This window comes from Tiliqua scincoides, chromosome 4 (genome assembly GCF_035046505.1).
Source record: "Tiliqua scincoides isolate rTilSci1 chromosome 4, rTilSci1.hap2, whole genome shotgun sequence".
Classification (NCBI taxonomy): domain Eukaryota; kingdom Metazoa; phylum Chordata; class Lepidosauria; order Squamata; family Scincidae; genus Tiliqua; species Tiliqua scincoides.
Genome location: NC_089824.1, coordinates 199,116,151 through 199,260,324, shown reverse-complemented (window position 1 = coordinate 199,260,324; position 144,174 = coordinate 199,116,151). Strand labels below are relative to the sequence as shown.

Genomic DNA, 144,174 nt, shown 5'->3' with positions numbered 1-144,174 from the left:
GGAAAGTAAACAAATGTTTTGTTCTTTTTTATTCATTTATTCTCAATGTGAGCCCACAGAGCCCCTAAAGGGGTTTCAGGGAGCCCCTGGGCTCTGAGGAGCACACACTGAGATACACTGCTATAAACTACTAAAGAGATATCCAGACACATGTAGACTTCCAGTTCTTTTTGCCTTTAGAGGCCAATTCATAGGATTCCAGATGTCCGTTAATGTAAATGGATGACTCGTCTTTTAAAGGATCATCACATAATCCAGACAATCTTAGCTTTACAAGCATAATCAGAGCATTATAGTGCTGTAGAGCAGACCACCCAGCACAGCATTCAAGAGTATTCCCAGAATTGTTCCCTCATCTTCAAACTTTTGTTTGACAGCCCTTGGCTGATGCAGTTTATCATGCAACCTCTGTAAAGGAGAGGTTTACAGGAGGAGGGCAGGAGGTCTGGCTCAGTTGGTAGAGCTGCTGCCTTGTACGCCTGAAGATCTGAAGCTGCCAGTTTGAAACAACCAGAAGTACCTGAGAATTGAGGAGCTGATATACTGATGAGCTGACCCTCGGTGGCAGAGAGGAGTTGCCGTCAAGTGGAGCGTGGGAGGCGAAGGGCCAGAAAGAGGCCAGACTGGGAAGGAATCCAGCTGGAATGAGGAGTTCTATGAAAGAAGAGAACTATACAATTGTAAAAATCCCTGGGGGGGGGGTTGTTAGAACAGCCTGCCTATGTAAACCGACTTGGATTAAAGTCTGAGGAGAAATCTGATTACCAAAGAAAGGCGGTATATAAATACCTGTATAAATAAAAAAAACAGAGCTCAACAACTGCTCTCTTTTGCCTGCCCACCCTCATTTGTTATTCTAACCTTAAAAAAAAAAATTTCTTCGTTTCTTTAAGTAGCATCACCACATATTTGAAAATCCATGTTTCCATGGCTAGAAGCCAACAAGGTTTCAGAACAAACCCTTTGCCCTCCTGCCAATGGCAAAGACTTTATTAGAATGGAAACTGATCCATGAAACATGAATGAATGGGGACAGTCACTTCCCTGTTAGTGCAATTTAAGCTTGTTCTACATTCAGAAGCAACACCTTGGTCCACTTTATGCCTTCACAATGAAAGTGAGGACCAGTGTATGCAATCAGCAAAACTAAACTGTAAATCCTTCCATTTCAGACATCATTTCAGTAAAGTGCTGCACTTTTGAATGCTCTTTTAGAGTAACAGTCACCAAGCACGCAACTGCTATGTCCAGAAAAAGCTGTCCCTGTTCGAAGCAGCACTTACCATTCTGCAGCACTGCTCACAAGCAGGCCACCCGATCTCTGCAGAGTAACACTCTGGGCAGTTGCATCTATAGCCTACTGTCACAGCAGGCTTTGCAGCTGGATTTTTGGGCAGATGTGACTGCATAAAGGACCACTCTGCAGAGACTGGGTAGGCTGCTTATGAGTAGAGCTGCAGAACAGTAAGTGCTCTCACGGTGGGGAGGGCTGTAGCTTTGCACCAGATCTGGCCCACAGGCTTGGCAGGCGCTGCTTTAGAAGAAGGGGAATAGCCAACAACTCCTTGCACATAGAAAACGAATGCCTCAGGGAGAAGGCTAGGCGTAACCCTTTCTTCTACCATGCTGATTTTCTATATACAGGAAGTGACTGGCATGGGGAATCATTCAAACATGCAACCCTTCTCCACCTGCAGTTTAGAGTGATACAGGTCTGAAAAAGCCTTCCCACTGAATACGAGCAAATGGTTCCAAGAGGTTACACTAGTGTTTGTTTTAAACGTATGCTGCATTACAGCCAGTAGTTAGTGAAAGGCGATGTGGAGTAGGAGGGTGGGCAATGACTTTGGAAAGAACTTGTGAGGAGTTTTTAACACCAGTTAAAAGTGTAAAAGCTCATCAGAAGGCTTTCCAGCAGTGCTGCAGGAAAGGAGGCCAGAAGCACTGAGGAAGTGAAGTAATCTGGAAATTTGTTCAGCAAGATAAAGGAACAAGTTAGACACTGAGCTGCAGAGTAGACAGCACAGGAAACAATAGATCTTTAGATAGCCTTTCAAATTTCCTCAAGTGATGCCAAAAATGCAGCCATTAGTACAAGTGGCTTTAAAAAGAGAGAGAGAGCACACATTTTAAAGAGTCTGTCAAAAGTAAGAGAAGGAGGAATTGAATTAATTCACTTCAGGAAGCCTAATCTGTGCAACTCCACTAGAAGACATGCACTGTACTTTGGTGCTCATTAAGGAAGGGGCAGGGAGCACTCGAGATTCCGCATCAAGCTCGTGTTTCCTGAACGACAGCAAAAGCCAACCTAATCTCACTGGTCACAATGAACCGAAGTTCTCCACTTAAATGAATGGGAGCTGCACGGATTGTTCAGAAGCCCACAGTCAGCACCAAAACCATCTCTCCACTGGGGGCACTTCAGCAAGCATTCAAAGCAAGATGCTCAAGTCCCAGATGCTGCCCGGCACATTCCCATCATAGGCACTTCCACCAGTAATATTAAATGAGCATAAAACTGACTGAGTGAAAGCCACAAGAGCTGAGCAGCATGCTGCCTGCCAGCCAAATAAGGATGCACAACATCTGGCCTTGTCTTGTCAGGAAGATGCTGAAATGCTACATGTTGACAGCCGAATCTTGACAGCTTTTCCAGAATGATAGTGGTACCAAGCTAGATATGGCGGGAGACTAATTAGCACTGCAGTTTGGCACTGCCATGGCTGTTTTGCTGCAATGGCCGCTACGCCAGCAAGAGAGATCCTTGCTTGTCTATCTGGAGGTGAACCGAGCACAAGAAAAATTGAGGCGGTCTCTATGTGGACCGTGAGTCTCTGGTGTGTTTATATACCTAGAATGATCAAAATATTGGCACCAAGAATGGATATTGCTAGACACCATCTGACAACACTGATTCATAAAGATGGGACTGAAAAAACATTCTTGGGCATAACTAGACCTAAAGCAGTTAAAAGTTCATACTAGTCATGTCCTCCTTTAACCAAATGAATTTCTGCATCATTTTCTGCACCTATCCTATATCCCTGAGATGCTGCACCCTTGCCAGCTGAAGTCAATAGAGGTGTGTAAGCCTGCAAACCCCCTCCCCCACACTCAAACACACTTATGCTCAGTAGCAGACACAATGAAAAGTCAGAATTAGGGTGCATGATTCACCCTTTCAAATGGGGACTTCTAGGCAATTGAAGAGTCATCTTTTGATGGAGGGGAATTCCAGACATCCTAGATGAGCAAGTTACAAGTGACTTTCCTACAAGAGGTTGAACTTGACTTGCTTCCATGTCCGGGGGGGGAAAAAATTCCATTGGATTTTACACAGTAAACTATTTTATTTCAAGTCAGACCTTTAGTTCATCTAGCTCTAGTTGGCCCTGATTGGCAGTGACCTTCCAGGGTTTCAGGCAGGAATTTTTCTCTTTCCTACCTGGGACCTTTTGCATGCTAAGGATGTGCTCTGCCAATGATCTGCAGCCCTTTCTCCTTTTCGAGGGAGTCTATGGCTTCTCCATTTTTCAACCAGGGCAGTATTGGACACATCTGCAAATTGTGGGGCCAAGTCTGGCACTGAACAAGTATCAAGAATACTCAGAACAAGAGCTTCCAAAAATAAGGCAATTGGCAGAGAAAACAGGAACCACAATTGATTTGCAGTGGTAAATTTTGAAGTGCAAGACCTCATCATGACAGGCCCACAAAGTTTAAATCGACTTTACATTTCCTCATTCAGCTGTTTTCTTCTCCTGCAACTCACTTTCACTTGCAAAGTTACTTTATCTCGTTTAAAGCTGCAACTCATTTCATCCCAAACTCTTGGAGTGGGTTGAAATAGTTTCAAACAAATGTAAAACAACTGAAAAGTGGAACAGCAATATCCCAGATAAGTAGAGAAGACATATTAAAGTGCAATCATGTGCATATTTACTCAGAAGTTAAGTTCCACCATGATGTAAACAAACCCAAATACCCCTTGCTCAGCAGCATGAACCAGTCTTATCCCCCCCTTCCCAACATCTGTCCTCCTCCCCATCTATTGACTATATAGGAGCAGGACAGACTGACCCATGCTCCTAAGCAAGTTTCTCAGTTTGCCTTCTTTGGAGCCTGACACCACTACTCAGATAAAGTCCTTTGAAAAAAGTTTCAAAGGTAGCACCTGAGTGCTCCTGTTGATTATATCATTGCTCCTGCCTGCCACCCCTACTGATTTTCACTTCCAGTTCCCTATGCTTCTTTATCACATCTGAAAGGGAACTTGTGCATTTCACCAGAGAAAGAGATGCAAAAGTTCTTGATGTGTGGACAGTTTACTCCAGCTCTGGGGAGATGGGACAAAAATGATCCTTTACATGTGACATAGAAGCACATGAGGGCAGGGAACACATGACAATTATGCTTGCTTTCCACACCCAACCCCTGTGTTTATCATGTTAAACTAGCTCTCAGTTTACATTACAGCTTTTACTGGTCAAGATGGGCAGATGAGATTCAGATTTCCACAGCACAACCAATTTACTTGGAATCCCTGAAGGCAGAAAAGCTGAATCATTTTCCTGATGTCAGTGTCATTTCAAGACAGCTTTTCTGTCCTCACTTCCCCCTATGTTCTAAAAAAAAATAACTAATCTCTAGAAATCTAGATCTTCAGGGGGAAAGTGGGGGCTTTTTATTTTATTTTATCTTATTTTAGTAGAAAATTTTAGGTGTGGTTGTTGGTGCATTAGAAGAAAATTCACAATAGAAAGAAGAGGAATTCTTTATGCTTTGGCTAGGACTAGCCAAAAGGTGATAAGGTATCAAATAGCAAGCTTCTGAATCCTATAGGATTCTTCATCAGGCTAGAACAGGGGTCTCCAAACCCTGGCCCGGGGGCCAGATGTGGCCTGCAGCAAGTCTCTTTCTGGCCTGCAGTCAGCCTCTTGTCCCCTGAAAGCCTCTGGCCCACTCAACTGAACATGACCAGAACTGTGCTCCGATTATGTCTGGAGGGTGTTCTGAGGGCCAGAAAGGTTGAATGAACGAGCCCATTCATTCACTCATTTAAGTTCCATCTCTTATTTATTTATTTAAATTTTATATTTAATTTCCCCCCCCCCCTCCAAGCCACACCAGATATTTGATGTGGCCCTCTGGCCAAAAAGTTTGGAGATCCCACTACTTTACCCCCTTTTGCTTATCTTCTAGCCCAGGGAACACGTTAAAACTGCGAACTATTGATAAATTTACAATAATATTTCATCCTTCTTGCTTACCATCTAAAGAAAACGTCTTTAGAATTCAAAAGCTTGCTGTTTGATATCTTGTTACCTTTTGGTTGGTCCCAATAAAGGCATGACCTGAATCATAGCAGAGAAATTTAGACTGGTTATCACACCAAGTTCTTATCTGTAAAAGAATTTAACAAGGGAAGGGTTTGCCCTTAGAAACTATAGTCTAGCCTTCTCTGGGTAGTTTTCAAAAAAGAGGAATAATTCAAGGCAGAAGAATTTGACCTCTTGCAAAATGGCAGAGTTGGGAAAGAACTACCCTATATGGTATAACAGTAGCTCTGTCTCGCACGTGATGCGTGTAACCCACAAGGACTATCAGTGGTCAGAAATGAGGACCAACCATCCAGGTGACTAGTGCCTTAAATCCAAGTGTCAATTATCCACAAATACATTCATATGGATGAGCCTTCAGAAATATTATTGACTGAAGGTTAAATGGTGGACATCCAGCAATTATTATGAATATTCTATGGTCACTTTAAACTAGATGGAGTGTTTAAGACTCCCCCAAATCAAGTTGCTTGCAAATAGAGGCAGGGGAGGAGAATGGCCAACCAGAGAGATATGCTGTTAACAGAAGGCCCATGCCCCTTCCCCCCAGGAAAAACTTGGAGATAGCAAGTTTAATTTAATGTCAGTAACCACTCCCTGACTAGTTACCACTGGGAGAGATGCTTTGCGTTATTTCAACTTGCCTTTCAAGTGCCCAGGAAAACCAGCAGAGTAGCTGACCAGTACTGCTATAAAACAGCTTTTCTCTTCGTGAGTTCACTTTGATCTGTCCTTTTTAGTACCAAGAAAATGCTCAAGAACACATACGCAATCATGGGCAACCAAGCGATTACATCCTCATGCAGAACAGCCCTCTCTGATCAGACACAATGAATCTCATATCAACTGGCAATTACCCCAAAAGTGATGCTTATGGTAAAGTTAATTCATGTATTACTTTGTGAGCCAGACTACTGAGTAATGGCACGATGAGACACTGGAAGGCAAGTGTGACTCAGTACTTGCTCCTTCATGTTGGATATTCTCATTCTTAATGAAGAAAGGGAGCAATGATAGATCTATATTGCTGTGTTTGCTGCAACAGACTATATATACCCTGTGGCACCTTGAAAGTTATCACGGTTTAGTTTGATGGGTTTTTGTATAAAAGGTCAGGGACCTCAGCTTATGCACCAACATTTTTAGAAGTCTTTTAAGATGCCACCAGTCTCATTGTAGTTACTTAGTATTATTGTTTAAATTAAAACCACTCTTATAGCATTATCCTATGCATCTTTTTTTGGAAATAAGTCTTGATATGTTTAATGGGACTTGCTTCCTAGTAAGGATGTTGGGATTGTCACTGTAGCTTACAATTTAGAGAATGCTTTCTCTATATTTGGATGGGGCAGTTAAGATGCTGCACCAGTGACTTACTGGCAATCCATTCAGGACAGACAAGAAAAACTACTTTGCACACTATGGCTTGAGTCACCTGGTAGGGGAGGCCAATGCATCACCCCCATGAGGGACCATCTCCCATGCAGTTGTCATGGTAACAGCCCAGGAGGTGGGTGTGGTGATGCACCATTGCCCCACCCCACTGGTGTTTTAGCTATAACTTTTGATAGAATGGTTGGCAACCTTCAGTCTCAAAAGACTATGGTATAAGCCTACAGCACCCTGTATTCCCAGGCGGTCTCCCATCCAAGTACTAACCAGGCCTGACCCTGCTTAGCTTCCAAGATCAGACAAGATTGGGCATGTGCAGGGTAACAGTTGCTGCCTTGATAGAATAGAGATATTGCAATGCAGTTTTATTGCATTCTGCATGAAATTACGCATAAAATGATTTAATATGATGGTATTATTCAAAAATACAAAGATTTTGAAAATTTTGGCCATTAGTGGTGTCACCTCTCCCGTTTGGTTTGTGTCAACCAGTACAGCCCTCACCCCCCTAGCGATGCCACTGACTTTGCATAACACCAAATCCACTTGCAGGAATCACAGCCACAAGAAAAGCAACATAAGATGGTTTTACAAAAGAACTAGACAGAAGGATCAACTGATAGCTCAATGGGACCTGCATGTACTCAATGGGACTGAGTGCTGGGAACAAGATAGCAGCACAAGGCTTTTGCCTTCATACCTAGGGTTACCAGATACAAACTGGGACAGAGTGCCTATACCTTTAACTATGTATAGGAGAGGGAATTTTGGCAGGTGCTGCTTTTTAAACCCTTCCATGTTGAGCTGCACCTGCCAAAATTTCCTCTCCTATACATAGTTAAAGGTATAGGCACTCTGTCCCAGTTCGTATCTGGTAACCCTTTTTATAGCTGGCTGGTAAGTTGCCTGGAAACATTTGACAAGACACTGGTGGACTTGCTGGCTCAAAGCAGAGCTTCAACAAGGCAGTCCCTAAGAAGTTCTTTTTACTACTGTTCAACACAACGTACAGAGACAGTGTATGCACACATGTACTGTAAATCAATGTTAGACATGACAATGTTTACTTATGGTAAATCCAAGAAGCACATTTCCAGTGCTCAAGAGCACACTGCATACATCATCTCTCAGTAATGTTTGCAACAACCCAAGTTTCAACACAGACACCTGCCTAAGGCCAGATAGTGAATCTGTGACACAGATGAAATCGAATCGGGGACTTCCTGGTTCACAGCTCACATGCTCACCGGGCATTTTGTCATAACCGCTTTGGAAGCAGCAAGTCCAGTGGAAAGTTTAAGAGCTTCACTAGACACAGCATGGCAGAAATATAAGACCACCCCAAGACTGGACAAACCCCCTCCCCAGGGATCATGTACTCCAGGCAAGAGCACCTTAAGCCTTGCAAATGAAAAAGGTAAACCAGGTCAGATGAGGATGGGGGGGGCTGCAGGTGCCAAACTGCTCTTTTCTCACTTCGAATCTTCGTGATCTTTTTTTCCAGGATCACACACACAACACACACCACGTTTGCCCTCCCCCCAGTCCAAGATTGCGCAACCTGGAAATCTCCTGTATCCCACAATGAAAGGATTAGATGGGCTGAGACCCAAAGCAGCAGAAGTTCCAATCTAGCCCCCCCCCCCCATTGATTCATTCCATCGCTTCCTCATTTTCCACGGGTGCCCATTCCACCCGCAGGTGGAAGGCATGACCAGGTGAGCCAAGGAGAGGCAGAGGAGCAAGGCGGGCTCCTCGAGGCAATCCCACGACAACATCAAAACACACACACACCCCTCCCTCCAGCACACAAAGACCACCCAAGTACCACTGGAAATGAATATTTTAACCGACAGCCAACCGAGGAATGGCTTGGAAAGAAACCAGAGCAGGGCTTATTAATATATCACATCTGGCCTATTCGCCTCCGTTTTGCTCCCCCCGCCTGGAATGGCTCTGAAGGGGAGGGGCCCCTCGCACACTGCGGTGAGGCTCCCTGCAAAACTTAGCGCCTTGCCCCCCCCTCCGGCTACGCCACCGCTTCGATTCTACAGGGAACCCGCAGCATCGCCACTGAACCAAACGCGGGACCACAACAAAAGAAAGTGGATGGACACAAGTGGCACCTCCAAGCGCGCCGAGGTCTCATTCTGGCTCGCTTCCTTCTTCACCCGCCTCCAAAAAGGATCCCCCAACCCACCATCTCCCACCCCCCCCAGGCCCAAACCAAACCTTGGTTCTCCTCCTTGGATCCACCCCTGGAGACTCGGCCGGTCTGTGCCACTGGCAGGAAACTGCTGCTTGCCCTTCCCCAAAGAGCAGGGACCGGAGTGAGCTTCCCAGGGTCAGTATCTCCTCGCCAAGAGACTGGTAAAGCCCTCCTGGTCAGTATCAGGGAAGCCGCGCAGGCAGAGGGCACCGGGAAGAAGACCAACAAAGGGACCGGCCTTTTGCTTCTCCCCTCCCGCCCACCTCTGCCAGCAGCACCCGGCAAACGCTCACCTTTGACTGCCTCCTCCTCTTTCTCCTTTCCAGGCTCCTGGAGGCGAGACGCCCAACAGCCAGATGGGGGGAGCTTCTTTCCTTCGCCCTCTCGCTGCTGGGCTGTCCCTTCTCTTTCCCCAGCACGGGATCTTCAACCAGGCGCAGTGGGGGCAATGGGGGGGGGGAGCGATGAAAATGAATCAGCGGCTCAGATTAAAACAGGAAACGATCTCCAAGGCAGAGCGCACAGCGCCAGCCCAAGAGCTCAGGAGCGGGCCGGTGGGTTCATGCTAGCCAAGACGTGGGAAGCACCAAGTGAAGAGTGGCTGGCGGGGGGGAGGAGGGGCAGAAAACCCCCTAGATGCCTGCTTTGTGTGGAGGGATCCTGTGTGTGTGTCTTCCCCCCCAGATGCCTGCCTTGTGTGGAGGGAGCCTGTGTGTGTGTGTTCTCCCCAGATGTCTGCTTTGTGTGGAGGGATCCTGTGTGTGTGTCTGTGTTTTACCCCCTAGATGCCTGCTGGAGGGATCCTGCGCGTGTGTGCATGTAGGGAGCCTGTATGTGTGTGTCTTTCCCCCTAGATGCCTGCTTCGTGTGGAGAGATCCTGTGTGTGTGTCTCTTCCCCCAGCCTTCCAGACTGGGCGAGGGGCGTGCTTAGCCCCGTCTCCGGATGCTATCGCCCCAGCCCCTTCCCAAGGCGAGAAGAGATCAGCAAATGGCTGGAGAGACTGATGGGGACTTGGAGCGATTTCGAGAAGTGATGTCAGCAGCAGCAGCTGCGAAGGTCCACGCCCGCCTGCAGCTCAGGCAGGGTCCTCTCCTCCCCAAAGCGAGCCTGGCTCTGGCGCTGGAGAGGCGGCCACCCAGGGATCGGGGTCTTCCTCGTCCCCCCTGCCCGTCACGGTGGCATCAAGCCCTGGCTCCACTCCGCTGTCCCCTCCGAAGCGCAGCCGGGCTGCCTTGTTTTATTCCAGGGGCAAGTCTCCTTCTCCCCTCCCCCTTCCAAAAAAGGAATATGGCAGCACAACCGGAAGCAGCTTTTAGGAAAGGGGGGAGAGCCGTCCGCCTGCCTTCGTCACCCCCACCCCCGCCTCCTCCTCCATCATCATCATCATCACCACTACCACGATCCTCCACCTTCTGGGGTTTTTGGAACATAGACGCGGGGAGGCTGCGATGCTGACGTCGCGTGTTTTGTCTGCCGGGAGGGGGAGAGGGGGGGCTTAGCTGGGGGCCCCCCTCTGGAGAGCCCTAAGCAAAAGGCTCAGTATGGAGAAGCTGTCTCTTCCTCTCTAGGGACAGAATGTGCATGTCTACTCAGAAGTAAGTTCCATTATAGTCAATGAGGCTTACTCCTAGGTCAGTGGGGGGTACGTTTCATTGACTATAATGGAACTTACTTCTGAGTAAGCATTTCTAGGCTTGGGTTTTCAATCAGTCTTGTCTCACTGTTTGTGCACACTGAGTGGAGTGAGATTTACTCCTGGGTAAGTGTGTTCCCAAGGCGTCTTTACTTGAAAGTACACCCGCTCCATTCATTTCAATGAGATCCAGTGGCGTAGCTGGAGGGGATGCAAAGCACCAAGTGTTGCAGGGAGCCCCTCCACTTCAGAGCCATTCCAGGCAATACGTCTCTGTTTTGCCCCCTCCGAATGGCGCAAAGGGGAGAAGGGCCGCTTGCACGCCTTGGTGAGGCTCCCTGCAAAAATTAGTACTTTCCTATGTCACTGATGAGATCTAAAAGTCCTAGGTGTGTGTTGGGGATGACAGCCCCATCGCCAGTGCATCATGTCTATTCAGAAGTCTGGAGGGGCTTACTCCTAGTTTAAACGTTTACCAGTCTGCTCCTAGTTAACTCCTAGTTTGGCCAAAAGTCCCACCAAACTGAATAGGGCTGAATTCCAAGCTGAGCAGAGGGTTACTGCTGGGTGGCCTGCTGAGTTTGAAAACTTTTGGGCTTGACCTGTACATGCATGTGACCTTGAAGCAAGCCAAATGCACCTTGCCACCCCATCCAACAGAGAGGTATGTGCCCAGAGAGGAATGCCCAGAGAGAAATCAGGTGCCATTTCCTAGCTGGGCATAATGAGTAGTGCTCCAAATGAGGACGCATCCCTCATTGTTTTATCAGGTCAAGGAATCACCACTGAAGTCCAGGGATGATTCTGCTTCTCATCCCACTCTCAGAGCATGGCATTGGTTGTCATAAGATAGGATACTGGCCCAAGTTCTCCCAGCAAGCTTCAGGGCTGAACAGGAACCCAAGTCTTCCTGGTCAAAGTCTTACTCATTACTGCCCCACAACTCTCATTTTGAATCAGAGATGCCCTTAGCCAAGCCACCCCTTTCAGCCTCAAAATCCCATCTGCAATATACTGGTAATTATAATATTAGTGCCCTTGCTAGGTTGCTATAAGAACTACACTGTGTAAGCCTGCGCGTGTTTGCTTAGAAGTAAGCCCCATTAAAGCCAATGGAACTTACTCCCAAGTAAATGTGTACAGGATTGCAGCCACAAAAACATAACCTAAATGAAGCAAACAAGTACTCTTAAGATGCTATAGAAATGCTATTATTCATTTACTTACAAGCAAGGTATTATTTCCTTTGGCCAAAATCCACCAGGAAGTTCTCTTGAACAAGCCTCACAGAAATGTGGGGCACCCCAAATGTGTAAGAGTTCTGTGTGTGGATCGATCAAGATCCAAGATGGGATGAGGCTGTAGCTCATGTGCTTTGTATATGCTTTGTATATGTATATATGCTTTGTATATGCAGGAAGTCCCTGGTTCAGTCTATAGCAGGGAATCTCCAGGTAGGGAATTTCCTGTCTGAAACTGGAAAATCATCTTCAGTCAGCCCATGCAGTACTAAGCTAACCTGTTTTAATAGACTTACAGCACAATCTTACAGCATGTTTGCTCAGAAGTAAATCTCATTGAGTACAATGTAACTAACTCCCAGGTAAGTCTGTAGAGGATTTGAGCCTTAGTAGTAGACTTGCAATGCAATCCTTGGTTTACTTAGCAGCAAGTCCCACTGTGCTCAGTGGGGCTTACTCTCAGGTGACTATGATTGCATATGGGCACAAGTCCCATCAGACTCTCTTGAACTTCACCTCCATGTAAACAGATCAGTCTGTTAGGTCAGAGCAGATGGACACACAGAGCTCCTTGCACTTGTGGGCAGCTTCATTCATTTCAGTGGGGCTTCTGCAGGAGAACTTGCAGCTGGATTCTAGCCCAAGTTCCTGTGAGGACATGAGATTAAAAACTATAAAGCACTTTGTGTGTGTGTTAGAGTACTGCATTCGACTGTTTTATTTTGGTTTGTTGGTTTGAAATATGTTGTAACTCACTCCCAGCCTTCAGGCTAGAGCTGTATTGAAATCAAAATAAAGCCCTTTGCTTGTGGGTTCTGCAGAACACAGTGAGCTGCCAAAGCAGATCAGGACCTTGTACAAAAGTGCATGATTTTCACTAAAGCCTGAATAAGCTCATGTATTATTATTTATTAATTCACAGCTTAAGGAGGTTCCAGATGTCTTTGTCTCCCCATTCCTCATGGGGGATGGAGGATTTATCTCCCTCAAAATATCCCTATATTGTTGGGCATACTTTTAGGGAAGTGCATACATGCTTACTTGGGAAAAGATCCACTGAACTCAGTGCAACTTAGAAGGGAATAAACATACACAGCACTGGTTTTGTTGCATAAATTCAGGTTTCTGATGCTACAAGCTAACATAGTCACCCCTACTCTGGAATATCTTTCCTGGCTAATCAGGTGCTTTGGATCAAACATGTTCCTGAGGATAACTATGTTCATCTGTTGGAGCTACACTAGCAGAATCACATGACACTTTAAAGCAGCTATTTTCAACCACTGTGCCACAGTATATTGGTGTGCCACAAATGGTCTGCAGGTATGCCACAGAAGTTTGGGGGAGGGTCATTTATTAGTAAGGCCATTGGGGGATGTGAGATTCTCAGCAGTGTGGTGTGCCTTGGGCATGTCAGTTGTTGCCTGGACAACCCCTAATGCCTGCCAGGTTGTGCCCCAGAATGCCTTGTGGGAGTGGAGAAAGAAGGAAGAAGTCAGCTGGCTGCTGAAAGTGCAGGGAAAGTGAGTTGGTTAGCTATCTCATGGAGGGAAAACAGCTAGCCTAGTGAGTTTGGCAGGTCTGCTGTCATATATGTGGTCAGTCTTTTGCTAGAATATCACTCTGTGGTGCATACCCGTAATTAGCTTAAGCTGGGGACCGTCTCAGTAATTTTCAACCAGTGTGCCATGGTTATTTTAATAAGAACTCCCAGGGTTCCATGCCCTTTCCCAGTTGGCACTCCTCTGCCTGTTTTCTGTAGCCTGGGATGGTGGCAACGGATGGATACCAACTATCAAGGTTTCTTTCCCTGTTCAGCTGCTGGTCTAGAAAAGTGAACGTGCGGAGCAGGAAGGGAGTGTGCATGTTAACCATTAGCCACTACTTGACTAAAAATCCATTACGGGTTACAAGCCATGTTGTGTATGTGCAACCTCCTGATTTTAGAAATGGGCTATGTCAGAATGCCAGATGCAAGGGAGGGTACCAGGATGCAGATCTCTTGTTGTCTTGTGTGCTCCCTGGGGCATTTGGTGGGCCACTGTGAGATACAGGAAGCTGGACTAGATGGGCCTATGGCCTGATCCAGTGGGGCTGTTCTTATGTACTTTCCATGGTCAGTCAGCCTTATCACAGGAGTCCCTTTCCCCAGGACTCATCGCTTTGCTATAAGCCATATCGTATATTATGAACAATGAGAGCCCAGGCTTCTAGCTGGAGTATCCAGGGAAAACAAAGCCTTGCAGAGAGATTCTCTTAAACTCTCTGTAAGAAATGGGTTATCTCCAATGAGAGCATGTCTTAGGCAGAAGAAAAACAAAAGAAACCGGCCATGAAGAACATTGGTCTCCTTACTCTTGCCCCTTTATTTATTTCCTGTGATAGTGAAGAAAGACAACATGCCCATAAGTCACAGGGAGTAGAGAGGTTACCAGAAGCCCAATTCACAGTGTCCAGCACATGAGCCCTTGAAGTGATTACGTCACATAGATACTCACTTGATAATGTTTGTGTGCATTTGCAGTTAAAAGAAAATAGCTTTAGGGTTCAATAACACTTTGCTTTTGTGCTTTTATGTGATTAAATTGTGTTGTTTTTTAAAAATCTGTTTCTGTGCATGGGTTGAAAAATGGTATATTTGATTAAGGGAATACAATAGTTCTTTAAATGGATCTTTTCTTACACTAACAGCATTCACAAGTATAGCATCACAGCTTCAAAAGCTCTTAGTTATAAAAATTATAAAAAAAAGTTATACAGCCCAATTGTATTGCTATCTAGTGATTATCTGTTATTTCATGTGCAGTGCTTAACCGTGGATTCTGTTTTCAGTGCCATAGCTAAGGTTGCCAACTACTCAGGAAAAAAAGTCTGACTTGCTCCTGTGTCCTTAATAACAGTCTGGCTTTAGACATTAACAGCACAATCCTATGCATGTTTACTCAGCAGTTGTTCTGTTGTATTCAGTGGGATTTACTTCCAGGAAAATGTGCATAGGTTTGTAGCATAAGTGTGGTTTTTCAGCTCATGAAGATAATACACTTTGGGTGCAATCCTATCCCCTTATGTCAGTGCTTTCCAGCACTGGCATAGCGGTGCCAATGGGACATGTGCTGTATACCGCAGTTGGGTGTCACTCATGGAGGTAAGGGAATATTTGTTCCATTACCTGAGAGCTGCATTGCCCTTATGTCAATACTGGAAAGCACTGACATAAGGGGCTAGGATTGCACCCTTTGTGTCTTAGAATGTGCTGCATTCTCTGTGGATAGGCACTTGAAGCATTTTAGAAACTAAAAATGGAATGAACGCTTTCAGACTTTTAAAATGTATATGTAAAGGTAATGTATAAATGTAAAAACCAGGTTTGAAACCAAGTTTGAAATGCGGGGGTGGGGGGAATCATGATAAAATAAATATCACAGCCAAACTTAAAGCAAATATTGTTGTTGGCATCCTTCAGTCTCAGAAGACTATGGCGTCACGCTCTGAATGGTGGCTCTGGAACAGAGTGTCCTCTCCAGTGCGCGAAGCCTGGGTAAAGTAGGTATGGAGGATAGGCTGTTACCCATGCAGCAAATCCCCCCTCTCCACGTCGCTGAAATGGTCCAATGGAAAGGCAGAGGCCAATACGGTTGGTTCCAGCGGCGTCGCAGGAGTTGCCAGAACGTGACTGTGTTCAGCCATGAACTGCCTCAGGGACTCCGGCTCCTGATTTTGCCTCGAGGTTGACTCCTGAAGCCTTTTCCATAACTGGATGTAGCCACAAGGCAGTGGAGGTTTGGGATCAGAGTTTTCCTTCTCTCAGATGAGCTGCCTTCCCAGGCTGACGAGTCCCATCTACCCGGTGGCTGTTTAGTCGCCTCTTACGACAAGTACAGCCAAACTGAGGGCCTATTCTTATCCCCAGCCCCCAGGGGAAAAAGCAAATATAGGACAAAAAGCAAATATAGGACACCAAATAATCTCAGCTTGACTGAAATGCTTTTAAAAACAGGCATGTTTTCAACTGCCTGTGCCAGAGCAGTAGGGAGAAGGCCAGTCAAATCTTGCAAAGAATTGAGTTTCACGTTGTGGGTGCCCTACCAATCTCACCTCAGTAACCAATGGAATACAAAGTTGGAAATTTCTCAGGTGTTCATTTGAGTACATATGAATTTGTGAAGGGGATGATGGGGGAGGTTCTACCTGATTTCCATCTACCCATCTCTGCCCTTTCAAGGGTACTATTTGCCCAGAGATTTTGCACTGGAGATCATAGATTATGCACACAGGAATGCATAACTTTTTGGGGAGAGGGAACATAGACTCCTTGCAGGCTTCGCAACTTGCAGTATGGTCATAATAGGTTGTGTTGGCATTGGCCTGGCAATTTTAAAATGATTAAGTGCCTTGGGACCATTTTATGGTAAAAGGTGAGATAGAGACTTTATGAGAAATACAGGTGTGTGGGGATATGTTCTCCATCCCCATTGTTATGTGATTTCATCATTAAGTGAACATTCAGCTGAATTCAGCACAATTACCCCTGTTGTGTAAACAGACACTCCCTGCCAGACACTGGCTGGCTGCACAGGCTACTGGAGATAGTCTGCCACTTCTTTGCATTAAGAGCCTCTTTGTTGTGTAAACAGACACTCTGCTGCAGGCTATGGGAGATCTGACTGTCTCATTAAGAGCCTCTTTGTTGTGTTTTAATCACTGTAGTATATGCGGCCCATCATTAAATGGAAGGTTATTAAGCAGCGCAGGCCTGTAAAAGTGCATGTTGTGTGCAACAGCGTGCAAGAAAATCCACATGGGTCATTCCTGTGCCACAAAGAGGCACCGGCAAGGGGAAATTTGGAATGGAAATACAGCAGGGAATACTTAATTTCCGCAAGCTGCCACTTGATGTGTATAATCAGCAGGTGATTTGCATCATATGCAAATTAGACAGCCCAGATTTAGTGAACTGGAATGTGGCAACCTTAAAATTAACCTCCTTTCACCCATTTGGATTCTACCCAAATGAATGCCTGACCAGAATGATAGAATGCCATCTCTGGAATTGTCTCTCTTCTCCACCCCCCCCCCCAAATACATATTTTAGTGTTCATTCAGATGTTTGGGATGAGGATATACATGCTTGTATTAACAATCCCTCACATGTGCACGACTTCAGAATGCATGTGGGGAATTCCTTGTTGTAAGCAGCCAAATCCAGAATTTCTTTGTATAAAAAAAAAAAAAAACCCAATGCATCAGGAAGAAGGTGTGTGCTTTCTACATATAGGGATATTTTGAGGTGAGCACACTTTCAAACAAACACTCTCTGTATGCATTTTGGTGTGATTCAATTGCATGTAGCTAAGTGCATGAATGCAAATTGGAATCTGCTCTCAGTGGTGACTGTCACACAACAAAGGCAATGTCATCAAGCATACACATATCTTGCTACACTATAAATCAATAAATTACCAGGTAAACTGAAAAGATGGCCTCTGGGGGCAAAAGAAACCTGTTGTAATTGGCTCCAGGAATGACTCAACTCCCTGGATTGTACCTGACTCAGCAAATATGCAGCAAAAACAACAGGAAACTGGGTGTTGGGACTTGAACACAGCTTTTATTTGCTTGAGCTCCAAGGAGCAGGCTGGTCTCTGTGACTCTTCCTTGCTCCTTCTCTGGGATTCTTCCAAAGTAACATTTGGTACAGTGAGAAACATGCTTGCATGAAGTGAGTAGTAAAACATATTGGCAATATAAAGCCACACCAAAAACAAGGAATTAAAAATAATAATACCTGGGACTTACGAGCAGTCAGGCTGCTTTGGATGAAATGATTACTGGCTTGTCAGGGGATAGCATTCTAAACATACTTCCTAGAGGCAAAGCCCCATTGAACACAGTGGGATTGATTTCTCAGCAGACATGCATGGGATTGCGCTATAAATGAGTTCGTAGCAGAGGCAAGATTTTATTTCCTGGTTTTGCAGCTTAGCCTCTTAGCCACTACTCTCCACTCATCTTATGGCAGAGCAAGTGCTTTACTCCCAGAAGGCCACAGGTTCTGTCCCTGGTGCCTCTAGTTAAAGGATCTCAAGCAAGGCTCAGAAAGACTCCTGCCTGAGACCTCGAAGAGGCACTGTCAAAATAGTTGTGACGAATCAATGACCTCAGTCACTATAAAGCTGTTTGCTGTACACCAAATGCCATCAGATTTGGATGGGTATCCTGTGAACCCCCAAAATGATCAGTTGATGAGAATGGTGTTCCCAGAATTAAATTGAAAACAGTACTGTACAGTCAAGAAACGGCTGATTGTATTTCACAAGAGAGCAGACAGTTGTGCTTCAACCAGGCACCTTAACTGAATATACCCTGGAATGTACAATGATGGGTGTAGAGTAGCTGTAATGAGTGAGTAGCCAGACTGGTTTATGCACGTTGGTGATGATACTAATTTCCTGAAGTAGCTATGAGCCGTATGTTGCAATAACTTGAGCCTTTTAATACAGTTGTTTTCCTGGCTATAGGAGGAACGTAGTGACACAGTGGGTTAGTATTCCATCCCTTATGAACATCAAAATGAACATCAAAAATAAGATAGAGAAGTTGTAAAAAATACAGGTGCGTGGGGATATGTTCTCCCATCCCCATAGTTATGCAATTTCATCATTAAGTGAACATTCAGCCCAATCTAGTGCCTTTGTTGTGTAAACAGACACTCCCTGCCAGACACTAGTTGGCTGCACAGGCTGCACTTGTGAGACTTTTCTGTATAGGTGATACAGGGGGATTTTTAATATTTTTAACAACAAGGGCAGCATCTTAAGCTTTTTTGAACTTTGATTTATAACAATCTTTGTTTAACCCAAGTATGTTCCATAGTAGGGTTACTTTATTCACTTTCTATGTGGAAAACCTCTGTGTTAAATAAAGTGTGAAAAATGCACATCAACAGCCATAGATGACAATCACATGCATGTACTGGGCTAGCAATGTGCTTCTAAGCAATTGCTTCTCGGCCTATGGACATGCAGAAACATACCCATGAGTTCATCATCATGATGTGATCACCTACAGGTGGGCTTTACATGGCAGAGAGTGGGGAAAACATAGCTAGTCATTTATTTTTGAAATGGATATCACACCTCATTTGATTAAACATGACAGTAAACACACAGAGACACACACAGCAAATCATCACAGCAGCAGGCATTCCTCTGCTCAATTCTTCTGCTCTGCTAAAATCCTCAACACAGCTCAAAAATCCCAACAAAGCACTCCCAGTCTATATGGATTATTTCTACCAAGCCATAAAGCTCCTGGCAATGGCTTTGCGCATTCACATTCCGGTGGTGCTGCTGTCACTACAAGACCAGCTTACAGCTGCATCAATCAAATGGAAGTCAGTGCTGGGTCATCCAGAGAAGTGTGTGACCTTAAGCCACTCCTGCTCCTTAGGGGTATAAATTCTTTTCTTCTTCTTGGAGAGCTGCAGTGCCTAAGGGGTTTTCAGGATGAGGTTTCTCAAGGTGACATGTTTCTACCAGTCACTTGGCCACAGGGACTGATTTACAAGGACACAGGCAGGACCATATTCTGTCACATTGAGCAATCTTTCATTCCAGAAGGATTACTAAGGTCAAGACAAGATGCAGGTGACAGTCAAGATGAAGGGGGGGATGGGACTTTGTTAGACAAGAATGAACAAGTGTCAAACATTAATGCACATTTTCCCTTGAATTTATATAGTGGTCCTTAAAGGTTCAAAATTATTTATATTCACTCTCCCTTTCTTATAACAGACCGGTTCTAACAATACATCTGCTAGTCCCCTCTGAATCACATGGGGAAGGAGCATGTGCAGATTCATTTCTCCCTCCCTGCTTAGCAGGTCTTGTTGCATAATCACATGGGGGAAGTTTGTCAGGACCACCTCTTCATACATATTGTAAATGCTATAAAGCAGTACTTAAACTGAGCATTGAGGCCTGTTCAGGGGTGTCACTAGCATTTGCATCAGCCAGTGCAGGAGGCCAGTTTTGCGGGGGTTGGTCCCAGATGGTGGTGCTGGGGGATGCCTGAGCATTGAAATGGGTATACCTGTGGGCAAAATAGGTTAAATAAAATTAACCATTAACTGGTTGATTTATTGATTAAATTAACCATGCAACCATTTGCATGACTTTAAATAACCAGTTAAATTTGCATATATTTGCATATGAATAAAGAACAGTGCTGAAGAAACAGCCCTGCTAAGTGGGCAAAGAGACACTTTTTAACTGGTGCCCCTCTTATTTAGCAAGGGTAGAGCAAGCTCACTCCTCCTCACTCCAACTTGGCATTTTTTTCTGGTGGTTTTTGCTGGTTTCTCTTTTGTGTCTTTTTTAGGAATGATTTATTGGTTTATTTTGCTATGCAAATGGCTTTGTGAATTACTTTTGGTTGACAAGTGGTACATAAATAGTTTTAATAAATACATAATTTTAAAAAATTCACTCTGTTTTAGATAATGCTTGCATGTATCTCATCAAGTCCCACCTTACAAGAGGCTTCATCTCTCTCACACACAAAGAAATGCCTCTTCTAAGTTCATACTCTCTACCTACCACTGGTTAGCACTTGGATTAAAAATAAAAGTATTCTTTGAAAACAAAAAACTGCTGCTGGATTAATTGGGAGTACTTTTAAAGTCAACTAATGGTGCAATCCTAACCCACTTTCCTGCACCAACATAAGGGCAGTGCAACTTTGAGATAAGGGAACAAGCATTGCCATACCTTGAGGAGGCCCCCGTGACTGCCCCCCAACTGAAGGATGCAGCACATGCTCCACTGGCACAGCTATGCCAGTGCTGGAAAGTTGGTTAGGCTTGTGCCCTAAATAGCTTTGATGCTACCATCCTGCACACATTCCTGGAAGTAAGACCCACTGAACACAATAGGACTTACTTCTGAGTAGACTTGTATAGGCTTGTGCCATTAATCTGATTCATAGAATCGTACAGCTGGAAGGGACCTACATGATCAGAGAGTCCAACTTTGGCAATACAGACGGCCCACGGCCCTGAGAGAGGACTCTCCAGCCTTTGCTTAAATATCTGCAACAGCATATCACCTTCTGAGGCAGACTGTTTCACTGTCAGTGGTTTGTACCATCAGTTCTTCCTAGTGTTTAATCAAAATCTCCCTTCTTGTAAAATAAAATCATTTGTCCTGAGCCTATCCTCCAGAGCATCCAACAACAAATCCATTCCATCCTCCACATGACATAATCTTCCACGTTAATCAATTTGGAGCTCAATCCTGAGCATGTCCACTCAAGGGTAAGTCCCATTATTATCAATGGGGCTTACTCCCAGGTAAGAGTGGGTGGGATTGCAGCCTAAATGTTGCAGTTCTGCTAAGAGACACATGTTCACACTCAGTTTTCCTATCTTTCTTTCTTGTTGTGTCCTTGTCTCACCACCATTAATGTCTCTGCAAACTCAGGTTCTCAATTCATTGTAACTGGAATGAGTCACTTAGGGAGAAGCATGTTGGGCATGCCAGTCCTCTGGCCTGGTTCTCCCAGCTAGCCAGGTTTGGCAAGAGAAGGAACAAGAAAGGCAGGCAGTTTACACTGGCCAGAAGTTAGTCCTTGGCTATTGCTAAAAGCTACTCTTTGGGCATGTGTGTATCAGTCAGTAGGGCAGTTGCTCAGAAGAAAAAGTTGATTTACATCTAACTTGCACACCCTAGGAATAAACAAGCCAAATAAAAATTTCATATTTGATCCAACTGTAACCAGCTCAGATTGCATCATAACATAGAGCAGAGTGGCCAAACTGTGGCTCATAAGCCAAAACCGGCTCTTTGACATATAAATTGTGGTTCATGGAAGAACATAAGAACAGCCCCGCTGGATCAGGCCACAGGCCCATCCAGTTCAGCTTCCTGTATCTCACAGTGGCCCACCGAATGCCCCAGGGAGCACACCAGATAACAAGAGACCTGCATCCTGGTGCCCTCCCTTGCATCTGACATAGCCCATTTCCAAAATCAGGAGGTTGCACATACACATCATGTCTTGTAACCCATAATGGATTTTTCCTCTAGAAATTTGTCCAATTCCCTTTTAAAGGCAACTAGGCCAGATGCCATCACCACATCCTGTGGCGTGGACCACATCCTGTGGCAAGGATGTATGTTGGCTGAGCTCCTTTTTGCATCACAATTAATATAAAATAAATAAATAAATATTTTTTTTAAATAAATAAAAATTTTTTCAAGTAGTGGTTTAGGAATCAGACTTAGATTTGGAAGAACCAGGTTAAAATTCCTGCTCAGCCATAAAGCTTTCTGGGTGACCTTGGGCCAGTCACTATCTCTAATGTACAGGATTATTGTGAGGACAAAAGGAGGAGAGGAGCTATGTACACCATCCTGAACCACCCAGAGGAAGGGCAGTATAAAAATGTGAATAATAAATAATTATTTACTAGTTATAAACTGAGAGTCTGCTGAGTTAAAACAAACATTTAATGTTCCTGATATATAAATATATTTAAGAATTTAAATTCTTCTAAAACAGTGCAACTCTCAAACATCTGAAGTTTACTGTATGTGGCTCTTACATTAAGGAAGTTTGGCCACCCCTGACCAAAGAGTTTGGAGGGTTTGGCCACCCTCCAGAGAGCATGGAGTAGGTGTGGGTATATGTGCAGTACATCAGTCCTAGCTGAGTGAACAACTTCTAGGACAACTGTAAGTAGTGCCACTGTAATTATAGGAGTAGTGGTGATGACTTACTGAAAAGAGCTTTGTATGTATGACCTCCTTTTGCATATTGTATTGTGATTCAGGTTGGCGGAGTATCAGTAAGCTCTTATAAAATCAGCATGAATCATGGATGTCTGGTGTGAATTTGGAAGGTTCAGGTTCCAGCATAGCTACAACTATGCTCAAAAAGCTCCAAGAGGAGTCATTGAGTAGAAGTAGGATGAAGTTACAACAGCCCTCTCATTGGTTAGGTTCACTCATCATGATTCCTGATTGGCTGGGGATAATCAAGAGAGAAGATATTACACGACAGAGGGTGCAATCCTAACCAGCTTTCCAGCACTAACATAGCTTTGTCAGTGGGGCATGTGCTGCATCCTGCAGTTGAGGGGCAATCACAGAGGCCTCCTCAAGGTAAGGCAATGCTTGTTCCCTTACCTTGGAGTTCCATTGCCCTTATGTCAGTGCTGCAAAGTTGGTTAGGATTGGGGCCAAAGTGGCAGAAAGGCAACAACAGCCCAGAGTAGTAAACTGTGCTATTATTTTTTGAAGGGCCATTTGCCCGCCTTCAAAATCTTAGTGTTCACTCCAGCAATGTCCACATCTAAGCTCTGCTTAGAATACTTGACTTTTTGAAAATTAATTTTGAATACATCTAGGATCAGGTCTTTGAACCTTCTGTGAATCTTGATTTCCCCACCCCAACTTACAAAGCATAACTGAAATAGTATCACTGGAGATCAGGTGATCACACAGGTTCTTCCTTGGTTTACTTTCAGGGCACTTCTAGACAATAAATTCACATGGGAACTTCTCTATGCTTATCAGTGTAGCATTTTAAATATGAGTGTACACTATTTTTAGAGCCTTTGGGAGGGAGCAGTATAGAAATGAGTGAATACATGAATAGATGAATGAAACACCACCTCCAATCCTCTGCATTAGAAGATCATCTTTCACATGTGCACCATCTTTCACATTTGCACTCCTTAGGATGAAAAGAGCAGGCTGAGAAATAGTCCACAATCATTCATTTCTGATATCGGGGCGGGGAAAAGATCAAGGCAGGCACCTGTCTTCATCAAAGCTGCCCAAAGGCTTTTCATTTCTTTTCTATGCACAACTTCTCTGCCTGGGTGCATCTGAGGCTGATAAAAAGTGAGTGCATTGGAATGCAAGTAAATGAGGTCTGAATAAGATTAACAGGGATTTAAATAAACTGTGCCCACCAGGATTTTTGGTCATGAGCTACTTATTACTGGGCCTCGGGGAATTGTGCCACCAGTCCAGCAGCAGCACAAAGGCAAATTGTTAAGATAATCACTTTCACTCCAAAGACAACAAATGCAGCAAGTCCATAATGACGGGAACAGATTTGGAGAGATGAATAGTAAAGAATGGGTTAAAAAAGAATAGAAAACTCCCAGTATACAAATGTATTTTTCTGTTAACACCAAACACCACCATCCTATCTGCTTTCTGCTGAGAAGGAGAAAATTGAGTTCATAAAAGAAAATTTGCTGCAGAAATCTGGGGCACCATCCGTTGGGAGCTTCCGCAGCATACGGAATACGCCAGAGCACAACTGTGCTTCAGGAGCATTTTGATTAGTGCTCCCTCCTCTCGCAGCAGAATCACCCCATGAGAAAGAAATTAATTGAGGCTTGCTATTACTATATTTACGGCCCTCCTCAGCAAAGGTGGGAGGGAGCTAGAAAGCTCAGGTAAGGGACACTCCAAGGGCATGCAAACTGAGTTTCAAAAAGGCTACAATAAATCATCTCCAAAAAGAAAAGGATCTGCTGTATGTCTCAGGCTACAAACATAAGTACAAAAGGGAGGGCTTACCTATGGAATCCATTTTCAGCGCCAGAGCTCAGGAATCTAAGAATAAAAGGCAAGAGGGCCTCTAAGGACATGCAAAGTGCCTTTCCTTCACCTTGCTAACTTCAGCTGGCCCTCTAGTTTTGATTGAAAAGCTTTGCACATCAGCATGCATGACTTCCAAGCAGAATGGAGTTGTGGGCTGTTTCTTTTTACAGAGGGGCAAAACCAACAAGCCCGTCCCAATTAAGAACAATGTTCAACCAAAATGAATCACCGATCATGGGGTTCAGAAATCAAAAACCTTGAGCATAATCTAGTCAATCACAGGCACAGTACTTGTGTATGCAGGATTCTCACAGGCTCAGTACAGCCTGGCTTCCCCTCTCCTGCCTCTTGCCAATGGAGCAGGATATCCTTTGGTGGAATAGACTTTAGGTGGAATGGTGAGGTTTGTGCGCACACCCCGTATTCTGAGCCAGCTCTCCCTCTCATATTCCTACAAAGGATTTGTACTTTGGAGCTTGAATTGTATACACTGAGCAAAGTGGGAGAATTAGGTGGGGAAATGGGACGTAGGCACATGCCATGCCTCTTAATAGGTCATTCCTTGCATGTAGCAGTAGTGGGGGGAAACAGGACTTTCCTGAACCCATGGGAATAATCTACGTGCAGCTACAGTGACTGGACTGTGCCCATTGTTAATTGCAGGGAGACAGACACGTTATCTTTCACCTCAATCCATTCAAAAGGTCAGATATGCTAATTCTCTAGCTTATTATTAAACCTTTGAAGGACAGTGAAAGGAGGGAGCCAATGGCAAAAACCTGTCATTTCAGACAGACTGTCTAATCTCCCAATAGCACTTAGGCCGAAAGGGAGCTTCTTACAGAAAAGTGGAATACCCAAACATATGTTGCAGTTCTCCTAAGTCATGGGAAGAGAGATTGCTCTAGGCTGCAATGTGTGATATGGCCTCTTTCAATAAATGAAAAATGGTGAAACCTGCCTCCAGCACTTACCCAGGGTCAGCAACAATGACTGCTATTCACCTGAAGTCTCTGAACAGGAATACTAAGCATACCAGAAGACTACTGACCCATCACGGATTATTTTCCTGTACAATGTGCACTAGGTAAGCCTTGGCAATTTATCTATGGTATATCCACTCCCAGATAATTCATTCTAGCAGAGCTAGAGTTCAGGTTTTATTATTAGTGGTGTGTATCTTATGGAAAAGAATATTAGAGGAAGATCTAAAGAGGCAATAATAAACTCTAATCCAAGAAGTTCAAGCAAGTTTTTGCTGAATCTGAAAGGGCAAAGGAGAGAAAACAGGTGGGCTTCATTTGTTTTGAGAAGTACCAAGGTGATTCCTAGGACCTTCCAAGAAAAGCACAAGGACAAAATGGTTCTCTCTTCTTAAAAGAGATAATAAATACAGAAAGTTCACAACAATTATTTGCAATAAAAGGTAAAACAGAATACATTGGTGGTAAAAACCAAAATGTCAAAAAACTATGCGAAATGGCACCCAGCTTTAACTTACGTATCTTGACACGTATCAACTGCACTTTTGGATTACTTCAAAGCCGTTGATTTGTCTAGACCTGTCCTTCTGGGGTTCCCTGAACACTTACTAGAGAGTGAAATTAAACAGGCATCTACCTGTTCTAGAATGACACTTGCATGAGTCTCTTAGAACTTTACTTAATGAGACAGGATATAGATATCATACATAACTTAATGTGCATGACAAAAAATAAAGTGGGAAGCAGCTCACTACGTACATGCTCACGGGTGGGTGGTAAAAACTAACATAATGGCTTTTGTGCTTTGTTGTTACGATAAAGGCCATGTTACTTAACAGAGCTGAGTTTTGCGTATCAAAGGAAGATGTAAGACTGTGCTATTTTTGCCCCTATCCTCCCTTCAGCAAACATGCTCAATCTATCACTGTACATATGAATCATCCTCATTCATTCAGCCCACCTGAAACTTAAAAAGTAAAGTCCACATTCCAAAGGAGTTTCAAAACAGAGACGAGAGAAATGTCTTACTTATATAATTAGGCACAAGAGAAAGACAGTAGAAGTAGCAGAGAATGTTGTATCTAAGAAAAGTTAAACTTGGGGAGGTAATTATTAGGATTAAGAGATTCTTTTTAACAAAGTGAAAACACATTTATTAGGTTATAAAATCAAGTGTATTAAGCCCACTGAAAACATACAAAACAGGAAGCTGTAGTGCTTGATCCCTCTTGTCTTTAAGCAAAGATTCTTGGGGTTGGGGGCAAAGACTATGACCTAATTTCATTTCATGGAACTTGCACTGTGCATTTCAGACACCACAAGGTAAGACACGCTGTCCTCTCCTGCTTCCATGTTCTGCACCAAGTAGGAAAGTTCAGTAACCCCATACAAGTATTTACAGCAGATCAGATGAAACAATAATCCTCATTTAAAGAAGTGTTTCTTCTTGAACACACACAAGAATAAGCATGACTATATCTGACACCTTGTATGTTTAAGTTGATGTTCAATAACATCATCTTTAGGAAAGATGAATGGTGACTGAGACACAGCCTTTAAGATTCATCATGAAGCTATTTTATCGCTTCTTCTTGGTTTCTTTCTTGGGTTTCTTGCTCACTGATGTAGTGGCAGCTTTGGGTTTCTTCACCGCTTCCAAGTTTTTTGTCTCAAAGCTTTCAGTATCCTACAACAAGAATAACCAAAATCAATGGTGTTTTGGGCATATGCTGTTGAAATCACAGGCTGTTTTCACATGGAGTGCTAAGGGCACATTTGACCTCCCATTTTGAAATTTTTTGGCATGCATAAATGTTGCTGATGTGGGACAGCAAGTGGACGAGTGCCTTTTTGGCAGGAGGTCTGGTCCAGAGGGCTGAGCCTCCGTTTGCCTGAAGATAACATCCGAAGGTCGCCAGTTCGAGGCCACCGGCACCGTGTATGGCGAGACTTTGAAGCAGCTGACAAGCCCAGCCAAGTTATTCCACCTGATGAAGGAGTTGCTTGTCAGCCTGCGTGGGAGGAATCTGCAGGCCAGAAAGTGATAACAGACCATAAAAGACATCTGAAATGTTGTGGTTCTTGAAAGATAGAACCTTTCTTCAATTGTAAAAATCCCTACGGGGATTTAGAACAGCCTGCTCATGTAAACCGCCTTGAATTAAAGTCGGAGAAGAAATCTGACGACCAAGAAAGGCGGTATATAAATGCCTGAATTATTGTTATTATTTTGAAAATGAAATGTACAGTACATGTTCATTCATTCACTGTATTTATATGCCACTTTTAAACAAAGTGTTTGCAAAAGGGTTTTATAGAAGATGGATGGTTCCCTGTCCCAAAGGGCTCACGATCTAAAAGAGACAAAGGGAAACAACAGAAAGGAGAGAAATGAAAACAAGGTTGACTGGGAAAGAACATGTGAAGTACACATCTATAGTTATATGGTTAATGGGAGGACAGCCCCTGCCCTTGTGTCCCCTTCTCAAAGAACCCTGCTCCCCATTGACCGCTGTGAGATACAGGAAGCTGGACTAGATAGGCCTATGACCTGATCCAGTGGGGCTGTTCTTATGTTCTTAAGACCCTCCCACTCCTCATGTAGGGCAAATACCCCACCTACCCAGAAACAATTTCTTGGGCCCGGCCTTTCAAATGTCAGTGGGGAGCAGGGTTCTCCTCACCCAGACCTGGATGGGAGAAACACAGTTCTCTCTTCAGCCACTTCTCATTCTGGCAATTACTGACCCAGCCACACCCTGACTGGCTGCTGTTCTATGGGGCACTTGGCAGCTCTGTGTGTCCTGGAGATGATGTTTCGGTCCATCTGTCAAGTTAAGGGAGTTCACTATTTCCCGGAGATTCATACACTCTCTCTTCCAATGCCCATTTTAGCCAATGTATGTTTTTCATTCAAATTGCTTACATAAGACCTGCAAACATTCCTTATGCAACCTGATGCAGTGTATGTGGAATCGAGACCCACTGAGTTCCTTGGAGAGCCTAAGAAAGTGGGCACAGGACTGCAGCTTTAGAGTCACGTATGAAAATACCTAGGTGTTCAGAATGCAAGTGCTTGCTACAGCAGTGCTGTAAACCAGCTGTACAGGAAAACGATGAAAGGATAGGACAGGGCTTGAGGACAGATCTGCAAGGACAGGGGCTGGCTGGGTAAGGATGACTGTCAGCTGCAAGCAAATGATGCAGGGGAAAAAAGAAAAGCTAGATTGCTTCAAGAAAAGCTATGTTAGAGCCATGGGTTTTGAAGAGGAAACTGGGGAAGGAGATCTCTCAAAGGATAGAGAGGGAGGCTGTGTCAGGCATTGAGACATGGAGAAAATACAAAGGCAGGAGTGAAAACAGGAAAATGGAAACTGATAGCAGGTAATCGCTTAAGTGACATTTCAGGCAGGGCTGATTTCCACATGCCCATAATGCACTTGCAAGAAAGAAGTTTTTTTGGCATTTTGTCTGAAGTACATAATCCCACTATGTGCCTAAAGGCACAAGAAGGTGATTTACCACAATATATACAGAAATACCTTGCCATCAAAATATAGCTGAGCTTCCTCTTGGAAGAAGAATCTCTCATATGTGTTTACTGGAAATGACTCCTTTGTCTATGTGTCTGTATATATGGTTAAAAGTTCTACCGGGGGGGGGGGCAAGAATAATTGAATTGGGCATGGTAACTGAACATATAGATCTACTCTTATTGCTATGATTTACCCACATGAATTTTAGTGCATGTGAAAGCTCAAAACTTCCACCAGAGCAAATTAAGGGAAATTATCATTTAAATTTGGAAGAGCCACTAAGGATTCTCATAACTCTCCCCTCATCCTCCCCCAATCATCCCAGCCTAATATTTTCCTTTAGGGAATGTGGCAAGAATACATTTTTCCTACTGGGCAACTGTTTTGCTGTCATCTTTGATGGGCAAAAGGAGAAAAGATTTAGTCTATGGGAAAGAAGATCATACTGTTTCTTTTTTTTCTTTTTTAATCCACACATGCATGGGAGTAGAGCCAGGCTTCTGAAAGAAATCACACACACACAGATTGTGTCTGCTCATTAAACAGGTTTTGTTATAAATAATTTTGAGGCTTCTAGAGATTCTCAAAATCCATGCTTGTCAACTGGAAAAGGCCAAAGAAGAATGGCAGAGATTTGTGCTCATTTCAGGCTTTGCAAAAGCAGTGCTGATAACTCAGGGGGAGAACAGCTGACAGTATCTTTTTCATCAATGAGCTGGCCTCAATCTTACAGGGCTATTGCAATTCACACTCACGTGACCTCCCAAGAAAGGAAAGGAGGCTTGACTTGCTTCCTAAAGGATGTGATTCACCCACAGGAAGCTGGCCAAAACAGCTCCAATCCTCTAGAGAAACAGAGCAATATGCTTGTTATTATTTGGGGACACACAGTTCATCTCTGCAGCTGCAGGAAGAGCACTCCTGCCTTCTAATGCCACGGCGAGTGTTCAAAGGCTGATTCTTCCACTAATACGGGGGTTGCATGGAATAAGAAACAGCTTAAGTAGGCATTGTTATAACCGTATCTAGGGATCATTCAAGTTCGCTTATTAGCCTGTAAATCAGAATTGGCAGTGCAAGCAGAATGGGATACTACAGTTCATTTTCCCACTGGAAGTGCACTGCAGTACAACTCTCAATCAAGAGACTTGATTATCTCTTGTATGTTCATGCTCTACAGATACTAGGAAAGTTCAACTCCACTGAAGCGAACCCTTGATTTAATGGACCTCAGCTCAATGGACAATTTCTGAAGTCTGCACAGTTCTGCAGCAGCACTGACAGAGCTCTGTGAGGTAAATAGGAGAAGGGTATCTAGGCAGGCTTCTAAAACTCCCTTGACACAAGGGCTCTCCTTTCTGTCCTTGAACAGGAGCTCCAGGAATGAAGAAAACAGGTAAGCCTGCCTGCAAGCCCCCTTCCGCACCTACTTACCTTACAGAACTCCATGGGCACTGCTGTTCCTCTCTCCACCAGAGCATTTTAGGAACTGAGATGTTTCTCCATTCCTAGAGTACCCTGGCGGAGAATGGAGCAGAGTGGTAGTGCCAAGGGAGCTCTATAAGGTAAGGGTTTAATAGAAAAATAAAGGGAAGAGGTGTCTGGGCTTAAAGGACTTTTGGCATTAATGGACACTCCTTTCCTCCTTTAGCCTGTTAAATTGAGGGTTCACTGTAATAGATGCTATAAAGAAAAAGTTATTGCATCTATACAGGTTGGAACATGGTATCTACAGGGGATCCATTCCCAGACCCCCTGTGAATACTGAATCCATGGATATTGAGATCCATGGGAGGATCAGAGGACCTCTGGGCATGACTGGCAGTGCCTTCTGGTCACATCTGGTGCTGCAACTGGAAGTGGCTTTCTCCCAGTATCAACGGCATCTGGTAGAAAGTCAAATCCATTGATGCCACATTTATGGATACCAGGGGTAAACTGTATAATGGTTTAAGGAGTCCCTTAAGTGACATTCTTTTTGGGATTACAGGTGTGCATCACTTAGCAATATGTCAACTAACAACCAACCAGATATACAACAGTGGTTGTTAGTTATGCTTTCCATTGTCAGTTGATGCTGAAATTCTTTACAAGATGCCTGGGTGCCTCCATTGGGAGGCCCCCAGAAGCCTCTGTAGCACCAGCTGGTGACTCACTCTATTGGCCTTCATGGGTCTCAGAATGGCCTGAAGAAGCCTCTAGAAAGCACTTCCAGTTTTTGGAAGCCTTTTTTTATTTGCTTGCAAAAGCCATTCTGAAGCTTGCAGAGGGCCGGCGTGATCCAGGGGAGGCCTCCAGGGCCTTCCTAATGAAGCATCCCGGCACCTGGTAAGGAATTTTGTTTAACAACCAAATCGCTTAATGACAGGGTTCATAGAATGTATTCCCATTGTTAAGTGACGCATACCTGTAACCCATTTTTGCCCGGCCCTCAGGTGTACACATTTTATCCCTGTCACATATATGACAGGGATAAATGGCTTAAGCCATTTGACAGGCCATAAATGGCTTAAGCCATTTGACAGCCATATATTTGACAGTCATTATATGACAGGGCAGAAATGGCTTAAGCTCAGGTAATACACATTAATTATTTTACTGGGTACATAAAAATTCATGCTGCACATTTTTAGTCCCAAAGTCTAACCATCAAAAATTAGTTAGTTGTTCTAACTACGTCCTAACACATCATCAAGGGCTTTTTCACAAATTACATAGAGCAACCTGTCAACAAGTAACCACAGCCAATCTTGGTCTTTACCAAGTGCTTGTATATTAGCGATGTGTTTGCAAAAACAAGATTATCAGTCTTTCTTGTTCACACTTTCAAGTGTACTCTTAAAATACTTTAGATGCAAAAGCTGCCTTGGGCGCCCTTGGCAGAGAGTACTAAAAAATGTATTAAAATAAATACATAAACCTTAAAAAAGCAAGGTGTGAATCAGCCATTACACAGCACTGATTCGCTCTGCAATGATTCACACTTCTCACTCCTTCTAAGCTTCCTCCCACAAGCACAATACAGAACATCAGAGTCCTTTGAATAGTTAACAAGGAAAAAGAAGTGGCTGACCGATTGTCACAAAGGCAGTCACATGATTCTAGCCCTTGTACAGGATCCTGAACTAGACATGCCCTTGATAGAATCCAGGGGAGGACAGTTTGAGAGTTTCAAGGCTCTTCTGCACATACCACCGAGTCCTGTTGGAATTAGTTTTTGATTAATCTCTTAATGATTTCCACGGTGCTTCTCTGCACCCATCTTTCTGATTAATTCACAGAAATTAATTTTGTTTGTTTCAACACCTTATGATTCAGTTAGGCGGTCATCTGATCCACAAGAGTATCATGCAATGTGGCCAGCTGACCTACAGGTAAACTTTGGGTATGTATGGGATGGAGTTGGATAAGGAATACTATCTCAGAAAGGCTAATTCTGGCGTGAAAGCTGTGTTAATTGGGGTACATATTTCAGCCATTTTGAAGATAACTATGATGCTAGTTTGTATGTTGTTTGTTGTGAAGAAAGCTGCAGGCTTAAGACAGAGAATAGATGTAGGACATTCATTGGACTTCCGTACAATCCGGCTCATCCTCTTAGGTCATCAGAGAAGGCCTTTTTACAAGTGCCGCTGCCTAAGGAGGTACGTGGGGCGGCGGCAAGAAATAGGGCCTTCTCAGTAGTGGCACCAATGTTATGGAACTCCCTTCCCCTTGATTTGAGAATGGCTCCCTCTCTTGAGACTTTTCAGAGAGGCCTGAAGACCTTTTTGTTTAAACAAGCCTTCTGAGTTCATGGCCTTTTTAACATCTTTTAGTATTTTTAACAGGCCTGATTCCTCTATGATTTGCTGCGTTTTGCTCTTTTTATCTGACCTTTTATCTGACTACTGTTTTTATGGGTATCTGTTAATATGTTTTTATTTGTGGTTAAATTATGTTTTTAATGTTTTTAATATGTTGTAAGCCGCCCTGGGTCCCTTCGGGGAGAAGGGTGGGATATAAATAAAGTTTTTATTATTATTATTATTATTTATTATTATTATTATCATCAGATGCTGAAAATATACTTACAGTGCAATCTTATGCATGTTTTATGCATGTAACCATACCAACAGGGTGTGTGCTGCATCCTGTGGTGCAGGGGCAGTCATGGAGGCTTCCTCAAGGTAAGGGAATATTTGTTCCCTTACCTTGGGGCTGCATTGGTGCTGCAGATAGGATTGGGACCTTCAGAAGATGATACAGCACCCATTCTAAGATGAAACTGTTTCACATGTTACCGTACTCGAAGTCCACAGCAAACAGAAAGTTTGGAAGACAGGCAGGTCTTCCCTCACTTGCACCAAATTTTGGGTAAGGAAAGAAACAGGAGGAGAAACACCAAATGTCATCCAAGCCTCCATAGAGGTGAGAGAAGACCCACTTCCAACCCAGTCTAAATGCAGTGTTCCTTTCTCTAAACTACTGTATAATTAAGGGTTAAGAAATAGTAAAAGAAATAGCCTTTTTTTTGTCTGCTCCACACTGCAGTTTAAATGAAACAAAAACCCTGCCTCTCCTCGACTTGCTGCTCATGCTGGACTTGGGGAAAGTTATCAGGAGGACAAATACCCATTTGGTTAGTAAACCAAGTCAATATTTGTGGATCTCTGTATATTGTATGCTTATGAAACAGCAAGGCAGAAAAGATGAGTCACGTCAAAGATATTGATGCAGGGGACAAGGTTGATCATGAATACACTGGTTAAAGAGCTCCTCATCTCTTTGAGGAGTAGAAGTTGTCAGAGATTACCAATGCAGCTGCAGATGTGTCACCAACTTCAGAAGTCAGCCTGAACAGAAAACTCCATATACAAATTTCTGAATTTACAGGTTTATCTGTTTTAAACGTGGACCATGGAATGGCCCAGTAGTCGCACCTGAATCATCCAGAAGTTACGACTCCAGAATGCCATCAACACCAGCTCTACACTGAGAAATGAAGAACAATCTTCAGGAGGGTGGTTGGAATTTGTATCAAGTGCTTATCTAGCTAGAAATGTTGTAAACCTGTGGTTGTTTGGTTAAACCAGCCTAGCAATAACTTTACATTTCAAAGACTATATTTCTTGTTCTTATCTGCTGTACAGGTTCAGCCTTCTTATCCACAGATTTTTGATCCACAGATTCGCCTTGACACAGGTCCTCCAGATTCCCGTTGAGCCAGATTCGGTCCAACCTGAAGCCTCCGGAGGCGACCGGAGCTGTGCTCTGGTCGCCTCCGGAGGCCCCCCTGAGGCCCATTCAGGCTACAAGCAGGCTCCATGGGTCTCAGAATGGCCTCCAGAGGTCCTAGAAGGGCACTTCCAGTTTTCAGTCTTAAACTGGAACTGCCTTTCTAGGACCTCCATAGGCTTTTCTGAGGCCCCTGAAAGCATCGGAAGGCAACTTCTAGTTTTGGTTCTAATGCTTTCAGGGCCCTTCTGATGCTTTCGGGGGTCTCAGAACAGCTCCGGACGTGACTGGAGCAAGGCTCTGGTCATGTTCATAGCTCATTGGACCCCAAAATCTGCATCATTTGATATCACACGGAATTTGGTATCTGCAAGGGATCCAGGAATGATAACGAGGGTCCACCTGTATTCACATTTCTTTCTTTTTGACTGGGGCTTTAATGCTTATTTTATTCATTAACTTTCTTTGAAATTATCTGGAAACTTTCAACTTGGCAAACTCTCAAGGAGCTACAGACAAGGCTGGCTTCCTAATGAGTCACTGTATATCTTAAGACTCTGATGATTCTGAAATCAGGGACATACCCTGAACCTAAAAGGAAAATTCATAGATGGCTCTCGGGGTCCTCTCAGCTGATCCTGGTCAAGAAGCAGTTTCAACCCTTGTTTGAATCTATCCTATCTTTAAATTCCACTCAAGGGACACCCTCCCAAATAGGGTAGGGAACAACAAATATTAAAGCAATTAATAAAATATAAAGATAAAACAGAAACAAAATAAACCCGGATCAATATAAAAACAACAGAATCATAATAAAAAGCCAACCAGAACAAATGGGGTTTCAGACTAGGAGTGAAGTGCCAGTGGGGCAACTCAGTTCCCATTCTGAAGTCTTCTGCTGCAGAGCTGCTTACAAAGGAGGTGAAATTTTTCAACAAAGATCTCCTAAGCAAATATTTCACATTTATAGAACTGTTTTCCAATCAAGAGCAGCTGGACAAGAGGGAACAGTGCAGCACACTAAAGCCTCACTGGTCTGATTACTGAGCCACTTCCAGCACTGCCCGCAGCCATGAAGGTTGCCAACATATTTTAAGAGAAAAGCTGAGAGTGTTGGGGTTGCAGATCCTGTGCAGGATGAACCTACAAATCCACAGCATACATGCACACAGTCCTGACTCTTTCTGCAGTCACTGCTCTGAGGGCCCTCTGAGATAATAGCAAGGCAATACATGACTCACAATCTGTATCCGGTGTACTTTATCCCCAAGACCAGAGAGCCCTGTAGACCAGCCATCTCAGGGAAAAGAGATTTTCTGTGGGGGAAAAGGCCTTGGTGATCAAGACATAGATCACGGGCCGTATCACAATGTCTACTTGCATTTTAAATAAAATGAAGAAATGGCAACCTCATACTTATAAGGGGTCAATAACAGGATCTAGTCATTGCACCAGCAACTGCATTCTTTCCTTTGTACAGGAAAGTAATAAGAACAGCTTACCATTTTATGTGACTTTGGAATGGGAAGGATTATGGCCAATACACAAATGAGCTGGAAAATGGCACCAAAGAAGAGGCCATAGTGTAGGATGTTCTCCATGAAGGTAGGCTCTGGGATTTCAGGGGGCGAGAAGTCCAATTCAGCAGCCATGGCCAAAGTCCCCAATAACCTCTGATTTTTTTGTTTCTGCAGTGAGGAAAAAACATCTCAGGCATAAAGATGTACTTAATACTCTTTACAAAATCAAAACAAGTAATCAAAACAACATATGTTTAGGATCAGAAATCAGGCAGCAGACATGCTTCTTATAACCCAAAGACTGAGAAACCATTAAATCAACAAAGTGACATGGGCTACTGTCAGGAAGCAAAATGAAATGCAAAACACATTTGGGTTTCTCGAGAATAGGGTGCCCAATTGACCACCCTGATTTCAGGTTGGCTTCCCATTAACATCTGCAGAACAGAGACCATTTCCAAACCTACCACATGGCAGCTATAATTCCATGGGAAGGTGATCATCTGTTGCTTCTAGTCACATTTACAGCCCAATCCTATCCATACAAAACATTGGCAGAAAATGTGATCAGCACAATGAGACCTCTGATGAAGGCCCAGAGATTGCAGCTAGTGGATAGGATTGGCCTGTGTGTGTGATGACTGTTGCCATGTATCTGCAACACTGAAATCTGCGTAAATGTGACATGTGGTAATATAGTTGATTTATTGTAATTAATTTTGAAGTGCTCAGACTGAGGACCGTGCAAGAAAATACTTGATTACATTTTGTGGTTTGGAAACTACAATGAAAGATGAAGAAAATAGAGACTAAGGGCCCAATCCAATCCATTTTTCCATTGCCAGTGCAGCTGTGCATCCTGTGGTGGGGAGGCAGTCACAGAGGCCTTCTTAAGGCATGGGAACATTTGTTCTCTTACCTTGGGGTTGCATTGCAGTTGCACCAGTGCTGGAAAATTGGGATAGGATTGGGCCCTAAGGCTGCAATCTTAGGCATACTTATTTGGGAGCAAGCTCTATTGAACATATAGGTCTTATTTTCAACGTGTATAGGATTGCACAGTGACTCTCCTTTCTAACAGAAGATATTATGTTATTCATCATCTCTTTCTGTCAGGGCAAAAAATGTGAATATCTAAACAGGGACTGCTTATCCTAAACACATTTACTAAGGAGTAATCCTACTAAATACAGTGAGAAGTTCAGTGGGACTCAGAGAAGTACTTCTGAGTAAACGGTACAGGAACAATGGCAAGGGTATCCCTATATGTCTTGCCTGTGGCTATATCCCTATATGGCTTGTAGCCATCCCTATATGGCTTCCCAGAGGCACTTGTTGAATTCCAGCAGGTGTTGCCTTATGTTCTTTTAACTCCACTATACACAGGCTCTACACTTGCAGTGGACCGCATCCACCACAGACCCTGCATAGTTAGATGCACTTAAAATCAATGGGGCTGAAGAGTGCCTAATTATGCACTCGTCTGTAGCTCTAAAGTAGGTGATATAAATGGACTAAAAGTCACATAGCTTCTGCGGTTTGAATGAGAGTCTCGATTCATATTAACAATTGGCGTTTTGCAGAAAGAATTGATTTATACCAAGGCAATTTAAATACACAAGTTAAATTGCTAAGAAAAAAGCCAATTTAAATCATGTCTCCCACTGGTACTTCATGTGTTTCCTAAACAATTTTGCACATGGATTGGTTAAGCCATTTCTGTCCAACTTTACATATGCACAACAGTGATCAAATGTGTACAACCTGTGGGCTGGGCAGAAATGGCTTGATTTAGCTACCTGAATATACTGTAGTTTGCAGTATATAGTTTGTAGTTTGCATTTTGAATTGGGCTCAGAAACAAATTAGAAGCTAACAGAAATGGTACGATATCAGTATTTGTTTTCTTAGGGCCCAATCCTATCCAATTTTCCAGTGCTGGTGCAGTCATGCCAATGGGGCATGTGCTGCATCCTTTAGTGGGGAGGCAGTCACAGAGGCCTCCTCAAGATAAGGAAATGCTTGTTCCTTTACTTTGGGGCTGCATGGTGGCTGCACTGGTGCTGGAAAGTTGGACAGGATTGGGCCCTTATTTGTTTCTGAGCCCAAACTGTTACTGATCAGAAAAGGGCTCAAATCTAAAAACAAGGTGCAAGGAACACACCAGCAAACAGCCACTGGGAGGGCTGCTATGCTAGGATAGGAACAGATGTTCTCCCCCTGCTAAATATAAGAGAAGCACCACTTCAAAAAGTGCCTCTGTGCTAAGTTAGAAGTTATCTCATTGCAATCTCAAGGGCAGGTTCCAAATACACTAAAATGCAGCCTTTTAAGCAGTTGGCTCTGAAAATGTTAGTTAGAAGATTAAAAGTGATGGGCACAGTATCAAGTTGGTATTAGCAAGGAAAAAAAACACCAATATTTTATTGCTCATCTTTTTCCTGCTCACTCCTACCATATTTAATTCTCCTGGTCAATGCATAATGCTCTGTGAGTTTTTTCGCTGCCCAAATCCTGAATTCTAGTTCAGCATAATCCTTTCATGAGGACAGTCACAAATCAACTCACAATCAGAACCTTAAAGCATTGTTAAAAGTGAGTTTTTAAACTATTCATAAGTGCATTATGAAGGTTTTAGTGCCTGGCTTGCATCTCTTTGTAAGGCAGCACCAAAATAACTGATGGAATTCACAGCCAGAAGATGAGGTGAGGGCTACTAGGTTATATTCCTTTAAAAGGGAATTAGAACAATTCTTGAGGACAGAGCTGTATGTGGTGATTTTCCCAGATGGCAGGGTTGGCCCATGACCTCCTGACACAGCTTGCCAAATGCTACCTCTTGACCCAATGACTTGCCAGCCTCTGCTCCTCCCACTCTCCAGTGTTCTCGCTCAGCACCCCCAACCCCTTCATGTTTCCTCTTCCTCTCTAACCCCATTCCTTTTCCAATCCAGGAAAAAGAAGGAATGGCAGTGGAGGCAAACAAGTGCACCGCAATGAGCACCCTCAGCAAACTACTGCCTGAAGCAACCACTTCAGCTGACCTTATGGATGGGCCGGCCCTGCCTGATGGCTACACAGAGCCACAAATGTGCCACTATCACTTGCTGGGGAGAAAAACTGGGGGGGGGGAGGTTCTGTCATCTTCCCACTCCGCTTGGCTGCCTCTGGTAGGCCCCTGTAGGAAAGAGGATGTTGACCTGACAGACCCTTGGCCTGAGCCAGCAGGGCTTATCTTATGATCTTATAACTAGGAGTGTGTTTTTTGGGTGATAGTTCCCAAAATTTCTTGATTAAAATAGTAAATTGCAGTGTTATGTGATGTGTATTGCAGCCCAAGAGGGCATTTTAATAAATGATGAACACTTTAAAAATGTACTAGGTAGGCGCCATAGGTGATATTGTGTCAGCAGCTACACCCATTGTATTATTTCTATTTGGAAAAGTAATCTATTTTAATTTCTGGAAAAATATCTTAAACTCCCAAATACAGCATTTTGTGTTTTTATCTGGATATTTTCAAGCCAAAAAGGCAGCTTTTTGAGTCTTTAACAAGAAAAAACACACCCCTGCTTATAACGTTTGTATCCATTTTCCTCCACCTGTTTCCCATTTCCAGAGGATACATTTTTGATGCTCAACTAGTAAAAAAAAAATTAGCACCACCCGACCTACTTTCTCTCTCTGGCCCTTGGGAAAGAGTTACTAGACTAATTGCTACTTGGAGAGGCAAAGCGTTATTTTAAAGGCAGTTAAAGGGGAAGGGGAGGGGAGATATAGAAGAAACCTGGAGGCAATTTGTGCAAGAATAAGGGCAGCCACTCCTGTGCATACACAGTGGCATAGCTAGAGGGGGGCAACGCACCAGATTTTGCAGGGAGCCTCACCGCAGCATGCAAAGCATCACTGCCCCCAAGAGCAGAAGGAAACCCATCCTTTGTGCCCAGCAAAACAGGGGCCAGGTGGGCGAAGTGCCCCATCCTAGGCATGTCTACTCAGAAGTAAGCCCCATTCTACCCAATGGGGCTTACTCCCAGGTAAGTGTGGCTAGTTTTGCAGCCTAGTCCTCCCTCCAAGCCCTGCACAGAGGCGGTTTGGAGGCTCCTGGCCTTGCGGGCTGCCCTCAGCCGCGCTCCCCTCCCGCCTGGGAGCATCCCTTACCTCTCCTCCTCCTCCTCCTCCAGCTCCAGCCAGCTCCCTCCTCCCCTGGAAATGCTTCGGAGCCGTCAGCAAGTGCTTCCTGCTCCGGCAGCCCAGCCACCGCCACCAGCGGCAGGCGTTGCCCAGCAGGTCCCCGCCTCCCCTTCCACCCCGGGGTGCAAGAAGGCTGCGCGCCGGCAGCCGAGGCGCTCCCCGTACGCAGAACAGCCTCCCGGGCCCCGATCGGGGAGAAGACCGGGAAGAAACCAGCAGGCTCTGCCTTCCAAGCAGTGGCGTAGCTGGAGGGGGGGCAAAGCACTAAGTTTTGCAGGGAGCCTCACTGGCAGGGTGATCAGCCGTCCTCTTTGGCCAGGACACGTCCTCTTTTTTAGCCTCCTGCCTGGACAAGAACTTAAGGCTGCAATCCTGGGCATGCTTTCCTGGGAGTCAGCCCCATTGAACTCAATGGGACTTACTTCTGAGTAGACACACGTAGGATTGGGCTGTAAATGTCCTCCTTTTCCCTGTGAGCAGGACCCTGCAGGCAGTGCAGAGCCTTCTTATAATTATGTAATACAGTTTTACTATATATATATATATATATATATATATATATATATATATATATATATATATATATATATATAGTGTAAATTTATATATGTATATAATAAATTACATGTAATACCATTTTAAAATAAGTAATATAGTGTATATATATAATAAATTACATGTAATATTTTACAATAATATAGTGTTTATATTAATATATATAATAAATTACATGTAATATAGTTTTAACAATCAGTAATACAGTGTTTATACAAGTGTTTTTAGCTTTTAGCAGTGTTTATACAAGTGTTTTTAGCTTTTGTTTTGTCATGTCCTACATTTTTCTTGGATGTCCTACATTTTATTTTATTTATTTTTTCACATTTTGGGGAGTGCCTTGTCCTCTTTTGGGGTTATGGCATCTGATCACCAAGCTCAGGGCAGTGTGCAAGCAGCGCTCCTCCCGTTCAGAGCCATTCTGTGCAAATGCCTATGTTTTGCTCCCGCTGCCTAGAATGGCTTGGAAGGGGGAGAGGGGCTGCTTGCACGCTGCCATGAGGCTCCCTGCAAAACCTAAGTGCTTTGCACCCTCTCTAGGTATGCCACTGCTTGGAAGAGTCATTAAGATGTGAGCAACCTCTCCCTGGGTACAGTGAGGATTTCACTTTGTGCATCTGACTAGATAAGCCCCATTGTAGTTATATTGAGCTTACTCTTAGGTAAACCTATTCCCTGTTAAGTATATAGGATTGCCGCTTTAGGGCCCAATCCTATCCAATTTTCCAGTGCTGGTGCAGCTGTGCCAGTGGGGTGTACGCTGCATCCTGTGGTAGAGGGGAGTCACTGGGGCCTCCTCAAGGTGTGGAAACATGTGTTCCCTTACCACGGGACTGCACTGTGGCTACACTGGACCTGGAAAATTGGATAGGATTTAGCTCTTAGTTACTTGCAGCAACAAAGAGTCTTGTGGCAGTTTACAGACTAATTCTGGCACACCAAATCCACCAAAGCTTGTGCTGAAATAAATTGATTAGTCTTTAAACTGTGAGAAGACTCTTTGCTGTTTTTGCAGCAGGAAGCCAAAGGCCTAATCCTATCCATCTTCCAGCACAGTCACCCCTGTCACCTTTGTTCTTGTACAGCGTGATGATGTTTGCATCCCTCATGTCTTGAGGTACTCCACCTTCTCTCCAGCAGAGATAGAGGATTTCATGCAGCTCAGTGACGATGATCTCTTTGCAGCATTTTAGGACTTCAGCAGGGATGCTGTCTTTTCCAGGTGCCTTGCCAAAGGCAAGGGAGTCCAGGGCCACGTGAAGTTCTTCTAGGGTTGGTTCACTGTCAAGCTCTTCTAGCACAGGCAGGCACTCAATGTTGTTCAGCGCTTCTTCGGTGACTACATTTTCTCTGGAATATAGCTCAGAGTAGTGCTGCACCCAGCGTTCCATCTGCTGCGCCCGATCCTGGATGACCTCGCCTGTGGCAGACTTCAGAGGGGCAATTTTCTTCTGTGTTGGACCTAGGGCCTGCTTGATACCATCATACATCCCCTTGATGTTGCCCGTGTCAGCTGCTATCTGTATCTCGGAACAGAGCTGGAGCCAGTAGTCGTTAGCACATCTCCTGGCAGTCTGTTGGACTTTGCTGCGAGCAGTTCGGAGGACCTGCAGGTTGCGCTCACTGGGACAGGCCTTGTATGCTGCTTGAGCTCTCCTCTTTTCCTCAATGACTGGCGTCAACTCCTCAGAGTGGGCTTCAAACCAGTCTGCCGCCTTGTTGGTCTTCTTGCCGAATATGGACAAGGCGGTGTTGTAAATGGTATTCTTGAAATGTTCCCATTATCGCGCTCTGAAAGGTGGTTCTGGCACAGCGTCTAGTGTGGCTGAAAAGGCCAATCCGGGAGTGACAATCCCTTCCACACCGGGAGCAAGTGCAGTCTGTCCCTGGTCTGTCTCCCTGGCTATGGGCCTTCCTTCTTTGCCTCTTAGCCTCAGACTGTTGGCAAAGTGTCTCTTCAAACTGGGAAAGGCCATGCTGCACAGCCTGCCTCCAAGCGGGCCGCTCAGAGGCCAGGGTTTCCCACTTGTTGAGGTCCATCCCTAAGGCCTTCAGATCCCTCTTGCAGATGTCCTTGTATCGCAGCTGTGGTCTACCTGTAGGGCGCTTTCCTTGCACGAGTTCTCCATAGAGGAGATCCTTTGGGATCCGGCCATCATCCATTCTCACGACATGACCGAGCCAACGCAGGCGTCTCTGTTTCAGCAGTGAATACATGCTAGGGATTCCAGCACGTCCCAGGACTGTGTTGTTTGGAACTTTGTCCTGCCAGGTGATGCCGAGGATGCGTCGGAGGCAGCGCATGTGGAAAGCGCTCAGTTTCCTCTCCTGTTGTGAGCGAAGAGTCCATGACTCGCTGCAGTACAGAAGTGTACTCAGGACGCAAGCTCTGTAGACCTGGATCTTAGTATGTTCCGTCAGCTTCTTGTTGGACCAGACTCTCTTTGTGAGTCTGGAAAACGTGGTAGCTGCTTTACCGATGCGCTTGTTTAGCTCAGTATCGAGAGAATGAGTGTCGGAGATCGTTGAGCCAAGGTACACAAAGTCATGGATAACCTCCAGTTCATGCTCAGAGATTGTAATGCAGGGAGGTGAGTCCACATCCTGAACCATGACCTGTGTTTTCTTCAGGCTGATTGTCAGTCCAAAATCTTGGCAGGCCTTGCTAAAACGATCCATGAGCTGCTGGAGATCTTTGGCAGAGTGGGTAGTGACAGCTGCATCGTCGGCAAAGAGGAAGTCACGCAGACATTTCAGCTGGACTTTGGATTTTGCTCTCAGTCTGGAGAGGTTGAAGAGCTTTCCGTCTGATCTGGTCCGGAGATAGATGCCTTCTGTTGCAGTTCCAAAGGCCTGCTTCAGCAGGACAGCGAAGAAAATCCCAAACAAGGTTGGTGCAAGAACACAGCCCTGCTTCACTCCGCTTCGGATGTCAAAAGGGTCTGATGTGGAGCCATCGAAGACAACAGTGCCCTTCGTGTCCTTGTGGAAAGATCTGATGATGCTGAGGAGCCTGGGTGGACATCCAATCTTGGGGAGAATCTTGAAGAGGCCGTCTCTGCTGACCAGGTCGAAAGCCTTTGTGAGATCTATGAAGGCTATAAAGAGTGGCTGTCGTTGTTCCCTGCATTTCTCCTGCAGTTGTCTAAGGGAGAATACCATATCAGTGGTGAACCTGTTGGCTCGGAATCCACACTGCGATTCTGGATAGACGCTCTCTGCAAGTACCTGGAGCCTCTTTAGTACAACTCGGGCAAACAGCTTTCCTACAACGCTAAGGAGAGAGATGCCGCGGTAGTTGTTGCAGTCACCCCTGTCACCACACCAGTAAGGTGTTGCCTCGCCACGGTCCGTTAACCTCATGGGGTGCGTGGGGTTTAGGGTGAAAACCGACAAGCGGATCGACAACTCTGCACCATGCAACAGAAAACAGAAAACTCCTGCCCTAAAGCTGGGCACCTGGAACGTTAGGACAATGACACCTGGCTTCTCTGATGAACTGCAAGAAATAGACGACGCACGCAAAACAGCTGTCATCGACATGGAGCTGAGCAGACTGCAGATGGACATCGTCGCCCTTCAAGAGACGAGGCTTCCAGATTCCGGATCTGTCAAGGAGAGAAATTTCTCATTTTTCTGGCAGAGAAAACCACCAAACGAAACCAGGGAACATGGCGTTGGCTTTGCAGTCAGAAATTCCCTGCTGAAGTCCATCATCCCACCTACTGTGGGAAGTGAAAGAATTTTGTCCCTGCAGCTTCAGTCATCAGCAGGACTTGTCACTCTCATCAGTGCTTATGCACCGACTTTGTCGTCTCCAGCAGAAGCCAAAGACAAATTCTATGATGACCTGGCCACCACTATCAAGAAGATCCCCGTAAAAGAGCCATTGTTCATCCTCGGCTATTTCAATGCTAGAGTTGGTACTGATAACAGTTCGTGGCCCACTTGCTTAGGTCAGTTCGGCATTGGGAAGATGAACGAGAATGGCCAACGCCTGCTAGAGTTTTGCTGTCATCATGGTCTCTGTGTCAGCAATACGTTCTTCAACATGAAGCCCCAACATAGAGTCTCTTGGAGACACCCAAGATCAAAGCACTGGCACCAGCTCGACCTGATTCTCACCAGACGCTCCAGCCTTCTCAGCATCAAGATCACATGCAGTTATCAGGGTGCTGCCTGCGACACTGACCACTCCCTGGTGTGCAGCAGAGTGAAACTGCAAACTAAGTGACTGTATCACACGAAAAAGGAAGGAATACCTCGCATTGATACCAGCAAGACCCGGGATCAGAGAAAAGTGGAGGAATTTGCACGAGCGCTTGAGGAATCTCTTCCAGGCCCGGTTGATGCAAACACATCCAACAGATGGGAACATTTCAGGAATGCCGTTTACAACACCGCCTTGTCCATATTTGGCAAGAAGACCAACAAGATGGCAGACTGGTTTGAAGCCCACTCTGAGGAGTTGACACCAGTCATTGAGGAAAAGAGGAGAGCTCAAGCACCACACAAGGCCTGTCCCAGTGAGCGCAACCTGCAGGTCCTCCGAGCTGCTCGCAGCAAAGTCCAGCAGACTGCCAGGAGATGTGCTAACGACTACTGGCTTCAGCTCTGCTCCCAGATACAGGTAGCAGCTGACACAGGCAACATCAAGGGGATGTATGATGGTATCAAGCAGGCCCTAGGTCCAACATAGAAGAAAATTGCCCCTCTGAAGTCTGCCACAGGCAAGGTCATCCAGGATTGGGCGCAGCAGATGGAACGCTGGGTGCAGCACTACTCTGAGCTATATTCCAGAGAAAATGTAGTCACTGAAGAAGCGCTGAACAACATTGAGTGCCTGCCTTTGCTGGAGAAGCTTGACAGTGAACCAACCCTAGAAGAACTTCACGTGGCCCTGGACTCCCTTGCCTTTGGCAAGGCACCTGGAAAAGACAGCATCCCTGCTGAAGTCCTAAAGTGCTGCAAAGAGATCATCGCTACTGAGCTGCATGAAATCCTCTGTCTCTGCTGGAGAGAAGGTGAAGTGCCTCAAGACATGAGGGATGCAAACATCATCACGCTGTACAAGAGCTTTACTGTTGGGCTTTACTGTTGAATAAATATGCATAGGGTTGAGCTGCAAGGCCCATTGACCATCTGAGTCAAGAGGTATAGGGCTTGTGCTATAATCCTTAACACGTTTCTGCCTGGCCCACAGGGGTACACATTTGGTCCGTGTTGTGTACATGCAACATTGGGCAGAGTGTTAAGCCATTTCTGCCCAATGTTACATATATGCAACAGGGACCAAATATGTATGCTTGTGGGCTAGGCAAAAGTACTTTTTTGGAGTAGGTACTTACTTCTGTATTTGCTTCCCAGTAGCCTTGTATAGGATTGCACCTAGTCTGTGTAACACCTCCAATCCATTTTAAACTATCCTAATCTGCAGACTATGGCTTTTTCCATCTGCCTAGCAAGATCATTTTCTCCTCCCTTTTTCTGCATAATGTTCAGCTTTGAAGAACTCAAAATTTGCTTGCTTTTTTGAGACTTTTTAATTGAGAAGGCGTTATTCTATTGTTTCTTTGGAATGGGCTGGGAGGAGGGTGAAGGGGTTGGGTTCGGCAGGAGTGCTAAATCCGAACTCCGTTCCTGGGCCTAATCTTCATGCCCAGCTAAGTGCTATGAAGCTGGTGCAGGTCCATGTTGACCTATAGCAGTTGCTGGGGTTTACACCAGGTTCAAGGGAACAAATTTTCCCATACCCAGAGGAGGCCTCCAGAGGCGAAAACCTCCCTACAGGATAGAGAGGTAGCTCTGTTGGTGCTACTGCTTTGTGGCATGGAGAGTTAGGATTAGGCTCTCTGAGAATTCAGTGAAAAATACTGGGTACCAAGAACTGGGATCACTAAAGTAAAATGAACTGTTAAACAGTGACATCTGCTGGCAAACAGAGGAATGCACAGGTACTGTGTTCTGGATCAGCGGTCTCCAAACTGGAGACAACTGCGCCAGAAGGGCTTTCCTGGCGCTAATGGTGCTTACTGTTCTGCTGGGGGGGCGGGCCTGGTTGTGACACCAATCTCCCCTGAACTGCACCCTGGCTTGCCGCTTCCAGATTCTATTGCCGGAGCTGGCATTGTGCCCAGATTTCTGGGAAGACACCTTAAGCTGGGGCACAGTTTGGGGGAGATTGATACTGTGACCAAGAGGGTCCCTCATGGAGCAGTAAGCGCCATTCATTCAGGGGAGGGATTAAGCAGTGCACCGGATCTGACCTGTGGACCAGAGTCTGGAGAGCCCTGTTCTGGATAATACTTAGGTTATTTTATTTTATTTTTTAGACAAAAACTGATACTTTGATAAATGTGTTAGTCTTCAGGTTCTGTTTGACTCCTTGTTGGTTTTATTTACTTAATTTCCAATCCACATTATGAAAAAGACAAAAGGCAGATAACAACACTCAAAAGAACAATTTAATAACCCAGGTAATTGAAATACCTTTTAACACGTAACCTATTATAATACAAAACTTGAGTGTGTCAAAAGGATCTAGGTGGTTTCCACATCAGTCTTCGTCTTTGGAATTTACATCATTCATTCACTCAATTATTAGAGAAAATCCAGGTGTGATATCATTCCCATCACTTGCAATGTTCTTCATGTTGTCCTTCAAAAAAAAAATCATTTTAAAAATCTGGTTTGTGGTGATTTGTCTGACTTTGAGTAGAATTGTGAATTGGCCAAGCACTATTGATGCACCTGGCAGAAGATGTGGTCCATGAGACAGTTGGTGACTTGGTGGGTCATATTCCTGCATTGCTTGCCTTGCATCTCAATAGTGCTCCCCAGAGTGTGGAGTTCATTGCCCAAGGAAACCCGGTGAGGCATGTTTCTGAGTGCATTCAGACAGCAAATAAAAATTGTGCTGTTGCTTGTCATGGTGTTGCTTACAAAAATTTATTTGGACTGCTTTAAAGTTTTAATGCTCTGTTACTGTTTGGTTTTCAGTTCATTGGATATTGGTTGTACAGTATACAGTGGTTTTACTGCATGTTGTAAGCCACTCTGAGCAACCAAACCAGAGGAAGACATAGCATAAAATAACCTTTCCTACAACTGACTGCAACCACCTTTAGAATCAAGTAGAAGAAAGATCAGGTCTTTCCCAAGCCCTCCCTGCCCCCAATAATCCCCCAGGAAGACTATGAGATTAAATGCTGCCCCTTTCACGCTGTACAAAGTGTACCACTGCCACCTCTGTCTGATCCTCATTTCCATCCCCCACTAGCTTTGCCTTTGCAACCCACACTGCCTCATCCCATTGCCACCACCTTCCCCTGACTCCTCTTCCTACTTTCCCCTCTCTTCCATTTCAAATGGTAGAGAGGGTAGGGAAGATAGGGTGGTAATGAGGAGGGGAGTAGAGACTCATGGCCTAGTGATTCCTCATCTTCCCTCTTTCTCGCCTTCTCTGTTGTTTGAAATGGGAGACAGGAAGTCCAGAGGAGAGGGACTCTGGCAGCTCTGTCATCTGCATGCCACCACTGCCAGGAGACAGTTACTCCCTTCAGTGTGCAACCAGGAGTCCTTGGTCTTGCCTGGGCTTCTTAGACAACTGGCCCTGAGAAAGGACACCTTAAATACCGCATTTATTTGTGGAATTGTCCAGTGTTCCCTGCCTCATAAAAGTGTTAATTCATACCTGGGGTTTTGTTAGGAAAGTCATTTTAAAAGATCCAACTTCTTTTGTGCTTTAATGGTTCCTACCCCATCACAAAAAGAGGTAAGGGGGAGTCTTTTTCATTTCCGTTTTCCAGAAAAGTGCCAGTGTGATAATAAAACATATGTTAATTTGTTGAGTGCCCTATATAGGGGGAAAGGCAGGGTACAAGTCTTATGAATGAATGAAGGGGGAAAATGATTGCTGTGGGTATAAACAATTTCTGGAAATAAATAAATGAAGGATCAAAACCAGTTCAGGAAACATTTCAAGGAGTGGTTTCAATAGTGCTGGTGACCAGGAGATGAAGGAACTAACTTTAAAAAACCACTTCTAAAAGGAAGACCTGATTGAAAGCTAAGTACATGTATACCAGTGGTTCCCAAAATTTTTTCACTTGCATACCCCTTGGCAGCCCATCTCCATAAATTGTGGAAGGCCCACAATTGTGGAGTCTGCATTCCAATACAAGTGGTTGAAGTGGCATTCATGCAGAATGCACCACTTTGCAATACCTGCAAGTACAATTATATTCCTGCAATTAGATTATCTAATTAGTAGAACTTGTGCTGAATAGAAGCTGGCTGGCTGACATCACAGGATTTTGCCCAATAACTTAAATGAGACGACTAAGAAAGTGGTCTTTTCTTGATTAACCAGCAGTGCAATCCTATGCATATTCATTCTCAGAAGTAAGTCTGTTTTGTTCAGTGAAGCTGACCCCCAGCTAAGCGTGCAGAGGGTTGAACTGTAAATATCCTAACCTATGAATCCTGCAAAATTTATTTTTCATGAAATAAAAAACCTTTCTATAGAAAACACATTTAAAGGAAATGGAATTTTGTGTGTGCGTGCGCGCGCGTATTCTAATTCATTCTTGTAAAACCTACCTTTATTTATTCATAAGCGTTCTGCAGTAAGACTCCATTGTGAAATATATTTATAAGCACCATAAAATAAAATAATTCAGTGATGGAGGCTGAGAAATTACAGGATAATGTGGAATGGGTGCTGAAAATTAGCAAAGCTGTTCAACTGAGGAAAGATTTTACAATTTGGCTGTAGCCACAGGAGTGGAGACAGAAGTGAGAAACGGAAAATACCTTATAGCAGGGGTGCTCAATAGGTGGATCGCGATCTACCGGTAGATCACGAGGCAAAATGAGTAGATCGCCGAGCTCTGTCTCTCCAAACTGTTAATATGTCAGTTTCCTCTAGTCAGTAGATGAAACTGACATATTTAGCTAAACTGACACTGAAACTGACACTTTAGCTGCTCTTCAGGCATGCAGCAACAAAACTGACGAAACTGACTAGACTCCAGCAGGGGCTCCATACATTAAAGGGGGTGTCTGTCAGACGCTTCCTTCACCCCTGGTAGATCTCCGGGCCTTGCTGGGTTTCAAAGTGGCTCTCGAGCCAAAAAAGTGTGAGCACCCCTGCCTTATAGCCTTTTGGATTGATAAGAATGTCAACAACTTTTTATAGCAGAGCATTTTACGCTCAGATTGGTTTACCTAAGATAAGTTATCTTGGTATATATTTGGTTCAAGAAGAGCTAACATGATTTTTTTTTTAAGGGAGAGAATAAGAGGTACCAAGACTAAGAAGCAATCAATATTTGAAGAACTATACGATTTCTCTATTCTGCTCTGTTTACTGATCGTTTGGTAAGGGTGTGTTCTAGCTGCTTAGCATTTTACATCAAATGCAGTTACTGGTGATGACAGCAATGGTAGCTTCAGCAAGTGAGATCTACCTGCTCAGCCTAGACCAAGGGTATCTAAACCCCGGCCCAGGGGCCAGATGTGGCCCACAGCAAGCCTCTTTCTGGCCCATGGCCAACCTCTTGTCCCCTGAAAACCTCTGGCCCACTCAAATGAACATGACCAGAACTGTGCTCTGATTGTGTCTGGAGGGTGTTCTGAGGGTCAGAGAGGTTAAGTGAATGAGACCATTTATTCATGTATTCACTCATCCAAGTTCCATCTCTAATTTATTTATTTAAATTTTATATTTAAATTTTTTTTCCAGCCCTCCACACCATGCCAGATATTTGATGCGGCCCTCTGGCCAAAATGTTTGGAGACCCCTGGCCTAGACCACAGATGGTGTAACTGCAGTTGAGTTAATGGAACAATTCAATTTCACACCAATTTAGTCTCTGGTCTAAAATGGGCATGTGGGATGGAGTGTGAACACAGATGGAGATGGTTCGCTTTTCAAGTCATGAAGGGCACAATCCTAACCAGGTCTACTCAGAAGTAAGTCATATTTTGTTCAATGGAGCTTACTCTCAGGAAAGTGTGGTTAGGATTGCAGCCTAAATCACATACTACAAAGCCAGTCACTGACTTGCACTGGTGTTAGATGCTAGTGCAAAAGCTTCTGAGCCAGAGCGAATCCTAGCTTTTGAACATCTTGCCGTGTGGACCCTTGATTGTGACTTCTTGAAAAGCAGTGACTTGGGCTACCCAAGAGCAGGAGAGTAATTCTTAACCAACGAATAGGCAAGACCAGTGAAGGACAACTATGGCTTAAACTTGCAAGGACACAATCTTGGAAAATCCTTCTAGACCAGTGGTTCCCAACCTGTGGTCCGGGGACCATAGGTGGTCCGTGAGACCTTGGGAAGTGATCCCCGAGGTCTCAGGGGGAAAAAAGATCACTTTTGATTACTTCCAGGATCTCAACAAGTGACCGCCCCCCCACAGACCACTGAAGTATCTGCTGTGACTGTAGGTAGTCCGTTATTCACCCTTTCTGGTGGTCCAGCACTTGCTAAAGTGCCAGCTGTGAGAGGGTCCGTTCTCCACCCTTTCTGGTAGTCTGCAGAGGAGTGCTGGTGAGATGCTTCCCCATGGACCACCAGAGAGGGCAGAGATTGAACCCCCCCCCCCCCCGCAGCTGGTATTTCCAATGTCTTGCCAAGCACTCCCCCATGGGCTACCAAATTGAATTATATTTTTTTGTGTGGTTGGGATGGAGGGGGTTGCAAGTGGTCCACGACAATTCCAGTGTTTGCCTCAGTGGTCCGCGGGCTCCTAAAGGTTGGGAACCACTGCTCTAGACTAAAAGGGTGCACAGCTTCTTTGGAACCTCCAGCATGGAAACCCTACTGGTCCTTTATAGCATGGTTTATATAGCACGCTCCTTTATAGCAACTAAGCGTGGTTTTTGATTTGTCCACAGATGTGCTGAAAATAAGGCTCTCCAGGTGTTTTCTTTGCCTGACATGTGGCTGCCAATGTTTGCAAAGGACTGAAGCATGAACTGTCCAACTCACACCAACAGGTAGGAGCAACAAAGGCAAAGGAGGGAAATACTGATAACTGGGAGGAAAAGAATATGCCAGGGAGATAAACCTTTTCACAAATGAGACAGGAGTTGAAATTAATGGTTAACTTTCCCCCATTGTTGGCTTTCATGTTATAAATGGCTATTTTAAAGAAATGCACAGTTTACCTAACAAAGCAAATTTGGCCTTTGCTCTGCCCAATTATCCAAATTATGATGATGGTGATATGCATGTCAGCTCCCCAACCTGGTCCCCCTCCTGTCTGTCCCTGACTTGCAAGGCAGGGGATTCTAAACAGCCCTTTGAATGACTGGAAGGTAATTGATCCTCTGACGTCCAAAAGCTTGTAGGTTTCCTGAGGGAGTGAAGGTATAAAAGAGGGGACGGCAATATTCACAGCAGCTAGAGACCAGCTACTAGTTAAGAGCCACTGGACAGAGTTCTCTTCATTTCCTGGGACACTTGAGGAGAGGCAGAAAACACTGACAAGCAAGGAAGAGGGTGCAAAGTTGAGAGGACATCTTTATAACAGTAAGTTTGATGTAACATATTATTTTTACTGGATAGCTGGTGGAAAAGTGGAAGCCATATATTATTTTGCCTTGAGACAAGGGAACTTTGTAGAGGCATTAAAAGTGCAGTTCTGTGCAGACTTGCCTAGGAATAAATCACTCTGGATGCAGTAGGATTTGCTTCTCAGTAAATATTCACAGGAATGGGCTGTAAAGTGCAAAGCTAAACTGCGCAGTCCTAGGCATGTGTGCTCAGAAGTAAGGTCCACAGTGCTCAGGGGGGCTGATTCCCAAGTAACTGTGTGTAGGATTGCAACCAATATTCATAACGGGACACCAACAGAGTGAACAGGATATCAACAGGGTGCTGGGTAGCTGTTTCTGTGCATGTCTAATTGTCTAGACATTAAGAGCCCAATCCTAAGCATGTCTACTCAGAAGTAAGTTCCCTTTTAGTCTATAAGGCTTACTCCCAGGTAGGTGTGAATAGGATTGCAGCGTAAGTAGCCCAGATGCCCAATGTGAATACCAAATGAAGTTTTGTAAGTGATGTAAACATCTCCTGTTGTCATTTTATTCATTTTTCTCTGTCTCCAGGAGGTGGGTGGACCAGAGGCATAGCTAGGTCATTTGACACCCAGGAACCTGCATAGTACTGGGGCACAAGAGTAGTGCTATTCCCTTTCTGTAATGTATTCCTTCTTTAGGCAGCAATTTTGGGTATGGAATGTAGTTTTTATTCTAGTTCTGTTCTACCCCTCCTCCCTAGGAACCCAGGGTAACATACAAGGTCCCCCCCCATTTTATCCTTACTTACAACAACCCTATGAGGTAGGTTAGTCTTAGACATTGTGCCTGGCCCAAGGTCACCCAGTTAGCTTTAGTGGCTGAGCAGGAATCTGAACTACCGTCTTTCCAGTTCAAGTCCAGCACTTTCACCACTGCATCATACTGACTGCTAATATTGTTGTGGTATCCCATTTTAAGAGTCGGAGCCTAACCATATTTACTCAGAAGTAAGCCACATGGATTTCACCTAGCTTTACTTCCAAGACTGAATTCTTCTTCTGACCTGTATGGCATAAAAATTCAAATCTCTCAGCTGAAGAATATGTTAATCTCATCCTTTTTGCACTATTTTCCAGACTGATTAGGCTAAATCCATAGCACAGTAAACAGCAGTTTATCTACCTCTCAGTCTTTCTGCCTGCCATCTCATTATTTCTACAACTATATTACACTGGCACTTTGGCTGATTTCAAAAGTGCTACCAACTAACAGGAATGAATTTTCTCTGGGGATTAGATTAAAGATTTCTGCTTTGAAAGGGGATTTTCTTTTTCATTCCTTGCTGCATGGTGCATCTTTCCTGTAGGAAACCAAGATGAAAATAGTGATTTGGCTTTTCAGATTCAGAAATGAGATAACGGCTGTCAGCTGAGAGGGAAGCCTGAAAATCCTCTTCTTTATCCTCTGAAATATCAGGATACTTGGACCTAAACTTTGTCCTCCAAGAGGGGAAAGTGAGGTAAAGAAGAGAAAGGCATCAGTATTGCTATCACTCCTATTTTGCTCTTCCTTTAGAAACCTCCAGGAGGTTTTCATGGGACTCCAAGTAATCTCCCATGCAAGCACAGATCCTGCCCACTGTACACCAGCAGCATCAGTGCCATTGGATTAGATGCTCCTCTATCCTTTGACCAGGTCATTCAAATTGACCATAAACAAGTGCCTAAACAAGGAATGAGAGTGAAGGGAAGGGATTAGTAAGAAAAGAACTAGCAATACATTAAGCCAGTGGTTTCCAATTTTTTTTGACTGCCGGCTCCCTTGACCACTGGCTGTGGCTCCCCATTAGGGCTACAATCCTATACATTGTATAGGGTGGTGGGCTTTTAACATGAGGATTCTGTGGCTCTCTGGGGAGCCACGGTTCGCCATTTGGGAACCACCGCATTAAGGATTCAGCAATATGACATTGAAAATCCCCCGTGTTACATTCCTTAACATTTTGATCTTTTAAGAACGCTTTTATTATTTATTTGAAATATATACATCCTGCCTGTTAACCAAAGTTCTCAAGGTGACTTACAATACTATATATTTAAAACACACTAAATACATAAATCTGGATCTTGGAGGTGTCCCTCATTGAATGGCAATGGAATGTCTTCTCCCAGGCTACCAGCTCCTGGTTCCAGGTGGCAGATGCAGGAGGTGCAGTGGACCTGTTCCAAAATACGTGGTTGCAAATCAAAACCAGAGAATCATTGGTAAAATTGACTCACCTTCTCTCTCTTTTCCTTTTATTTAGACTTGGCCTATGTGCAGAGCTGGCCCAATCATGAGGACAACTGAAGTGGTTGTTATCAGGCAATAGACTGGTGGTGTTAGGGGCCCATCTCTGTTCATCTGCTCGCCTCTCCTGACTCCCTTCTCCTTCCATTCGGTGGAATGGAAAAGGAAGAGGGGCGATAGAGATGAAGAGGAAATATGGAGAGAAGGAGAGTGCTGAGATAGAGCACTGGAGAGTGGGGGGAGCAGAGGCTGGCACATCATTGGGAAAGAGGAGAAGCATTTGGCATGGTGCCTCAGGTGTCAGGAGGTCTTGGGCCAGCCCTGTCTACACATGTAGCAGAACAAGTTGGTAGAATTGTGAAGCTGTAGAGTGAACTGTACCACTCCAGACAGCAGGAAGAGAATGCCTTCTCTTGAGTTGTTTCTCTTTGAGTTATTAGCACACTGAGGAGAATACAGTCGTTCTATCCCAGCCCATACCCTGTTGTGCACATTTTTGTTTTGCAGGCAGATATTTGCCATAGAGGAACATTCAAAAAAATGCTCCCTCCTGCAGCCTTCAATGACACATCTATCTCTACCCCCTCAGAACTCTGCAACCTCAATACCCCTTCATTCTGCTAACTCATAAGTCGACAGGTTTGGCAGAGTCGCATGTCAAACTGAGGTGGTAAATTCTGGATTGTTTCATTTCAGACTGCAGGTGTGGGGTCATATTTTGGAATGCCTCATCATGCATTCCACCCCACCTCACACTTGCTGCATGTAGTAAATGAGGACACTGGAGGAAAGACTCAACACAGACCTTCCCCCGCCCCGATTTGCCACTTCACCACATGCAGGTGTTTTTGTTGATGGGAAGGGGCACTCAAAAATAAGAACCCACACCTGCACTCTGATGTGGAACATTCTACCTCCTCAGCTTGCCACCTCCATAATAATAATGAACCAAAGTAATGCAAACAACCTGCTTCAGTTCTGGAACACCAGATGGAGAAACTGCTGAAGGGTGGATCTGCTGACAGCTTTCCAGCTATACTGAGAGAATGAAAACAGATGACAAACTGGGGAATATTTGTGTGTGTTTTTGCATGAATATTTGCATACTTCAAAACAGCCCTCCATTTGGAGTCTCTGCTGCTCCCAATAACACAACAGGCAGTTCCTTTTTTCCCCGTCACCCTCTTCACATGGTGGAGTTGAAGAGCAAAAAGATGTCTGTGCTCAGCAACTGTCTTCTGGGCCATGGAATCCCTCTTAAGAAAAACCAGCATGGGGCGGTGCAGGCCTGTGATAAAGAGCAAAGCCACATCTTCCGTGATGGCAGCAGCACAAATGGTGTGTGTGAGGCTGATTTTGCTTCTATAGTGAACCCAAATTTGTCTTTTTTGCAGATTGCCCCAGACGGGTGAAGAATGCTGGACAGGGCACTTCTCCTTCTGTTCCTTCACTTTGTCATGTGTACCCTCTCTTCCCCACTCTATCCAGCACTCAGGTGGGTGGCTTCTCCCTTACACAGCAAAACATATTTAAAATATGGTTCCTGTTCCAAAGAGCTCACAATAACGCTCGCACTAACACAATACATCTGTACATTTCTTGACTGGGTAACTGGCACATAGCATGTGAGTTTTCAGATGGCTATACTGGCTTTTGGTTAACTGTGATGGGCCTGTTTTGGGCCCACCAAGCCAACCCAGCCCCTGAACCAACATTACTCGTGGTAGTGGTAGCATCCTGAACACCATCAGGTGGCAGGTATGGAGTGCCATAGGAGCCCAGTGCAAGGCTTTGCCTCAGGGGCCCCAATAACCTGGCACTGACAATGAGAGACTTCTCTAGCTGCAGCTGCCTCCTGAACTCTCCTCTGCACCTTTCTTGTATGTCCATTACTTCTTCTGAAGGGCTGAAACACTGCCCTGCCAGACCTTGCCACTGGTTCACCCCTGCCCCATCCATCTCCTGGTAGAGTCAGATCAATGATTTGTTTCAACCATTTGCTTTAGGTGATTGCTTTGTTTCAATTTTGATTCCTTTTAAAAAAATAATTTCCCATTGATTTCAATGGGAAAAATCCAATTCACTGTAATTTTCTTTTCAGAACTGAAACTTATAGGGATGGAAATGCTCTATAAGGAGATAAAGTCCACTAAATTTTATTCAGGCTTGTTTTGGCTTATTGTTTCAGGTATAGTCCACTACCCATTTCTGGCAAAGCAGTGAGTTTTCAGCTCCAGGAAAGTGGCCCAGTCCAGAGCCACAATCTCTCCGTGGAAGAACAAGAGGAGGAGAACTTTCTCACTGACCCTGCTGAGAAAAGGTGGGTACAGCAGCACCCCAAATTCAGCAATGCAAAAGTTTTCAGGAAAGCAGCCATGGGAGTCTAAGGAAAGTTTGGGTATGTCATACATTATTGTGGCTTATTTAATAACACAAAAATGCTGCAAAACCAAAATGGTAAGACATGACTGCCTTCCTAAGAGTAATTACTGTTTTCCACACATGATGGATACAGGGGCCAAACATGGGAGGTGTAGAGGCAAGGGAAATTGGTACTTTACCAGGGCCCAACTTAGACTGATGAGCTAAATTATAGGGGGAAGTTTATACAAATGTATTTTCAGATTTTATAAGATCCTATGAAATTTGTGGAGCCAATCTGCAGCACTGATAGAACTGAACATACAGCATTTCAATCAGAAAGTTACTGGCTCAGGCCTTTCTCTGGAACAGCAAGAAAAAAGCCTTCTTAATATTTTAAAGAAAATGTTTATGTTTAAAAAAAGTTCACAGAGCAGGTGTTATGCCTGCTGTAAGTAAATGGGAGCACAATGCGTATTCATTTCCCTGGCACCAATGCATTCACTGATCATGGTCCCAGGCTTCTGTACTCTCAATGCGTGTCTGCAGCAGACAGTGGAAGAACCCTGGCCCTGATTGGGATTGCCTTCTGCAGACAAGCGTAGAATGCACAAGGCACGGCCAGGGAGCATGCAGGCATGTGGGGCACAGCACCAGAATGATGCCTATGTGGTTTTTATAGAATGCAGCGTCATGCCGATGCCATATTCACAGATCATTATCGGAAATTCCTCTCAGCTCAGAAGATCTTACAGAGCATTTATGGAAAAAGACTCGGGTAAGTGGCACTTTATTATTACTACAATAATAGTAGCAATACAACACATATGCTTGAAGATTGTCAGTCACAAGACTCATCAATCATAAAAGCCCAGGGTATAGCTTCTGATTTAGCACTGAACCAGAGATGTGGGGAAATCCTGCAGGAACATGCCTAGAAGTGAAACAACAAAATCCTAGCAGAGGGCACAAAGGCAGATCTTATAATACATAGTAATAAGCCTAGTACATTTCAAGCTATGCTGCATTCTTCATCAAGGGAATTTCAAATAGAAAGAAAAATGGAGTGTCAGCCTCATCATTCTGTTGCTTTGTTTGTGATAGTCCTGGTGTGATCCAATAACACAAGTTGATAAACTGAAAATAGTTTGTATCTGACACATGCCCAATGGTGACTTTCTTTTTTTAGTTGTAGTGTCCCATTCATTAAAATCCTTCTTCAGAGGCTCTCCTGCTTACCTGCATTGTTACTTTTCCACACAAAAGATTCTGATTTGCCAAGGCTTTGGAATAATTTTGGTTTTTAGTTGCCTGCTTTAACTACACTATATATACCTTTAATTGGAAAGTGTTATTTGTAATACAGTACATGTTTATTATTAAATACAGACTGCCTGTTGCATACTGTTTTCTCATGGGTTTTACTTTTCCCCTTAGGCCACTAGAAGACAATTGCTCCACCTTTTCCCTTAAAGCAGTTTTAAACCATAGCAGAACTTTGTTTTCTTGTTTCAGTTGTATCTTCATGTTTCCTCCAAGTAACTTTGCTTAAGGCAAAGTACCAGGAGTACTCATGTTTTGTCTTTCCAACTATCCTTTGTGTAAGGCTAGGCTGCCTTGTCTGAGCTTCACAATGGAGTAAAGTCTTCGCCAGCCCAAGTCTATCCATTACATCAAAACTGGTTTCCTTTGCAGCCCAGGTGGCCCGAGAGAAGAGAAACGCGAGTTCTTGACCAGGCGTGAATCTGACAGCATCCTTATGGATAGCCGCTACCACCAACAGATGGTGCTAAGGAATTTCCTGGGAGCCATGCTGCAGAATAAAAAGTTTGTATGAAAACAAAGCAGGATGATTCTACAACAGTACATTTTCAAGTGTATAATGGTGGTGTGTGGCTTTCTGGCTTCTGCACCTTTGTACATGTAGCAGGTGCTGACTGAAGGGCTTGTGCTAGGGCAGGGCAGTCTTGTGTACCTGCTGGTGGTATGCCAGAATTTCTGAAGGATAGGATTGGGCTGTAAATTTCCCAGTGGACATAAATGCTTTCACTGAGAACAGAAATAGAACTGCTGCTCAAAGACTTCTTATATCTTTCATTTTCCCTACAGGCCTCAAGATGTCAGCGATGATGCCCATTTAGACAATTTTGTCAGTGTTCTCTCCAAGCTCATAGAACTGTAAATAAGCTTTCCTGTTTCCCATCTCACTCTGGTTAGTACTATTCTCAGAGCATCAAGCTTTGTGAGACTTCTTGGCAGTGCAGTGAAATAAACTGATATTTGAACTGATAAACAGAAATAAATTGGTGCATGTAGTCAGTTTATCAGAATGCCATGTCCTACCATAGACAGCTGTCAGAAAGCAAAAAAACAAGTCACTGAGACATTAACTATATTTACCTGTTAAATTGATGATACCCACAATTAAAATGTAGCCTCACTTCAGATTGAAAATAAAGACTTCAGGTCCAGCTTTGTTATACGTGGATTTTTTTATACACGGATTTGGCTCAACACAAATGGCCCCTACAAATGAGAAGGAATGTGCTGATTCCTGGAGAAGGGGAAAAATGCACCCCTTTAGATCAGTTTAAAAAACTACTGTTGCAGAGAAACAGTCAATACAAGTGATTACAGGTATAATCTAAATATCCAGATTTTTCTATCTCAAAGCTGATGAAAGGGGCCCTTTAAATTAAAGGAAAATAGTCCTTTAATAATGCCAGAGAGGGCTGCAGGCTGACAATCCATCAGTCATTCTCTCTGTAGGCTTCACTCCTCCCTTCCCCCTGAGCACTTGAAAGGCTAAATGGCAGTGATTATCACCTCCTAAATTCTTTCCCCCTTGCTGGGGCTCCTGGTGAAGGGAGGTGTCCCTGCCTCCTAGGGAAGCTTAAGCGTCTGGAGACAGACTGATTGCCTCTGTGTGCATTTCAAAAGGTCAGCAAGGCTGTTTTAAATCACCAGAGCAAAGAGACTTTGTTTTTTAAATTGATTTGCTATAGTGCATTTTTTGCCATCCTTCTTGGAATGGAACCCTCCAGAAAAATGAGTCTCAACTTGTATATAGTTGAGCTACTTTATACACTTTATATAAAGTTTAGCTACTTTATAATCCAGAGAAATGTATAATTAATTTCAAAAAGCATCAAAGGCTGCAGTATTATACACATTTACCTGAGAGTAAGCTCCATGGAACACAGCGAGATTTACTTCTGGGTCAACATATATAGGACTTCACTGAAATATCCTTATCTTAATTTTTCATAATTTAGTTGCCTTATTGACTTTCATCAAATGATGCAGTCACATATCAAATAGCTTTGTGATAGCGTCAGCTGATAGTCTCTTCCCCCACCTATCCTGCTTTAGCAAATACATGTATGGCAACAAACTATTTGTAGATTCATAGGATGATATGTAACCATACTGATTTAACCCCTACAGTATCTGAAAAATGAGTTTTTCCCATCTCTGACTACCAAACCATGTAAGCAGGTTATTGGATCAGAATTATCTACCACTCTTCCAAGGATATGAATCCCATACACTGTTTACCATGGACAAAAGTTGAGGATCTGGACATCTTCATCCAATTCTAATATCGTAGAAATACCTGCAGATGAGTTTTTAACCATGAATGTCCACGCACCATATTTAAACTGATGAAAAAAAATCAAACTTTAAATTTAAAAGTATTTGAATTCTGTATTCAACCTTCTGCGAGAAGTTTGCACTTTTACGTAATTTTAAGCAATTAAAATGTGAAGCTCAAATTTTGTACGTAATGAAACCAGAGTTCCAGTGGACTATTTGTAACTAATGAGTCTGCATACCTGAACTACTATTTCAAATGTGACAGATTTATCAAATGTAAGAGGTTTCATTTGAGGACTAACTTTGGTTTACTACAGAAAAAAGTCATTCTCTATCTCTAAGAGAGCCTGTTCACTTAATATGCAGGCTCAAAATTTTTCCTTGTAATATTTCACCCTATTTTCACATCCTCCCATACAACTGGCTTAACTTCCCCTACCATGGTGAAAGTTCCACCAATTTAAATCACCTCTTCTGCAAAAGTTTTGGTGAGAGACCTTAAGCAATTCAAATCAGATGCATTTCTTCTTTTAAAGAAAATCTCAAAAATCAATTAGAAATGTTTTAAGCATTGCTGCTTTGTATAGAGCTGCCTGTTTACACATAGCTCCTCCAGGCACTGTCAAACCTTTCATATCTGAGCTATCTGTCAATCTTGAGCTATTAAAACTGAAGCCAGAAGGAGATATTAACCACTTGACTTTTCCCCCCCCCCCACTCACTGAGCAGTTTTAAATGGCCTCATTGACATGCTAGTTTGAGCCATTTGAAGGTACACTGTCAATCCTACATTTGTTAAATAACTTTGTTTATGCCTTTATATTTAGGGTTATACCTGAAAGATGCTTCACTACATTTCAAAATGAAACAGTTCCCTTTTATTTTTCCACAGTTCACTCTCCTTCTCTATTCCTGTTCTTGTTGATAGAGAAGAAAATGGTACTGCCTAGGCCAGGATCCCGATTCTCCACCTGCTACACTTGGATCACATGCAACAGACTAGGCTTTGACAAGCTTGCAAAAGAAATGAAAGTTGTACTGAATAAATGTATTCAACAGCACATCAAGATTCTTTGTAATTTGTTTTAGCTATTCTACCATTTCAAGAATTTAAAAGCTTACAATTTGCCAGTGATGGATTTTGAAATGGGATTGCTCTGAGCAAATATTTCCTTACATGACAATGGGCAAGGTGCACATGAAAACACTCATTCTATAGTATAAATATATATTCTCTCCACGGTGTGGAGAAAGGGAAAAGTTATTTGTCCTCTCAGATCAGGGTCAATCAGAGAAATTGAGTAATAATGTTCTCTGGACAGGAGAAAGGAAGTACTTCCACACACAGCACATCATTAACATATGCAATGTTAGGCAGAAATAGCTTATTAATACATGAATTTACTGCCACAAGACTGTGATGGCTGCTAAGCTCATTAACCTTTGCTACCATAGCTGCTAATAGGAGTTTCCCTTCCAAGAGGAACAGCAGCTGAAGGGCATCCCAATATGGGCTGGGTCTGTGGTGGAAGAAGGGACTAAAACCGAGACAGTAAGGAAGAACAAGTGCTAGGAAAGTGGCAAAAGCAACAGTAATAGAACAGTAATGTAAGGGGAAATTCATTTGTCTATTGCAAAGACTCTGTCCCTAACCCAGAGAATTGTTTTAGTCACGTGCAATCAACTGCACAGATGCAGGAGATACTGCTAGGAAAAAGTGAAAGTATCTTCTTAAATTGTATTGTAAAGTCACTTCTGAAACATCTTCACATTTCCCTCAAGCCGCTTATGAAGCAGGACAGGTACCACTTTCATACAAACACAGAATCCAAGCTACAGATTTTGCAAAATATGATACAACTATTGTTTTTCTTTCATCCTCTTTATTCCACAGGAGGGGCAGATAGAAAAAAATTACTGTTTTGGAGCCATCAGTTTCCAAAATCCTTGGAGGTAGGCAAGGTGTTAATGCCGTAAACTCAACACACTTAGATATTCAACTAAACACAACATGCGGGAAAACCTGTTTTCCTTTTTCTTTAAAAAAAGTATAACAAAAAATGTTTTTAATATCACAGACAATTCTCTTCCACATTTCCATTTCTGGCCTTTAAACTCTCCTTTGGCTCCATCCTTTGAATTGCAAAATAGTTCTCTGTCAGTTCTTTTAACATCAGTGTGTCCTGAAAGGAGACAAAAAGATGCCCAGCAAAGGGAAAAGGAATTAAAATTTCAGATACAGAACAGCATCTTTCCGGGCATTAAGTCAAATCCCTCTGGCACAGCAAAGAGATAACTATCTCAGCATAAACTTATAATACTACAATATAGTCTTTAGAGATCACCAAATTTGAATACAAAGACCACACACAAAAATGGTAATTGTAGGAATAGTTTTAAAGAAGGTCAACTTTAGCAATTAAGACTTACCTATTGATTTATCCAGTTAAGACAACTGGATAAAGACATGACATAAACCTGTGAAAGATTTTTTCTAATGTGGACTAAACATTACAAGATTCAAGGAGTCAAAGTGTACAGTATAGGAAAATCTGCAACAACAGGATGGGGCTTGTTTGTGGCAAAGTCAGCAAGTATCTAAACTTGTAGAATCCAGCACTGAACCCAGTACCAACACACAACTGAAATATCAATGAGACACAAATAGATGCATTGTTCATGCCTTGTGATTTTGCCGATAATGGGAAAAAATGTTCAGGGCAAAAATATACAGGAAGCAACATTGCTGTTTAGTTATTTTATCATATTGCAATATAGTACCTCTCATTTAGTAACCATGCCTTTGGGAAGAGAGGGGTATTGCTCTTAATGTATCCAACATAATAAGAGTAGGAGCAGCACTTAGCATATGTGAAGCGCCATTGTGCTGTATAACAACAGTATCTCAGTTACTCTTAAAAGACCTTTATAAAGTCAGCCAGTTTATTACCCCCATTACAGGGAGAGCGCAGCTGGCCTAAGCAGCTGCCCTAATGAGTTATGGCCACCCTGGACTGATCTCCTGAGTCAAATCTTAGCCAACCAGCACATCAGTTCTGAGTAAGATTGCTTTTTAGTCAATCACAATTCACATATGTAACAGACACATTTGTGTTGAAATTTTCCAAAAAGGGATAACCTAAACAGATTTTGTGACAAAATGTTCCCTCTCAAGGACTTGTGCTCTCATTGTGCAGATGCTAAGTTTCAAATCCAGGATTTACAAGAATGAATGTTTATATCATTAAGCACATAACAAATAATCTGTGGACTTCCAAGTTTTATATCCCTAATCTAAACCAGCCTTAAAATATTTCATCCATGTTGGTATATGCAGAATACCATATATTCTGTGGCAACATAAATGCAGAACCTGATCTGTGGTACTGAATATGAGGTCTTAAAAGTTTCAGCTTCGTTCTAAAATAAGCAAGCTGCTAGCCCTCATAACTGCACAGAAGAACTTGGAAAACATATGGGTAATTGTAAGAGCACTGCAACTTGCAAGTTAAGGGGTACCTAAAGTCTGCAAAGGTTTAGGCTGCCTGCAGATATTTCATAAGCTTTCCAAGATCCTCTCCTCAAACTTGGAAGAATGAATAGTATTGTCTAAAAAATGCAGGTGTCACACACATGCAGATAAATAAGAAACACAAAATTCAGAGGGTGTGTCAGGCAGCCCAGTGGCACACAGCATTCCAGGACAGAAGTGGTATGTCCACCGATCTGCAGCAATATGATCCTGAACTGCAGAACCTTAAGATAAATCAAGGAAGTGTACCTTTCAGATTCAAGAGAGCCTCAACTTTTCAAAACGTCTGATTTTGCAATCTAAATAATATGAAAATTCCTGACTTCTCCAACAATTAGCTTTTTAATCATTCTGAAGGGGGGAAAAATACAGAATATGAGATACTGAATCGAGGCAGTAGCTGTATAAGAGAATGAAAACAAGGACTAAAGGTCATTTACTCAATTTTTATTCTACTCTATCCCATGGACTCAGTAGCTTAGCTGCCCCCCCTCCAGGTTAATAGGCCATGTCTCAAACAGGCTCACAATCTAATGTAAATTCATAAGAGGGGGACCCAGAATTAAACACAACCATGGATTTTCCATCATTTCTCTTGCAAACATATATTGCAGGTATTTCCTCTGTTGTGTATAAGTATAAAGGCCCCAATCCCATGTAAGGTGAATGTTCTCAAGGTTATTTCAAGTATTTCAAAAATTTCTGCATTTCAAGCAGAAGTGATAAGAAATGTTACTTTGAAATGAAAACAGAAGTGATTTTGTTCCCCTGTCTTGACTTCAAATGTGCTCTTGTGTTGATGATACTAACTGGTGCAATGCTTGGCTTTAAACCTAACAGACCTTTAGATGATGCACTTGGAAGTGAAGGTCCTCACTTCATCAGCCTGTTTAAGTCCCCCAGCTCTCTTCTTGAGGTGCCTAACTACTGAGCATGCAGAAACTTGATCGAGACAGAAGAACTGACAGAGCCACACTGAAGCAAGCTTGGCAACAAAGGCTTTCAGTATGCTCAGAAGAAGGCTCTTATCTCTAATGGGAAAAGGAGCTCCCAGTCCTTTGCTCTAGACACTTCTCTTCCTTCCCTGCTCTGACACTAAAGATGAATCAGCAGCAGCAAAAGAATAAAGGGAATTAAGGAGAACACATGTGTGTGCATTCAGCACTCCTATGCACTCATTTTATAGCGAGGCAAACTCTCTCACGTTATATGCAAATAGGATAAATGTAAAAAAACACATGCATGTGCCACTGTGGAGTCCAATTTAACCCTGAGCAATAGTCTTTGCTTCAGGGCTAGAGAATGATATGAAGGCACATGGATATAGCCACCTTGCTGAAACTATAGAAAGCTGGTCTGTGCTTAAAGAGGAGAGGGTCTGGGCTGCCATGAGTTCCACAGAAGAAAGGCAGGAAATAAACACAACCAAAATAATAATACAGTACCCCCCATTCGCTGGTTCGTTTTCTGCAGTTTGTTACCTGCAGATTGAAAACATCAGAAAAAAAATTTGGCATGTTACTGGAACTCACTAGCCTCTCTCCAGCAGTGACAGGAAAAGTTGGTTTCCTAACTTGGCTTTACAAATTTCACAACTTAACTTGGGCAGGGAAAAGTTGTTCAAGTTATGTTGTGCACGTAAAATGTTCAAGTTATGTTGTGCACATAAAATGCACAAGCTACGCTGCACATGGACAAATGAAAAATGACTTATATAAAGGGGTTCACTACTATTCACAGCTTTGGGTATCCACGGTATGTCCCTCCCAAGGATGGGGGTGGTGGATACTGTAATAACATCTCAAAGAGGAAGACTGAGATTTTGTTAAGATGCAAATCTACTTAATGGATTAATCCATTAAAAGGCAAATGTTTACTCAACTAAAAATGTTTTAATTGGTTGACAGCCCTAGTAAGCAAGGATGCATTTGCAGTCCATTAATAAATAAATTACACAGCCTTGGAACAGAATGAGGCAGTTTAAGGGTAAAGATGACAACATCCAACTACTTTAAACCACATACACTTCTTCGGTTCAAATTTGTAAATGGGAAGGTTACAAGCAGCTTCAGCTACATTTATTTTGGCGCAGGAAAAGATGAACAAGAAGCATGAAATGAAGCAGCCAGCATGCCCAGGAAAGGCAACATCCAAAAACCCTTACTTCTAGGAAGAGGTGGTCACTAGCACAACCCCTTTTTACCGCAGCGTTCTATACTTTGCCAACCTACTGCTCTGTTCTGCAGCGATCCTGCCAAAAGGAAAGAGGGACAAAAGGTTGAGAGGACAGTAAGGCAGAGACCAGCGTTTCCTCCAGAAACGGAGAATGCATAGAGAAGAAAAACATGCAAATCAGCAAACCCAGGCCTTTTAGAAACTCTGTTGAAATGAGGGTGAGCATCAAGGGCTGCCACGTTTTCACAAAACGTTCAAAGAGCATTTCAGTCATCAGAAGTCAGATTCAAAGCCAATGGTTCAAGCAGTACTGCCAAAGCGAACAATTTTAACTTGTGCCACTACTGTAGATTTAGAGAACAAACTGAATATTTCGTCTGGGACTAAGAGGTGACTGTGCCATTTTAAGGTTGGTCTTTTGATTACAAACTTTGATGCATCACTGATTCTTGCAGGAAACATTTTTGGTTATTTGTTCGTGCTACTAAAAGCCCTGGTAGAACTGAAATAGAAACTTAGGCTTGCTTTATATCTTACCACCACCATATGGAAGCCACTTAACAGTATCTCAACATAGCTATTTTGGACAGTAAGCTATTTTGTCTGTGTCATCTTGTAGTGTTGATTGCTCCCACTCTATGGTTTGGCTCTACTCCAGGAAGATTACAAGAAAGTCTGGTGACAAACATGGAGGCCCACCTGCATTGTCTAGGTGGAACACACAAAATAGTTTTCCAAGCTATGTTGCCTTTCAGCACATTCCACACTGCATCTCTAACATTAAGAGGACCTTTAGTGCACTCCACTTTTCTGGCTTTCTATAACAGTAAATGTAGAGTGCTTGTAAGTCAGGGTAGCAGTTTCAAGTTTATTTCTACCAGCTTTGTAAAAGCATCACTCACCCTGCATTGACATTAGGATGGCCAAAACCAACAGAAAATGCAACCCTTAAAGCAAAGGAAGCATCTAAGGATTGCTATCTGTGTTATAGGCCTGAGATAGGACTGCCCTTATAAATCATTTCCTTGATAAAAATAGTAATTGGAGAAGAGTGTATACAAATATTAATTTCAGTTAAAGCACTGTTAAGCTGTAGAACCTCAGTTTGCCCAAGTGACATACAGGGAATTTTTAAAAGCATGAATACCATCCTGGAAAATGATCCGTTTATATTGTTTATACAGATACTGCCAAACAATACTGCTTTGACCAGTTTTTTAATTTGTAAGACTGACAAATATTTATGGCACAGGCAAAACCCCGGAGGCTGTCACTAGATCAGAAGCCTTCATTCCCATTTAATATTTTTCCAAGATTTGAGTCGTACTGTTAAAGCCACATTCCATGTGATGATTTTTAGTCATACTACTGCTCATAGAAGTCACTCTCACAATCACAGTTGCAATTTGGGAAGAACTCATACACTTGACTGCCTATCAGCAACACAGGTTTTGCCTCTGCAGTAAATATTGCAAACAGAAAAACTGTTTGGCAGCATCTACACAAACTATGGGAACCATGAATGGGGTTTGTGCCTAGTCATCAACTTATCTCAAATGTACACTCTACAGTTGTATGAAAGGAATAGGGAAATCCCACATGGAAAACAAGATCTGAGAACATCCTGGTAGATCTCTCAACTCTGACAGGCCCAATCACATTTTTCCACTGTCAAAGAAACTAGACTGACTTCTTGCAGGAAGAGCAATATTCTTATCTGGGTTAGAAATTAAAAGTTTGGGGAGCTTCCATATGACAAATACATTTCCTCTTAATTCCTTTCCTAAAGCTGTAACCTCATTCTGCTATACTGAGCTTCAAGACACTTGCCCGGTGGCAATGTGCAACCTACCCACATAAAGACCAATTGTCATGATTTGCTGAAGGTCAACTCACAAACATCCTTACAACTCTAAAAGAATCAGGCAGCTTTGCAAAAAGAGGTTATGCTCCAGTGGTTGCATGGGGCTGAGATCCCTATTTCTTAAGATACAGCAGGAAGAGATACTTCTTCCCAAAGGCATCAGGGGAAGACAACTAGATGTTCAAGACCAGACTCTCTCCTTTCACTTTTCCTGTTCAAAGGTTTACTTGCTTCTCCCTGTCTACTCTTCAAGAGAGGGTGTACTGCAACATCCAGTCCTCTTACCTTTTCACTGCTTTATGAGCCAACATTCTATTGCCTGCTAGGAAGGTGAGGCCCCCCAGGATGGCCAGGTACTTCAGAGTCTGGAACATGTTGAGCTGAGTCCAGTAGACATACATGAGTCCCAACATTGCTATAAAGAAAAAGCAACAAGGGGAAGGTTGCATTTGAAAAGGGAGAACATCATAAAGTTTATAACAGCCAACACTGTAGAATTCACTAATGCTCAATGGCCAATTCTTGCCAATGTCTGAAAAATGGAAATGGAAGCAATAGTGATGCTGAAAGTAAAGAACAAACGCAAGACTACTCTAAACTTGTGTCAATTTATAGCAGAATCAGGGTATGCTGTGATTGAGTTAGACTGTCGCAAACACACAGGACAGGTATAAATGTCCTCTACTAGAAGACGTTCACTATCCAGCTATTCTGAGAAATATGAAATGCATAGGCAGACTATGATGTTGACTAACTGAATCAACACTGCAGCCTGTCTACACAGTGGCTTGCATTTCTTAAGGTGGTTAATGTCCCTATTTGACATAAAAGCATCATCCTGAGCATGCTGTACTGAAAGAGAACCAAATCTCCAACAGAACGTCCTCCAAAGTATACTTGCTTCAAACATCTACGCCTGAAAAAAAAGCCTTGCAAAGTTCGAATGCAATGGTGAACTGGCTAAAATGTATTATTTGGTGATGGTGTTTTATTCTTCTTCTCTACCTCTCCACAATAGTGGCACTTGTAAATGAGCCAAGGGGATTGTTTTATGGGGATTTAATAGAAAATGATTTTTGGGACACTGGGAACTACAGCTTTGTCTCTTTTGGTGTTGATCGAGTTTACTCTCTACTGCAAAACAAACGTGCTTCCAATTGAACATCAGAAAGGCAAAGAGGTAATAGCCACTGATAGTCAAATTAGCAAGAGCAAAAATTGGCAGCAGAAAAGCCCAAGATTAGGAACTGAACCCAGAAACACGGAATGGACTTTATATCAAGTGTCTGAGGGCCCAATCCTAACAGTGCAAGCCGGCTTACTACCGGTGTGCACTATTGCTATCCAGTGCCGTCTGGCACTGGGCTAGGGCTGGTGAATTGCCGCTACTCCACAGTCATCTGAACCACAGGGAGGCAGAGAGGTAGGTGGGGGCATGGGTTGAGGCAGGAAGGAGGCATTTTGGGGTGGAGGGAGGGCAGGAAGGAGGCATGTGGGACTGGAGTAGCTTTGCTGCTCTGCATCCAGAGCCTCTCTGTTGGGCTGTCAGCCTGACATGGAGGCTCTTGATTCTATGGCAGCCCAAGGGTTGCCGCAGAATTGAGTAGACCCATTGTGGGTTACCGGGGGAAAGGGGACAAAAGTCCCATTTCCCCAAGGAGCCACTGGCGGCTGGCCTGCTGCGCACATGATGCACAACTGGCACCTCAGGATTGGGCTGTGAGTGAGACAAATAGAAAGGACAGAAGGAGGAATCCCACAGTCCCCTCTGTCAGCATAATGTTAAATCACCAGCCATCACTTGCAGTGCAGCATCAAATGTACCTAAATGGCAAGCAACAGAAGCCCAGAATAATGACAGTTGTTTAAACTGATGTTTAGCAGAGTTGTAATTCAGAAAATGGAAAGAAAAAAAAAAAGAGGGAGGAACGTGGTGTTATTATCGCCATTATAGTTAATAGGTTGCGAGTCCATTTATCATCCAGCTCTTGCACGTAAAGCCACATGAAAAAGATGAATGGGGAGGAATCTCTCTAGCACTTACCCGCATGACCAAGATGAAAGATAATGGTGCTGGGAGCAAAGCTGAAGTTGGAAATGTTGGCCCCGATCTTTATCCACTGAAAGGTTAGAAAAAACATACATTAGACGAAAAGGTCAGGGGAGAAGAAAAGCTATATCACACAGCTATTCTCCAAAACCACTGAGCTATTCTTCAGATTAGAATGGTGCGTGCACACAGATTAGGCAAGGGACTACAAAACACACATATCAGAGTGCTTGATTCAAAATGATGATTTGCTTAAGAGGAGTAGGTCAACTTTAGAATAACACATTTAAAAGCAAGATCTCTCTCAAGGAGACAGAAATTCAGAAATTTGATAGGGGGTACATAGACCCATGGAAGCTAGACTACACTGCACCAACACTAGTGCTGGCGATTGCATCATATTGCACCTCATGAAATTAGGTCACCTCAGAGTGTTCCGGTTTCAGCACCATCCAAAGACTAAGAGTTTGCTTGGAAGGGATAAACTTACCAGGATAAAGAGGAGAAGCAGTGGAGAGAGTATCAAGGCTGTAAATGTGTTGGATACCACGGTGGGAGGCCTCTTTTCTGGTTCCCTGAATAGGTGCTGCATTAAGAGAAGTTCGAGGAGAAATTTATCAGGAGAATAACTCATCCCAACAGACACTAAGAAAACTCTTTGTCAGGATGCCCACCCACCATTTTGATCATAGCTATGCATTCCCCACCATTAAACCTATAGTTTCAACATTGAACAGAGTCTGCTATAGAAACTAACAGCTTCTTTTCTTGCTGGGTTGGCTTTTCTCTCTACTGGATTGTCACGTTCAGTCAGGGAATTACTTAGCATCATGTTACCCACAATCAATACTAATCCTGCTGTCTGGAAGTGATCCAGAAGGAAGTGGGCGTGAAAGCCATTTTTAGGTGCAAGGCAATTTGCTGTTGTGTCTAGATGTCTCTAGGTATCTTGTCTGAACAAAAGAAAGCCTCAGTGGCAGCAAGCACCATGTGCCTGAACTGCTCAAACAAGGGGCTACTTGAGCAACTGCGCAGTCTTTGAAAGGAAAAAACCGAAACACAAGACCACCATAAAATATGACAGTTTCTTTAGTGGCAAATGCCTATTAAGAGCAAAAGACTTCACAAGTAGCTATTGCATCACTTTTGGGGCAGCTGTTTTCATCATTCGGGTTGTACCTTTATCTCCGACTTGGGGGTGAAAAGGCTCTTTGACTGAACTGTGGCTGGAGCATCTTCCTCTGGAAATTTGATGACAACATCAGCCTGAAATGAATATAGTTGGTAAGTTGAACTGCTATGATGTAGATTATTTACAACTGGCTGATAGATAACATTCGTGACTGGAGAATGTAATAATTGTAACAGAGTATTTGTATCTTGTCTTCTGTGCCAAAGCACTTGAAGACAGTTAATAAAAAAAGGCAGGAACATCCACAGCATAAAATCAAACAACAAAACAACACCACCACCAGAGGGAAACCCATAGTATAGGAGTTCAGAGGACCCCAAATGCCTTCTGAAAACAATACAGTCTTTAGTTCTTGAGTAAAGGCTGTTGGCAAAGAGATGGAACACACTCCCTTGAGAGAAAATTCCAGAGGTTCAAGCTATGATGGAAACAGCCCTATCCTGGTTGATTCCCCACCATATGACAAGGTACTGGAAGAAAGACCTTCAGTTATAGAGACTGGGTAGATTCACATGGTAAGAGAGTATGGTCCTTTTAGACCTTTCAAGGTGTTCAAAAATCAAGATTGGCACTGTGGATTGGACCCAGAAGCCAATGAGGATGTTTCAGAACTAGCATCATATGGGTTCCACAGTGACCACCCTATCCCACAAACGGCCTAAACCTGAGATTCTTGATGCCCGCTGGAACAATGGCTCCAAAGCACCTACCGCTGAATCCAGTGGGTGCTGGGAAGCAGCTGGAGGTTTCCTTGGGAGAAGGGGAAACCATCCCCTTCCCCCACCCCCAGGGAGAGCCCCAAGCCCCACAACGGGGCTTCTCAAGTCTGCGCCAGCTATTTTGTCAGCGCAGACTTGAGAGATTCCGCGTTGGGCATTTTGACCCAGCAAGGAGCTCAGGATACGTTGGAGTGATCCCACTCCTTCTCACCCCAGTTCCACCCCATGCTTTTCGGTATGTTTACAGCACTCAGTGCCAGTGCTAAGGTTCAGTGCTGGCACTGGACCAGTTTAGAATTGGGCCCTAAAACAAAGCAATCCAATTTCTTACAAGGAACACATTCCAAGAATGAAGTTTCAAAATAATGGGTAGAGGGTATGTGTTCTCTGAATTCAGCACAACTGGTTCTATTAAAATGCCAGATAAAACATATGAACGACATGATACAAAGTCTGTCCATGTTCACTGGCTGCTGGGATGAAATGCTTCAATTATCATCAACTGATCAGTGCTTAACAACCCACAAAGAAAGGTGAAAAAGGTACAGATTCAAAAGGGATGCAGACTTATCATGGGGTCTTTCCTTTCCTCAAAGTAGGAAAGTCGCTGTCACATATGTGTATAAACCTAGCCTGTGCTCAGCTAGTATAGCCTTCCAATTTATGTCAGGTTCTGCAGCACAGGAGGCTTCAACTTGAACACTACTCCTGCCAGGTTAGACATGAGGATTTCTGCTAGGAATCATTTTCCTCTTGGGATTCATCACATCAGATTCCTGCTCTCTTATCCCTTATGTAGAAAAAGCAGATGTCTTTAAAAAAAGAAATCCATCCTAGTGAGCTTGGGTCAAGTTGGTCCCTTCAAGTTACTCCAATGTGAAAAGCTCACCCCCAATCACTGCAGTTATCTCTCTCTGCATATCACCAATTTTGAGGGCACAGCACTGGGCAGGTAGGGCAACATACCACATTCCAGAGGATTGGGTTTTCCAGAGTAGCATCACCAATGATCAAGTAAAGCGTGTAGGTCCCAGAGGCGGAATCAAACTCTGTCTTTCTCTCTGAAGTATCCAGCTCAAACTTGTAGATGTTTTTGCTGTCTGGTTCTGCAACAAACACCACTTCTTGCCCAGTCTTCTGATTGTGAAGCCGTACAAAGGTCTGAAGAACAGGTAATAAAACCAATCCTTAGTATCACTAGGTAGCATCACTACTATCACTAAGGTATCACTTAGCATCACTCATCACAAGGCTTTTGGGTACCAACTTTATTTCAGCAGATGCAAATGGAATGATACTGTATACAATTTTGTAGTGATCAGACAGACCATCATCACATGACATTCACCTTTCTGGAAGGGAAATTGTGAATGGGTTCTGGCAGATATCAAGAATCCTAATCACAGACTCCCTCCTAGACTGGTTAGACAGATAACCAATTCTGCCCTAAGGGCTGTTCACTCACTTCCTGTCTATGCATATACTGAACAGACCAATACTGATGGGTGGGGGCTGGTGGATGTGGTCCTGCTTCTCCCTCCATGGGTGAACGTGTGGAGGGGCAATGAGGAAGGATCCCTATAGTTACTCCATGTGTAACCATAGGCAGAATGACTTTGTTATGTAAAAAGACACTATACATGTCCATTTTGTTGGAATAGGTGCAGAAGTACAAACCGTACGACACTCTCATAAACTGCAAAGTTTGGGGGAAAAATTTGTATCCAAGGGGAAAAAAAAATGCTTCTGTAGCTTTTATGGAAAGAGGCACTAGCTCAATGGTAACATATGATCTACATGAATAATGCAGATGACATGCTCAAAATGACCTGGTTCAATATGAAGTCTGTTTATATGCCCATATGTAAAGCAGCTTTTCCTGTCACACATTTTTAAACCAAATTATATCTTGCTTTCAGAACATCCATCACAAACGTCCATCTCTTCAAAACATCTTGAGGTGACTGACATGCATAGCTCTAATTTTCTTACCACCATCTAGTTCAGAATTAAATAATGAGAACATTTTTAAAACCTCAGAAAACTTCCAAATGGCTCACTGCCAAAGATGTCTTCACAGGTAACAGCCAAGTGACAGGATAAGCGCATCAACTGACTAACCTGGTGAGGGATGAGTTCTGCTCCAGTGTTCACATCTACTAGCTGGAAGGACAAGGCAAAGTTCTGATGGCTGTCAGCAGTGAAGGATCCTTTGGCTTTAGCTGGGTAAGTTACCCTGAAAGAAAAAACGTGAACTGCTACTTACAAATGGCCTTCGAGAAGAAATTAGTGCATGTTACATGAGCAACAGAACTACTTGTTAGAAGATATAAGATTCCATGAAAGGATTAATACAATTATTTTCTGCCCACCAAGAGGAGGATTTGAAAGGCAGTCTTATGGACATTCATGGAACTTGTCTACTATTATATATTTGCTATCCTGGCTTGCTGGACAGGTGGCATCTGAAGAAGTTAAGATCTGCGTGGATTTGATGTTAAACTGACTGCAAATAGCTAGCTTATAGAGGGAAGGGCATGTGAATTTTAAGTGACAAATGTGTTTTTCAGTGAGAGCAGGAAGAAATAAGCTCTGAGCTCAAGTCTCTGGAGGAAAAAGGGAGGGTGTGGCTAGATCCCCTCTCCACTTCTTGTACATCCTTTTCCATCTCCCCCATCCCCACAGGAAGACCTGACTCTTCACACATTTGGAAAGAACAGAAGCACACAAAGATGTTCGGAGAAAGATCAGAAGAATGGGAGCTCCAGCTCTTCAGCAAAACCAGATGTTTTCTACCAAGCTGAGAAGATAGATCACTAGCGGCAACTTCTTACCCCAAAATTTTACAGGCATGATTACTCCTAATATTATAAACTTCTAGCTGTTGTACACATTGGTGTCTACCATAAGCACTGTCAATTGAACAAGCCTCTGTAATACAGCTGGTAAACAGCCTGTATGCTAAACGCTGTCATTCTGCTTTTTTACACCTGGTGTTTTATACCTGGTGGTTTTGGGTGCAATGCTCTGATCTTTATCCACTGTAAAGAGATCCACATTCGTAATGCCAACTTCTGTTGAGACCTTGACTTTTAACTGCAATCAAAGACAAGACATTAATAGGCAATTAGCTGCCCATCTGGTCAGGTGCCAAACGCCTGCATCAATAAAAAAAATATTTATCTCTCATTTTTCCAGGGAGCTCAGTGCAGTTTTCAATTTTTTAATTACAGTCTGAGTCCAGATGCAATAAGAAGCCATGGCTTATATAGCAAAAGCTTTAACTCTCCTCCTCTGGCACACAAAGGAGGCAGAGAAGGGTTTGCGGGAAACTGCAAGAGGGCAGACTTGTTCACTAAACCATGATTTAAAGGGTCATCATGGGAACCCTTTTGGGTTCTATTTGGAGAATGAAAAAACTGAATACAGATACAGATGCTCAAAATTTAAAGTCTCTCAGTTAAGGACCCAGCTAATGCCAAAAGGAGAAAAATTTTACTTTGATTCTAAGATCAAGACAATGAAAACAGAAATGTGAACCATTTCCAGCTCCAACTAAAATTGAACTTTCTTTTCTGGAAGAGAGGGGTGTGTGTGTACGTATCTTCGTTTCACATTCTGGATTGTCTTAGACGCTCTCTCGTCAGGAAATCAGTCTTTCTGCTCAGTGCACTAACCTCTAGTTTAGATCATTAGTGTCAAAAATTCTGGTGCACTAAGTAGAATTAATGCTAATGACAGCCTCTTAAAAGCAGCCCCCCTGACAGCTCCCTCCCCCAGTAACGACGTGGCTTATTATGAGGCCCTGCTCATACAAAGCCATCAGCATTAATGCATGGCTACCAGCACTTGCTCATGCTTCTAGAGTGTTAAAGCAGCGCCATCAATCCTTTCCGATGCTCTAAAGAAGATTATTACTCCAATTACTATGCTGATTTTGATAGGCAATGGCAGAGGTGACCAGTTGTAAACAAGTGCCTTCCTTTAGCTGCTCCATGCTGACTGGGCTGCAAGACTTAAACGCTAATTTTTCAATTAAATAGGCAATTAAAGGTAAAACACACACCTAGAGTAAACATCACTTGGAAAAAGAACATAACAATTGCTTCCAGTTGCCACTGCTCTTTGTGACTCTGGGAACAATTTTAAAAAGGGAAAGTGGGAAAAATAAAAACAAAAATAGAACACAAAATGTACTTCTGCTTGCTATGTCAAGATAAAGAGCTGTTTGCTGTTTTAACTGAAATTTTTTTTTTTTCCAAAAAATGTGAACAAACAGAACACAACTTTTCTGTTCAGTGTACTGATATTATTAAAATCTGAAGTGGAAATAGAACTTCCTAATATAAGAACATAAGAACAGCCCCACTGGATCAGGCCATAGGCCCATCTAGTCCAGCTTCCTTTATCTCACAGCGGCCCACCAAATGCTTCAGGGAGCACCCCAGATAACAAGAGATCTGCATCCTGGTGCCCTCCCTTGCATCTGGCATTCTGACATAGCCCATTTCTAAAATCAGGAGGTTGTACATACACATCATGGCTTGTAACTCGTAATGGATTTTTCCTCCAGAAAATTGTCCAATCCCCTTTTAAATGCATCCAGGCCACATGCTGTCACCACATCCTGAGGCAAGGAGTTCCACAGACCAACCACATGCTGAGTAAAGAAATATTTTCTTTTGTCTGTCCTAACCCTCCCAACACTCAATTTTAGTGGCTGACCCCTGGTTCTGGTGTTATGTGAGAGTGTAAAGAGCATCTCTCTATCCACTTTATCCTTCCCATGCATAATTTTGTATGTCTCAATCATGTCCCCCCTCAGGCGTCTCTTTTCTAGGCTGAAGAGGACCAAACACCATAGCCTTTCCTCATAAGGAAGGTGCCCCAGCCCAGTAATCATCTTAGTCGTTTTCTTTTGCACCTTTTCCATTTCCACTATGTCCTTTTTGAGATGTGGCGACTGGAACACGACAGGTGTGGCCTTACCATTGATTTGTACAACGGCATTATGATATTCGCCATTTTGTTCTTAATACCTTTTCTAATGATCCCAAGCATAGAATTAGCCTTCTTTACTGCCGCCGCACACTGGGTCGACACTTTCATCCACCACCACCCCAAGATCTTTCTCCTGATCTGTCACAGACAGCTCAGAACCCATCAGCCTATATGTGAAGTTTTGATTTTTTCCCCAACGTGCATGACTTTACACTTACTTACATTGAAACGCATCTGCCATTTTCATCTGCAATATGTTTTTTCATTCTCTTTTATATGTAGACCAGAAAAAAATAGGTATTTTATACTCTCCACCTCACCAAAAGCATTGTTCTATAGATTCTTAGAACAGTTTGAGTGGTTCAACTTGAAATTGCTTGTAGTAGGAGCTGCACAAAGCCCTAGCCACAATTTCTGACTATAGGCTCTTGGGAAGCAGAATTTCATAACTTAGGCTTTTAGTGAGGACAAATGGAAGATATTAACCATTACCAATGGAATGGAAGGTATTAACCATTGGTATTAAGGTATTAAGAATGGAAGGTATTAACCATTACCAGATCATGCAAAACAAAATATTTTCAGAACAGCAAGAAACTACATCAAACATATCACTGACTTTTGTGTGCTCCCCCCCTATTGCAGCTGTGAGAAGAGGGCCATCCTCACCCCCTCATACTCTGATATTTAGATTAAAAAAAACACAAGCATGCAAGATCCAATGCAGTACGCAGACTGGTTTGGAGTTGACCTGAAAATGGTTTAAAGGGAGTCAAAGCATCTAACAGCCCTATCCTGAGCTGTCTGGCACCCAGGGCTGCAGCAGCACCAAAGTGCCCCTGCCTCATCTGAGGGGAGGTGCGGAAAAGGCTTTTTTTGGTCTCAGTGCCTCACCTGTGGAGTTCCTCCCTTTGAAAAAGGGGATGTCTGTCAGATGAACAGAAAACTAGAAATGCGACTTATACTTTAGTTTTGATGCAACCTGGTGCCAACATTCATCCTGGCACATAGCCAACCAGCAATATGGCAGAAGCCACTTCTTTTGCAAAAACAAAACAAAAAAACATAGCATAGTACAGGGTACCATAATTTCAGCTAACATGAACCAAAATGGTTCCAATGGACAACAACTTCACAGACTCAAAGTGTCATCAAAACATGTACCCACCTCAACTTTGTTTGCAATAAATCGATTGTCTCCAATAACACCGATTGCAAAATCGTAATAGCCGCTGACAGGTTTAGCATTCATGAAGTTCAGTTCAAAGACATCTCTGTTAACAAAACCACAGATGAAATGCTACAGGAAATTTTTGCCTGTGGGCCCATCCAGTGCTAAAGGACACTGGATATTAAACTTGTAATTTTGGACCACACCATCCCAAATAGCAAGTCAACAGCCAGACACCATTTAGAGAAAAAACGTACATGGACTCAAACACTATTATAAAAACAATTCTTAAAAAGAAAGACACTCCAGTCAGTTCAATTACAAGACTGTGTGTGTGTTTTCAACCTGCACCCGCCTCCTTCAGATTATTGCTAGGGAATCTGAAGTTCTAGGTTCAAAACAAGGCAAGTCAGAAAGTGTGTGTACACACACACACACACACACACAGATAGGACATAATTTACTATTTCCAAACTGCAGGATTTTAAAAGGGTTTTAAAATAGTTTGTCTGTGGACAGACCTACCAGCTTCCCTAAGCAACAGAGCAGTGATTTTCAACCTTTTTTGTCTCATGGCACACTGACAAGGTACTAAAATGGTCAAGGCACAGCATCAGTTTTTTGAGAATTGACAAGGCACACTGGGCTGTTGGTGGGGAGCTCACATCGCCATTGGCCCTATTAACACATGAGCCCCCCCCCAAACTCTCACGGCACACCTGCAGACCATTAGTGGCACACCATTGTGCCACGGCACAGTGGTTGAAAATGGCTGCAACAGAGGGAACCCCTACCTGCCTTGTAGCCTGGTGGCTACATTCACATTGGCCTGAGCAGACCAGGAGCCACATGCCCTGTAAATTATGACTGTGGAACTGGGCAGGACTTGAGATGCTTGGCCTGTATGCAGAAGCAGCCCAAGCAACTGAGATGGGGAGGGAGCACAGTGGTACAGCTGAGAGCAGGATGACTCCAAAAGGCCTGAAACAGCCAAATACATTAAGGTCTTTGAAGCCATGGGTATTGAGCAGCTAGAAGGGGAGACATGGGCCAAGGAAGGAATGATCTTTCCCATCCCAGAGTTAAAAGGTCCATGATGCATGCAAGGTGGCTGGACGGCCAGTGTTGAGCTCTTGGGCAGTCCCTGAAATGGTGACAGCTGACCCTGGCTGGGTAGAGAAGGCAGAGGCTGCAGCAAGCCCCCTCCTCTCTTGAAGTCAGGTCACCTACAGGGCAGAGGGGATACCCACCAAGGCCTGTATAGAGGAGGTGGGAAGCCTGAGAGCTGAGCACGCCACCATTCCAACTCCAGAGGGGGGACTCTATATTGTTGGCCGATCCCTCTCCACCAAGGCCCCAGTGGTGGGCACAACATAGTTCATGTTTTTAGTAAAAGGTAACCACAACACACTTTACACAATGAATATATAAAATCTAACTATGGCGAAACAGTTCTTATCCCAAAGCAAAAAACAAAACAAAAAACCCCTTTTCCTTACCCAGAGAGAGTAAAAGCAGTCTGATGAAGGACAGTAGCTTTAGTAGAGACAGACTTTGCGTGATCCAAGTTTACGCTAGCTTGAGTCAGTGGCTGTGACATTACATTGGTCACTTGGAGCTAGAGAATGAGAAAGATTTGGAAAGATTTAATTATTTTCAGGTGCAAGATGGCTTGCACCTGAAAGCCACCTGCTGAAAACAAACTCTGGGAATCCTCTGTTCCTTAGCAATGAATCCATCTGCCCAAAACACACATAATTTTCATCCTAGCACAGCATCCTTTCCATTGGCTGTTTTTGCCAGTGTCCCTTCTGCATCTTTTTTTTCAGACAGTAAGTTCTTAGGGAGCAGGGAACCTTTATTGATTTATTTGCTTTGTGAATTACTTCTGGTTAAAAGGCAGCATAGAAGTACTCTTAATAGTAATCCAACTAGTTTCTCATTATGCCTTTTATCATTGCTATTTCAATTTACATCTCACACTATCTACTAGATAGACCAGTGATTTTCAACCTTTTTCATCTCGCAGAACACTGATAAGGCACTAAAATGGTCAAGGTAAACCACAAGGTTTTCGACAATTGACAAGGCACACCATGCTGCCAGTGGGGGCTCACATCTTCCATTGGCTCTATTAATAAATGACCTTCCACCAAACTCCTGTGACATACCTGTGGACCACTTGTGGCACACCAGTGTGCCACGGTACAGTGGTTGAAAATGGCTGAGATAGACACTGGGTGACTTGGGTTCTACACCACCTCCCCTGTTAACTATATCCCTCCCTAATATTCTTTAAGAGGAAGACACTTTTAAATACAGACCCACTAATTTTGACACCACAAATGCCAACCAGTCTCTTGAATATACTCTTGTTCCTTTCACTGGCCTTGTTCAAATAACCCAAAGAAACATAGTTTGATGGATTATGAACAAGCTTACATGTGCCTTCCTTCTCTTCCCCATCCCTTTGCAAAATATTCCGGTTTGTTGAACCAGAATTTCCCATGACATCTGATCAAGGAAGCAATAGTATAAGCAATGCCAACAAAGAAAATGACATCAACAATCATAATTAAGGACAAATCAAGCCATTTCTGCCCAAAGTTGCATATACGCAACAGGGATCAAACGTGTATGCCTGTGGGCTTGGCAGAAATGGGTTCAGTTCCTGCCTGGCAATCTACCTTGAGTATGGGCTGATGGTGAGACACAGCAGCAGGTCCATCAGGCACTACAATGACTGGCAGGTGGTAACGATTCTGAGAAAGGGAAGCTGCAGCACAAGCCACACTGAAGGCTTCGGAAAGACTCTCAAAGTTCTTCTTGCTGAAAATTGCATTCACCAGCTGGATAATCTGATCCTGAAAAGAAAGTTGTAACATGAACGGAGCGCAAATTCAAACAACTAATTCCACCTATATAGCCAAATTAGCTTCTGCAACTAGAAGGAGGGCAGCGCTTCAGTAGTAGCAATGTCACGATGATGAAGGGTAATGTTGTGTGCTGGTATCCCCTACCCCCTGCTGCTACTTCAGTAAAACTGAAAGCCACAGGGCCTTGAACAGCTCAAATAGCCAGAAGCATAGGCAGAACAAATAGCAAGTAAGAAAATGGCAGCAGAGGAGGTACAAAGCCATAGCTTTTGCAACTTACTTCATGTTCCTGGGATCCAGTCAGCAGTTTCAGATGCTATGGGTTGCAATTTTCCTTAACCCAAAAGTTCACTACCACCTCACTTTCACACATAGTGCCGAAAGTCTCACTGACTTAAAATACTGCCCAGTAAACTCCAAAGGCTACTCTGCGAGTTTTGAAGGCCCGGTGACCCCAGTTGCTAAAGTCTCAGAACTGTCAGATTTGGGCAGACCCCACCAAGCTATAGGCTCTTGAAACTGGGAAGAGGTGTGCTGGGATACCTGTTTGTGTTGTGCCTAGGTGAGAAAATTGCTGTCCCCTTGTTTCTGGTCTCCCTATGGGCTGCTGCTAATCCCACCATCAATAAGGCAGAGGATGGTTCTGCTGACTTAAGCAATGGCAAATCCCAGAATCCTCCGCGCAGGTGAAACGAACAGGTGAAAGAAAGATTTATTAAACAAGCTGGATGCCAAACTTTCCAATGCATTCAGCAGAAATATTATAAATTGAATTCAGTTACATGTTGAGTAGTTTCTCCTGAGGAAACTATGTCCAAAATGGACTGGGAAATTTGCAAGCCAGTTAGTGAATCCATGGTCTTCTCACTGATTTGGTTTGAATTCTGATAGTTCTTCAAGTCAAGCCCTGGAATTCCTGCTCCCAGACTAATCTGCACATGTATAAAGCTACTAAGGGCCAAACGAGACTTTATGATGCCATCCAAAATAGATGCCATCCAAAAACAGCAATTGCATCTCTAACTTTCCCTTCCACGACAGGAATATTTTACTAAGTCCTGACAGTACAACACAATGTGTTTCATACTAGCAGCAGACAAAGCAGTCAGATAGGGAAAATACAAAATGTCATCACATCAAGACAGGGATACGTTGTCCTAGGCATTACGGGGGGGGGGGGGGGAAGATCCAGACACGCGCACCCCATTTTTAGTGACAGCTGGGCATCTAAAATGACGTCAAGTTAGGCCTTAGATGTTAACAGTGACTCTGAAATGTTATGTTGGCAAAAGAGGCATAATCATAGTCAGTTAAAAATACGTTCTTTAAAAAAGTCACGGTTCCTGACAACATTATTTATAATCAACGCTGAACAATTATCTTTAATTGGACCAATTCAGGCATGTGGATTTTTTTACACCATTGATGCCTGGCAGTCTATAATGGTTCAACAGAACGAATGTGTCAAAAGCAACAGCGTGAAATGCGGTTCCCCATCAAGGGCTTTTTGCACTTGCAAAAAGGGTTGGAGTGAACTCCAGTTTCATCACTTGGTACCTTTCCAATCCATGATAATTCCTACTACTTATTAAAGAGGTCAGGCATTAATTGTATCCTCAAATCATTTTGGCAATTAGGACCTTAACCTTCAGAAAAAAACAAGTGACCTGAAAACATCCCCACCAAGACTAGCTCTATAAATAACTTCAATCTCTCTACACATTTCCACATGAACAGGTCACCAATGTTTAGTAGTCCGGTTTTACCTGAAACTCACGGTATCCCTTCCACATAATTTTGTTAAAATCACTATTTCCATTCAAGATTTCACTATGACATGAGTAATCATAAGTGGCATTTTAATCACCTAAAACAGTATGCATTTTGTGCCATGAAAATAACTCAGACCGAACCCTCAAATTTAGAAATGGTGCCAGTTTTAGACAATTCACTTCCTGGGTCCTCTTCCCCACTCCACCCCCAGCTTCCACATGTACAGTAGGCGTCCCTCTTTCGTGGGCTTGGCATCCACAGACTTCAGTATCTGTGAATGGCAAGCCCAAGGCTGGAGGGCCTGAGAAGACACAATCGGAAGAAGCCCTCCTGGACACAAGCAGAAGTAACTTCTGGTTTGCACCAGCAACTTCCCGCTGCGTCCAAAGGTGTTCCAAGGCCCTCCAGCTGCTGATTTCAATATCTGCGGAACTGGAACAGTTCCCCCATGGATACTGAGGGCCTACTGTATATAAGATAAGGGGTTCTCTCCCTCTCAAGAGCATTTTTTAATCTGGTTTCTTCTCCCCTCTTTTTGGGTGCAAGAGGATCTCAAACAGAGATTGTGATGACCATGCTATATATGGAATTTTCAGTTCTGAATCAAGGCACAAATAAAATGGATATGATTTACTCATACTGCATGTGCAACATCCATGTATGGAGAATTTCAACAGGGCTCAACAGAGCTCCATTTCTTCCCCACCCCATCTAATGCACGCACAAGCATAAGTAACTTGCATCAGGCGGGGAGGGGGTATGCACAGGAACCACTCATAAGAACCTAAGAACAGCCCCACTGGATCAGGCCATAGGCCCATCTAGTTCAGCTTCCTGTATCTCACAGCGGCCCACCAAATGCCCCAGGGAGCACACCAGATAACAAGAGACCTCATCCTGGTGCCCTCCCTTGCATCTGGCCTTCTGACATAACCCATTTCTAAAATCAGGAGGTTGCGCATACACATCACGGCTTGTACCCCGTAATGGATTTTTCCTCCAGAAACTTGTCCAATCCCCTTTTAAAGGCGTCTAGGCTAGACACCATCACCACATCCTGTGGCAAGGAGTTCCACAGACCGACCACACGCTGAGTAAAGAAATATTTTCTTGTCTGTCCTAACCCGCCCAACACTCAATTTTAGTGGTTTATACCATTTATACCCTGGTTCTGGTATATGTGAGAGTGTAAAGAGCATCTCCCTATCCACTCTGTCCATCCCCTGCATAATTTTGTATGTCTCAATCATGTCCCCCCTCAGGCGTCTCTTTTCTAGGCTGAAGAGGCCCAAACGCCGTAGCCTTTCCTCGTAAGAAAGGTGCCCCAGCCCAGTAATCATCTTAGTCGCTCTCTTTTGCACCTTTTCCATTTCCACTATGTCTTTTTTGAGATGCGGCGACCAGAACTGGACACAATACTCCAGGTGTGGCCTTACTCATTGCAGACCCTGTATGTATACCCATGCATGGGGGCAGAGGGAGAAGGAAAACTAGGCTCTATTGTCCCCTATCAAAATCCTTCCTACCTGGCACATGGTGTGAAGGGAAAGCAGCCACAGGGTGCAATTATTCATCCATAATCTTCACCTCCTAACCAGCTGGACTAGATGGGCCTATGGCCTGATCCAGTGGGGCTGTTCTTAAGTCCTTAATTGTTCAGTGCTTATGTGTTTTATCCCCTCCTGCTACTATAGACTCACACAGCCACTCTTCTAGAACAATTACACTGACATTTTATTTTTACAAGGCTAAGAACAGGTTGTTCCAACATCTAACTAGTAAAGCAGTTCAATAATTGCAGCTATTACTGATCTGTGGCATCCATTAGTCTTTCGAGACTGAAGGTTGCCAATACAATACACGGCATCCATTCACCTCTTGTTACAGTACAATTTCCGCTGTAAGTTTGCTATTCATTTCTGCATCAACAATTGGAACATAGATCCTTTTTTATTTCTAAAATGTACATCAGAAAAAGAAGCTTGGCTTGACAGGTACCTCTTTCATTGCTGGTTCTGTCCCTACATGATCAGACAGTCCATAAGTAGCAGCCACAAACAGCGCAGTTGTCTCAAGCCCTTCTTCAAACTGCAGATACACTCCTCCAAGGTCATCCAGTCGGGCAACAAGATCCTGGAAGAAATTGGAGAAATAAGTCAGGTTATAACAAAGAACCTCACAAATGAAGAATGACATCCAGCTAGTTGGCACAGATTAATGGAGAATCTGTACTTGTAGTCATTTAGAGAACATTCTAAAGCATTTATCAGATCAGTCCCAAGACTGGAATTGCAGAAATAACGGAGAAATGGAGCTGTTTATTGACTTTTGAGGTCTAATATTTAAAACTACTGTTGAGATGATAAAAAAAACCCACACCTAACAGAGATGAGTAGGAAGAGATTTTTGGATTTGTCTAAGCAGAAAAAATAGCTTTCCATGTTTATGTATGTGTAGCCAGGTGTTGATCAAGCTCTTCCTACATCTGAGATGCTCACCCGTTCCTGTGTGATACAACTATTTTCTATGGCCAGAACTACTGCCGGGTCATTGGGATACCATTTGTGATAACTGCTGGCTTGTGCCACAATGTGGGCAACTGGTAGTTAAAGTTCAGGCATCTTTTATACAACAGTCAGTCTAATAACTGCCAGAAAAATTACATTCCAACGTAGCCCATGCATTGAGATACTCATAGTTCTGACTCTGGTTGGCCCACAGGTAGACCCAATTTGGTGGCAGTGCTGCCACAAGCAAACTTTTCCCAGCCAGCTTGCTCTTCTGAAACAGAATATCTGCCTTTCTCAAATCTGAGAAGGAAGCTTAGAGTATAGGGATGGAATGGGCATCTGGTTCTACTCCTTCTCCAGTCTTCTGCTCGCAGAAAAGCTTTAACACGTAACCCCCATTCCTCACTTTCCCCACTTGTGGCTCTGAACAAGCAGGCAAGAATAATGGAAAAGCAAAGTTTTCAAACTTATCTAGGCACAACTTCCAGTTGGTTCAGATGGAAGACATAAGTTTGTTAAGTGTAAAAAGAGGAGAAGGCAGATGAGTTTGGGTAAAACATAATTATTGTCTTTTTTATGTAGCCTACACATGGCAATATTCTAAACTGCATATTTCATACTTACATCTCATGATGCTAGGAGAGCATAAGCTTTAAATGTTTCAAGTGCAAACAGAGAAAAACCCTGAATATGATGACTGTGAGAGGAGGAAATTGCCTCCTGTCCCAAATTCTATCACTGGCAGAAGCTCAATTGTCATCTACTAGGAGCAGAGTTTTCTGTAGTGGCCCATATGTTACAAAATGCCCTTCCTCAAATGGCTATGCCTATTTTAACCTTTTCAAAGCAAAGGCCTTTTTCCTTCCATGAGATATTTGGGAACTGGAGGACTGTCAGAGTTTGGCATGTTACCTGGTCTTGTTTGCTGTTGTTTTTTAAAATTTTCCTGGCATTTTAATGTGCTAGACTATCTTAAGGCATTGCTTAGAACTCATATGTTGTTCATTATCTTTGGGATCTTTAAGTTAAAGGGGATGATGGTTATAAAATAAATACCTCTATCTCCTCCACGATGCCTCTCAAGTCTGCCTGTTGGGATAAATATGATGCTGTCTGCAAAGCCTGAATTGTCCTGAAACAATAGAAAACAAAGCATGGGGAGGAGAAAAAGCACAGAGTTTGCAGCTTTATCAGCAAAAGTGACAAAAGAGCTTTGCTCAGAACCAATATATGAAAATACTGTTTCCCATCCATCCCCAGATCCTGAAAAAGACCACCCCATTCAGAGAAATGGCAGCACAATGCATCAACTCACCCACAATAGTGAATGTTGCTGAATAGCACTAATTCACCTGCAAATAAACATAGTGGCTGCATGGAGGTGGAACTAATGAAAGAATCCACACACAACCAAGTTTGATCTCAGATTTAATCTGAAGGCATGCAGAGCTGCCACCTGGCTGAAGCTACATGGGTCTGGATCTGACCAGTGCTTGGATGGAGACTGTCTGGGCACCTTTAGTCCCATAATGAGAAAGGTGGGATATCAATGTACCAATAACAACATCAAATCATTGTTTTTTCCCCCTGCAACACTTACGCCAAGACATTCTCTTCCTTGCTAAGGCGAGAAGTGAGGGCACTGAGAGCTTCTTGGGAGGCGAGAGGAAGCCCAAAGCTACTCAAGGCTCCAACAGCGTGGTAGATCTGGGTGACTGATGAATCTTCACTAACAGCTGCAAGTAGCAGTTCTCTAGTCTCGTTTGAAATGGCAATCTACAAAAGAAACAAATGTACAGTCCTTTTTGGCAACTTACGAGAAATAAAACATTGCAAGCAAGTCCATCTCACACAGTACATGAAGTATAAAAACTGGCTACAGACTGGATCTGCTCCAGAGACCCATCTAGCTACACATTTCCCAAGGTCACCTTGCAGGGGAAGAATGAGAAACACAAAATGTGGGTGGAAAAAGAAACAGTCTCCACATGTTGAGATGTACTGACACCAATCAAGGCCCATCAGTGTCCTGGGGGGGGGAGGGGGAAGAGTGCTCTCAGGTTACAGATGGAGAAATTAAAAACTGCTGAATAAAAATGTCACTGAATGCAAGATATTCCCCAACTATTGTATTTCAGAGACCACATAGCTGGGTACACTACAGCAGTGGTAGATTGGTAAATTTTGAAATGCAGGAGCTCTTCATGATTCCCCATAGCCACAGCTCAGTAAAACAATACAGGGGGAAAAAAGAAGTCCCCAAATATCTGAAGCCAAGAGAAAAGCCTACTGTGCAAAGGTTGTGACTTCTTGTCCACATATGCATGTACTGTCACCCATGCTGGTCAAGTGCACAGCCAAACTACACCAAACAGGTAGCCCTCCAATTCCTTCTCAATTCTTCTTCTTCTATTCAGGATTGCAGCATGTGAAATACTAACAAAGACGACAGCAGATGCTGCAACACACTGTGCTGCTTTACTACTGAATAACCAGATTAATTTCTCACATTTTATTAAGGATGTTTCTATACGACTACAGACAGTACCAAGTACCACACCTTTCTCATTTTAGAAATTAAGACATGTGTTGAGTGTCTGCAAGAATGATCACTTAGGAAGACCAGGATGGATAGATTTGCAGAAGAAAATTCTATTGAAAATATTAAGCGAGCATTTTAGGGTTAAAGCAAAGTTATGAATCTGTTTTTGTATTAACATTTAACAGAACTCCCTGTAATCTGTTTGACAAAGTCTACAACTCTTTCTGAAAAAGGAAAAACTCTATATTCAAAAGCTTGTGATTCCAACTTGGTCACACACTTGCTAGAGAAGACCACAGACATCTTTCCAGCTGAAGGGGCAAAACTGCATTCTTCATTTGGCAACGTTTGCAGGAGGTAGAATCATTAAATTTACAAAACTAGACGGACATTTGATTTGCTGTAACATTACATGATCATGGACACAAAAGCTGTTCTTAAAACAAGGAGCAAAAACAAAATGATCAAACTGCAAATCACACAGAGAAGATTTTTCTTCTTCTATTCTACACAAAGGGACTCAGCCAAAATGAGAATGCAGCACTCCCTATGCCCCACCTTCACACACACAAAATCCACAGTTTGCAAACTGTTTTTATAAGCATGAAGCAAACAACAAAGCTCCGAGAGATGGGTTTAAAGAACACTCTGGAGACTGAGCTGCTTTCTGGACAAAGCGTGCGATCTAAGAGAAACTAGCACCTGCTGATGAGATCGTTTTTTAGGTAAAGCAGCTGCTGGTCATTGCATGGCAAACAAGTGGGAACAAGAATTCTCATTCTTAAAAGCACCAAGAGGGGGTGATGGAGGCAGGAGACACCTACATCAGAACTATGCTGTCACATAGCTTAGACCAGGCTGGGAAAATCATTAACAACTGCCTCATTTAAAGCAATTCTGAAACTGTTTTTTCTAAACTCCAAATAAGTGCCTTTAGTCAGAGGAAAGATTTATGCAATCAAAGATTCACACAGCATCCGCTATAAAGACTGAGCTCACCTCACATCCAGACAATGCCTGGCTAGCTTGCGCAGCATAGAAGAGAGAATCAACACTAGTAGGGTCCACTTTCGATTTGATGAAGTTACAGGCAGCCTGTGCAAAAACAAAACAAAACCAGATAAAAACCTCTCCTACTACCACTAGATTGCAAATGAAGATTTAAATGTGTAAACCAGAGTTGGCAAACAATTTGTCACCGTTTAAAACATGGAAAACAAAGTTACAAATGTTACAGTGCTATAAATTGGACCAAAAAAATTGCTTTTTAAAAAAAACTGGAGAGTTGTGCAGATATACTCTGACCCCTTTCGATGGACATTGTTAAAAGCTGTCACATGAAACAGAAACAACTTTCTAAATGTCATGAAAGGAAGTTTAATTGGTCAAGATTGAAAATATCTTTCTCAGAAATATAGCAACAGCTGTTATCTCCTTATATGCTAGAATGGGGAAAGGGAACCCATTCAAAAACAATATTCAGTGGGCACACAATCACTCACAGCTGAAAAACATATTGTTTAGGAAGAATCTCCTAAACAGATCTGCATGCAGCATAAAATACTAATAGATAAGCCTGAGCATAAAGTCAATAGAACTCTACAAGCTGAAATTATATAAACACAAATAGGCTCCTCAAATTGAATAAGGAGGTTATGCTTTAGCTCCATCTACTGGAAAAACCGTATTACAGCATCTAAAAAGAATATACAGGCATGCCCCCTTATCCGCAGGTTTTTTTACTCATAGCTCAGTCTGATCTCTGCAGAGGCTGGGGACAGACATACTGGGCCTCTGCTGAGCTCAGAGGCCCCTCTAGAGGTGCGTGCGGGGCTGCAGGGACAGATGGGGTGACAAACATCCTTGGCCTCTGCTGAGCTCAGAGGCCCCTCCAGCAAGGGACGTGTGGGGGTGTGCACACTAGGAGGGCCTGGACTCAACCCATGGATAAGGGAATACATGGCTACAGCATCTGTAGATACGGGGGCCACCCTGTACAAGGTGCATCAACAAATCTTTAAGGGCCCAATCTCAGCTCTCTCAGCACCTGCACTGAGCCCTAGCACTGGGTGCCGTAAAGCATGTTTAAGGCACCTGGGGAGTAGGAAGCACTGGCACTGAGCCTGTGCCAGTCAGGCAGCGAGCTCAGCACCAGCAGAAGGAGGATGTGCCGCTGCTGGGTGGTGGTGCGACCTCTGGTAGGGCGAGAGGAGGGAGGAGCAAGGAAAGGAACCAGCGGAGCTCTACTCCACCGGATCCTGAACTCCATGTTGGGCCCCTTTCCCTGGGGGAAGGGGGTGAAAGTCCCTTTCCCCAAGGAGACCTTCGGCAGCCTTGGCGATGCTGCTGGATGCAACGGTAGTCATTTCAGCACCGCTGCACCTGGTGAAGTCGCCGGTTTTAGGACTGAAACTGGCTACACTGGCGGAGTGTAGATCTGACATTAGGTCTCCCCAGTCCCAATCTAATACTCTGTCCACTAAAGCACGCTGGCTGTTCATAGATACGCAACACTGTACAAGAATACTTCCAGCTCCTTTTATACTGGAAACATTATGCTCTGACCGCACATTACATTGATTCCTGATGGGTAGGTATGCAAGCAATTCCACCTGAAAAAGCTGAGAGTGGAAAGGAACAAAAATGAAAAAAGAGTTTCCATGTGAGGGCACAGGAAACTAAAGTGAATATATTTTATCTGTCAACACTGAACTGCCCCTATAAACAATAACTACAAGGAAATATAGTTAGCAATGAGACTAATAAAAGCGGCTATGCTCCAGATGAAATTTGCAGTAACATATTTATTCCCCAACCCTCACTTCAAAAGGACAGCGGTTTCAACAGCAGAAGTAGCATGCAGAAAAGTAGCAGAAAAAAGGTCTGGAACAATAAAGCTTGGCTACCCACCACATGGCAAATATTATCGCTTAAGGCAAGCAAAAAACTGCAGATTGATTTAAACATGTTAATGATGTGCACTGATGTGTCAAGCTCATTCTTTCTGATCCGATAAGACACCACACTTTGCTGGGCTACATTCTCACCTGTTCATCAGCCACATGCCATCCTAGTCTGTTGAGTCCTACAATGGAATAATAACTTCCTTCCAAATCAGTGAATGGACGCTCCAAGGAAGCTCGTAGCCTCTGAATATCATGTTTTGTGAGATAATGGCTTGGAGTCAGAGCCTGTATGCTGGTCCCAAATATTAAGGCCAAAATGAAAATAGTGAGAGACCCTAGAAAAGTAAAGGGAGAAAAAGAACTTAATAACAGCTCTATGAATGTCTCCATAGCTAATCTTCTGAATGTCTTTATTAAATCAGGTGTTTAATAAAAACAAGGCAGCACTATAGGATCAACATGGGGCAAACCATACAGAAAACAAAAAAGCACAATTGGGCCTGCTCCTATCATTCTTTAAGATTCCAGAAACAATGTAACAACTGAAAATGTATTAATTTAATGTCTGCCTTATTTTCTGTCAGTCCATGGTTTTTCTGACAGTCTCTATTGAAAGCATGAAACTGACACTCTCAACCATTAAAATGTGACATAGACACTAAAACATTTCTAATGAAAGTATCCAATAGCTTTCACAGAATGTTAAATTACACCAGAAATGAATACTATGCGTAGGAGACTAGCTTAGGAGAAAAGTTCAATTTTCTACATTTTACTACAAACCTCCAGAGGATTGGCCTGATTTTGTGTGATTTTGTGTGATTGTCTGTGATTTCAGACTCAGATGCTGTTTTACAACAAAGCGGAGCAGGCTTTAATAGAAATAACTTACCCCTACTAACTGGGTAAGAGGCACTTTTGCAAGTAGGTGCTTCTTTTTTATTTAGCAGGAAAGTAACTGGCCCTCCTCATCCCATTTCTAGTGGCTGTCTGCTGGTATTTTTTTTGCATCTTTTTAGATTGCAAGCCCTTCTGGGACAGGGAGCCATTAGTTATTTGTTTTTCTCTGTAAATTGCTTTGTGAACTTTCCGTTGAAAAGAGGATATATAAATACTGTTGTTAAATTAATAATAATAACAACAATACAGTTATATCTGGTGTATTTCTCGATAGACGTTTGTCTGCTGACAAACATCTATCACACAATACACCAGACAAAACTGTAGTCACGAAAAACAAGTTAAAATCATCAATATAGCAATACCAGGTGATATCAGAGTACAAAAAAAGAACTGGGAAAAACAACAAAATACAAAGATTTACAAGTAGAAATTGAAAGGCAGTGGCAGAGGAAGACCGAAGGGTGACTGGCACCCTTGATGCTATCTCCATACACCTTAAAGAGCACTGGAACAGCATTAGGGGCCACAGAAATAACCATCAACCAACTGCAAAAAGCAGCCTTAGTGGGAACTGCTTGTTTTGCTACAGCATTTATAGGATAAAAACCAGGCATCCCAGGTCCTTGGGAAGGACTTAATGTCTGGATAAAACAAACCAGTCAATAACACCGACCTGACTATGTGAAAATCTCTCCCCCCCCCCCCCCCCGCTTTTTAAGTGGCAGTTCAGCTGAGGTCCCACAGGTAGAAATTCAACAGGCAAAGTTCTGTGGCCACACCACCTTTGTGCTGGGAAAAGCTTCACCAGGGGAACTTCTGCCTGGCATGGAAAGGCAGGGTGGAAACCACGTAGTCTGCCCTATTCAGAGTTCCATAATTATTATAATAGCAAATGATATAAGCAAAATCTTCCCATGCACTTGAATTCATGACAAGACCCCCCCCCCTTTTTAAGTGGCAGGCTTCACAGCCTTCAGCTGAGGTCCCACAGGCAGAAATTCAACAGGCAAAGTTCTGTGGCCAGACCAACTTTGTGCTGGGAAAAGCTTCACCAGGGGAACTTCTGCCTGGCATGGAAAGGCAGGGTGGGAACCATGTAGCCTGCCCCATTCCAAGGGCTGTGAGAACAAAGGCGGGCCCCCAAGGGCAGGCACAGGGACAGACCCTCCAGTGTCTGGCTTCTGTGTGCAGCAGAGCCCACCACTGGCCAGTGCCTTGGGCTGCAGGGGGAGCATCTCACTGCACTGCAAGGGTGGCCCTTGCACTGCAGGCAGCCCCTTCTAGCCCCCCAGCCATCTTATCAGGCTGCCCTCCCCTGCACAGCCACCTCACGCCTTCCTTACCCAGGGCCGCCATTTTTCCCCCTCGCTTCACCAAGGGAGGAAGAGTCCACTTCCGCGCGGAACCCGGGAAGTACCATTCGGCACGAAGTCATGCCGGAGTCATGCGCTACGGAGAAGCCCGGCACCAGAGCGAGACGATCACGTGGCTTTTCCCCCGCTTGAGAAACAGCATGTCGACCCGCTGGATGTGAATCTGAGGCGAGGAGGAGACCAACGTCTCCATTTGGCTCCCCCTCTCCGACAGGCGCGAATGGTATGGTCTAACTCGGTTTCTTCTAGGGAAGGGCGGGGCTAGGAGATGGATGTGGAGGCCGCTCATTGGCTGGGAGGCGAGTCAATCATACAGGGAGAGGTAGATTCAAAGAGGCACGGTAGGGACCTACTGCAGGGCTAAAGCAAAGTCAGCAGGGAGTTTGGTGTTAACCCTTTGCTGCCCAGGCCCCACTTTTGTTCTCTGCTGCACACTGCAATTCAGTGGTTCTCACACATTTAGCATCGGGACCCACTTTTTAGAATGATAATCTGTCAGGACCCACCAGAAGTGATGTCATGACCCGGTGACATCACCAAGCAGAAAATTTTTAACAGTCCTAGGCTGCAATCCTACCCACACTTACCCAGGAGTAAGTCCCATTTGCTATCATTGTTAAAAGAATAAGCATAGTAGCTTGTTAAAAGTACAGGTCTACAACATTTCCCCAAATGCAGTCACATACCATGGTAGCATCAAGTCTAATATATTAAAAATAAAATATTGAAATGAAGGGGGACCCAACTGAAATTGGCTTGTGACCCACTTAGTGGGTCCCGACCCACAGTTTGAGAAACACTGCTGTGAACATCAGGGTTGCCAGATTGTGAGAGATCCATTTCACCAGAGTCAGCTTGCTAGCGTGCAGGGACTTCAAAAATACAGGTCTTGCCGCTTATTGCTACTTTTGCTGCTAGGTTAATCCAGCCCTGGGATCACCCGCAGGCACAGCTACACCAGCACTGGAAAACTGGATAGGATTGGATCTGGGCAGCCCAATCCTGATCTGCCTAGGGCGGCAACTTTTGTCCCCTTCTCCCAGGTAAGGGAAGCAGCCTCGCAATGGGGCTACTCACTTTACCACTGACCAAAAGGTTGATGGCATTCGTGTAGGGCACTGAGCGCCACACGAACACCTTGGATCCGGTGGAGCAGAGCTACACTGGACCCGCCTCCCTCCCTTCCTCCCCCCGGCATGCCTCCTGCCTGCCCTTTCTCCGCCCCGCCTCCCCATTACGCCTCCTCCCACCCTCTCTCTGCCCTCTGCCCTCTGTCTCCCCCCCTCCCCAGAAGGCCTCCTCCCTGCCCCCTCCCCTCCCCTGCTTACCGTGCTTCGACTTGGTGGTCTGTGAGACCGCCAAGCAGTGGTGGATGGAAGCCTGCCCAGTGATAGCTTGGCTAGCACGGGCGCTGGCCCAGCAGTAAGCCTTGCATACGTGCCCTATGGCACGTTTGCGACAGTGCGTGCTGGCGGAAAGCCGGAGCGCCGAGCTCAGGATTGGGCTCTTAGTCTTGCATTTGCCCCAGGAATCCTCAGCTCCTGCAATTTCTGGAAAGCAAGCAGGTGTTTTCTGTGTCCCAGTTTTAGAGTTCCTGCATGCCTTTCTTTTTTAGTAGTAGTAAACAAATGCATGCTAGAAATTATTGGAGAAAAAGGTTTGTTCTTGGTGTGTGGTTTAATGATACCCTTAACCTATTTGGAACTTGGAGTTGACATTAAAATTCTGGATTGAGCTGTAGATTACTTTCATTTATTCTGATGTAACTTCTTGGCCTTAGTTTCACTCCACACCGTGGGGTCGTTAAAGGTTGAAACATCAGTATTAGATCATTTGCCTGAACTCTGGAACTCCTTGGGGTTGCTGCATTTGTCAGTTGGTTACTATTAGTCAAACATTCAGTGTTTGCAGTTGTATCCAGTTACATTTTTGAGTGAATTTCTTATTTTTTTTTTAAGCTAAGGAATAATATTGTTTGTGGCCAGCATAACAAATTTAAATTCGCTTGTAAAAATGCCACACAGATTGCTCTCCTCCGGGGCTCCCGTCATGTCAATGAAATGGAAATATTTTCAGGACACCTGTTATTAATGTCCTGACTTTAAATTCAGTGAGTCATTGCAAAATTCCCTGGTTCATTCATAAGGTAACATTCCTTAAGACAGGGGTAGAGAAGATGGAAAGGCAGCTTTCTCAAAAAGATCTGAAGGAACTGAGCATGAGAACAGAAGTAAATTAGCTTAGCCCCATTGTGGGGCTATTCCCTTTACCTGGGGGAAGGGAACAAAAGTCCCCTTCTTCCGAGGTGCTGCTGTCGCTGACTGCTTTGGGTGTACAGGATGCGGCGGCAGCCATTTTCAGTGCCACTGCAGCTGCATGCCCCGGGCAGCTCAGGACTGGATTGTAAGTCCCTTGCGTCATGCCATGAAGCACGTTTGTGCCTCCTTGGGAGCAAGCCACGCAAGCATACAGAGGAGCACAGAAGCGGCATCCAGCCTCGGTGATGACTTGTGCCAGGAAGGTTGCATCGGCTGAGCTCGGCTGACGCAGGGGTCTGGGGAGGACGTGGGGAGAACGCAGGAGGGAGGCGTTCCAAGGTGAGGGGCAGGCGGGCAGAGGGCAGGAGACGGGGCTGGAACACGGCAGTTATGCCAAATCCCAACCCCATTCCCCGAGCAGCGTGGAGTGGCTCCAAGTCACTCCATTCTCCTCGGACTTATGCCACCTTCTGAGGTGGCACATGTGAGAGGAGATCCATTGGGACTGTGGTGGCTTGCCTGTAAGTAAGGGAAAAAGTTTCCCCTTGCCTCCGGCTGAGCCAGTTCAGGCCCCAGACTTGGGCTGGATACAGTGCAGGCCTTCTGGCCTGCCTGTTCCAGCGCAAGATAGGATTGCACTGTCAGTGATATTCATTGGCAGTAAATTCAGGATAGACAAAAAGAAAGTACTTCTTCACACAGAGTCCATTTTTAAATGGTCTTCACACAGACCATTTAAATTATGGTCAGACAATGTGCTAATATGCCTTTAGCTTAGATGGTTTTAAAAAGAGACTATACAAATGCATGGAGGATAACAGAGCAAGACTGTGCATGTCTGCTAATATGTTCAATGAGGCTTATTCATTGGAAAGTGTGTATAGGATTGCAGACTTACAGCCCAATCCTAAACTAAATTCCTACACGGCGATGCAGTGTGGCTGGTGTGGGCTACACTGCACCCCATGGGGGAATTTTGGCTGCTGAAGGTCTCCTTGGGGTAAGCCCTAGAAGCCACAGTGAGTAAACTTGGGACTTGCACAAGCAATGTTCAGTAGCTGGCACAGGTCTGAGTTGATCCATGCAGGTGAATCAGGCCCAGGATGGGGGTTAAGATACAGCATGCATCAGCACCACCGATCCTGCCCTCTCCCACCCCGATCCACCCACTTCGCACCATTTCCTCCTTGTTCCAGCCCCTCCCAACCACCCCCTGCCCTGGACTGTCCTGGACTTGCAGGTGTCCTTCATTCCACTGGTGCATGTGGGAAGGCTGCAGACTTCCTGCCAACACACCAGCTACTTGCACTATCACAAAGTGCTTTAAAGCACTTTTGTGACAGTGCGCACTGGCAGAACACACATTCCACCATGCAGTGCATCCTTAGGATTGGGCTGGCAGTCTATCAATGGCTGCAAGCCATGCTGATGATAAGGACTCTGCATTTTCAGAGGCACTATGCAACTGAATAGTTGCTGAACGACAAGAGTCAGGGAGGGCAACTGCCTTGAAGCCATGATTGTAGACTTTATGGAGACATCTGGTTGGCTTATGTGGGATGCAGTATGTTGGACCTGTGTGCTGATATTGCAGGACTTACAGTATTGTATACATTAATTTGGGGAGTGAATCAGGTTGTAAGTCTCTTCCCCCATGACTCATAGTAGTTTCAGAATGTGCATGCATATGTGACTCCCTGTAAGCAGGGGGGAAAAGACTTAACCACTTCCACAGTCCTGTGCTGTGGCCCCAGTCCAAATGATCCCCCACTGTGGCTATTTTTTGATTGATAAAAAGATATTGAGAACTCCATGGTACTCCCATATTTAACCCTTATGGCCCCTATTTGAATGTCCAGGCAGAGTGTTTCGACTTGCAACCAACAATTTTTAGCTTGGCACATCTCAACTCATCATGGTTCATATTAGTATTTAAAAACTAAAACCATCCAGCAATAAATGAACTTGAAATCAGCATTTTGCTTGCCAAAATTTAAAAAGGTGGGGGTTGTAATTCTTTATCTGTCCTGTAGGGGGTGCTGGAATCATATGTTCTTGGTGTTTGTAACCGTGTAAAGCTACAAAAAAGGGATGTGCCAGGTCCATAAATATTTTTAGACTGGAAAAGTTTACATCAGTACAATAAAATACAACAAATGTAGGCCAAATTCCTATTTAGACTTGATGCATAAAAAGTAGTTAGAGTAACCTTGTCATAATTAAATAGCTTTGTTACACCTATTACCTGAAAAAATGTTGACTGATAATTAAATACTGATGTTCTTTTTTATCTTCTTTTTGTCCCAAATTGTCTGATCAACAGTCTGACTGATTTCACTCCTCATTAGATCTCATTGGAAAATATAGCTTGTTCCTTGGCTTTTTTGTGTTTTTTTAAAGTGTGTGTATGTAAGCCAAGGAACAAGCTATGTACTTGTCTATACATAGTGCAGATATGTCAATGGGAAAAATGTGATGACAATGGGAAAAATATGATGACCATTTTAAAATTATTCAGTCTTTAGCTCTTTCAACAATGAAAAATGACAAAAAAGTTTATGCCAATCATTTAAGTAGATCCGAGTCATTCTTTTTTTATTACATACATGAAAGAATCTCATAGCTTCCCTTCAGGAGCTGATCCATCCAAGACCTGCATTGCTATCTACTGATACACTCAGGATATTCTCAAGCATCAAGTTAAAGATATATTTGTCTTGCTTCATCTGCACTGACATGGAAAGTCACTGAAGAGGGATAGTTGGTAATTAAGTGATAAGTTTTTTTATGGATTAAAGCTGCATTCCTTAAACATACTTACTAGTTAGAAAGTTCCTTTGAAAGTTGGTGAACTCACTTCTGAGTAAATGTATAAAATTGTGCTGTAATCTATTAATCACATAAATAAGCATATACAATACTCAGTGAATGTACTTTTTGTTGAATTTTTGAAGACTTCTCTAAGGTAGGACCACTGCCAGCCCAACCAAGAGGTAAGGTGAAGCTGATTGCATCAGCAGGGAATTGTGAGGGAATTGTGGGGGTGGCAGTTTTGGGACATGTCATCCCTGTAAATAAAACTGAAAGTCTGGCACATCTGGGTTTGATGAAACCACGCAAGAAGCATGATAAGGAGCTTTTCCTTTCCACTTCTACAGTGCTGTGGCAGACGCTGCAGCCATGCAACAGTGTGGGGTGTTATGGCCCATACAGTACTGCCTCTGTGTATGACCATGTACAGTTCAATAAATTCCTTTTAAAATGTATTATATAATTAACTTATGCTGCAGCCGTGTGCATGTCTACACAACAGTGAGTCCCATCAAGTTCAGTGCAACTCACTCCCAATCCCAGGTAATCGTGTACTGTAGAGAATGCAGCCTAAAATATACAATACTTCACCATAAAGGGCATAATACAAGGCATTACAATATAAAACACATCCACAAAAGAAACAGAATAAATGACACATAAATCTTTCTTTTATATGCCACAAAGATTAATGCGTTATTCATGAAACAGAAAACTATTGATGATGTATTAGCTAGAAACCATAAATACTAAACCAGTCACACTCCAAGTATAGAAACTCTAGCTATAAAACATTCCTTGGAAAAGCATGATGAAACACATTCCATAAATGTCTAAAGGAGAATTTAATAAGACAGACATTCAGCAAGAAGAAACAATATAAAAGGCATACCATAAATACCTAAGAGAAAATGTTATAACAGCACAATCCTATGGATGTCTACTTAAAAGTCAGACTCACTGAGTTCAGTGGGACTTACTTCTAGGTAAGTGTGTATAGGATTGCTCTAAGTTTTGCAGACACTTGAATGTGCTGTGCAAGCAGCCCTTCCCCCTCCTCTTTGGAAGCCCAGAGGGCTTCCCCAGGTCTCCTAATGCCCTATCAGGCATTAAAAATGTCACTTCCAGTTTATCTCTAGAAACCAGAAGTAGTGTGTTTTTTAATTATGTTTTTATTTTGTGCCTTTTTGGCCATTCCTCTGCAGGCTTCAGAAAACCCTCCAGTCCCCTTTGGAGGTTTAGGTTGAGCCAGATCAGCTGATATAAAATCCACAAATAAAGAGGCACCACCTGTACTTCTGGTTTTTTGCCAAATCTAAAAGCTGATGCAATACCTGCCAGCCCTCCTTCAGCCCACCAACCTGTGCTGTTCTGCCCAGCACAACTTAAAAGAATTTTTTTCATTCAATAAGAGAGTGGAAGTCAGAAAGCTGCTAGTGTTATTAAACACTTTGATTGCAGAATTTTAATTTCTTTTTAAAGGGATGGTTATATTATATAAAGTAAGTGCCAGTTGACTGTTAAGAACTTAGGGCCCAATCCTGTCCAACTTTCCAGCAAGGGTGCAGCCCTGATGTAAGGGTACAAATGTTTCCATACCTTGAGGAGGTCTCTGTGACTACTCCATCACCACAGCAGCATGCGACACATGCCCCATTGGCTGCTCTGGCACTGGAAAAAGGGATAGGATTGGGCCCTTAGTTAATAAGCTTTAGTAACTGCATGTGCTTGATCTGTATCCTATTACCAAACTGCTAAAATGCCAGATGGACTGTCAGAATTGCTCTGTGCAGAGACAAATGTCTCTCATTGGTCTCTAATGATGTCATATTCCTGTCCATAACATTCAATAAACACATGGGATTGGAAATTTACTGTGTTTGTTTTTTTTAAATAATTTTTGAATTCCATCTCATAGTGTCTATAAGCTTTCTCCATGAAACAGGCATGGCTGAGAAAACGGATATAGTACTATTTTGAGAAATATGAGTGGTAAACATCATTCTGGGTGTTTTTTTTGGGGGGGGGAGGGGTTTCATGTTTTCAGCTACCACGTTTTCCAGACTCACAAAGAGAGTCTGGTCCAACAAGAAGCTGACGGAACATACCAAGATCCAGGTCTACAGAGCTTGCGTCCTGAGTACACTTCTGTACTGCAGCGAGTCATGGACTCTTCACTCACAACAGGAGAGGAAACTGAATGCTTTCCACATGCGCTGCCTCCGACGTATTCTCGGCATCACCTGGCAGGACAAAGTTTCAAACAACACAGTCCTGGAACGTGCTGGAATCCCTAGCATGTATGCACTACTGAAACAGAGACGCCTGCGTTGGCTCGGTCATGTTGTGAGAATGGATGATGGCCGGATCCCAAAGGATCTCCTCTATGGAGAACTTGTGCAAGGAAAGCGCCCTACAGGTAGACCACAGCTGCGATACAAGGACATCTGCAAGAGGGATCTGAAGGCCTTAGGAGTGGACCTCAACAAGTGGGAAACCCTGGCCTCTGAGCGGCCCACTTGGAGGCAGGCTGTGCAACATGGCCTTTCCCAGTTTGAAGAGACACTTGGCCAACAGTCTGAGGCTAAGAGGCAAAGAAGGAAGGCCAGGGAGACAGGCCAGGGACAGACTGCACTTGCTCCCAGTGTGGAAGGGATTGTCAATCCTGAATCAGCCTTTTCAGCCACACTAGACGCTGTTCCAGAACCACCTTTCAGAGCGCGATACCATAGTCTTTCGAGACTGAAGGTTGCCAACTAACTTCTAGCCAAGATGAGGGGTTGTCTAGCTATCTAGAACGGAATTCTGCTACTATCAGTTGCACTGATACCTGGGGCCAAGGGTACCATTCTAACATGATAATCCTATGTGCACTTTCCTGGGAGTAAGTGCCATTGAACTTCTGAGTAAACTTCTGTCGGATTGTTCTGTCAAGGTCTGCTTCACGGGATTAAATCTGAGCTTGCAGGTGGCATCTGTGAAATTGGTAAATTGACTTGAACTTTTTAAATATTTATTTAATATATTTCTTCCACACTTTTCTTCCACTTACATGGATGCCTAAAGATTAATTAGTTCTTGACATTTTGTAAAGATGACGTTGGGAGTTTGGTTGTCTTGATTGCCATGAATGAACCCATCACTGGGCAATGTCTTAGACCAAATAACAATGTTTCTTGATGACTGGAAATCTCTCTCCAGCCTTTAGACGATGACACCCTTCAGCTAATGGGACGGTCTAAACTCTATGGGGAGTTTTTTTTTAAGCATTGCAGAATGTTAAAAATGTGACTCAGGCTACAATCCTAACCAACTTTCCAGCACTGACCTAGCTGCAATGCAGCCCCAAGGCACAGTAACAAACATGCTATTACCTTGAGGAGGCCCCCTTGACTGCCTCCCCACTGCAGGATGCAGTGCACGCCACATTGGCACAGCTATGTCAGTGCTGGAAAGTTGGTTAGGACTGTGCCCTTAATTACTTTCATTTGGACATTGTAATCTGTTTACCACATTTAGGGTGCAATCCTAACCCCTTATGTCAGTGCTTTCCAGCACTGACTTAAGGGCAATGCAGCTCTGAGGGAAGGGAACAAACATTCCCTTACTTTGAGGAGGCCTCTGTGAGTGACACTCAACTGCAGGATGCAGCACACGTCCCATTGGCACAGCTATGCCAATGCTGGAAAGTACTGACGTAAACGGTTAGGATTGCGCCCTTAGACTCTATCATCTCATTCTGCTGCATGTGTAGACCAAGCCAGAGTTGGAGGGACTGTGGCTCAGTGGTAGAGCATATGTTTTGCATTCACAGAACCCCAAATTCAATCCCTGGTTCAATACTGCTAGTTCTAGGAGGAATGTCAGCCTGCTTGCCCACTCCTCACTTGACACTTAAGATTAATGGCACTATGAAGAAAAAAGCCATCTTCAGGTAGGGCTAGGACAGGCCTGTCTAAAACCTTGGAAAGCTGCTGGCAGTCAGTGTAGTCAGTGAGCTAGATGACTAGTCATCTGACTCAACAGAAAGCAAGTCGTATTATATGATTTTGAGTACACAACAGCACATTGAAGATACATGCATCAGTCAAATGTTAGATTTTAAGCTTAGGGGGCTCAGACTTGCCTAACAAAAGTCTGAATAATATTATATTCACTGTAGAAATAACAAGAAAGGAGGAATCTCTCCTTATAGCACATTGGAATCATACTGTTGTCATAAAACAGACTGTGTTCTTAATAGAACTGATTAGGCAGGTCCACGGTGTTAGCCATGATAGCTCAAGGGACCCTCTGTATTCCTCAGCACATCTCAGCTCATCCAGTGATTATCGGACACTGGAAACAAACAGCATGGATGGTTATCTCCATCATGCCTCGTTTGTGAGCTGGTTGGCCACAGGACAGCACTTGGACCATCAGCTGATGCAGCAAGGTACTCATATGTTATTGTGGATTCGTGATTCTCCGTTTTGGGAATCGGTGACAGAACCAAACTAGGGGTATCCTCTCTATTCAACCGGTCCCTGGAATTTCTGGCATTCTTTCCCCATCCCCCATCCATTCGTCTGTCTTCATCCCTCATACTGACTGCCAGGTGTGATTTCTCCAGATCTCTCTATTCTTACATACAGAGAGTTACAGCACCCACCAGTGAAAGATCTAATCCTAACTCACAATTTGTAACTGCAGGATTTCATTAAAGGATATTTTGCATCTGGTTGGTTTTATGACTCCGCTTCCTCCCAGTTCTTCCTTTCTCTGTGTGTGGTGGGTTGCACAGCTTTCCTTATTTGGTAAAAAACCCTCTCAAAATGCCCATTTTAGGATCAATACTGCTGATTCTAGGAGGAATGTCAGCCTGCTTTCCCCCTCCTCACTTGACACCCATCCAAGCATTAATGGAGCTATAGAAAGGCAGAACACATACTGCAGACATCCCCTGTCAGTGCTGCTGCAACAACATCAGCAAATCGGTTTCTGCAAATGACACTCTTTGCAATGCTAAAGTACATTTTCAGGCTGCTTGCAAATGGCTTTTCAAGATTGTTTCCTCCCCACTTTTTCCAAGGTGTGATCTCTTTATGAAATTTGCAAGAACGGTCTTGCAGTGGCCTTCCTTGGTGTATTTTCAGTCTCCTAAGCAGCTGTCTGGAAAGGAAGTGTGGGGGGGGGGGGGGAGGAAAACACAGTAGACCAAGTGGGTTTCCCTGTAATGTAAGAGGTTATGAAAGACACCTTTTGTTCCAAGGGGGCTGAAATAGTTTGTTGTTAACCCTGAGTGCCTGGGTAGGGCAGTGTCCCTTTTCTGTTGCCAGCACTGGCTCAAATCTGCTTCCCTTATTGTACTCAGAAAGCTTACAATGATGACTTGCAGCTGGACAATGTGTTTGTGTGTATGAAATTATTTTGCTTAAAAAAATACGAATACGCACACACACACTCACAGGCAAAAATATTGGTCTTTCCCTTCCAGTGGAAAGGAGAAATAAGACTGGCAAATGCAGAACAAATCTGCTTGGGAGGGAAGGTTTATAGCTCAGTGGTAGAGCACTTTGCTATTAGCATTATAATTTATACCTCTTTTCCATGCGCAAGTTGGCTTGCAAAACTAATATACAGCAACACCCAAAAGGAGGAAAAAAAATGCCACAACCAACAGAATACAATCTTATGATGATGATAAATATTTATATACCACTTTTCAACAGTTCACAAGTGGTTTACATAGTAAAATAAATCAATGAATGATTCCCTGTCCCCAAAGGGCTCAAAATCTAAAGAAAATACAGAAGGGACACCAGCAACTGCCATTGGAAAAGGCACCATGCTGGGGTGAAGAGTTGCTCTCCCCTTGCTACCAGCAGGTTTGTCCATGAATATAAAACCAGGATGAGAAACTTGAAACACAGCATACATTTCTGAGGGTCAAATGTCCAAGGGGACAAAGAGGCCTTTAGGTGAAAACAGTAAGCCATCAGGGAGGGGGTTAGGCAAATCCTCCAGGGTGCATACATTCCATGCTCATGTCCTAATTTCAGTCTGCACCATCTCCAGATGAAAGGATATCAGGGCAGGAAAGACTACCAGAGAGCTTGAAGAGATGCTGCCAGGAAAAGCCTGGATGACACTAGATAGACTAATGTTCTATTTCAATTCCATCTATTCCTAGCAAGTGTCCTTTCCCTTGTTTTTCTTCCCTGAAAAAGAATTATCTTAAAGTTGCTTCTTTGGAGGACTGGCTATGCATGAGACTGACTTCTCCTCCACTTTCCCTAGTTCCCTGGATTGGAAAAGGAAGAGGGGGATCAAGGAGAGAAGAGTGGTGAGCTAGAGCAGGGGTGTCCAAACATTTTGGCAGGAGGGCCAAGTCATCTCTCTGACACACTGTTGGGGGCTGGGGGAAAAATGAATTAATTTACATTTCAAATTTGAATAAATTTACATAAATGAATATATTATAGATTGAACTTATATGACTGAATGAAGGTCTTGCAGTAGCTCAAGGCCTATAAAAGGCCTTGCACAAAGCAAGGCTAACCTTTCCTTTGCTGCCACTGCTACATCACAGATGTGAAACAGCAAGTAGTGGAGGGAGCCCTCATCCCACAGCTCAGGTGAGAGGTTGAACAGCCATCCTCATGCTGAGAGCAGTTGCATCGGGCCACCACGGGTCCTAGCAAGTCTCCAGAGGACCAGAGGCTCATTGGAGACTGGGGGCTCTCTGAGGGCCGCATTGGGAGCCCCTGAGGGCCACAAGTGGCCCCTGGACCGGGGTTTGGGCACCCCTGAGCTAGAGCATCTCTGAAGGTGGGGAGGCTGATGCATCACTAGGTAAGGGGGGGGGTCAGCATTGGTCACCCTGCCTCAGTTTCTGGAAGGTCTTGGGATGGGTCTGCTTCTTAAGCCATTTCTGCCCAAAATTGTATATACACTACAGGGATCAAATATGTACACTTGTGGGCTGGGCAGCAATGGGTTAAGATCAGGTGTGTGTGTGTGTGTGTGTGTGTGTGTGTGTGTGTTGTGCCAAACAGAAGCTGTGAAGTGGGGTGAGCTGGATTGAGACTACAGACAGGGAGGGGATTAACCCCTTCCCCCTTCCTTGAGCCTGATACCACCCCATACCTGCTATTTGTCCCAGATGGGGTGCCCAGACACTGCAGCTCCAATCCAAATGACACCCCCATGGCTGCAATTTAGCAAAACAAATAAGCACACACAGAGGCCAATCATTTACTTAAAATAGTGCCTAATCTGACCTGCAGTTGACATTTTGTGCTTGGCCACTGATATCCAAGTACAAGGATACACACGTCTTTCCATTTAATCCCCTCTCATTTTAATTTACTGAGAAAATACACAGAAGTGATGATTGGGAAAGGAGAGGCCCTTGCTTCCATGTATTTTGTTTGGACAAACGGAGATTTAAATTCGAAGGCACCATTCTAATTGATGCAAGTCATGCATGGTTTGTACTTGGCTAGCTGGACCTTGTGTGAGAAGCAGTCCTTATGATTAAAGAGGTGATAGCAAGTCGGCCACATCTGTTGTAGTGGTGGAGGCCAGTCCTTAACATTTTGCTGCCTGAAATGGAGCACCAAACAGTGTCCCCCTCCATGCACTTCAAGTCCTTTTCCTTTTTCCTAGTGAAATCACATCTCTGGTTCCTTCCTCTTTTCAAATCTCTTGCCTTCCACATAGAAGAAAGGGAATGATGATGAAAAACAGGATGGCGCCCTTTGTATGAGAGGACTCCAGCAGCAGTCCCAATAAGGTCTGACGGAACAAGAGACTCAAAGAATGGAACATTTATGCATCTAGTGTATGTAATAAACCCCTTGCCCTGCAACAGACAGCTGTGTTGCAGGAGGTCTGGTCTAGAGGGTTGAGCCTCCATTTGCCTGAAGATAACATCTGACATAGCCCATTTCTAAAATCAGGAGGTTGCACATACACACAGAGTGGGCAGGAGGTCTGGTCTAGAGGGTAGAGCCTCCATCTGCCTGAAGATAACATCCACAAGGTCGCCAGTTCGAGGCCACCGGCACCGTGCGACCTTGGAGCAGCTGACAAGCTGAGCCGAGCTATTCCATCTGCTCTGAGCGTGGGAGGATGGAGGCCAGAATGTGCGACCAGATCAAGAAAGAAACATCTGAATGTTGTGGTTTCTTGAAAGACAGAAACCTTCTTTCAAATTGTAAAAATCCCTACGGGGATTTAAATTGCCTGCCTATGTAAACCGCCTTGAATAAAGTCTAAGGAGAAATCTGAGGACCAAGAAAGGCGGTATAGAAATACATGTGTGTGTGTGTGTGTGTGTATGTATGTATGTATGTGTTGCTCTTTGGAGTACAACAAATCCCAGCTTGCTGCTCCCCAGCCCCTTTGATGTGAAGTACCCCCTTGGCCAGAAGTGGAGGGAGTCAAGGCATCTACAGCCATTGCCTGTGTTTTTTGCATCCTGATATTCCATATATACACATTTTTTCCTATTAATTTGCATCCATCAAGACTAATTCCAATAGAACTTACCCAGGGTAACCGGATACAAAGGAGAACAGAGTGCCTGTACCTTTAACCATTGTATAAAAGAAGAAATTTTGGCAGGTGCAGCTTTTTAAACCCTTCCACTGAGCTGCACCTGCTAAAATTCCCTCTTCTATACAGTGGTTAAAGGTATAGGCATTCTGTCCTCCATTGTATCTGGTCACCCCAGACTTACCTCTAGGTGAGTGTGCGCAGGATTGCAGCATGTCTACTAGATATATTCCTTTACAGTGGAACCATGACACTGTGAATGGTAGACATTTTATTCAGTATAAGGGCCCATGGAGCAAATAGTAGTGACAGGCTCCAAGGTTTAAGAAGACAGGAAGACTTTCTGGAGCATATACATGGACTTCCCTTCCTGGCTCAGCATCTATTGATTAGGTGCTAAGTTATTTTCCTGGCTATGGCTGCTTTTGAAACGAGCATCAGTTTTGCTCATAAGCAGGGTAGTTTACCCTAGATGGCTGCTGTTTCCCAGATAAATAAGTGCTCAGCTTCAGAAAAGCAGCATTATATATTGCTTCTCCTCAGCTCTGGGTAGGAAAAAAGGAGACCTCACTCGAAACTCAAATGCAAGAAACCAGCAAATTTGATGCCCTGTTTTGGTTCCTCAGGGCACAATTGATTGGAGATGTCTTCTGAGCACAGGCTGTTTAAATGAATATTGTCTGTGCTAAAGGGGCATCTCTTTTCCCAAGGGAAAGGAAAAAAGTGCCTAGATCTTTTTCCACCTCTGCCATCCTGACAGTTCCCTTGTCGTGGAAGCCTTCAGCACCACAAGGCTCCTGTTCCAGGTTTGTAGGAGCTCTGAATGGAATCACTTCTCTGATGAGCTGGAGATGCGCTTACATCATTTTATTACAAGCCCTATTTGTTTCTTCTAATAAAGCAGGGGCTGTGGCAGAGGTCAGCCAGGTCAGGCACTGGCCAAGGGCTAACTGACTTCCTTGGGTCCAGTGGGCCAACTCCAAAGGCTCCCCCCCACCCTCATGCATGCAATGACAGCAAGATTAACTAACCAAGCAAGTTGTGCTATCACAGCCTGGTCTCTCCCTCCTCAGTTGCAGTTGGTCATCTTCAGATGACCATTCATAGATGGGGAGTGTGGAAGAGGTGACTGCTTGGTCACCCTTCCCACAGCACTGTAGAAGGGGCATCTTTTTCCCCAGCCCAGTGCGGTCAGGGAAACTAAGATAGTCAAACTGGAGGGCACATCTTCCTGGAGCTACTGGAGTGCTGAAGTATCTTTCATAAGAACATAAGAACAGCCCCACTGGATCAGGTCACAGGCCCATTTAGTCCAGCTTCCTGTATCTCACAGCGGCCCACCAAATGCCCCAGGGAGCACACCAGATAACAAGAGACCTGCATCCTGGTGCCCTCCCTTGCATCTGGGACTTTCTGCTTTCCTGCTTTGAGACTCCTCTTCTTCATTTCCCCATTGTCATCAAGGAATCAGTGATCTCTGGCAGCACTTATAGGCACCCTATGAGTTTCCTCTGCTGAGGCTGAAGGACTACACATGTACACACACAAGCACTAGAAAAGGCAGGCACAGAATTGGTTTGTAAATGAAAAGAAAAAAAATTTACACCTTTCTATTAAATTCCAGGAACTTGCAGGATTCTGAGGGCAGCTGAGGCAAGGTCAGTTGATAATATAACAGGAAGCTGGAGGGCAGTAATAGACCTGCCCTGCTATGCACCCTGTGATGCCACTTCCCTGCATCTTTCCAGCCCCCCTTACCTAGTGCCACGAAACCTTGCATGATGTTAGGAAACCGGAAACTGCAAGTACTGTTTAAGATTGTGTTGGAAGCCTCAGAAGACTTCCCATGCAGTCTGGAGTGCTGTGCAGATGCAGCATTTGAGGCATTTGCCCCCCTGCTTTGCGGCATCCAGGCCCACTACTGATGGAGGTCAGATTTCAGTTCTGCAACAAGGAAGGATAAAAAATCTAAAGGAAACTGAAGAGAAGGTTAAATCTATCACGTCTATGGCTGAGCACCACTGAGGAACATAGAAGGGGAGCAATCAAGAAGGAGCTAGAAAAGACTATCATCGCCCATAAGTCCCATTCTGAATAGCTGTTCCTGATGAGTCAAGCCATTGGCCAACTCGGAGCAGCAGAATCACACCAGCACTTGTAGATTCCCAGTTCTAGTCCTGGCAAATTCTGGTGCAACATTCTTACGGAAGATTCATTTTGTTCGTTGTGACACTTTTGAAGGTGCGAGGTGGGTGGGTAAAGATGCACAATGCAATCTGTAAAACACAGTATCATCTGCAGAAGAGAGGGAAAGTGATTCCACACATCAATGGGAACAGAGTAAAATCAATCCCATTTGTCTGAATTTCCCAGTGTCTGTCTGCTGCTAGCTCTTGTTTATGGTCCCAAACACAGGAATGGGAAGGGGTGGAAATGGAAAAGATCTTAGCTCAGTTCCACGTTGCTCACCACAGCAATCTTTTCAGAAATGCAAAACACACAGATGGGCGGGATCAAAGAAAGCATGCATTAAATCACTCTGCCTAATATGTAAAATGCACCGATTATGGAAACATAAGCTCCCAACTGCTATAATTTTCAGAAACTGAAAGCTTAGTACATCCTTCCCAACAGGGTCCATGAGAGGAGGGTGCAGGGAGCACATTGTACCAAGGCCCAGGGTTAAAAGGGGGGGCAGGAGCCAAAGGAGAGGAGTTGTAAATTTCCTGGAATCTCAGAAAATGATTGCATATATTATGTGAAGGCTAGCATTCACATCATCATCATCATCATCATCATCATCATCAATAGTAGTAGGAGGAGAAGGAGAAGAAAGAGAAGGGGTAATAGTGTTACAGCCCACCAGATGCTTGAACTGGGACTTTTGGGTGCTCACTACTCCAAACTCTACCCAAGAGTTTAAGAGTTGGTGAGATATTGCCATATAATGTTTAATGTTCCTAATAGTGCAGCATATTGCAGTTGTTCAGCCATTATCTTGTCAATCCCTATACATTGGCCAGACATTTCTTAAGGGCCTTGGGGATTGTGCCTAGTGCACCAATGGCAATAAGGGTGGTTCTTGTTTCTTCTCAACCACAGTTATATTTGGTGTATTGTGTTTCAAAGTCTGTCTGGATTTGGAAGTCTTTCTTTTCTGTTTTACTTTTTTGTCATAAAAAGGTTGAAAGTAAAAGTTTTCTTAAAGTTGGAGGTCTGATCACACTTATTTCACATTGCATCTATTTTGGCCTCAGCAGGGAGATATGAACCTGACACCTGGAGCTTGCAAGTCTGTATGATGCAAGCAGGGAATCAGTGGCGTCACTAGGGTTCATGTCACCCCGTACGGGATGCCAGCGAGTCACCCCCCCATGCAGTTGGTGGGGCAGCATCCCAGGTGGTGGGCATGGTGATGAACCATCACTCCACCCCCACTGGTTTTTTGGCTATACTTTTTGATACAAAGATACAAAGATAGAACACATTCTGCATGAAATTACGCATTGATTGATATATAACATGCTGGTATTATTCCTCCAAACTGATTTTAGTGATTTTGGTCACTAGTGGTGTCACACACACAGCCCCGGGTGTCAACTTACTAACACCTTATTGCAGCAGTTCTCAAATTTTTAGCACTGGGACCCACTTTTTAGAATGACAATCTGTCTAAGACCCACCAGAAGTGATGTCATGGTAGAAGTGACATCATCAGGCAAATTAAAATAAATCAGTATAAATAATTAAAGTAAAACAAATAATTAAATAAGCAGAAGCCAGCCCTGTTCCACCAAGTGAATTTCCTCTGCAGCCTGCCTGCAGTAACACCCCCCCCCTCCAAAACCAGTAAGGTTTTCAGCTCTACTCAGTACCCAGTTCAGTTTAAGAACTGCTGTTTAAACCAGATCACTGTCAGGATCCAGCTGGCTTTGCAAGTCTCAAAAAGGTTCACCTTATCAGCTGAAGCCTCTGTTTTGATCCTTTTTAGTTGGGGGGGGACGACTGCCTTCTGGAGTATTTGTTGAGCTCCAGTTCCATCAGATCAGGACCATTCTGCTAGCCTTGCACTCTCGTTCACCTGATCTTCCACACCAGCCAAGGCACATTTACTTATTTGTAAGTAAATGTGGCCGCGAGACTTAGTTTTGCTTTCCATAGGACTCAATACATTCATCTGTGTGGAGGGCGGGACTTCCTTCTCAGGTGTTGTTTGGGGCTGCATGCATTGGATCAGGACCATTCTGGTGTTGTTGGATTCCTCTCAGCCTGCCCTTTCCAACGGGCTAAGGCACGTTTGCCTACTCGTGAGTAAACACGTGATACGGCTCACTTTCACTTTCCATAGGGATCCATGCATTTTTGTTCTCCAGTTTTTTGGTCATAACTTTTGATAGAAAGGTGATATTTCACTCTGGGTTTTTGCATTGGATTCTGCTCGAACCTCTGCATCCAATGGTGTATAATATGATGGGATTACTCCTAACCACTATGATTTTAGCGCATCACCCTCCCCAGTGCACGTCACCCCCCCCAGTGTGCATCACCTGGTGAGGCCCACACCCCCCGCACCCCTCTAGCGACACCACTGCAGGGAATAGTTGCTATTTTCCAATTCATGAAGTTGCACCAATCTTTAAATGTTAAATTTTATTTCAAATATTTTTACTTGTCTTTTACCAAATAGCCTCAGGGTAACTTACAACTGGAAAATTAAAATACAATAAAGTATACAATACAATAAGAGTAAACACAGCAGATACCAACAATAATGGATAAAAAGATGGGGTGGCAAGTACAAAATCCCCCCTCCCAAGGAAAATGAATTCAATTTTCTGATGCTACATTATTCACACAAATAGTCGGCTTGTATGAGCTACTATTTGCAGAGGCTAGTCAACTTCAATGATGCCTGCACCAGCTGATACAAAGCAGGAGTGCCATCTTAAAGTGAGCCCCAAATTTCTCCCCAAGCCCCCTGTGCAACAGCAAGAATTCACCTCCCTTATTCACATGAAATTTCTCCCCCTCTTCAAAGAGTTCCCCTTCTAATAACCATCACCCGGTTTATTGCACGAAACCACCGACTCTCTGATAACCTGGGAATATCTGTTGCACATCTGTATCACTGACTAATGAAATGTGGCATAGATGAAAGTGGGGAAGCTCAGGGTTTATTATCCCATTACAGGAAATCTGTCCACATTTTCCCCAGGTCTAGGTGAGTCATATGGCCAAATGAGCTTGGCATGCTCTGGTTGCCTTCTGAGATGAAAGAGTCTCTGCAGACAGCAGGTAGGACACCCTCAGCCAGGTTTGCTGTCTGAAGAGCTCCTATTTTGATCCTCCACAGCAAGCTGGAGGCGTTTGGCAGCCTCTTCCCTGGATGCTTTGTGAAATAATTTAAAGAAGAAAAGGCGGAGGGCTGGAAATATAAATTAAAAAAAAATGGTTGTGGTGATCAAAGAGAAAAAAAGCCCAGCTCCATCTGGTGGGGTTCCTGGGAGGTTCAAAGATTTCAGAGGAGGCTCATTCAATATCATGCCAAAGCGTTATGTTTGTTGTTCAGAAATGCTGCATTTATTGTTACCAATGTCTTTAGCACTTTTAAGCATGCAAAATAAAAATGCTCAGCCATTTTAATCTTCCCCAGATTGTCTAAACTACTCAAGCCCAAACCTTCTTGTCTTTCTCTTCTGTCTCCAAGTTCCAAATAACCCATCACACTCAAGCATGATCAAGAAACAGGACCCCAAATGAGAATATACAGAGGAAGAAGAGGATAATGGGGATAAGAGCAGGCTCTTTAAAGTCTAGGGCAGTGATTTTCAACCTTTCTCATGTCATGGCATACTGATAAGACACTAAAATGGTCAAGGCACACCACCAGGTTTTTGTCAATTGACAAGGCACACCATGCTGCCAGTGGGGGCTCACATCTCCCATTAGCCCTATTAATAAATGACCTTCCCCCAAATTCCTGTGGCACACCTGTGGACCACTCGTGGCACATCAGTGTGCCACAGCACAGTGGTTGAAAATGGCTGGTCTAGGGCAACGTTTCTCAAAGTGTACTCCTAGGAGCCCTGGGTCCTATAATGCAGCATTTCTCAAACTGTGGGTCAGGAACCACTAGATGGATCACAAGCCAATTTCAGGTGGGTCCCTATTATGTTCTTATGTAATGTGCATTTTATTTTTAATATTTTAGACTTGAAGCTACCATGGTATGTGACTGCATTTGGGGAAATGTTTCAGATCTGTACTTTTAACATGGTTCAAGTATATGCTTCAAGTATATGCTTTTAATAATGATAGTCAATGGGATTTACTCCTAGGTAAGTTTGGATAGGATTGCAGCCTTTGGGATGTTTGGGAATTTTTTTAAAAATCAGATCAGCAAATGCTTGGGAGGGATAGGAGCGTTTGTCTTTATTTTTACTAAATTTTGATACATGAACTTATTGTAAACTTTTTACTTACTTACTTACTTACTAACCCATCCTATGCTTCCCTATTGTCCAGGTCTACAGTGGCACCAAAATGGTGACTGCTGTATCCTATGGGGCAGGGAAGCAGCGCCAAGTCTCCACAGGGTAAGGGAACAAATGTTCCCTTTCTTCTGTGTAACACCCAGGCAACTCCAGTGGGTCTCCTTGGATCTGTGCCTGCTATTGAGCTGGTGCAGAACCAAGGAGACCTGTGTCGGGTTTCCCAGCCCAGGAGGGGGTTTTAGGATACAGCAGCAGAACCTGCTGCCGTCTCTGCCCCCCTCCTGGGCCCATTCCTCCTCTCCCCCACCTCCCCCCACCAAGTTCTGCCCCCTTGAACAGGTCCTGCCTCCAGCTAGTGGTCATACTCACTGCCGGAAACTCTTGGCATCCGTCTTCGGATGCTGAGACCCAGTGCCAACTGGTGTTGGGCTCAGCGCTGCTGTTGCTTTGTTAGCGCTGGTGCAAAGTGCCTTATGGCACTTTTGCAACAGCCCAGGCTGGTGGCACCAGCAGAACGCCAGCACCGTGGCCCATAGCATTGGGCTTCTATTTACTTAGATCTGACTTTGTGATATGGGAAATGTTAAAAATTTTGCTGTTTGATGATGTCACTTCTGGCCATGACATCACTTCCAGGTTAATGACATCACTTCCAGTGGGTCCTGACAGATTGTCATTCTAAAAAGTAGATCTCAGTGCTAAAAAGTTTGAGAACCACTGCAATAGAGTGTTTTGGTGTAAAGATATATCTAGTGACTACTCTTGTTAAGAAAGCTAGGGTGGGTACATTTTCTCTGTACAACACACCCTGCAATTAGCACAGAATTCTGCATATCAATAGCATTAACAAATAAATAAATCATGTTTTGGGCCCAATTCTATCCAACTTTCCAGCACTGATGCAGCTGTGCCAACTGCTGGATCCCATGCAGGCAGCAAGGCTGCTGGAGGTCTCCCCAAGGTAAGGGAACTTTTGTCTCTTGTCCCAGGGAAAGCCCCAGCAGCCACTATGGGGTGACTCGGGCCTGCACCAGCAAAATCACTGGCATAGGCATGTGCAGCCCTGTGTTAGCAGATCCGACTCATGCAAGGGCTCAGTGCCCACCCATGCTGGTTTCCGTACCATTGCCTGTCTCTGCTCAGCTGCCATGAAGTGCTTTCCAGCACTTTCATGATGGCCATTGCCAGGGCAGAAGCACCAGAGCCCAGTGCTGCTGCCCTGGTGAATTGGGCTGCCTGAATGATAGTCATAATAATCATTCATTTAAAGCCAGTTTCAATTCATATAGTTAACATTATTCAGTATGTCTCCTCTAATTTATTTGGTAGCAGAGCCTTTTCATGTATTAGCAGCAAACCTGGGTTTGTCACAGCAAGTACATGCAGGAAACCACAGCTGATTCTCCCTAATGATTGTCTGCTCATGGCATGATACATGTATTTATCAGCCAAAATTTGTCCCCATCTGTTGCTTGCACTTTTCATTTTCAATTTGTACACTTAAAACATCTATGGTGTACACCTAAAAACATGTGAATAAGCCCTGTAAAATCCACACTAAAAGACTGAAGGTTAGATATTGCACAAACCATCAGTGAAGTGTAGCTGTCCACTAATAGGGCTTTGAGCGTTCCTGAAGCAGCCAAGCATCCAAACCAGCTTTAGCCAAAGGAGGATCTGTTATAAATTATTCTAGTTCTGTTTTTCTCTCAAAAAACTGTTTATTACATTTGAGCTTCTCAAGCCATTCGGGTATTGGAGCTTGATAGCCACTGGTCTCTAATCTAGTTCAAGGTCAAAATATGTTTTGTGGCTGGCTTTCCCACTTAGGGTCCCTTGGGTTTCAAGCATGTCTGCTTAATGTTTTGTGGAAGGCAGTTCTTGACAACATCAGGATGCTCAGAATAGTTTCACTGATGTTAACCAGTCTTCTGAAGGCACATCTCTTTTCCCAACATTAACAAATTAGCAAAACAGCAGCGGCATGGCTTTGGTGTATGGAAAATGACACACAGTAGGAGTAGGCTTGGATGACTGATTCTGCATTTGCCTTGCCAAAGGTTGCTGCTCCAACCATTATGTAGGACCTCCCCATCCATTCAAAATGGAATGAGAAGGAAGAGATGGGGGAGAGATCAAGAGTGAAGCAGATGTTGTCGTAAGACAAAATGTAGAAACACCACACCTCAAAAGCTTCTCTGTAGTAAACCAGCAGTCTCCAAATTGCGGGGCTGCTGCATCTGGAAAATGCCTTCCCCATCATGTGTGAAGCTTACCATTCTGTGCTGCCATGTCTTATCTTTCCAGCCTATCTTTGCAGAGAGTCACTCTGGGCAGCTGCTTCTGGCTCCAAATTGGGGCCCAGAGCCTGCTGGGGCAATGGATAGCACAGAAAGGCAAACACCATGTGCTATGGGGAAGGCATTTTCCAGGCACCAGTTCTGGCCCATGGGCCAGGGTTTGGCACCTGCTGGTCTATACGAACAAAACTATAAGGGGAAGGATCAGGAAAAGGAAAGTGAAGGCAAAGTTTAGACAACAGCTGAGTAGAAATGGGTTGACTCATGATGTCCCAGGGTCAGAGGCAGGGTGCCCAGTGTTGACAAATCTCCCTCTTACCCAGTCTTATTCAAACGTACCTTGGTCATGACACCCTTACAACCTCTTCTTCCCAACTCAGACAGGTGCCATCATCATGAAATCTCATGAGATCCAAGATGGCAGTGCCCAAATATCATTAGATTTTGTGACATCCAAGATGGTGGCACCCAAATTTCAGAAGATTTGGGCACTGCTATCTTGGATCTCATGAGGTGTCATGACTGTGGGTGTGCTGTGATGAACACTTTAGGAACCCCTGCTCTTACCCATTGATGCACCAGTCACTGCTCCTCCTCCTTAGATTTGAAAACAAAGAGGGGAAGGAGAAGAAACAGTTTGAAAGTGGGGAAAGTGATCTTCCATTCAATTCCCTTCTTCCTTTTTGAATACAGGGAGGGGGAAGAGGCAGGGAGGAAAGAGGCAAGTAGGCAGGCAGGCTAATGCCCTCCCAACTCAGTTGGCCTAATGGATAGACAGACCCTGCAGGAGCAAAGCCAGGAGAGAGAGTGGTGTGGCTGTTGGGAGACAGTGTAAGGTTGCCAACCAGTGTTCTTCAGAAACAGCAATACTTTCCCAGTGACCCATGAGAGCAATCTGGGAAACATTCGAGCCACCCTGAGCTCATCACTCAGTCCTGAATCTCCTGACCATCTCTGCTGAAGTTTGTTCTAGAGGTGAAGGGAGTGCTGACGGTAGCACCACCACTTGCATCTCTTCCCCAGCATCTGGGACACTGAACAAGCCAGCAGGACAAGGCTAGGGAAATGCAGCAGTGAATATGGAGGAGGTGGTCAGGGACTTGGAGGAAAAGGTTGGATCCCGTTTCATGGTGGGAAGATTAAGGGGGCAAAGAGGGACTGAAGAAAACAAAAAGTTGTTTCCATTCTGCAAGCAACCCGGCTTTCAGCTAAACCGGGATCTCCAAACCCCGGCCCAGGGGCCAGATGCGGCCTGTAGCAAGCCTCTGTCCAGCCCGCGGCCAGCCACTGATCCCAAGAGCCTCTGGCCCACTTGACCAAATGCAACCAGAGTTGTGCTTGTGGGGTGGGGGAATGGAGGTGCATTTAAGTGTGTGTTGTATTTCTTGGGCTGTGTTGGTGCTTGGAGAGATCTTGGACATTTGAGCCCATTCATTTATTCATTCATTCATCTAAGTTCCATCTCTAATGTATTTATTTAAATTTTATATTTAATTTTTTTTCCAGCTCTCAGCACTGTGCCAGTTATTTGAACCTTCGGCTGAAAAGTTCAGAGACCCCTGAGCTAAACAAATAACACGTAGGGTGCAATCCTAAATTATGCTGGATGCAGGCAGTCCAGTGGACCTACACAGCATCCAGAGCAAGATTGGGGCCAAAAGCAGCGCAGCCTGAGGCAAGGGGAAGCCTTTCCCCTTACCCCATATCATGCTGCAGTGGCCACTATACATTATAGTGTCTCTTTTGCTGGATAAAACACGGAGTGCTTGTTACATATGCGCAGTGTACAAGCTATTTCTGAAATGGGTACAAATGGTTGCAAACTGAAAGAGAGGAGATTCTGGCTGGACAGCGTGTGGTTGGTCTGTGGAACTCCTTGCCACAGGATGTGGTGATGGCATCTAGCCTAGATGCCTTTAAAAGGGGATTGGACAAGTTTCTGGAGGAAAAATACATTACAGGTTACAAGCCAAGATGTGTATGTGCAACCTCCTGATTTTAGAAATGACCTATGTCAGAATGCCGGTGCAAGGGAAGGCACCAGGATGCAGGTCTCTTGTTACCTGATGTGCTCCCTGGGGAATATGGTGGGCCGCTGTGAGATACAGGAAACTTGACCAGATGGGCCTATGGCCTGATCCAGCAAGGCTGTTCTTATGTATATCAGGAAGAAATTTGTGACGTTGAGGGCAGTTTGGCAGTGAAACAGATTGCCAAGGGAGGTGGTGGATTCTCTCTTGCTGAAGATCTTCAAGGAGAGGTTTGACAGACACCTGCTGGAGGTGCTCTAGGAGGATATCCAGTTACCAGCAGGGAGTTGGACTAGATGACCTTGCAGTAACTTCCAAATTAATGATTTTATGTAATGAAAAAAATATTTCCAGTAAGACACAAATTCAGTGAAATGGGTCTTTGGCGCTCTCAGAAATATCTCCAGAAAAGATATATGGGCTAATACCTCAGTGGAATGTTGGTGCAAGCGTGGAATCTAGTATCCTGAGCCAAATAGTTATAATTATTATTTTTTTCTTAAAAAGGGATTTTTTAAAAAACCGGTCAGTGCCTAGTGTCAAGTGACCGTTATAGACCCTGGTTATCCTGCACAGTGATTTCAGTTGCTGAATGAGTATGATGAAGTCATTACCATTATAAATGATATCTCTTTGTTATTATTTATCCATCTCCTATACACTCCTTCATGGTAAGCAGATCTACGAGCCAATGAGCTATTGTAGCAGGTCAGTTTCCTCCAAGATTTGACACTGTGTTAACCAGTGTTATATATGCATTCCTCAGCCCTATATGGAAGCAAGCAAATGCAATTATCAGTTCTTATATAATGTGACTATTATATTCTTATATAATTAGACAATTGTTCTAATGCCCAGATGGAATGTCCACTGAGGTTGAAGGTTCTGAGAGAGGGAGGGGCCAAATGACTGTTGGTGGAGTAAGTGCTGCTGTCTGCCTCTCTCTCAGAGGCAGCCAGGTAAGAAGGGCTGCTAAAGAAGACAAGTCTGGAGGGAAGGAGCGAAACTGCCATTGGTTTCAACCAAGCCAATGGAGTGGACCTCAAAGGGTGCAATCCTAACCTACTTTTGAGCACAGACTTAGCCACAATGCAGCCCCAAGGTAAGGTAATAAACATGCCCTTACCTTAAGGAGGCCCCCTTAACTGCCTCCCCACTGCAGGTTGTAGTGGCACTGTAGGTGTAGTGTAGGTGTAGTGGTTGTAGCTTCCACATTGGCACAGCTATGTCAGTGCTAGAAAGTTGGTTAGGATTGCCTCCAAAGTGTCACTCCTTCCTTCGATGGGTCAAATGTTCATAGCTACAGAACTCAGGCTCTAAAAGCTTCTGAGTGAACTGAGCCATCATGGGATAAAAGGAAAGGTCTTCATCAGGAAGCAGGAGATAGGAAAAAAGGGACAGTAGTGGGGATCCCCAAGGATCTGTATGTAGGGAGACCAGGTGTCCTCATTTTACAGGACATGATTTTGGCTTCATGTCCTGGAAAAGAACTTAAATGTCCTCCTTTTCCTTGTGAATGACCCTTGCAGGTAGCACATAGCCTTCTTGTGATTAATAAATTATATGTAATAGGTTGTATGTAATAGAGTTTTAAATAATAAGCAATATAGTGTTTAAATTAAGCATGCGAAATCAATATACGAGTATTTTTAGCTTTTATTTTGTCATGTCCTTCATTTTTCTTGGATATCCTACATTTTGAGGTCCTCTTTTGCAGTTATGACATCTGATCACCCTGTCTGTGTGGTGACCAGTGACATCACAGTGGGAGTGCAGACTGCACTGGGTGACATAATGAGGGGGGTGACATCAAAGAAGGGGAGCTGGACATTTCCTTGCCAGTGCAAAAAGGAGGCCATATCTACCAGGCAGGTAGATTGGGCTCTGCATTGGGAAGCCTGGTAGACCAGGGCTCTGGAGCCTCTTCTGCTGCAGTCAACAGAGGAGGCGGGAAGACCTTGGCCATGGGTACAGCTGCCATGCCTGCGGGTGAGGGTGAGCCCCCTAGACAAGCAGACCTGGCCCCTTGGACAAAGGCACACTCTGACAGGGAGGCCAGGTCTATATTTATATTTGACACCTGTTCTCACACCAAGGATCAATTTTTAAAAAAAAAATTTTTATTTGTTTTTGTGCAGTTTGAGGCAGGGAAATAAGAGTGAATAAAACACAAGCAAACAATGCAGCAGCCTGCAGGTAAGGACATAAATAGATTAGCAGATCATTTGCAGGAAGCATACAGGATCTGATGTTAAGTTGGGAGACTGCAAGCTAGTTGAGAGGGCAGGATATCAGGCCAGAATGACTTGGGATATTTGCCTCTTGGCCTGTGTGTCTCACCTTGCAGTCACTCTTGGGTTTCTGAAGGGAAGACTGAAGCATACACCTGTTCTGGCTGTCATGGCTATGTCCCGCCCCAGTAGCTGGGACGACGATGACAGAACTGGGGGCAGGTAGATTCACTGCCAGCAGAGATGGGTTAAGACTTCCTCTCATGTCTTTCCACTAGTATGTGAGCAGCCCTTTGACCTATGCATCTCTCAGCACTGAACGTGTTGCTGGGGTGAGAAAGAGGTGCTAATGCCTATTCTCTGCTCGTGGTCACACTCTGAGATCTTGTAGCATTTGGCCAAAAGAGTATTTTGGTAAACAAGGAGGTAAATAGCTCTTGGCTCTTGTCTTTTACCAGATAGGCAAGATGCTTTCAAAATATAGAAAAGATGTATTATAAGATTGAAAGAACATAGGACGACACCATAGCAAAATCAAATATAGTACTTGAGACTTTACAGGCCAAGTAAAAGAAAACAAAGCCAGTTTATAACTCAACAGTCCCTGCACTAAGTTCCACTTAGAAGGAACAAGTTCATCTCCTAAACTGGACAGGCTGCCCGACTCATACAGTTGAACCTCATTTTTCCAAATGCTCACACAAAGTCCCTGCCAACCTTCCCTTTTGACAAGGGTCTTGGAGATTAGGTTTCTGTGATTTCACAGTCCCTTTTCGTGTTGGGCAATGAAAGGTGCTATCGGGGCTTCCTAACTGGAACATGAGGATGGCAGGGGGAATCAAGAGGTCCAAAGGCAGCTGACCTGAGAATTTAAACAAGGCATCCTCCAGTGGTTGGTTGGCTAAGGGCTGGGACCAGCCTATGTCCCTCTGGACAGTTGCATGTATATTTAGTTCTCTGCCTAAATATTTCTTAGGGCTGCTGGGAGGATATCATGGAACTGGAATTGGCACTTGCTGTTGTTGCGGACCTGCATTTGATGGACAAGAGCATTCTGAGGCAGTTAGGAGTGTTGAGGAAGAGGAGTCGATTGGAATCAGGTGAGAGACCAAAGCAATCTAGAAACATTTGCTTGTATTATCTTGTGATTTACTGTTAAGAGTGTGAGTGAATGGTATTAAACTTATTAACAGGGAATTCAGAGAGGTTATTGTGAGTGACACTTCAGATCAGTGATTCTTAAACTGGTGGGTCGCGACCCACCAGCTCGTGTAACACTTCCCCATCCACTTAAGAGCCAGGAAAGTGGAGGGAGGCACTAAGGGGGGCGAGGGAGTTGCTTTGCACTTACTTTTTACAATGTAGAGCGGCAGCAGGCTGCAGGAGGTGCAAGGAGCCCTGCGCAGCCTGGGCAAGCGGGCGCAAAGCACTTCTGTGTCTACTCACATGCTGTCACTTCTCCCACAGAAGTCTCAAGCTGACAGCAGTGAGTTCTGGCAAACCTCTCCAAACTGGGTGAATGGTCAACAAAATGGCAAAGGACGTTCATTGTGAGTACATAAAGTGATTTGTATTGGGGCAAGACATCCAACCACCACATGTGCACTGATGGGGACCAAAATGGTGATGACTATGGAAGAATAATAATTTGGGGTCACAGTGGATATCTAGTATGTGGATATCCACTGTGGATATTTAGTATGTTGCCAACTGTCCAGATGATTTGTATTAAAGGTCAGTATACAAGGCAATGAAAATAACAGATAAAACAATAAAAAGACAAGGAACAAAATTGACTTCTGGAATTTGCTGCTACAAAAAGTGGTGATGGTTAGCAGTTTGATGGCTTTAAAAGGAGAGGAGACAATTTCATGGAGAGGTGGCCTATCAATGGCTATTAATCAAGACTGCCAAGTGGAACCTTTCGGTTCAGAGGCCACTGAATGCCACTTGCTGTTGTCTTGATACCTTCTGGGCTCCAGAGAAGCCTTTGACTAGTCGTTGTGCAAAACATGGTGCTAGTCTAATGGGCCGGCCATGCTGGGATTTAGCAGTGGTTGTCATGGTAGTGTGATGGTCTTCTTGTGACATCACACTCTGACATCATAGTCCCTTGGTTCAACTGTCAGTTGGTCAGAACATTGCTCTCACCAGACAAGAAAGACCAGACCAGACCAAACTGGTCTTTCTTGGTCTCACCAGATGAGAAAGACAAGACCAGATCAAACCAGTAAGTCTTTCTTGTTTTACCTTCAGTTTTCATTTTTACTATTGTAAAGAGATTGAGAGGGGAAGAGGGAGGCATGAAGGGAACATTAGACATCTTATTGGTTATTGTAGTATAGTAGTAATGATGGTTCTAATGATCAGAAGGGCATTTTGGCAGGGATCTCATTGTTTTCCTTCTATCTATACTGATTGAAATATAATAACATTCAGTGCCAAAGATACCAGAGATCAGAGGTGAATTGATGGTAGGAAATTAAGGCCTCAGTCATATGAAGAATGTGCTCCTTTGCTTAATGTCTGCTGAAACGCCCCCTGCCGGCTGCTATGGGGCTGCAAGGCTGTGGCAGAAATATTTCAACTAAACACATAAGAAGAAGAAATAAAGGGAGGAGGATGGTATGAAATTGAAACAGGACTGCTACAGAGGCAATCTGTGGCCAGTTTGAACCAGAACATGTGAGAAAGAATAAAAGAGAGGTATGAATGAGCCTGAGCCTGATAATGTAGGGCAAAAAGCTGGAAGAGCTCATTGATGGGAAGAAAAAAATGGAATAAGATATGGGTAGGTATTGGTGAATTTTGGCCTGGTAATGTAAGAATGAAAGGAAGGAATAAAAGAGAGCTTAATATGCTCAAAGCAAACCTGATAATGCAGGAATGAAACAAGTTCCAGGCAGATCAAGGGTTCAAATGTAACCAGTTGTATTAAAACATTAAATAAGAGGAGTAAACAAAAAAGAACAAGGCAACTAGATAAAAATGTGCAATAAAAATGTGCAGAAGAAGCTCTGGCTACTATTTTGCTTGCCTCATTTAGGAAAATTTTGTAAACCAGTGGAAAAACGAAACTGAAATGAATCAGAACCTGACAGATCTCTGCTACACTGCTAGTCCCTGTCCTAATTACCTGGCAGATGGAACTTCCAGACCACTTTCTCTTGCTGCCCGTGAGTGGGTACTTCTCTCTGAGACCCACAGTTTGGGTTCTCAGGAAACTGGCATGAAGACCACTCAGTTCCTGGTGGGCTTGCAAGTTTTAAGATTTGGCTATGATGATGTCACTGGTTTACCTGATTAGTGGAAAGATACCTGTCTATTCCCCTTTGGAGTTGGACAAATTGAAATGTGAGCCAATTAGCAGGTATATCCCAGTTCCTGGCAGGATCTCTGGTTCAAACGGAAGAGAAAGAGCTTATGGCGCTTATAAAAGAAAGGGCCAAAAGCTACCTGTAATGCTCGCAGCTGCTGAATGCACAGGAGCTGCTGGTGAGTCCAATTTGTCCAAAATATGAGAAAACAGACCCAAAGGCACAGAAAAGATGTGGGGATCCCAGTGAAAATACCTGGATTCAGCACACATGCTATGGAGAAAGTGGCTGGAGTTTTCCTCCATCTCCCATAATTCCAGGTGACACAATGAAGTTGATTCAGAAGAGAGGAGTCAATCACACAACATAAAATGTCTTTTTGGCACCAGCAAGGATTTCATTATGCTCCCAGACGCCTTGTTGGGATAAGAATTTAATGTTCAGTATCTTGTTTTTTTAGTGTGTTACCAACTGTCCTTATAACAAATAAGACAAAGACAAGGAACAAAATTAACTTCTGGAATTTGCTGCTACAAAAAGTGGCAATGGCTACCAGTCTGATGTCTTTAAAACAAGAGGAGACAATTTCATGGAGAGGTGGCCTAATCAAGACTCCCAAGTGGAACCTCTCAGTTCAGAGGCCCTGAATGCCACTTGCTGTTCCCTTGACACCTTGCTTCTGGGCTCCACAGAAGCCTTTGAAACTAGTTGTTGTGCAAAACAGGGTGGTAGGCTTATGGACCCACTATGCTGGGATTTTACAGGGGTTGTCATGGTAGTGTGATGGCCTACTTGTGACATCAAACTTCTTGTGACATCATCCCAGTCCCTTGGTCCAACTGTCAGTTGGTCAGAACATTGCTCTCACCAGACCAGAAAGACTAGACGAGACCAAACCAGTAAGTCCTTCTTGGTTTACCCACATTTCACAGTTTTCATTTTTACTATTATAAAGAGATTGAGGGGGGAGAGGGAGAGATGAAGAGAATATTAGAGATCTTATTGGTTATTGTAGCATAGTAGTAATGATGATGGCCCTAATGATCAAAAGGGCATTTTGACAGGGATCTCATTGTTTTTGTAATGATTGAAATATGATAACATTCAGGGCCAAAGGAAAGGAAGCCAGAGATCTGAGGGGAATTGATAGTAGGAAATTAAGGCCTTGATCATATGAAGAATGGGCTGCTGCTCCTTTGCTTAATATCTGCCTAGCCAGTTGGCATCCTTCAGTCTCAGAAGACTATGGTATCGCGCTCTGAATGGTGGTTCTGGAACAGAGAGTCCTCTCCAGTTCACGAAGCCTGGGTAAAGTAGGTATGGAGGATAGGCTGTTACCCATGCAGCAAATCCCCCCTCTCCACGTCGCTGAAATGGTCCAATGGAAAGGCAGAAGCCAATACAGTTGGTTCCAGCAACGTCGCAGGAGTTGCCAGAACGTGACTGTGTTCAGCCATGAACTGCCTCAGGGACTCTGGCTCCGGATTTTGCCTCGAGGTTGACTCCTGAAGCCTTTTCCATAACTGGATGTAGCCACAAGGCAGTGGAGGTTTGGGATCAGAGTTTTCCTTCTCTCAGATGAGCTGTCTTCCCAGGCTGATGAGTCCCATCTACCCGGTGGCTGTTTAGTTGCCTCTTACGACAAGTACAGCCAAACAGAGGGCCTATTCTTAGCCCCCAGCCCTCAGGGGTTAATATCTGCCTAGAGGCACCCTATGGGGCTGCAAGGCTATGGTAGAAATATTTCAGCTAAGTAAACACATAAGAAGAAAAAATAAATGGAGATGATTGGTTGGAAATTGAAATAGGATTGCTCCATCTCCCATAATTCCAGGTGACACAATGATTTTGATGGACATTGATTCTGAAGAGAGGAATTAATCACACAACATATAATTTTTTTTTGGAACGAGCGAAAAATTTCATTATGCTCCCAGACTTCCTGTTGGGATAAGAATTTAATGTACAATATCTTGTTATTAGTGTGTTGCCAACTGTCCTTATGAATAAAAAGAAACAAATACAAAGACAAGGAACAAAATTAACTTCTGGAATTTGCTGCTACAAAAAGTGGCAATGGCTTGATGTCTTTAAAACGAGAGGAGACAATTTCATGGAGAGGTGGCCTAATCAAGACTCCCAAGTGGAGCCTCTCAGTTCAGAGGCCCTGAATGCCACTTGCTGTTCCTTTGACACCTTGCTTCTGGGCTCCACAGAAGCCTTTAAACTAGTCGTTGTGCAAAACAGAGTGGTAGGCTTAAGGACCCACTATGCTGGGATTTTACAGGGGTTGTCATGGTAGTGTGATGGCCTACTTGTGACATCAAACTTCTTGTGACATCATCCCAGTCCCTTGGTCCAGAAAGACTAGACAAGACCAGAAAGACTAGACAAGACCAAACCAGTAAGTCCTTCTTGGTTTACCCACATTTAGCAGTTTTCATTTTTACTATTATAAAGAAATTGAGGGGGGAGAGGGAGAGATGAAGAGAATATTAGAGATCTTATTGGTTATTGTAGCATAGTAGTAATGATAATGGGCCTAATGATCAGAAGGGCATTTTGACAGGGATCTCATTGTTTTTGTACTGATTGAAATATGATAACATTCAGGGCCAAAGGAAAGGAAGCCAGTGATCGGAGGGGAATTGATAGTAGGAAATTAAGGCCTTGATCATATGAAGAATGGGCTGCCGCTCCTTTGCTTAATATCTGCTGAGAGGCACCCTATGGGGCTGCAAGGCTATGGTAGAAATATTTCAGCTAAGTAAACACATAAGAAGAAAAAATAAATGGAGATGATTGGTTGGAAATTGAAATAGGATTGCTCCATCTCCCATAATTCCAGGTGACACAATGATTTTGATGGACATTGATTCTGAAGAGAGGAATTTATCACACATAATTTTTTTTGGAACAAGCCAAAGATTTCATTATGCTCCCAGACTTCTTGTTGGGATAAGAATTTAATGTACAGTATCTTGTTATTAGTGTGTTGCCAACTGCCCTTATGAATAAAACAAATGAAACAAATACAAAGACAAGGAACAAAATTAACTTCTGGAATTTGCTGCTACAAAAAGTGGAGATGGCTACCAGTTTGATGGCTTTAGAAGGAGAGGAGACAATTTCATGGAGATGTGGGCTATCAATGGCTATTAATCAAGACTGCCAGGTGGAACCTCTTGGTTCAGAGGCCCCTGAATAGCACTTGCTCTGTTGCCTTTATATCTTCTGGGTTGCAGAGAAGCCTTTGACTAGTCATTGTGCAAAATAGGGTGCTAGTCTAATGGACCCACTATGTTGGGATTTTGCAGGTGTTGTCCTGGTAGTATGATGGCCTAGACCAGCCATTATCAACCACTGTGCCATGGCACATTGGTGTGCTGTGAATGGTCCCCAGGTGTGCCACGGGAATTTGGGAGAGGGTCATTTATTAGTAGGGCCATTGAGGATGTGAGCGCCCCCCCCCTTGGCAGCCCAGTGTGCCTTGTCAATTGTAAAAAAACTGACGGTGTGCCTTGACCATTTTAGTCCCTTGCCAGTGTGCCATGAGAAGAAAAAGGTTGAAAATCACTGGCCTAGACTGGCCTGGACTCACTGTGTTGGAATTTAGCAGTGGTTGTCATGATAGCGTGATGGTCTTCTTGTGACATCACACTCTGACATCATAGTCCCTTGGTTCAACTGTCAGTTGGTCGGTAGTTGGTCAGTTGGTCAGAACATTGCTCTCACCAGACCAGAAAGATTAAACCAGACAAAACCAGTAAGTCTTTCTTGGTTTACCTTTATTTCACACTTTTCATTTTTACTATTATAAAGAGATTGAGAGGGGAAGAGGGAGGGATGAAGACAGTATCAGAGATCTTATTGGTTATTGTAGCACATTAGTAATAATGATGGTTCTAATGGTCAGGAGTGCATTTTGGCAAGGATCTCATTCTCTTCTTCCTGTCTATACTAATTGAAAGATGATAACATACAGAAACTTTCGATTGCTTAATGGCTTCTGTGTCACTGTTTCCTTTGGAGGAGAGAGCACAGGAGGTGTTGTGGCATTTCAGTTTTATTTGCTTTATTCACAAATCCTGTTATGTACCTGAAAGGGAGAAATAAACTATTTCCCCCCCAATAGTTTACCATCAAAATGGGTGGGGGAGCTGTCTCAAATTTGCAAGTGCTACCTAAGAGGTCACTGAATGCCGCTTGCAGTTGCCTTGACATCTTGCTTCGGGGCTCCACAGAAGCCTTTGACTAGTCACTGTGCAAAACAGCATGCTAGACTAATGGACCCACTCTGTTGGGATGACTTTAAAAGGAGAGGGGACAATTTCAAGAGGAGGCCTATCAATCAAATCTCCCAAGTGGAACCTCTCAGTTGAGAGGCCACTGAAGGGCACTTGCGGTTGCCTTGATACCTTGTTTCTGGACTCCCCAGAAGCCTTTGACTAATCACTGTGCAAAACAGCATGCTAGACTAATGGACCCACTATGGGCCCAATCCTATCCAATTTTCCAGCACCGATGCAGCTGCAATGCAACCCCAAGGTAAGGGAACAAATGTTCCCATACCTTGAGGAGGCCTCTGTGACTGCCTCCCCAATACAAGAAGCAGTGCATACACCATCGCCACAGCAGCACCGGCACTGGAAAATTGGTTAGGATTGGGCCCTATGTTTGAATTTTTCAGGGGTTGTCCTGGCAGCGTGATGGCTTTCTTGTGACATCACACTCTGACATCATAGTCCCTTGGTTCAACTGTCAGCAGGTCAGAACATTGCTCTCACCAGACCAGAAAGACTAGACCAGATCAAACCAGCAATTCTTTCTTGGTTAACCTTCATTTTTACAATTATAAAAGAGATTTAGAGAGGAAGTGGAAGGGATGAAGAGAGCATTAGAGATCTTATTGGTTATTGTAGCATAGAAGTAATAACGATGGTTCTAATGATCAGGAGTACATTTTGGCAGGGATTTCATTCTTTTCCTCCTGTCTATGCTGATTGAAAGATAACATACAGAAACATCTAAGAATGATTTCTTAATGGCTTCTGTGTTCTGAATCTCTCTGATATTTTAGGCAATCTTAGGAAGTCATCTCCTGGCAGCCAGGGGAGAGTTATCTGAAAAGTGATGCTCAAGACCAGATTAAACGCTTCAAAGCAGTCAAACTTTTTCCTTTGTGGGCATCGTCCAAATCCCACCAGGTGAGCAAGGAGGTGGCTTTTCTTCTGCACTGTGACAGGCTCCCCACTTTCTTGAGCAACGAAAAAATTTGATGGCAAACTTGCTCCCGCTCAGTGTCTTTTGGAGGAGAGAGCACAGGAGATGTTGTGGCATTTCAGATACATTCGCTTTATCCACAAATCCTTTTAAGTACCTGAAAGGGAGATGTGGATTTTCCCCCCCCCCAATAGTTTACCATCAAAATGGGGGGGGGGGCTGTCTCAAATTTGCAAGTGCTACCTTCTGGTATCACAACTCAAGACTTTATTGCTGTTGCCTAAGATTCACTTGTGTTCTACAGCTTTGCATGGATGTTGGGACATGTTTGGCCTCCTCATTCCCCATGTTCCCCAGACAGTGTATCACTCTGAGGTGTTATCAGACATACTGTTGAAGTGTGCTGTCTCTCAGCCCTAAGCAATGGAGATGCTTGTGTGAGGAATCTCTTCTGAAGAGCACTTCTCATCTGATTTTTGTCTCAGGACGTTAACACAAGCTCTGGATGGCCAGCAAGCCCAGGGAAAGAAGAAGTTGCCGGTTCCATGGTTTACCTTCTTCCCATTGCTCTGTTCTAGGTGGGAGCCATCTTGAATCCTGCCTCTGTCAGAGGAATTCAAGGATTGTCTTTGTAGTGTCAGAGAGTAGCAGTTTGAAGAAGGATAAAGCCCTTGTAGAACCAACACAAGATCAGAAAAGGTTCAGAAGACAGTCCAGAGAAGAGGATCTTTTACAAGGTGATGGTTGAAACTATCTGTACAATGAAATGCTGAAACCCATTGGCTCTGGGGCCACTTTTAGCGGTGGGTTGGAGTCTCCCATCAGGTAGAGGTGGTTGTAGAAGAAGAGAAGGATAAATTTTTGGGAGAGAAGGTAAGGATGATTATTGATTGTATTTTATATTCCACAGCACCACCCTGTCGGAGAGATGACCCAGGATCAGATTAAAGTCCAGTGAAGCCAAGCTTGAAATTGCGGCCGTAGGAAGAGAGCATGCAGCCATTGGTAACAAAATTGCTGAATTCGATTTCAAGAACATTAAACAGATATTGTAGAGCAGTAATTCCTGTTCTGAGGAGTTCTCACTGACAAACAGCCAGTGAATTGTGAAATGTGGAGGAAAGAAAAGTGTGTGTGTGGATGGGCTGGATGAACCCTATTGGACTTCATTGTGCACCAACTCTCCTCTGTCTTGCCCCTTGGTCTCTCTCAGGCAGTGATGAAAGATGCCCTGCTGAGATCTGAGTCTGCACCCACCATCCTGGCTGCAAGGATCATCGCATGTGAGCAGAGGTGAAATATCTCTTTTAAAGAGGCTGAGGAGCAGTTCATTATGTATAGCTTCACACCTGGCCTTTCAATCAAAATTATCCCTATGGCAACTTATAATAATATAAAGCAAACCAGGATCCTCTTAGTCCTCTGACCAATGACAGATGCCAGAGGTTGTGGTTCTGCTGCGTTCCCCTTGCCAGTCACTGGGCAAATTGGAAGTTAGAACAGAGTTCTTTTCAGGTAGAGGGGATGAGTTACCTGCAGCTGGAACTTCTGGCCATGGGGGGGGGGCAGCTGACCTCCCCTATACCATAATGTTCATCCTGCGGGATCTGAGTATAGCCTCTCAGGGGTCCTTAGTCCCTAGTGAATATCTCTTCACAGCAATTAGGCATTATCAGGATGGAGTAAAGGATGAACCAGCATATAGGAATGGTTCATTGTGCAGCCTAGCAAAAGATCAGTTCAAGCTGTGGGAAAAAGCATTGAGGAAGCTAGCACCCTATAAGAAAGGATGGGCTGTCTCTATGCCCTGGCCTCTACACAGGCAGTTTAGTAAGTAAGGGCCCAATCCTATCCAACTTTTCAGCACAAATGCAACCATGGCACCAATGTATACACTGCATTCTGCGGTGGGGGAGCAGTCATGGAAGCTTCCTCAAGGGAGGGAATGTTTGTTCCCTTACCCCAGGGCTGCATTGTGGCTTCACTGGCACTGGAAAGTTGGATAGATTGGGGCCATAATAATAATAATGAAAAGAGTTGGGAAATGTTGACTTTGAGAGGGCAAGAGAAGAGCATTTAATTTCCCCCATTCCTGAGTGTCTAAAAACCCAACTTTGTTTCCTTTTCATCTGTACCAGGGAATACTCTGTAATCGAAGAAACTTCACTGCCGATCTAACCACTTCTCAGTGTTTGGAGCTTAAAGGTTTGTACCAGAGAGTCTTCCTGCAGGTGGGTTTTCACAATCCCCTGCCACTGCTGGATGCACTTAGCACAGTGATTCTCAAACTTTTAGCACCGGGACCCACTTTTTAGAAAGAGAATCTGTTGGGACCTACCAGAAGTGATGTCATGACCGGAAGTGACATCATCAAGCAGGAAAATTTTTAGTCATCTTAGGGCCCAATCCTATTCAATTTTCCAGTGCCAGTGTAGCCATGCCAATGGGGTGTGCATTGCATCCTGTGATGGGAAAGCAGTCACAGAGGGCTCCTCAAGGTATGGGAACATTTGTTCCCTTAACTTGGGGCTGCATAGCAGCTACACTGGTGCTGGAAAGTTGGATAAGCTTGGGCCCTTATGCTGCAATCCTACCTACACTTACCCAGGAGTATGTCCCATTGACTATCATTGTTAAAAACATATACAGAGTAACTTGTTAAAAGTACAGGTCTGTAATGTTTCCCCAAATGTAGTTACATACCATGGTAGCATCAAGTCTAATATTGATGCTTAAAAATAAAATATTGAAATGAATGGGGACCCAGCTGAAATTGGCTCATGACCCATCTAGTGGGTGGTGCTGGTCTTATGTTCTTATGTTCCTGACCCACAGTTTGAGAAACACTAAACTAGCACCTGGATCACTGTTACTCCTCCCACAATGTCCTCTTTTCCCTTCCTTCCAGCCTTCCCTCGAATGGGAACAGAGCTTGCACTCCTATGATTGATTCTAAGGATGCTCCTTCCTGTCCTCTCAAGGCCTGATGGTGACTTTAACCAGGACATCTCTCATCAGCACTGCAAAAAGCACTCTGGCTGGCCAGGGGGCATTGTGTGCTCCAGACAGAGAAGGAAGAGACTAAGAAAAGTGGCAGGACGATAGCTTCCTTTTTGGGATATTCACCATTCTACAGGACCCAATGACAGAACACCTTGTGGGAACTGACAAGGTAAGCGCACGGAGGCGAAGGCGTAGCAAATGTGCCTTCCATTTCAAGCAGGGATGGAGAAAGCCTCCCTAGGGACTATTCCCCTTCAGCTGCGTGTGGAAATGGAAATCTATGGACATGGGTTATTAAGATATTCAAAGAGAAGGGTTCAACCTCACCTTCTGGTCCTTCTGATCTTGTGTGGGACTGTGGAGAGGGCTGGCCACTTTTTAGCCCTTACTTACCACTGTTATCTGTATAGAAACTGGGCGCTCTATGCATGCTATTTACCCATTGAAGTCAATAGAAGCTTTTTTTTTCTAGGACAAGGATGATAGAAACTGCAACAGAAGTTAGGCTTAAAACCTCCCTTGCCTTTCACTGCAACCCTTATCTGGATTGTCCTCAGGCCATATGGTATTTATCCATGTGGATACCAATATGTAGGGGCCAGTAAAATGATCAAAGTCACGCCTGTTTGGGTCCAGGTAGCAATGTCCTGTCTCCCAAAATCCCAACTGTGCCCTAGAACAAATATGGCCCATTCTGAGAAGAATTCACAGCCAGAAGGCAAATACAGAAGTAGACATTACCATTTGTTCTGGGAACCCCAGCACACAACCCTGACCCATCAAACTCAGCCTCCTCCACTTCTCTGGTGACCCCCCCAGCTCCTTTTCTAAATTATTTAGAAAAGCATAAGTAATTATTCTTTTCAATTCTCTTCTCCCTAGATGACATTATATAAAAAGACATTGATGAAAAAGAAGGAGATATGAGCCAACATCCAGAAGCTGACTGCCATACCTAAGATCTTCCAGCTGGAGAAATACGAAGACTTTAAGTCTACCATCTAGCAAGTAGGCAATTAGGATTTCCTTAAATCAGGGAAAAATTGGGAGTTCCCACAGCCTAGATGTGGCAAGCTCAGACTCTGTTCTTCCTCTGTCCAAGAAACCAATTCTCCCCATAAGGAAAAAAACTATAAAGAACATTGAATGAACTGGAGGACAACTGAAAAAATAGGGAGAAATTCAGAAAGAGGTAGAAAAAGTAAAACAGAATACAGTGACAGAGAGAAAAGGGCAAATGGGGAGAAAAACACACAGGGTTTTGGAAATAAAAACAGAAGAAAGAAAGAAAGAGGCCATGTCAAAAGTTGTAAGAGAGAAAGGAAGAAAAAATTAATTCAAGAGAGTTAGAAGGTGGGAAATTAAGGCAGGATGAAAGAAAGAAGGGAAGGCAAAATAGAACACAAGAGGGGGCAAGTGCTGGGAAATGGAGGCTATGTAAAGGAAAGGAAGCCAGAGAAAGGAGATGAATAGATGGTAGGAAATTAAGGCCTTGATCATATGAAAAATGGTCTTTTGCTGCTCTTTTACTTAATGCCTGATGAAAGGCACCCTGCTGGCCCCTACGGGGCTGCAAGGCTGTGGTAGAAAGATTTCAATTAAATTAGTGAAATAGTTCACTAAATACACATAATAAGGAGGAATAAAGGGAGGCAGATTGTAGAAAATTGAATCAGGGTTGATACAGTGGCAATCTGTGGCCAACTTGAACTTGAACATGTGAGAAAGAATAAAAGGGGGGGAGGTGGTGGGAAGTTGAAACAGGACTGAAGAAGGAAAGGGGGAAAAGAGCTAAGCAGTGGGGAGCAGAAGCAAAATTGAAGAAGGAACGGGACAAAAAGAGAAATGAGAGAGAAGTAAGCAGTAGCCAAATGGAGCCTGATAATGTAAAAAAGAAAGGACAAGACAAAGGGGAGCTAACAGGTGGGAAAGGAAAAAAGAATAAGATTCAGCTGAGCAGTGGCCAAGTAGAGCCTAATAAAGTAAGAAAGAAAAGAAGGAATAAAAGAGAGCTAAGCATGGACGTATGATGCATATAATGCAAGAAGGAAAAAAGTACAGCTCAGTGTAGCTAAAGGACCCTGAAAACATAGGGTGAAAGGGAGGAAAGGAGAGAGCTCAGTGGTAAGGACAAAAGAGTAACATAGATATAGTCATAGCTGTATGACTATCAGAGCCTGATAATGCAAGAAAGACAAAAAAAAATAGAGACTAAGCGAGGCCACATTGAATGAGCCTGCTCATGTAGAAAGAAAAGGTGGAAGAAGTCAATGGGAAAGGGGAAAAAAAAGAATAATTCACAGGTCAGGAATGGCCAAACAGAGCTTCATAATTGAAAAAAGAAATGAAGGAACAAAAGAGACCTCACTGTGTCCACACTGAGCTTGATAATGTAGGGCAAAAAGGCAGACGAACTCAATGATGGAAAAGAAAAATGGAATAAGATCTGGGTAAGTGGTGGTCAGTTTTGTCTTGGTAATGTCAGAATGAAAGGAAGAAATAAAAGAGAGCTTAGTGTGCCCAAACTGAGCCTGTAGGAAAGAAACAAGGGATGAGGAAGAGCTCAGTGGGAAAGGAATAAGAAGTGGCCAAAATGAGACAGATAATGCAAGATAGAAAAGAAAGAAAAAGAGAGAGCCAGGAGTGGTCTAACAGAGCTTAATGATGTAAAGAAGTGATAAATAGGCCCAATTAGCCTAATATAAGAAACAATAAAGGAATAGAAGGGAGCTCTGTGTGGATAAAATGGAACCTGATAATGTAGGAAAAAATGAATCAATATTGGAAAGCTCTATAGGAAATAAAAGAAGAAAACAGAGGTAATTGGAGGCACAACTACAACTGGTGGTAATGAGTGGTACCATGAGCCTGGTAAATGTAAGGGGAAAAGAAAGCCGTAAAATAAAGCATAGTGCCGACAAATTCTGCTTGAGAAAGGAAGTAAGAAACAGAAGAGATCTGAGAGTGTGATCTGAACAGAGTGTGATCTGAGCCTGATAGTGTAAGGAAAAAGTTGGAATAAGGAAATGCTTATTAGGGCGCAATCCTAACCCCTTATGTCAGTGCTTTCCAGCACTGAATAAGGGCAATGCAGTTCTGAGGTCAGGGAACAAATATTCCCTTACTTTGAGGAGGCCTCCCTGAGTGACACCCAACTGCAGGATGCAGCACACATCCCTTTGGCACTGATATGCTAGTGCTGGAAAGCGCTGACATAAGGGGTTAGGATTGCGCCCTTAGAAAGTTAAAAAAAAAAAGGAGTAACACAAACTTATGTACTGAACAAATATAGCCTGATAATGTAAGACAGAAAAGACGGAATACAAGTAGTGGCCAAATTGAGCCTGATAAGGTACCAGAAAGATATTAAAAATAAAAGAATAAGGGAGAGGCCAAGGAAAAAAGGAATAAGACACAGGAATGGAGGTTGCAACGTGTATGAAAGAAAAGAAGGAACACTAAAGAGACACAGGTACGTCTTAGCAGAATAGAGCCTGATAATACAAAAGAGTAAAAGAGAGTTAAGTGCAGTGATGTAAACCTGCTGATTTTAGAAATGGGCTATATCAGAATGCCAGATGCAAGGGACGGCAGCAGGATGCAGGTCTCTTGTTATCTGGTGTAATCCCTGGGGCATTTGGTGGGCCGATGTGAGATACAGGAAGCTGGATTGGATGGGCCTGTGGCCTGATCCAGTGGGGCTGTTCTTATGTAGATCCGGATAACATGGGGAAAATATGGGAAAAGGAAATAAGGACTAAGAGAGAGTAAGTGGTGGCCCAGTAACCCTGACAATTAAGAAAGAAAAAGCAGAATAAAAGGGACCCACATGTGGCCAAGTAGAGCTTGATACGGTAAAAAGAAGAAATAAGAGTGAAGTCACTGTGGCCAGCTTGATAATGCTGGCAAATAAAGGAAGAATAATGCAGAGCTCAATGGGGAAGGAAAACAAAGAATAAGATACAGGTAAGTGGTGGCCAAACAGAGCCTGATAGTGTTAGAAAGAAATTAAAGAATTAAAGCAAGATAAGCGGTAGCCGCACTGAACCATGTAGACTAGGAGGGAAAAATATGGAACAAGCCAGTATTGGCAATTAATAAAAAGGAATAAGACAAAGATAAGTGGTGGCAAAATGAACCTGATAATGTAATCAAGAAAAGGGAGAATAAAAGAGAGTTGCGTTAGACCAGGGGTGCTCACACTTTTTTGGCTCGAGAGCTACTTTGAAACCCAGCAAGGCCGGGAGATCTACCAGAGTTTTTTTACAATGTTCGTGCCATCATAACATATAACATTTATGTGTACAATGTATGTTGGTGTACCTTGAGGCCTACTGAGTATAACAGGACTTACTCCTGAGTAGACATGCCTAGGATTAGGCTGTGAGGCTGCAATCCTAGCCACACTTACCTGGGAGTAAGCCCCATTGAGTACAATGGGCCTTACTCCCGGCGTTTCCTCCCAGAGGCACCTGAAGGGGGGGGGGGTCCGGCACTCCGCGATCTACTCATTTTGCCTCGCGATCTACCGGTAGATCGCGATCCACCTATTGAGCACCCCTGCGTTAGACCAACTTGAGTATGATAACCTAGGGCAGAGGTTCATAAACTATGAGCAGTGGCTCCCTGGGAAGCCATGGAAACTTGCAAAGAGAGCAACTGAATACCTATGAAAAACCTGAAACCAATTGGGAAGAAGCAGGTTCCTTTGGTATTGGGGTTGCTGTCCCGGGGACCAGAACGTGCCTCAGAGCACTGACACAGGCCCCTTTCCTCAAGTGTGCCAGGCTTCATACCACCCCCAGGGCAAGGGCTGGTCACTGTCCCTTCCCTGACACTATGCTAGGTACTGGCTCCTGACTCTGCCAGTGATTGCTGCAGGAGTGATCCACCTCTCCAGTGCTGGACCACGGTGAGGAAACAGAATCTCAAATCAGCTGACCAGCCCACTTCCACTGTCACTGCAAGAAAAGAAAGCCCAATAGTTTCTGAAAACTGTCAGAGTACTTAGTCCCACAAAACCAATGAGTGGGGAAAACTAATGAAATTAATTTACTTCAATATTCCTGGTGCTCTAACAGCTATCCTCGTCTCATATCATCTCACCAACAAATTCTGGAGCTCTCAACACGCTACCAAAGCCAGGACCCTCTGACCAATCTCTCAAATCATGCTGCTATGAAAGCAGTGTAGGAGCATTAATATGTTGGCACTCTGACCTGCAACTCGCAGAGGTAGTGCTCCCTTCCTGGGAAGGATCTGGTGGCATTTGGGCCAGGGCTGCTGTCCCAGGGACCTGGACTTCCGTATGGGCTCTGGCGCAGCCCCGTCTCCTCCTGTACACCGGGATTCCTTCCTTTGCCATGTCCAGGGCAGATCCCTCACCCTTCCCTGGTCACCGAACCTGCTCTTGGAAAGTCCTGGAGCTCTATAACCAGTTCCTCCTCTCAGTTTGGCCCCTTGACCCTGAATGAGGCTACCAACAGGGTACAAACACGTACCTACCCATCTGTTTACAATCTCTATCACTCCTATATCCCAGGAAAATGTGGCAGGATAAATAATGTGTTCTATGATTGTGAAATAATAATATAAGAACCATGTGAAATGATTTCCCTTGTTCCCCATATAGGCAATGCCCCCTCCTGGAAAGAACCTGATTGCATGGGGTTCGGGTCTCACTCCCAGGAACAAACAATTGGCTCTGGCTTTTAGTGCAAACCCACTTCCTAATTTGGGCTAGGACACTTTCCTTCCCCTGGACTAGGACTGTTCACTCCCCATATGCTGACCAGTTCACTCTGCTTGCTGTAGGTTCTGGAGCTCCGTCTTCAGTCCTCCTTTCAAATCAGCCACCTAGCCCTTTTCCAGTATGGGTGCCACATGAAAAAGCCCCATAGTTTCTCACCGTACCCTCAGTCCTAAGCCCCACAAAGACTTGGGTTGGAGAACTAATGAGTTGGAAGTTCCTAGTAGGGGTAGTAACGCCTCAAGGGAAGGACCTGGTAGTGTTGGGGTCGGGGCTGCTGTCCCAGGGTCCTGGACTTGCCTCTGGGCTCTGGCGCAGCACTCTCCCCTCCTGTGCGCTGGGATTCCAACCTTCACCTTGTCCATGACAGATGGTTCTTCCTTCCTATGCCCTGGTCACTGAAAGCTTTTGGACAGACCTGGTGCTGTATAACCGGTTCATTCTCTCAATTTGACTGCCCGACCCTTTAGGAGGCTGTCAACAATCTACCAAAAACCACCCACTCAACCATTATGCATCTTTATCACTCTTATACCCCAGAAAATCAGGAACAGGGAAAATCATGTGTTATATTACGGTGAAATAATAGTCAGTCCTAGGACAGACCTGGAGCTCTATAACCAGTGCCTCCTATCCATTTGACTGCCTGACCGTTTCTGAGGCTATCAACAAGCTACCAAAACCCACTTACACATTTCAAATCTCTATCAATTCTATGTATGCCCCAGGAAACCATTGGCAGAATAAATCATGTGCTACATGAAGGTGAAATAATAATATATCAATCATGAGAAATGATTTCTCTTGTCCCGATATTGACAGCGCCCCCTCCTGGGGAAAAGCTGATTGCATTGAGGTCCGGGTCCCTCTCCCTGGAACAAACACTTGGCTCTGGCCTTTAGTGCAAACCCACTTCTTAATTTGGGCTAGGCCTTTTTCCTCCCCCTGAACTGGGACTGTTCAATCCCCATATGCTGTCCTGTTTGCCGTGCTTGCTCTAGGCCAGTTCTGGAGCTCATTCCTCAATCCTCCTTGCAAATCAGCCTCCTAGCCCTTTTTCAGAGTTAGTGCCAGATGACAAAGCCCCATAGTTATTGACTGCTCCCATAGTCCATGGCCCCACAAAAGACCCGGGTCAGGAGAACTAATGTGCTGGAAAGCTCTCCTGCTCCTCGCAGTGACTGTAACCCCTCAAGGAAAGGACCTGGTCACGTTGGGGTCGGGGCTGCTGTCCCAGGGACCTGGCATGGCCTCTGGGCTCTGGTGCAGCCCCCTCTCCTGCTGTGCGCCGGGATTCCTTCCTTCCCCTTGGCCAGGACAGATGGCTTAACCTTCCTGGGCCCTGGTCACTGAACCTGTTCTTGGACAGTGCTGGAGCTCTATAACCGGTGCCTCCTCTCCATTTGACCGCCTGACCCTTTCTGAGGCTATCGACAAGCTACCAAAATCCATCTACCCATTTCGCATGTTTCTCACTTCTATTTATGCCCCAGGAAACCAATGGCAGAATAAATCATGTGTTATATTATGGTGAAATATTAATATAGTTATCATGTGAAATGATTTCTCTTGTTCCCGATATTGGCAGCTTCTTCTCCTGTGGAATAACCTGATTGCATTGGAGTCTGGGTCCCACTCCCTGGAGCAAACACTTGGCTCTGGCCTTTAATAAAAATCCACTTCTTATTTTGGGCTTGGCCATTATACTGCCCTTGGACTGGGACTGTTCATGCCCCATATGCTGAGAATAAGAGAAATCACTTCACAGGATTACTATATTATTAATTCACCATATTATAACATATGATTTATCCTGCCATTGGTTTCCTGGGGCTTACATAAAAGTGAGCAGGTGGGTTTTGGTAGGTTTTTGATTGCATCAGGAAGGGTCAGGCGGTCAACTTGAGAGGACGAACCGGTTGTAGAGCTCCAGGACTGTCCAAGAGCAGGTTCAGTGACCAGGGCCCAGGAAGGTTAAGCCATCCGTCCTGGCCAAGGGTAAGGAACGAATCCCGGCGCACAGCAGGAGAGGGGGCTGCGCCAGAGCCCAGACGCAAGTCCAGCTCCCTGGGACAGCAGCCCAGACCCCAACGCGACCAGGTCCTTCTCTTGACGGGTTCCTGCCACTGCGAGGAACAGGAAACCTTTCCAACACATTAGTTCTCCCTGCCCGTGGGCTTTGCCATCTGCTACCAACTCAGAAAAAAGGCTAGGAGACTGATTTGCAAGGAAGATTGAGGAATGAGCTCCGGAACTGACCGAGACCAAGCAAAGCAAACAGATGTGCAGTTCCATGTACAACGTTCAATGTGCATGGAAAAACCACATAGTTTCTGACCGCTCCCTCAGTCCTTAGCCCCACAAAAGACATGGGTCGGGAGAACTAAAGTGTTGGAAAGCTCTCTTGTTCCTCGCAGAGGCAGTAACCCCTCCAGGGAAGGACCTGGTTGCGGTGGGGTCAGGGCTGCTGTCCCAGGGACATGGAATTGCCTCTGGGCTCTGGCACAGCGCCGTCCTGACCTGTGCACTGGGATTCCTTCCTTCCCCTTGGCCAAGACAGATGGCTTAACCTTCCTGGGCCCTGGTCACTGAACTGGCTCTTGGACAGACCTGGAGCTCTGTAACCAGTGCCTCCTCTCAGTTTGACCACCTGACCCTTTCTGAGGCTATCAACAAGCTACCAAAACCCAGCTACCCGTTTTGCATCTTTCTCACTTCTATGTATGCCCCAGGAAACCATTGGCAGAATAAATCATGTGTTACTTTAAGGTGAAATAATAATATATCAATCATGAGAAATGATTCCTCTTGGTCCCGATATTGACAGCGGCCCCTCCAGGGGAAAAACTGATTGCACTGAGGTCCAGATCCCACTCCCTGGAACAAACACTTGGCTCTGGCCTTTAATACAAACCCACTTCTTAATTTTGGCTTGGCCATTATACTCCCCCTGCAATGGGACTTTTCACCCCCCCATATGCTGACCAGTTTGCTGTGCTTGCTCTAGGCCAGTTCTGGAGCTCATTCCTCAATCCTCCTTGCAAATCAGCCTCCTAGCCCTTTTTCAGAGTTGGTGCCAGATGGCAATCCACATATTTCCTGACCGCTCCCCCAGCCCCGCAAAAGACATGAGTCGGGAGAACTAATGTGCTGGAAAGCTCTCCTGCTCCTCGCAGTGACTGTAACCCCTCAAGGAAAGGACCTGGTCACGTTGGGGTTGGGGCTGCTGTCCCAGGGACCTGGCATGGCCTCTGGGCTCTGGCGCAGCCCCCTCTCCTTCTGTGCGCCGGGATTCCTTCCTTCCCCTTGGCCAGGACAGATGGCTTAACCTTCCTGGGCCCTGGTCACTGAACCAGTTCTTGGACAGTGCTGGAGCTCTATAACTGGTGCCTCCTCTCCATTTGACCGCCTGACCCTTTCTGAGGCTATCAACAAGCTACCAAAACCCATCTACCCGTTTCGCATGTTTCTCACTTCTATGTATGCCCCAGGAAACCAATGGCAGAATAAATCATGTGTTATATTATGGTGAAATATTAATATAGTTATCATGTGAAATGATTTCTCTTGTTCCCGATATCGGCATCTTCTCCTCCTGTGGAATAACCTGATTGCATTGGAGTCTGGGTCCCACTCCCTGGAGCAAACACTTGGCTCTGGCCTTTAATAAAAATCCACTTCTTATTTTGGGCTTGGCCATTATACTGCCCTTGGACTGGGACTGTTCATGCCCCATATACTGAGAATAAGAGAAATCACTTCACAGGATTACTATATTATTAATTCACCATATTATAATATATGATTTATCCTGCCATTGGTTTCCTGGGGCTTACATAAAAGTGAGCAGGTGGGTTTTGGTAGGTTTTTGATTGCATCAGGAAGGGTCAGGCGGTCAACTTGAGAGGACGAACCGGTTGTAGAGCTCTAGGACTGTCCAAGAGCAGGTTCAGTGACCAGGGCCCAGGAAGGTTAAGCCATCCGTCCTGGCCAAGGGTAAGGAACGAATCCCGGCGCACAGCAGGAGAGGGGGCTGCGCCAGAGCCCAGACGCAAGTCCAGCTCCCTGGGACAGCAGCCCAGACCCCAACGCGACCAGGTCCTTCTCTTGACGGGTTCCTGCCACTGCGAGGAACAGGAAACCTTTCCAACACATTAGTTCTCCCTGCCCGTGGGCTTTGCCATCTGCTACCAACTCAGAAAAAAGGCTAGGAGACTGATTTGCAAGGAAGATTGAGGAATGAGCTCCAGAACTGACCGAGACCAAGCAAAGCAAACAGATGTGCAGTTCCATGTACAACGTTCAATGTGCATGGAAAAACCACATAGTTTCTGACCGCTCCCTCAGTCCTTAGCCCCACAAAAGACATGGGTCGGGAGAACTAAAGTGTTGGAAAGCTCTCTTGTTCCTCGCAGAGGCAGTAACCCCTCCAGGGAAGGACCTGGTTGCGGTGGGGTCAGGGCTGCTGTCCCAGGGACATGGAATTGCCTCTGGGCTCTGGCACAGCGCCGTCCTGACCTGTGCACTGGGATTCCTTCCTTCCCCTTGGCCAAGACAGATGGCTTAACCTTCCTGGGCCCTGGTCACTGAACTGGCTCTTGGACAGACCTGGAGCTCTGTAACCAGTGCCTTCTCTCAGTTTGACCACCTGACCCTTTTTGAGGCTATCAACAAGCTACCAAAACCCAGCTACCCGTTTCGCATCTTTCTCACTTCTATGTATGCCCCAGGAAACCATTGGCAGAATAAATGTGTGTTACATTAAGGTGAAATAATAATATATCAATCATGAGAAATGATTCCTCTTGGTCCCGATATTGACAGCGGCCCCTCCAGGGGTAAAACTGATTGCATTGGGGTCCAGATCCCACTCCCTGGAACAAACACTTGGCTCTGGCCTTTAATGCAAACCCACTTCTTAATTTGGGCTTGGCCATTATATTCCCCCTGCAATGGGACTTTTCACCCCCCCCCCCCATATGCTGACCAGTTTGCTGTGCTTGCTCTAGGCCAGTTCTGGAGCTCATTCCTCAATCCTCCTTGCAAATCAGCCTCCTAGCCTTTTTCAGAGTTAGTGCCAGATGAAAAAGCCCCATAGTTATTGACTGCTCCCATAGTCCATGGCCCCACAAAAGACCCGGGTCAGGAGAACTAATGTGCTGGAAAGCTCTCCTGCTCCTCGCAGTGACTGTAACCCCTCAAGGAAAGGACCTGGTCACGTTGGGTTCGGGGCTGCTGTCCCAGGGACCTGGCATGGCCTCTGGGCTCTGGCGCAGCCCCCTCTCCTGCTGTGCGCCGGGATTCCTTCCTTCCCCTTGGCCAGGACAGATGGCTTAACCTTCCTAGGCCCTGGTCACTGAACCTGTTCTTGGACAGTGCTGGAGCTCTATAACCGGTGCCTCCTCTCCATTTGACCGCCTGACCCTTTCTGAGGCTATCGACAAGCTACCAAAATCCATCTACCCATTTCGCTTGTTTCTCACTTCTATTTATGCCCCAGGAAACCAATGGCAGAATAAAACATGTGTTATATTATGGTGAAATATTAATATAGTTATCATGTGAAATGATTTCTCTTGTTCCCGATATTGGCAGCTTCTTCTCCTGTGGAATAACCTGATTGCATTGGGGTCCGGGTCCCACTTCCTGGAGCAAACACTTGGCTCTGGCCTTTAATAAAAACCCACTTCTTAATTTGGGCTTGGGCATTATACCCCCCCTGTACTGTTCATGCCCCATATGCTGAGAATAAGAGAAATCACTTCACATGATTACTATATTTTTATTTCACCATATTATAACACATGATTTATCCTGCCATTGGTTTCCTGGGGCTTACATAAAAGTGAGCAGGTGGGTTTTGGTAGGTTTTTGATTGCATTGGAAAGGGTCAGGCGGTGAAACTGAGAGGACGAACCGGTTATAGAGCTCCAGGACTGTCCAAGAGCAGGTTCAGTGACCAGGGCCCAGGAAGCTTAAGCCATCTGTCCTGGCCAAGGGTAAGGAACAAATCCCGGCGCACAGCAGGAGAGGGGGCTGCACCAGAGCCCAGACGCAAGTCCAGCTTCCTGGGACAGCAGCCCAGACCCCAACACGACCAGGTCCTTCCCTTGACGGGTTCCTGCCACTGCGAGGAACAGGAGACCTTTCCAACACATTAGTTCTCCCTGCCCACGTCTTTTGTGGAGCTAAGGACTGAGGGAGCATTCCAGAACTATGGGGCTTTGTCATCTGGCACTAACTCAGAAAAACCGAACTCACGCTGAGTTCAGTGGAAAGAAAAGGAGGAGGAGACAGGTAAGTAGTGAACAAATACAGTTTGAAAATGTAAGAAAGAATGCAATAGCAGTAAGTGTGGCCTCATTGAGCCTGATGATGGTGGTTGGCAACCTTCAGTCTCTACAGACTATAGTATAAGCCTACAGCACCCGGTATTCCCAGGCGGTCTCCCATCCAAGTACTAACCAGATTACCAAAAACAAAGAGGAGGATTAGGAGAGAGCTTGGTGGTAAAAAAAGGAATAAGGCACAGGTAAGTGTTGGCCCATCTGAGCCTGATTATGTCTGAAGGAATAAAAGAGAGTGAATTGTGGCCAAATTCAGCCTGGAAATTTAAGAAAGGAAAGGAGGAGTACAGAAGAGGCAAGAGATGGCCAATTTTAATCAGGTAAAGTAAGAAAAAAGAGAAGGAGAACAGATTCTCTCGGTGGGAAAGAAGAAAGGGGAGAGTTAAGTGGTGACCAAATAGAGTCTCATAGTGCAAGGAGATGGAATAAAAGAGATGTAAGTGTGGAGAAATGGAAACTCATAAAATATGGAATGAGGGAGAGCTCAGTAGGAAAAAAAAATAAGACCCAGGTAAGTGTTGGCCTAATAATTGAGCCTGATAAGGTAAGAAAGAAAAGGAGGAATAAAAGAGAGCTAAGTGTGGCAAATTTGAGCCTGATAACATGGGGAGGGAAGTTGGAATAAGGAAAGCTCAGTGGAAAGGGGATTGAGACACAGGTAAGTAGTGGCCCAATCAAACCTGGCAATGAAAGATTGAAGACAAGGTATAAAAGGGAGTTAACTGGTGGGAAAGGGGGAAAAAAAGGGAATAAAGGAGAGATAATTAGTGTCCAAATAGAGACTGATAATGTAAAGAGAAGGAAGAAAAAAGAGCTCAGTGTGGCCACTTTGACCTCTTGAGAAAGCTGCTTGAACCATTCACTAATGAGGCTATACTGTATCTCCAAAACTAGAGGTGATAGGGCAAAACAGATGCCCTATCTGGCATATTTTTGGAACTGGCACCCCAAATTCATATCAAACCACCATACATTTTGGGTAAAACTTTTCTGGCCCTCAATTTTGTAGGCCTGTATAATGAGAGACACAAAAGAAGAAAGAAAATAGAGCCAAGATGTACCAGA

General features: G+C 44.1%; 3 protein-coding genes and 1 long non-coding RNA gene across 6 annotated transcripts; 2 read left to right on the top strand and 2 right to left on the bottom strand.

Moving 5' to 3' along the window:
* Positions 1-26,906: 26,906 nt before the first annotated feature.
* On the bottom strand, positions 26,907-35,857 carry MANBAL (mannosidase beta like). The gene is made up of 2 exons (XM_066625577.1): positions 35,675-35,857; positions 26,907-27,106 (listed from the first exon to the last, which is right to left on the bottom strand). The coding sequence occupies exons 1-2, from the start codon at positions 35,822-35,824 to the stop codon at positions 26,999-27,001; spliced, it is 258 nt and encodes an 85-aa protein (XP_066481674.1). The 5' UTR covers positions 35,825-35,857; the 3' UTR covers positions 26,907-26,998.
* On the top strand, positions 32,061-34,046 carry LOC136649525 (uncharacterized). The gene is made up of 2 exons (XR_010794404.1): positions 32,061-32,329; positions 33,831-34,046. It is a non-coding gene; the product is annotated as an uncharacterized lncRNA (long non-coding RNA).
* A 4,131-nt stretch (positions 35,858-39,988) lies between the features above and the next one.
* Positions 39,989-61,273, top strand: GHRH (growth hormone releasing hormone). 2 transcript variants are annotated; one of them, XM_066623483.1, is made up of 9 exons: positions 39,989-40,047; positions 49,733-49,822; positions 51,345-51,446; positions 55,655-55,755; positions 56,449-56,580; positions 57,304-57,399; positions 58,317-58,448; positions 58,731-58,833; positions 61,111-61,273. In XM_066623483.1, the coding sequence occupies exons 4-8, from the start codon at positions 55,676-55,678 to the stop codon at positions 58,801-58,803; spliced, it is 513 nt and encodes a 170-aa protein (XP_066479580.1). In that variant the 5' UTR covers positions 39,989-40,047; positions 49,733-49,822; positions 51,345-51,446; positions 55,655-55,675; the 3' UTR covers positions 58,804-58,833; positions 61,111-61,273. The 2 variants fall into 2 exon arrangements, with proteins under 2 accessions (XP_066479580.1, XP_066479581.1); XM_066623484.1 differs by lacking the exons at positions 39,989-40,047; positions 49,733-49,822; positions 51,345-51,446 and adding an exon at positions 51,896-51,981.
* Positions 60,310-92,798, bottom strand: RPN2 (ribophorin II). Of its 2 annotated transcripts, XM_066623481.1 has the most exons (18): positions 92,776-92,798; positions 90,671-90,864; positions 88,623-88,718; positions 86,682-86,857; positions 86,138-86,213; positions 84,570-84,704; positions 80,610-80,786; positions 79,422-79,540; positions 77,920-78,025; positions 74,755-74,846; positions 73,872-73,986; positions 72,717-72,911; positions 71,019-71,105; positions 70,330-70,425; positions 69,834-69,909; positions 68,075-68,204; positions 65,915-66,001; positions 60,310-62,401 (listed from the first exon to the last, which is right to left on the bottom strand). In XM_066623481.1, the coding sequence occupies exons 1-17, from the start codon at positions 92,786-92,788 to the stop codon at positions 65,950-65,952; spliced, it is 1,935 nt and encodes a 644-aa protein (XP_066479578.1). In that variant the 5' UTR covers positions 92,789-92,798; the 3' UTR covers positions 60,310-62,401; positions 65,915-65,949. The 2 variants fall into 2 exon arrangements, with proteins under 2 accessions (XP_066479578.1, XP_066479579.1); XM_066623482.1 differs by lacking the exon at positions 65,915-66,001.
* Positions 92,799-144,174: the final 51,376 nt, after the last annotated feature.

Coding starts and splice junctions, on each gene's coding strand:
- MANBAL (XM_066625577.1), bottom strand. CDS start 35,824: ATGGCTGCTGAATTGGACTTCTCGCCCCCTGAAATCCCAGAGCCTACC. Junction 27,107..35,674: donor TTCCAAAGTCACATAAAATG/GTAAGCTGTTCT, acceptor TTCTTGTTGTAG/GATACTGAAAGCTTTGAGAC.
- GHRH (XM_066623483.1), top strand. CDS start 55,676: ATGCTGGACAGGGCACTTCTCCTTCTGTTCCTTCACTTTGTCATGTGT. Junction 55,756..56,448: donor CCACTCTATCCAGCACTCAG/GTGGGTGGCTTC, acceptor TTATTGTTTCAG/GTATAGTCCACTACCCATTT. Junction 58,449..58,730: donor GCCATGCTGCAGAATAAAAA/GTTTGTATGAAA, acceptor TTTTCCCTACAG/GCCTCAAGATGTCAGCGATG.
- RPN2 (XM_066623481.1), bottom strand. Junction 86,214..86,681: donor AAGGAAGAGAATGTCTTGGC/GTAAGTGTTGCA, acceptor CTATTGTTTCAG/GACAATTCAGGCTTTGCAGA. Junction 69,910..70,329: donor TGCTTCTCCTCTTTATCCTG/GTAAGTTTATCC, acceptor CTAACCTTTCAG/TGGATAAAGATCGGGGCCAA.